The sequence below is a fragment of the Rhineura floridana genome, chromosome 3 (assembly GCF_030035675.1).
Source record: "Rhineura floridana isolate rRhiFlo1 chromosome 3, rRhiFlo1.hap2, whole genome shotgun sequence".
Classification (NCBI taxonomy): Eukaryota; Metazoa; Chordata; class Lepidosauria; order Squamata; family Rhineuridae; genus Rhineura; species Rhineura floridana.
In genome coordinates, this window is record NC_084482.1 from 178,257,547 (window position 1) to 178,393,142 (window position 135,596).

Below are 135,596 nucleotides of genomic sequence, written 5' to 3' on the forward strand. Positions count from 1 at the left end.
TATATCGGGATAATTATTGCAAGGCCCCACTCTTTAGGGATTTTCATTGAGCGGTTAATATAAGAAAGAGCAGCTAATAAAGGGGCCCACCATTCCGGGTTTAATTTGAACACTTCCGCTGGGATATTATCACTACCGGGAGCTTTCGTCAGCTTAAGTTTGGCGATTAATTCGAGGACCTCCGGTATAGTAACAGGGGCCCATTCAGGAATTTCATCTTCCGAGAAATGTATTACAGCACCACTATCAGTGTTCTTTTGGTATAATCTGGCAAAATAATTCTCCCAGACAGCTGGGGGGATAGGGCAATCTAAGTTGGATAAGGGTTTTGGCCAGTTATATGAGACAAGTCTCCAGAATAAGGTAGAATTTTTTAACTTGGAGGCATGTAGTAGGCGTAGCCAGGATTTATTCAATTCTGTTTTCTTTTTCTTTTTAAGCAAATTCTTATATTGTTTCCTTGCCATACAGTAGGTTAATAAATGTTCATGTGATCTATTTACTTTATAAGTTTTATAAGTTAACACTAATTGTTTTTTATTGTCACGACATTCTTGGTCGAACCATGATTTTGATTTTTTTTGAAGATTTTTCCTATTACAGTTAGAAGTTGTTAAAAAGGATTTTTGGAAGGAAGCTATTAGTTCTTGAAAGTAGGGTGATGGGTCGTCAGAATAAGATATTGTAGTGATGGATTCTCTTATCATTAAAATAGCTGGAGAATTTAACCATACATTTAATTCATTCTCTAATTTGGGTATCCATCTCAGCCTTCCCGGATGAATGTCTACCTCCTTTTTAGTAAAAGTCCGGTGGTCCAATAATAAAGATGTTGAGCAACAATTAAGAACAGTGTTTAAGGGTCGGTGGTCACTCTCCGGGCGATCTTCCACTTTGAAATTATCCACTAATTGAAAAAGTTCATGCAATACAAAGACTAAATCAATTAGGGATGCTCCTCTTGGGGATAAATAAGTAAATTCCCGTTCAAGATCCCCTAAGGTACGACCATTTAGAAGAACCAAATTTAAATTAGTTAATTTTTGCATCAAATAGATGCCAGTATGATTTATTCCACTATCTCTTGATTGTCTTGCAGGTATGTTAAAGAAGCCTTCTATTATGGGAGGTATCATTTGATATTTGTTGTACAAAGCGGCATCAGACACACCCAGTTTGGCATTGAAATCACCAGCAACTATCAGTAAAGCTTCGGGGTATGTAGCAATTAGATTCTCTAAATATCCTTCCAAGCTTAGGACCTTATCGATGGCAGTTATTTTATCTTTACTTGGAGGTAAGTATACATCGACAAGCAATAGAGTGTAGCAGGGCAGTTTTATAATTAGAGCCATAGCTAGGTTTAACAAAGATTCAAGCCTTACAATTTGAGCATTACTTTTAGTTGATACAAAAAGACAGTTGCCACCTTTTGGACGACCACCTTTGGAACTTTGGGTAGCCTTTAAATAAAAAGGGGCATAGTTATCTAGGCGAGGCTCAGTGATTAACCAGGTTTCTTGTAAGCAGATAATGTCAAATTGAGCTAGAAAATCAGTGATATAAGGGTCTAGATCTTTATTCTTCCATCCTGCTATATTCCAGGAAATGATCTTTAGTTGGTGTAAGCTTGAGGGAGGACTTTGTCAGATTTCAGTAGGCCGAGGGGCAGAAAGATCGCCTGGTGATATTTTTTCCTCAACCTTCAATTCCATGGGGTACAGAATGGTAGGTTGACCCAAAGAGTTAGGGATTGTTGGAGTATGCGTAATTAGTTTTTGCTTGAGATTCCCCTCTACTAATATCTCACAAGGATCCTCACTTTTCCAGCACAATGTAGGAGGGGCGGATTTGATGTTTCTAAAAGTTCTGGATTTGCTCGTCGGTTCACCGACCTAATATGAGTATCATCAGGTTGCTCCTTTCCTTTCGCTTTTAAGATAGTCACTAGATTTTCAAGGTTCGTCAAAATTTCCAGTTGTGCTTCTATTGACAATGCAGAGTATGATTCAAGTAAATGTTGTTGTTCCGGAATATCAAACATTCCTTCCTCATTTGGAGCAGTTGGGAGACTAGTTCTTTCATGGTTTTCTTGGAACTTTACAGCATTTATATTTATATCTTCAGGGGTCATTGACTGGGAAAACAAGTCCCTTGTCCCCGCGTTCAGTTCTGAAGGTTGGGGTTTAAGCTCATTTAAAGTCAAAGGAAGTAGGCTTTGTATTGGGGCTACATTTTCAAAGACCCTATAATACCTTAAGTTCTGTGAAAGGAGTAAATTTCTATTTTCGTATAGGAAGCTGGCTATTTTATTATCATGAAATGTAACTATAGCTCTTGCTTCCATATAGTTAAAGAAAAGGTATTCTATCGAAGCAATCTCCATGCACCAGTCTAGTTTTGGCATAATATGTTCCATTACAGATTGAAAGTGCTTCCTTCGTTGAGTCTGGGTTAGAGCTCCTTTGGGCTTAGGGAAGTTTGTTATAGCTATTTTTTCCTTGCTTAGGACCAATTCCCATGATTTGGATTTATGTATCTCAGTCGATTCAGGATTATCCAAAATCACTTTAGATTGTTGAGGTTGTGATTTAATATAATTAGATGAGGAGGAATATGAAATTGGAGTATTAAGCTCCGTTTTAAGAGGTTCTTGAGCAGCAGAGTTATTATTTTGCACCATTTGAGCCGAGATAGTTGTATTTGTACTCTTATCCATCTTTGTTTTCTTAGATTTCTTTTTTCTCCTCTTTTTGCCCTTGTTAGGTTTAGGGGTATCCATTAGCTTAAAAAGTTTATCAAATCTCATGTGAGGTTTATTTCGGGTCTTACAAAATTTAATGTTTTTACTCTTCTTAGATTGGTTAGATGTTTGGGAGCTCGTCTTTTTGTCTAGCATGGTGAAAGATGGTTTCATGCATGAGGTTTGAGTAGCCTGTGAATTTGTGTGTAAATCAGTTGTTACTCCTTCATGGTAGTGTTCTTTCTTAATGATTATATCGGCTAATGTGGAGAGCAAAGCATTCGACTCAGCCACAAAGTTGGAAATTTGTATTAGGGATTGAGTCACCACTTGGGGCCAGTCTTCATTAGCCACAGAGCCTTGTTGGTTATTCAAATCAAGGTCTTTTGTCTTTTCATAAAGATGCCTAAATTCTGAGGAGCTAGACTTGAATTCTTCATAGATTGATGAGGATTCAAGAGGGGGCATTGAGCTGCAAACACTTAAAGCTGAGGTATTAGTTTGCTTCCCTTGAGCTGTTACTTCAAAAAGGGAGTTTCCCTCTGCAGCTGCTGTTAATTCCTGAGCCAAATTATGTCCAAACGGCTCCTCAATGTTTAGAATCCACGACAAAGAGTTATCCAGTGACCAGTCATTATTACAGTTCTTACCAGGCATCATGGATTTGATCTCCTTCCCCAACCCAACTTCCTCCACTGTCCCCTTTGGGCCATAAAAGTGCGTCATCTTGGTTTGTATTCCTTTAACTTGGAGGGAATTTATATCGGTGCATAGTTCTATCCCAAGTTCTTTACATTTCTTTCTGGTTAAAACCATCCTTTTAACTTGATATTTAGACTTCAGCTACAATAGACCAACAAATCAGCACCTCCCAGGGATGACGCAGCCAAAACAGAGATCAGCTTCAAAGGGTAAGAGCCGCAGTATATTTATGTTTGTATCCACAAGGTTTAAAGGGAGGCAAAGAAGATTAAGATAACTCTCAGCACAGTTTGTTAGTTAATTATCATTCGTCAAGTCATTAGAACCATTTGTTACAGAGCAGGACTCTACCTCCAAGACGTTCCAGGTTAGCAGGTATATCTCAATAAATAGAGAGCTTGCTTTTAGGACTTAGCTTTTCTGGCATTCATGAAGTTTAAGATTTGAAGTTTAGGAAGGATTCCCATTTATCAGTCTGGGATTTAGTACACAAGGAGGTTGTTATTAATAGTTTTCTTCCGAGCACCACTCCGACTTCAGTAAACACGTCTTTGTTAGTCAGCGGCCATCACAGTCCTCCTAATACTATCATATTCGCAGAACATAGGTATGATACGTTGAATACTTGAAGGTGGCTATCCAAATTGCCATCTCTGTTGCCTGCTATTAGAAACTTCAGCAGGTTTACTGGTTCAAGGAAAGTATCCCAGTATCTACACATCTCAGACTTCCTGGCAGAATCACTAGGGAATTGGTTTAAGTCATCATACAACTATGACGTCCCGAATAAAAGTTTGTTAATCTCAGCTGCTCATGTTGTTACATTCTTTATTGAAAGATGTAATTTCATTTTCTCTGTTTGCTTGATAGTCTCAGTGTATTTTTCTTTGGTCCTACATTTCCAAAAACACCTTCCATTTTATCATGTATTACTTCTTGAAGAATAAGGAATCTCTTGTTATTAGGTGCCTTCAAGTCGATCATGACTTATGGTGACCCTATGAATCAGTGACCTCCAACAGCATCTGTCGTCAACCACTCTGTTCAGATCTTGTAAGTTCAGGTCTGTGGCTTCCTTTATGAAATCAATCCATCTCATTTGGCCTTCCTCTTTTTCTACTCCCTTCTGTTTTTCCCAGCATTAGTGTCTTTTCTAGTAAATAATGTCTTCTCAGTATGTCCAAAGTAGGATAACCTCAGTTTCATCATTTTAGCTTCCAGAGATGGTTCTGGTTTAATTTGTTTTGACACCCAATTATTTGTCTTTTTCATAGTCCATGGCATGCACAAAGCTGTCCTCCAACACCACATTTCAAATGAGTTGATTTTTCTCTTATCTGTTTTTTTCACTGTCCAACTTTCTGAATGATCCTGACTTTAGTGTTCAGTGATACATCTTTGCATTTGAGGACCTTTTCTAGTTCTGTCATAGCTGCCATCCCCAGTCCCAACCTTCTTCTAATATCTTGGCTATTGTCTCCATTTTGGTTAACGACTGTGCCAAGGTACTGATAATCCTTGACAAGTTCAATGTCCTAGTTGTCAACTTTAAAGTTACATAAATCTTCTGTTGTCATTACTTTTGTCTTCTTGACGTTCAGCTGTAGTCCTGCTTTGGTGCTTTCCTTTTTAACTTCCATCAGCATTTGTTTCAAATCATTACTGGTTTCTACCAGTAGTATGGTATTGTCTGCATATCTTAATTGATGTTTCTCCCTCCAATTTTCACACCTCCTTCATCTTGGTCCAATCCTGCTTTCTGCAGCAGATAAAGGACTTCCAATCATCATGGTACCCATGCCATTGGATCAAAGCCTTTTTCTGTCAAGATTGTGTGTTGATCGTGGTGCGCTGATCTCCCAACATAAAACAAATTCACGCACAGGCATCTTCCATAACAAAAGTCCCATGGCGATCAGCGAATGACGACGGGGGCAGGACTGTGAAATCCAGAAGGCCCTAGTCATGAACTGGTACATCAGCTGTGGATACAGATTCAGATGGATCCTTTGTTAAAGACTTTATTTGGGAAGACAATCTTACTCGGTCATGAGTGATCGCCAAGAAGAAGAATTCAGTCCTTACAGTAGCCTCTTGTCCAGAGTATAGGTTGTGCATCAGGACAATCAGATGCTGTGGCACCCCAATTTCTTTTAAAGCATTCCATAGTTTTTCATGATTTACACAATCAAAGGCTTTGCTATAATCTATAAAGCACAGGATGATTTCCTTCTGAAATTAAGGAATCTCTTAAGGGATCTGAAATAATGGCTTCCATTCATTACAGATTTTGAAATCTTTACACCAAACACTTTCCACTCCGTTAGTGCATCCTAAGCACTGCTGCCATGCAGATGCTGTCCAGTAATATTCATGACAATTTTTGTACAATGGAAGTTACCAAGCATTGGAATGATGTCAGGAGACTGATGGGTTACTCATTACAATATCAGCAATGATATGGAACACACTCTCATCCGAGAATACTGACAAAGCTGGCTGTTTTAGTTGTGAATGAATATTCTGATAAGTTCTTCAATGCTAAGAAAACGTCTGCATGATCTGTAAATGGTTTTGGAAGGAATGGAAGGAATCCCACTTGTGTGACAGGTGGTGTTGCTGATGATACCAAAGAATGACATCCAGCCCATGTTTGAACAACTTCATTATTTATTTCTTCAGAAATTCCATTTTTAACCAAGCTGATTGCAATCTCAGTTTCAGCATGTCGCTCTGCTGTGTTGTTCTGGGAAAGCAGCCTTTCCTCGACAATTAAATTATCTGGCAGACATGGCTTGTAAACTGTTTTTTTGTAATTTATAGCCCTCTGACATGGCAATACTTTATGTAAGTAGTGACTCCATTGGTTTAAATTACTCTGAGATATCTTTGACTTGGTTGTAGCTTCATTGGACCAGGATGCACCTGCAATAGAACACTGCCAGTGTCATGTGAAGCATGAGCACCTGATATTGTTGATTGATTAGTTGTAATAATAAATCTTTTACCAAATTATGTTCAGAATTTATGACAATTTTTATTTAATAAATAACATGAAACCTGTTTCCTGTAAAATCTAACATTCATATGAATTTAAGAACCTTATAATTGAATTCCTTGACACCCCCCTCAATATATATATTGAGAACAGAAATTTTTATGGGACTTCAATACAGGGACAGGATTATTCCCCACTTTGAGGGTATACTGCCATCAAATAACGGGGGTGCTTGGTTTGATTACAGGCTACCCCTTATTAATCAGCCTAAAAATAATAATTAAAAAAACCTTTCCTTGGCTCTCCCCAAAGCCTGTTGAGATAATGTGGTATAATGGCTGCAGGAGTGAGTGGTGAAAATAGAAAGAGGGCACATCAGGTTTATAAACAATTAAAGAGTTTACTAAAAACAGAAAGAAAAGTATGAGACTTGCATAAAAATATGTAATACAGAAAAATCACAGAAAATCAATATGTTCCCCATGGGAGCAAAATCAAAATAAGACTGGAGAAACGCACTCCCCTTCCTCTAGCCTAAACAGTCCGTAGACTCACTAGAGTCTCAGGAAAATCTTGCACACGAGAAAGATTTTGTTCTTTGTTCCTTGCGGTCTGCCTTCCACACTCAGCAAGTTTCTACCTCTCTTTTAGGCACCTTATCACCATGAGAACACCATGAGAACACGCCTTGTTCTGAAAAACTCTAAGATGATTACTCCTATGTCAGCTGTTAGCACATTGCTAAGAACATAAAAACCAACATAAGAACATAAAAACCAACAACAAAAAAATCTATAAATACATTCAAAGCAGGAGACCATCTAGGGAGACAATTGGACCCTTGGATGATAAGAGAGTCAAAGGTGTCCTAAAGAACGATAAGGAGATTGCAGAGAAGCTAAATGAATTCTTTGCATCTGTCTTCACAGTGGAAGATATAGGGCAGATTCCTGAACCTGAACTAACATTTGCAGGAAGGGATTCTGAGGAACTAAGACAAATAGTGGTAACGAGAGAGGAAGTTCTAAGCTTAATGGACAATATAAAAACTGACAAATCACCGGGCCCGGATGGCATCCACCCGAGAGTTCTCAAAGAACTCAAAGGTGAAATTGCTGATCTGCTAACTAAAATATGTAACTTGTCCCTCCGGTCCTCCTCCGTGCCTGAGGACTGGAAAGTGGCAAATGTAACACCAATCTTCAAAAAGGGATCCAGAGGGGATCCCGGAAATTACAGGCCAGTTAGCTTAACTTCTGTCCCTGGAAAACTGGTAGAAAGTATTATTAAAGCTAGATTAACCAAGCACATAGAAGAACAAGCCTTGCTGAAGCAGAGCCAGCATGGCTTCTGCAAGGGAAAGTCCTGTCTCAGTAACCTATTAGAATTCTTTGAGAGTGTCAACAAGCATATAGATAGAGGTGATCCAGTGGACATAGTGTACTTAGACTTTCAAAAAGCGTTTGACAAGGTACCTCACCAAAGGCTTCTGAGGAAGCTTAGCAGTCATGGAATAAGAGGAGAGGTCCTCTTGTGGATAAGGAATTGGTTAAGAAGCAGAAAGCAGAGAGTAGGAATAAACGGACAGTTTTCCCAATGGAGGGCTGTAGAAAGTGGAGTCCCTCAAGGATCGGTATTGGGACCTGTACTTTTCAACTTGTTCATTAATGACCTAGAATTAGGAGTGAGCAGTGAAGTGGCCAAGTTTGCTGACGACACTAAATTATTCAGGGTTGTTAAAACAAAAAGGGATTGCGAAGAGCTCCAAAAAGACCTCTCCAAACTGAGTGAATGGGCGGAAAAATGGCAAATGCAATTCAATATAAACAAGTGTAAAATTATGCATATTGGAGCAAAAAATCTGAATTTCACATATACGCTCATGGGGTCTGAACTGGCAGTGACCGACCAGGAGAGAGACCTCGGGGTTGTAGTGGACAGCACGATGAAAATGTCAACCCAGTGTGCGGCAGCTGTGAAAAAGGCAAATTCCATGCTAGGGATAATTAGGAAAGGTATTGAAAATAAAACAGCCGATATCATAATGCCGTTGTATAAATCTATGGTGCGGCCGCATTTGGAATACTGTGTACAGTTCTGGTCGCCTCATCTCAAAAAGGATATTATAGAGTTGGAAAAGGTTCAGAAGAGGGCAACCAGAATGATCAAGGGGATGGAGCGACTCCCTTACGTGGAAAGGTTGCAGCATTTGGGGCTTTTTAGTTTAGAGAAAAGGCGGGTCAGAGGAGACATGATAGAAGTGTATAAAATTATGCATGGCATGGAGAAAGTGGATAGAAAAAAGTTCTTCTCCCTCTCTCATAATACTAGAACTCGTGGACATTCAAAGAAGCTGAATGTTGGAAGATTCAGGACAGACAAAAGGAAGTACTTCTTTACTCAGCGCATAGTTAAACTATGGAATTTGCTCCCACAAGATGCAGTAATGGCCACCAGCTTGGATGGCTTTAAAAGAAGATTAGACAAATTCATGGAGGACAGGGCTATCAATGGCTACTAGCCGTGATGGCTGTGCTGTGCCACCCTAGTCAGAGGCAGCATGCTTCTGAAAACCAGTTGCTGGAAGCCTCAGGAGGGGAGAGTGTTCTTGCACTCGGGTCCTGCTTGTGGGCTTCCCCCAGGCACCTGGTTGGCCACTGTGAGAACAGGATGCTGGACTAGATGGGCCACTGGCCTGATCCAGCAGGCTCTTCTTATGTTCTTATGTTCTTTATGCCCCACCTCAGCAGGTCACAGGAAGTCTTGAATGGCCCAGATTGGGATGTAATGTTCCATGCATGTGCAATGGTAGCTACCCTGCCTTGATAGTTGTGCCCCCAGGCCAGGTCATGTGATCAGCCAGATTGGGTTATTTGAGCTGGTTAACCTTATAACTATCTAAATAAATAGACAAGTACAACCATGCATGCCCATATTATACATAGCATCCCATAAAAAGCCATAGTCCATACAGTAGGACCCTGCTTATATGGCGGGTTAGGGACCAGGCCCCCACCGCAAAGCGGAAATCGCCATAAAGCGGAACGCATTGACTTTAATGGGTCGCATCGCGCAAAAATGCCACAAAATGCCGCAAAATGCCACAAAACGGCAAAATCGGCTTTAAAACGGGGAATTTCCCGATTGAAAGCCACCACATCAGCGGAACGCCAGAAAGCAGAACCCCGGAAAGCAGAGCCCTACTGTATTAATAATCCAGGACAACAAAGTCCAATTCTTTCACATCCCAAAGGAAAAAAATGGCAAAGACAGACAAAATACACACTTATAAAGCTTGTTCTAAAATGTGCAGAAGAAATTAGGTGACTAAATTGGGAGGGGGGGAGAATTCAGATGAATAAACCTTGCTTCCGCTTCCCAGAGCATCAACAGACTTTGCACAAGACTACAAAGTAAAAAGTTTAGCTTTGGCTACATCCTGTGGGAGCAAATTCCATAGTTTAACCATGGGCTGGGTGAGGTACATTCTTTTGTCTGTCCTGAATCTTCTAACTGATAGATTACCAAAAAAAGGGGAGCAACTAAAATGATGAAAGGTGTGGAGCAATTCCCCTATCAGGACAGGATACACAGTTTGAGGCTGTTTAGTTTTTTAAAAGGGCAAGGAAAGGGGAGAAGAAGATAAAAGTGTGTAAAAGCATGGTGTGGAGAAAATGGATATTTAAATTATGAAATTCACTACCACTAGATTTAGTGATGACCACCCAATTGAAGCTTGAAGGGAACTCATGGAGATTGAAACCATCAACAACTACTATTCATGATGGTCATACTGCCTCCAGTATCGGCAGTATGCCTCTGAATACCAGCTGTTTGGAATAAGGAGTGGGAGAATGCGGTTGCATTCATGTCTTGCTTGTGGGCTTCCCATAGGCATTGGTTTAGCCACTGTGAGAACAGAATGCTGCACTTTATAGGCCTTTGGTCTGATGTAGCAGGGTTCTTTTTATGTTCTTATATCTATTTCTATAAAAGAGCAGGCTTCTTAAAATGTGAAATATTTTTCAAGCCCTGGACTCGCTTCCTACTGTCTCCTCTTCTATCCTAATTCTGATGCTCCCTGAAGCCATGAAATCTTTACCTAAAATAGGACCTTGAAGACTGCCAAATACATCAAGGTTGGTGGTGAGTGTTTTGACAGCCATTTATTGTTATTACCCAGTCACTAGGGTTGTTAGTCACAGAGCTGGATTTAACATGCTTGGGCCTTGGCATCACTTGTCCTTTTATTACTAAGAAGCACTGCAGCACAAAGCTGAATCCAGTACCCTGAAATGTAATGCTAGAATATTCAAATCTGAAATATTTATTCAGTTGTGTGTGGGAGACTGGTGCCTAAAAATGTGCCTTCTTAAAAGACTTGATAATAGTGCCTATAGCAGACTTCTCCAACCTGGTGCCCTTCAGTTGTTTTGGACTCCTATCATCTCTGACTATTGGCCATGCTGGCAGGACTTGACGGGTGCTGCAGTGCAAAACATCTAGAGGGCCCTGGGTTGAGGAAGGCTGGCTTATAGATTCAAGCTTTCCCCCTTAGCTCTGCATAACCAATCCCTATTACTGCCGTGTCCCACCACTGACATGTCAGGAAGAGACAAAACCCAGATGAAACATCCACAAAGGAGGAGGATGCCATCACCAGAATTAATGCCTGCACAATTTAAGGTGAGTCTGCAGGCACTGACAATAGCCCTGGGACCATCAGCCAGGACAATACCTGACTGAAGATTCAGGGATCCTGACACAGGAACTTCAGATCCTTCAAGCTTCACCCTGAGCTGTTGCTGTTGTATTACATTATCATTATCACCACCACCACCACCATTTATTTATTGCATGCATTTTGGCCCAAAGGCCAAAGAGGAAGTTGGAAGCAATATGTGCTCTGGATCAGGCCCCTGCTACCATTTCAAGAAGGGGCTGCTATCAAGCTGCTCAGCTGGTGACTAGCAATTGTTGATGCCACAACTTATCCGGCTTAGCTCCCACTACTTCCTTTTTTGAATAGCTCCCATGCCACCTTCACCCCTGATTTACTAGACAGCTCCCTAGCATGGTGGGGATCTGAGTCACACAGCAGTGTGGTGGGAATGGGACAGAATGTGCAACCTAGAAGGGCCATAGCTCAGGGACAGAGCATCTGCTTTGCATGCAGAAGGTCCCATTGTTGAATCCCCGGCATCTCCAAGGGCAAGGAAAGATTCCCTGTCTGAAACTTTGGAGACTTGCTGCCAGTCAGTGCAGACAGTACTGAGCTAGATGGATCAATGGCCTGATTCAGTATAAGGCAGCCATTATATACATGAAGAGATCACCTCCCAACTCTTTTCTTCCTGCTCCCTCCCCATCTCCCACATGCTCTCAAAAGCACATATGAGAGTCAGTCATGGAGCAGGGATGAGGGAGCACTGCCACACACTTGAGGAGATTTATGACATCAGAAAAAGCAACCTAATGCATTTTTGGACTTCTGGTGTGTTTTGTTTTGCAACGACAGGAAAAGGAAGCACCAATCAGCAAAAATTAAAATCTCAGGCCTGTAATGAACGCATACCTACCTAGCTGAAGCTTGAAACTTGCTTGAAAATTGCACACACCCCTCCTTTATCAAAATATGTTTCACTGAAATATATTACCGTGTCTCAAATTGGTGTTTCTTTCTCTCTGGGACCAAAACAGCAGCATCTGTCTGTCTGCCATCATTTACAGGCCAGAGGAGGTTGAATCATATAGAATTAACTACACCAGTGTCAGTGATTGCTGCATCACCTCTATATTGCTCTTTACAGGCAAATGTATTGATTTTAAACATTGTTCATTCTTTACCAAGACACAAAAATAGTGGGAGGAGGGGGAGAAGCTCTCCATTTTGAAATGAAAACTATAACAAAGTGTGTCATTTTTGAAATGTTTAATCACTGGTTCAGAGCAAAAAAAAATGTAGATGTTTCCATTTTGACATGCCTGGTTCAAAGCTCCATTGATGTTTTAGACATTTCGCAATTCGTTCTGATTTAGAATGGAAACTAATTAAGAAGCATCCATGTTTCCTCTCAAATGAAAACCAATATCTTGTCAGAATGTGGAATGCCACATTGAGCCTCATCATTTTTAGAGATGTGCAATTATGGGCTGGAATAGCAGGCATAGAGGATACGAGGAGAGTTTTCTCATATTGTGGGAGGAAGAATCTAAGTCTTTTCTGCAAGTAAACGAGTATCCCTTAGCTGTGGAGGAGAATTGTTATTTGGAAATGTGGAAATTGGATATCTTGATCATTTGTGGCAAGTGCGGGGAATCTTTTTCACACCAAGGGTCATGTTCCCACCTGAGCAACCTTCTGGGGGGCAGAGGCAAAAATGGGCATGATAATGAATATAAATTTCACCTTTGTACCATAGGCTAGTTTATCCTAGGAATGGGATTCACTCACCACCGATCCAATACACCCCACCCGGCTCACCCCAGGCATCATAGAGAAGGAGGAGGCAGGAGAGAAGGGGCTCTTCCTATGCGGAAAGATAGAGCGGCAGCTGTGGCAAAAACCTCCCCAAGCAGGGCCAGACCATAGAGGAGGAACATAAAAAGGAGGCACCACACCATGATGCAGGCAACAGGCTGCAGGCTAGGATGGCCGGAAAATCTGCTTAATTCTGATCGCAGGGCAAATGGACAAATATCTGCTTAATTTCAACCCTCATACTTCTACTTGAGGATGGCCCTCTGGGTGGTGCTGGGGGTGAGTGGGATGGGGCAGATCATAGGCGGGGAAATCCCAACCCTAGTTTCTACACACACTCATGCACCCTTGTCTAGCCTCCATCAAAGCAACCAAGAGGCACGTTCAGAGTTCAAGGACACATTACAGCTACACAAAAATACTTGGCGGGGAGGGGAGATGAAGTAGGTCTACTAAGTAGTATGCCCTGTAGAGAGAGGGTTTGGCTGAGGAGGGGGTGTGGCATGGGGAGTGTCTCAGGGACCAGACAGAGAGGCCTGGAGGGCTACAATTGGCCCCTGGACCTGATTTAGGGGAAGGGTCATAGCTCAGTAGCAGAGCATTTTTGTTGCATCTGCAGGTAGGGCTGGGAATTCCCCTGTCTGAAACCCTGGAAAGCCACTGCCAGTCAGTGTAGAGTCAATACTGAGCTAGACTGACAATTTCTTGAAAGATTCCACCAACGCTGCCTCCGGAAAATTCTGCAAATTACTTGGGAAGACAGATGGACTCATGTTAGCGTTTTGGAAGAAGCAAAGACTACCAGTGTTGAAACAATGATCCTTCAACATCAACTTCACTGGACCGGCCATGTTGTTCGAATGCCTAATCACCATCTTCCAAAGCAGCTACTTTACTCCCAACTTAAGGATGGAAAACGGAACATCGGTGGACAGCAAAAGAGGTTGAAAAATGTTCTTAAAATGAATTTTAAAAATGTAACATGAACATCGACAACTGGGAAGTCTTGGCCCATGAATGTCCCAAATGGAGGTCGGCTATTATCAAAGGTACTGTGGACTTTGAAGAAGCACAAATACAGGGTGAATGGGACAAACGAGCTAAGCGGAAGGCACATCAAACAAATCTTCATAGCGACCATCTTCCATCTGGAAACCTATGTCCTCACTGTGGGAGGCTGTGTGGATCCAGAATTGGCCTCCACAGTCACTTACAGACCCACTGTTAAAGACCTCATCTTGGAAGACAATCTTACTCGGCCACGAGTGATCGGCAATGAAATGAATGAGATGGACCAAAGGTTTGACTCAATACAAGGCATATTCCTATTTCATCCATAATATAAATTACCATGTCAAGTACCATATTGGGTTGCATCATATTTTGGGAGAAGATAAAATATGTTCTTTTGCAATGTAATATCGGACTTGAAGATAAAAAGATCACAGTAAAATATGACATGTACATCCTGGACAAAATTCTCCATTTGAAGTTTAAACACCTGCTCAACCCACATACATTTTAAAGGGCAGAGAGAGAGAAAAGACAAATAGATTGTGTTTTCTAAATCCCTTGGAGACTGAGAACTCCTGTACATCCAGGAGACAATTCTGTATTTCATGTTCAAAAGCAAGCTTTACTTTTTTCTCCGAACTAGAAGGCCAGGAGTGACTGAGACCTGCTTGTTTTTTATTGTTTCAATATAGTTTCTTTTATTTTAAAACAAGCTTTACAGGTTTAGAGCAGGACCGGGGACTTGTGACCCTTCAGATATGGTTGGACTCCAGCTCCCACAAGTCCCAATCATTGTGGCCATTGGTCAGGGATGATGGGAATTGTAGTCCAACAACTTCTGGACGACCACAGATTCCCCGTCCCTTGTTTTGAGAGTACTGAAAACTGCTTAGTTAAATCTGTAAGATTGATTCTGGTGCTGCGTTTTTCTTTCCTTTATGATAAGCTGCATCTGCCAGAGTTCCCTCTTCTACACATCTCTTAAATGTAAGGGAGGCCAGCCATCTTTAGCAGCTGGTCATCCCATCAACATCATGTAGATCAGAAACAGTGTTTAAGTGTCTGAAACAATCTTCTTTCCTTCTTAACCCTTCCTTTAATATTTATTCCATTTCTTCCTACAGCACATGGGTTCAAAATACAGACAGGTATGAGAGAGGTACAAAATGAATTCTGGAATAAAAGAAGGAACCAAGGGAGGAAGGCTTAGGAATGGGGAGGATATACATTATCTCATGTCCATGGATACTTGAAAGTGTAAAGCTCTAACCTCATATGATTACAACTTGGCCAGCACAAAAATGTTAATTCCCTTTTATCCCATCTCTTACTTAGTATACGTTTATAGTAATAGTTAGCTGGAGCAAAAGAAAAAGCCATATGGCAACTGGTTTGGTCTGCAAGTGCTTTATGATCAGCAGTAGCTGGTGGCAGGGGGGAAAGCAGGGAAACCAGCCGTAGGTGGAGCCAGAGCCAAAGACAGGAGGAGTCATCTAATTCTGCTTGTGTCCCCCTCCGCCTCCCTGCTGCATTCTGCAAGGGCAATAATAATAAGAAGGAAGCCGTGCCAACTCCTGAACTGGTTGGAAGTAAGAAGGCAGGCATGTGAAGGCCAGCTGAGGGCAGACCGAGGTTGGTGGGGCAGTGCCCCATTTGCCTAACTGAGCAGCCTCCACTGTTTATGATGCACAGTGCAGGTGAACCCACAGGCATCTGAAATCCGGCACTTTCATCAACCTTTGTATAGAAGGTGGGAAGCTGCTTAACATTTGAATTAGAGGTAAAGTAGTTTGCAAGGTATCTAGGCAGCAATCAATAAAGTCACCTACCACTTCAAAGGAAATTACATTCAGTCACTAATAATCAAAGACTTAGAAGTCTCTTAACAAAGGAAACTGAAGGAAGAAGGATGCAAGGCAAAGACCATGCTTCTGGGCTCCTACTGGGAGAAAGGGAAGGAAAGGGAAGGACAGTCTGTCTCTGTGTCAGATTTGCTTAATATGTTTTTAATAATGTTTTTAACCTTTTTAGAAAAGTTTTTTAAATGTTTTTAACGCTGTTTTGTCTTAATGTATTTTAAGATTTGTTTTTATGATGTTTTAAAGTGTTTTTAGTGCCTTGTTTGGCACCCTGGGCTCCTGCTGGGAGGAAGGGCGGGATACAAATTAATTAAATAAATAAATAAAATAAATCTAATAAATAAATAAATAAATATGCAGGACAGCCTCTGAGGAGGCTGTAGGGAAGACAGGTGTTACCCTCTAGCATTCACATGTGTATCTCTGGTGTGATAAGGTGGAGAAGCAGAAGAGTCAATCATGCTCAGACAAATAGGATAACCCATCATTAACACAAGTATAAAGCCCTTTTATTATTGTTGTTGTTGTTGTTGATTCCATCTCTGATGTTTGCAGTAAAAAGGATCTTGGATAGAGGACTAAGGGCCATGGTAAGCCATCACTGACTAGAATACTCAACTAGATAGACCAATAATCAGAATAAGGTAGATTTCGATGTACTTGGTGGGGGCCACACTGTCAGAGGACAATAGAGGATTCAGTTCAATCAAACAGGAAGGTTTAAAATAAAACAAAACCTCTAAAAATAATGCATCTTAATAAGGCCACATTCACACCATACATTTATTCCACTATTATTCCACTTTAAACAGTCATGGCTCCCCCCCCCAAATCCTGGGAAGTATAGTTTGTGAAGGATACTGAGAGTTCTTAGGAGACTCGTATTCTCCTTACAGAACTACACTTCAATGAGTCAATCAATCCCTTTCCCAGGGAACTCTGAATGACTGGCCATTTATTTGTCTCTTCACCCCCCTCCCGAGCTTGTAAACAAGGGAGCAGCAAATAGCCAAATAAATGCAGCAGGCTGTTTACACTAAAGCAGGATTTAGAGAGCCATTCTAGTGGTTAGAGTGTCAAACTAGGACCTGGGAGGCCAGGGTTCAGATCACCAGTCAGTGATGAAACTCACTGGGTGACTTTGGGTCAGTCACTGTCTCTCATCCTAACCTTTTATCCTTTTCTGAGGATAAAATGGGGAGGAGAAAGAACCATGCATGTCACCTTGGGCACCTCGGAGGAAAGGTGGGATATAATTGTAGAACAAAATAAATAAATAAGGTTTATTATGGACATAAAGATGGTGGTGTGCTCTTCCACATTTACTCTCTCAGCTAAATGAAATAAGAGTTGTGAGTCACTGTCTTTAGTGAAAGTAAATAAATAATAAACACTGGGTTGCTTCCAATGCAGTGCAAGAGGGGGAAGGGATCCCCTGCTCTTCCTCCTCACTGCATGCTGCCTCTACCTTATCCGCCCCAACCAATTCCCCCTCCCACTGTAGCCCCTGACACCACATCCTAGACTTTTCCTGAGGCTTGCGGCGGGGCTGCATGGAGGGGACAGGGAATTTCTCTTGTGTGAGCATTCCTGTGTGAGCATTGCATTGGATACAACCCCATAAACTGCAAACCAAAAATGAATCCCAAACAGGTCAGTGATCATTTTAAAAATGTGTTGGATTGTGCAAAAGTGAATCTGCAGTCCATGAAGGCACCACTAAAAACAATGTTATCTGAATAAATTTCTAATATCTTCAAGGGTTGGGACTTGTGCTTAGGTTTAATGTGACCTTTTCAATATTCTGTTTCGATTGACTAGCCACTTATTTGCCTCTTCACCCCACACTCTCAAGCTTGTAAACAAGGGAGCAGCAAAATAGCCAAAATTTAGAGAATTTATGGGACATAAAATCCCACTGTCTCATTCTTCTCATAAAAATTATAAAGAACGCAGAATGTGGCATAAAAATAATTCACTCTCATGAAAAAGACCATTCATTAGGGCAAGAGAAAAAAAATATTCTTCACTCATTAAAAACTGAAGGTGATCTATCAGTCAATCAGTCACCTTTATTACAGTTTACAAACCTTCAACTAAAAGGTGATCACTGAATCAAATACATAAAAATACATGAACAACAAAACCAAGATAGATTTAATTCATTTTTAGTTATATGTTTTGGCTTCTGCCCTCCTCAGTAATACAGTTGTGGTTTCAAATGAACACTCTGACCCAAGGTGACCAGGTGTTTTAAGGACACATTTTACAGAGCATTGCATGGAATTTAACAAAGGGGAGATGACCTGGATTTAATCCTAAATTGTACCCAGAAACTGGTATGAGAAGTAAGTGTTGTTGAATCAGTGCTATCAAATGCAATGTATATATAATTGGATAATTACCATGGAAGTCCAACACAGTCAAATTTGACTTCAGAGGAGGAAACTTCTAAAAAAAAAAGGAATTGGTAACAATAGTTAAAAGGAAAAGCCAAGAGGGTCAAATTTCTCCAGAACAGGGTTATTCAAAACCACTGCAATAGCCATTCATCTAGAATGTATACTGCAGGTCAGCAACAGTAGTATCTAATCAAAGAGGTCGCTAGTACAATTAACTATCAGAATTAGGGAAGTTGTTAGGGACTAGAAGGCTTCCTTCAGAAAATGGTAGTCTTGTCCGAATGAAGAGAACAAAAATGATCACAAACTTCAGCAAAAAAAATGCAAGCAGGCAAAAAGGGATGTAAAACAAAAAAATCTGAGGTGCACACTGCTAAATACATTGGCTAACCAGCCTGGAAAGCAGTTAAGTGCAAGATGACACAAGAGTTAAAGTTGTGCTAAGGGAAGAGAAGAAAACTACAGATAAACTGAATGAATTATTTGGGTATATCCACTGCCAGGGTATGGGGGGAGGGAGCAGCTTTGTAAAATAAAAACATAAGTGTTTAGCTTAAGTGAAATACCAAGATAAGGGGTATACCAAGATCACAACTGATAGTTCTAGCTTGTAAATCAGAGAGAATAATTTTTTCACCACTCTCCAATCCCAGTACTTGGGGGAGGGAACAGCTTTGCAAGACTGACACTTTAAATTTACAGAAGATGTGAGTATGGGGAGGAGAGAGAGAGAGAGCCCATTGTGACGGACAGGTCAAACTCAGTAAGAGGGAATGATTTTACCCAGAAAGAAATCCTTTTTTGTCCCCCCCCAAAAAAATCAACTTTAAAGGTGGCAAAAACAAAGGGCCCTGGACATATTTGCCTTCAATTTGGCAGATTTCTTATGTAGGGGCATCTCTCTCTTGCCAGCAATTTTTGACCAATTTCCCAGAAAATACTAGGAGAGATTGATTCCTTTTTTTATGCACCCTAAAACTGTAAGGGCTGCCCTTGCAGGGAAACTACTGTAGGCTATTCTTTTGAAATTTTACAGTACTAATGCCTTCAGAAAGGGCAACCTTACCGAAAAATTACATGCAACTCCACCCCCCCAAAAATAGTGAACCAATAACAGCCAACCACTGTCGTTCTCTCATTTATACCTTCAACCACCCAGACCCTCACCAATCACAACTCAGCATTCTTCAACATTCCAACCCATGTACTCTCCCTCTCACTCACTCTACTTACTACATTTACCCTACAACACTGATACTTACCATAATTACTGTACAACATTTACAGGGGCATCACAGCCTACAAAGCACCAAGGTGGGTTATATCCCAAAGTGCCAAATGTGGGCCTAAACTAAATATTGTGGTCATGCAGACCACTATCTGTTGGTTCTCTTGAAATCAGAACTGAGCAAAATAAGAAGCTTCAGGTAGCAATTTTGAGTAGGAAAATGGGATGTGGTGGAGGGTTCAGTCCTGCCGTCTCCCACCCTGCAGTCCTAGTCCAGATCAGGGGCCCTGCAAATGCTTGTGTAAACAAAAAAACAAGACCAGTCTATGCATTTTTAATTTAAAAAATCACATGCTAAAGTCACCTCTAGGTTAGCCCTAAAATCAAGAAGCGGAAGGGATTTCAAATGTGAGTGTAGAGTTCCACCTATGAGCTTCACTGAAATTTGTGTCGCTGTCTACTCAGAAGTCCTATTAACAGGGCATACTCCAAGGTAGGTAGGTATAGCAGGAATAGGGAACTGCAGGCCCAGGGGCCAAATGCACCCTTCCAAGCATCTCTATCTGACCCTTAGATCTCTCCCCAGGGCACACTCCACACTGGTCTTACTTTACACCCCAAGAGTTTTTTACCTGGCTGGAATGTATCCTTGAACTCTGATAACGCCTCTTACATGTATGGATAGAGAATAGAAAGGGATATCTGACTGTATGTCAAAACTAGTCTACTGTACAAAGGCAAAATCTGCATTTGTTTTCTGCCTACTTTAGCCTCTGGCCCTACCCACCACTGACATGTGTCCCTCAGAAAGTTGCCCAGAAGGGAATGCAACCCTTGATCTGAAGAAGGTTTTATACCTCTGGCGTATAGGATTTCAGCCTTCCTTTCTCACCTGCTGTTTTGTTGACAACTAGACCTCAACCCTTACAATTCAAATGAATAAGCCCCTCCTTCATTCCTGATGGCAGCCCACAATACAAGACTGCTCAGAAAGAGTTTTCAAAATATTCTTTTTGGAGTACATTGAGACTTGTTCAAGTCGAGCTGAACAGATGCAGTTCATTTCAGAGATGACATCTGGTGCTGTCAGAATGAGTAACTGATGCTGATTTGTAATGTGAGCTGAATATGCGGATCTTATTTATGAGGGATGATAGCCCTTACTTATAGCCTACTTGCCTTGATCATTGCACAGCATATGTAATCCAGGAACTTTACTGCTCTATGTGTGCTTAGAATAGAAAATAGAAAGAAAACAAAAGGGGAGATTTGAGTTTTGGATGATGTAAACTCTGAACAGGAAGCAGCAGCAGTAAATACTCCTCTATGGTTTATTCAGGGGACTTGGCTTTTCTTCTGTACTGTTCACATACTGTTTACATAACTCATTCTTTAGCATCATAGGAAGCTGCCTTATACTGAGCCAGACCACTGGTCCATCTAATTCAGTGTTGTCTATGACAGCCTTCCCCAACCTGGTGCCCTCCAGATGTTGTTGGACTATACCTCCTGTCATCCCTAAATCATTAGCTGTCCTGGCTTGGGCTAATGGGAGTAGTAGTCCAAAACATCTGGAGGGCACCAGGTTACAGAAATCTAGTCTACACTGACTGGTAGGGGCTCTGCAGGGTTTCATTCAGGTGTCTTTCCCAGCCCTACCTAGAGACTGAACCTGGGATATTTGGCAAGCAAAGCATGTCCTGTATCATGCTCAGTCAAGTCAAGTGGTAATGTCTCAGAATGCTCTGCTCTTTTATCCAGAGAGGAAGCAGAACTTTCTTCTGTGGACAGACAGACACATTCACATGGACAAAGAGTTCAGGAACAGGAGAAAGAATTCTGAAACCCTGACGAGTCACTGCAAGTCAGTGTATACAATACTGAGATAGATGGACCAATTGTCTGACTCAGCATAAGGCAGCTTCGTTTGTTCAAAGGCATTCTCCCTTATTGTAAATTTCCACCTTATCCTGATTTTTAGTCTGTGTGCTTTCTTCTTCTTCTTCTCCTTCTCCTTCTCCTATTTTTGAACATTGATAACATTCACCTAGGATTGGCAACATTCACTGAATTTTGGATGCTTATCCTAGCATATGAAATAGTACTGGAGGAGCCTTTTAAACTATCCAGGTAAGGTAGCATTTTACAATATAGGAGACAATGCAGAGGAACACAATCCAACCCTCTGCTTGATGCAGGAAATCCAGAGCTGCAGCATCCCCACCAGAAGGCTCCAGATATGTATTTCCTGCCTTCTCAGTACATTTCATGCTACTGGTGGAAGTAAGCTGAAGCCTACCACTGCAGCTCATGCCATAATGGATCACGTAAAACCAGTCAGGATGTGACACTACATTGCCCCACATCAGTGGTGATTTCCCTGTGGGATTGGGTGGTGGGGATGGAGGGAGTGCATAGTGTAGTGATGTCACAACACAGGTAAGGACAGTGTGCTTGCAATTCTATGCAAATTAACCTGGGAGGAAACTTGACTGAATACAACAGGACTTCCAAATCATACATAGAATTGTGCTGTTAAAAATTATGGAAGTATTGGGGAGCTAGATACAAGGTCACTTTTCAGTAACAGATATCCAATTAGTACTGTGCCTAACCTGAGTGTTATAGTGCAATCCTGTGTCTGTCTACTCAGAAGTAAACCCATTACTTCTGTGTAGACATGCATAGGATTGCTCTGCATGTCTCTGTTACCATAGGACCCTTTATCTTAACTTTTATATAGCCAACGAAACATCAGAAGGAAAAATGACTGAATATGCCTTTCAAAGAGGTACCTTTTATGTGTTTGCTCGTGTTCAGTACTTTTGCTCAGAATTTTAGCCCTGATCTTTCTTGGGCCTGACAGGGCAAAATTATTTTATGTTCACCGCCCAGAGAGCTATCGCTAGTCGGGCGGTATATAAATTTAATAAATAAATAAATAAATAAATAAATTGTCATTACTCATGGAAATGCGTGTCAAAATACATTCCAGAAAAGTGTGTGTGCATGTGTGTTTCTGACAACAACAACAGAGGTCCTTTTACTTTCAGGAGAAAGGAGCAGAGTATAATGTTGCTGGCCTTTTTTTTTACTAGATAAAGTATTTTGACAGCAGGATGAGGTGGTTTTTTTGCTGTTAGCTCTAATAATGACAAAGCAAGGCTGTTTGCTTTGCTGTTTGGGTGTGTATATGTGTGTGAAGATGGAGCTGATTTCATTTTGGAGGAATAGGATTTGCTTTAAGAACATACAGGTATTTGCACAGGGTGTGTTTTGCATCAGAATTCCATTATAACAATATTTAAGCACAATGTCAGAGATTACAATACATTTTGCATATTTGCCTCCTCTCCTTTGTATGCTGAAATCAATCTTGTGGTTGAACCATCTAATAGAAAATTATGGGTTGTATTCAGCAAAGTTTCACTCATGTTTATTTAGACCCATTGAACTTAATGGACCTCAGGTTTTCGGTCTTTTGGCTAAGTGTGTAGTTGTCATGTCCATTAATTTCAATTGGTCTATTCTAACTTGGACTAACACTGGAAAAAATCCTTTGTTATGGACACACATTTTAGTTATTTATTTTATGACATTTATATTCTGCCTTTGTTTCATCAAGGAACTCAAGGTGCATACATGTGGTTCCCAAGTGGTCTCCCCTCCAGTTACTGAGCTGACCCAGACATGCTTAGCTTCAGCAAGGTGGTGGCCTCATATGCTTTCAGACCATACCCTGGGCCCAATTTCATTGTGATACCTCAGTGCTCAAGGAATCACAGCATGTTTTACATCTTTCCCAGATTTTATGAGAATGACTGTGGATGTTGAGTGGGGATTGTGTTTTAAATGTGTATAGCTACTTTCATTCTGATATGTCAGTCATCAAGTTAGATACTGCATAGTTTGCATTTTCTTCCTCCCTGTGAAAACAGGTATGGGAATCAAGCTGGTACTGGAATTTGAAAATGTAGAATTGTGTTCCAAATATGCCACATATGCCCAATTTCATCCAACATTTCAGTGCTCAAGGGTTATAAACAAAATAACCACACACACCTAGACACACACAAACACACACACTGTGCCTGTTAAGAAGTGACATGATAGAAGTGTGTAAAATTATGCATGGTGTGGAGAAAGTGTATACAGAAAAGTTTTTTATCCCTTTCTCATAACACTAGAACTTGGGGGCATCCAATGAAGATAAATGTTGGAAGATTCAGGACAGACAAAAGAAAGTACTTCTTCACACAGTGCACAGTTAAACTATGGAATTCAGTTCCACAAGAGGCAGTGATGGCCACCAACACAGATGGCTTTAAAAGAGGATTAGGCTATCAATGGCTACTAATCCTGATGGCTATGTTCTGCCTCCATAGTCAGAGGCAGTATGCTTCTGAATACCAGTTGCTAGAAACCACAGGAGGGGAGAGTGCTGTTTGCATTCAGGTCCTGTTTGGCTTACAAACTACCCACAGGCATTGGCCACTGTGAGAACAGGATGCTGGACTAGATGGGCTCTGACCCGATCCAGCAGGACTCTTATGTTCTTAAGAGGGATGATGGGCCAGACATTGAGGCAGGTCAGGGTTCCAGCACCTTGGAGAGTTCCAAGTGTTCCAACTTTCCCAGACAACAGCTGGTAGCTGACAACTCCCACAGTCCAAACTACCCTTCCTATTTACACCCACTCCTGTCTGAGTGTGGCTTCATAAAGGGATATTCCCCCTGTCCTGGCCTCTCACCTGGCTCCCTCCCTCCACAATTTGACAGGTGTTGCAGAGTGTGACATCCCCACCCACCTACCCCTGCCTTCCTGCAGAAGACGAGAGGGGCATGACTGTCCCTATACACTGTAGAATTTGCCCTCTGCACATGTACAGAGATTATACAGTACCTCCCAACCTTTATGTCCAATATTTTTACTCACAGCCTGGCACACCACAGTATCTCCCTACCCTTATCTCTGGGTGATCCTGGATACACCCAAACCCACTGTGGTGATACTTATTGCTAGGTTGTATGTGAGGTAAAACTTTCCTTTGGTTACCCTTATGGTATTAAGCTGCCAATTATTTCCCAAAAGACTCTGAAGATTGTGTGCATTCATTTGTTAAGATGCCACCTCACTATCTGATATTTATATGGTAGACAGTAACCAAGCTTAGGCATGAGTATGGAACAAGATAAAACAAAAGGATACTTATTTTCATATGAATATTTTAAAACATTAAATATGGCACTAAGCTCTGCATGCAATATATCACTACACTATACTACCCTACCTACCTAAATCACTATAACCCTCAGACCAACCTCTACCACAATTCCTCATCTATCTATCAAACCCCTAGAATAAAACCAACTGAACCCCCTTTAACTGACAAACCTCAGAATTTAAAAAGATTCCTCACTTATTCACTCCACCCAACCAGAGAATCTATCACCCAATCAGAAACATTTACTCCAAACACTCACTCCTTAACATTCCATTTTGCCCCTCCCCTCTCTCCTTACCATACAGGGACATATGTTAATAAACATCTGCAGTACATGGATAACATATTTACATAGCCTTTAGATGTCACATGGAGCAGGAGGTGCTTGGCTCCTCAAAACTGAGCTTGAGGAAGTCATCTGCAAAGATCGTGGTCTGTGGTCCGCAGGCTTATAGCTGTCACTCAGCTTGAGTGTCCAGAGCCTTGTTCTGTTCTTCAGCCAGCAGTAGGGCAGACACAGGCTTGACCAGCTCACATTTCTCCATCTCTGAGCTTTGGATGTCACTCAAGGCTGGGGACATGATAATGCCAAACAAGTGAGTTAAAGTTCTCATGCCAGTCACCTGGCTACTTAAGCGTGTGGCTAGCCACTTTGTGGGTAGGAGGCACAGTTTGCATTTTGCTCATTAACAAATAAATGGAAGGACAACTGCAAGAAGAAAGCATGATCCCAGCTGCACTGTGCTGACTTGATTGTAAGCTTTTAATTTATGGCCTCAGGAACATCATACATTTAAACAAATGTGTCACAGCCTAGATTTGGATGTTACTTACACCTGTAGTGAGCAGGAAAGAGGAGAGGTGAAAGATTCCAAACTGGGCTTGAAATTTCTCCTTATTAAGTTACCTTTTCAAAGGCCTGGAAATTTTTCCCATTGCCCCAAAAGATTTGATGGCATCCTTTTTTAATGCAAGTTGCAAACAGCACAAATTGTCTGCTGGGCGCAATATACATTTCTCCTCCTCATACTACAAATAGAGAACATTGGAACATAGGAAGCTGCTTTACACTGAGCCCGGGCACTGAGCCATTGGTCCTCACTGACTAGCAGCAACTCTGCAGGGTTTCAGGCTGAGAACATCCCCGGTACTACCTGGAGATGCCAGAGATTGAACTTACAACCTTCTGCACGCAAAACAGGTTCTCTACCATTAAGCTATGGCCCTTCCCCTTAATTCCTCCCATAGTGAACTTTCCACCTGTATTGGCATATCCGGAAGATGGATCTGTATTTCACGCATGGTTAGTTACTGGTGCACCACACGTGCTCCTTGCATTCCTAGGGATCTTTTGAGGCCCAAGGCATATAACTAGTTATTGCCTGCCTATAATACTTACTGTTTTGTAAAATATTCTCTGACTATATGTCCTAGGCAGCACATGGGAATGTTGATCATTTGGCTCTTTCACAGAGATAAGCTCACTACATTCCCATCCCATGGTCTCTCCACCTGCTACCAAAATCATTAGTCAGCTATATATCTTAGCTACTTGTCACATGTTAAGTGCTGTTTTGGCCTTGAAACAACATAAACATTGTCACAAGCACTAAGAAATAATCCAAATAGCAGGTGTGGTCCATTAGTATTTAACAGCATAAAGAGCCTTGCAAAACTGTCCCATATCAGAATTCAGCATAGACCACTCATCATGGTCAGCTCCTACAGTTTGCTGTCACTCTGAGGATTCCCAGGCAGCAGGAGGAATGTATGATTGACTGCTTTGCTTTATATTTTTGTATGCTTTGCTTAGTAGTTAATAAAACCTGTAACTTTCACCCCATTGGTGTTCTTATTGTCTCCAGATCCATAACGAACCTTGCCCTTTGCCATTACAAATTGGTGCTTTTTTTATTTAAAAAGCTCATAAGGTATCCACTATAGCGACTGTTGCATGAAATTGTCTTGAGATCTATCATTGTAAGAACAGCTGCCTTACAATGTGAGTGTAACACCCACAGTGATGCGTGAGGAATTCAGTCCTTGTAAATTCTGATACAGACTGACTGACCTGATCCACACACCCTAGACTATTTTACAGATCAGAACTTTAGCTATGCATTGCCTTTTGTGGTTTCCAAATGTTCCGACACAGTTCTTATATAATAAAATAATATAATCGACATTCTAAAATGTATACTTTGAGACAAAATATGTTTAGGTTCATATCAATTACTATTTTTGTGCAGATTAAAAAAAAGATTAATGCAGAAACTGAAGACCTCTAGGTGAACAGATATGAAAGTAATATCGACCAGACATATTCTGATTCACCCACTGGTAGAACCTGCCAATGAGTAGTTGACTTAGAACAGCCTAGTGAGATTAATTTATGTGTGATAAGCTAATCACAAGCAAATGTCCCCCACTGGCAGGTGAAGTGTTTGAAAACAACCTAGAACCAGCACATGATGGAGACTTTGGGCAACCATGCTGTCATGAGATAACTACATACTCATGGTTATGTGAATCCAACTGAGGCAAGCTTTCACTGGTCATATGAGATGGTCTCAAATACAGAAAGTATTAATGCTACCAATCCTTCTTATATGTATGCATTGATATTAGACATGGCTGGATGGCGTAGTGGTTAAGGTGTTGGACTACGACCTGGGAGACCAGGGTTCAAATCCCCCCACAGCCATGAAACTCACTGAGTGACCTTGGGCCAGTCACTGCCTCGCAGCCTCATGAAAACCCTATTCATAGGGTTGCCATAAGTCGGAAACGACTTGAAGGCAGTACACATACATATACAGGTAACGGCAAAAGCCTTTATTAGGACCACTATGATGTTTCTTTTATAGCACTTCAGCTTGGTGGTGTCCAGTGCTGCACTTAGTAATGATGGAAAGAGGAAGTAAAGTGGTAGATGATATAGTCGCTTTCCTGGAAGCCAGAGAGACTAGCATTGGGGCTAAACACATAATCTGTCCATCTCATGCATGATAAGAACCATACCTAAGTCATTGTATCTATAGCTAGCTGATTTCAGCATAAGCAGCTTCAGTAAGTACATGTAACAGGACTGCACAGCACAGTATCTGTTTAAAAGTTATACTTCTTCCTATGCCTATAAATCACCTGCAACTAGTTTGATGGCAATCACAGCATTCATATGCAATAACTGATATGATTATCATTCTAGGAGCCTTAACTACATCGGAAAGAACAGGTAAATTAAGTAAATTAGACGTTAAAAGCCAAAGGTCATGCTGTGAATTTGAGATAGAGTTCCTATAGCAAGAAGAAGCATCTTCTGCAGCACAAGATTGAACTCTAGTGGTTATATTTAAACACTGCATACAGCTTTGGGCATCTTCACAAAACAAAACAAAATTTGCTGCTTAAAATCTATTCTGTTTAGAAAGAAATCAAGCCATTGTTGGTCACAAGTGGTTGTGAGGAGCGCAGCAAAGAGATGTATTAAAATGTGGTTAAGGGTTTTTGCAAAATAAGAGCTACAACATAAAAGGGGAGATTTGAAACCCTAGGAATTTTTTTCCAGGCAGAAATCAAAGGTATGTACACTTGGAAAGCATAGTCTCTATTCTGTTCAAATAATCTTGAATTCTCTTATTATTTCCAGGTAGTCAAAAACAATATTTTCTCCAGGCATCATTAAAAGTATGTTTTGCATCCCTGAATATTATAGGTCCAATTTATAGGTTCTGTATGTGTCTGTTGCAGCCTTGACACATCTCCTCCTACCTACCAAGCAGATGAGCTTTATTGTCAATGGTGACAGAATTGATAATCTATTAAGCGGGAGAGGAGAGAGAAAGGGAATCTGGACTAAGGCTGTAATCCTATGCACAATTAACTATGTCCTTGTTGAACATCATAGGACTTATTCCAAGTTAGTATGCACAGAATTGGGCTGCAGGTTTGCAGTTTCTATCCCTTCTCCGCTACACCAAGTGATTGGCCTGGATGAAGTTGGCAGTAGAGATCATTTGCTTGATAATGTATCAGTGTGCTGGACCAAATATTGAACCCATGTCTCTTCACAACATCATTTTGTTTCGGCACTGAAACATCTGTCATCTGTCATTTTGACACATGTATTCATGAATCGCATTCTGCTGTTGAGATTCCTGTTGTACCTCAGTGGAAGGACATCTGTTTTGCATGCAAAAGGGCTCCAGATTCAATCCCCTTCATTTCCAAGTAAGGCTAGTGAAAGACTCCTTTCTGAAGCTCTGAAGACTTGCTGCTAGTCAGAGTTGGTAATACTGGGCTAGATGGACCAATGGTCTGACTAGATATAAGGCAGCTTCATATGTGTTGGGCTGGTGACCAGTAGGCATTACTGTCTCTAGTAGTTTTCCATGAAGCCTGCAAGTGTGAAGACGTAACTGTGGTGAAGGGGGAGTTATGTCTATGTCCTGTCTGGGAACGGACGGCCAGGGCCGTTGCTATGGTAGCCATCTGATAACAGCTGGGAAAGTTGTAACAGAGTCTATGTGAGTTGTTGTTCTTCTGAATTATGCCTCTGAGCTGAGAGGCTGTCTTTTGTGTTTATCTATGGAGAGAGATGTACCAGAAGGGGGGTGACTGAAGAATCTCTACATGTATTTACTCTTAAGCCTCTGGCCTTAATGTCTTTCAATAAAGACTCTTAACATGCTTTGAAGAAGTTTCTTGCTCAGCCTAACTCCAACGTAATGTATGCTGTTTCACACAACAACGCACACACCCCAATAGTGGTAGCAGAGGATGGTTACGCTCCACAGCACATTACACGGGAGTAAGTTGCTGGTCTGAACGGCAGACGGAGTTCCAGAGAGGGCAGCTTGATTGATTGAACCAGACGGAGGTGAGCAACATGGCTGTAAACCTGTCTGGGGGAGGCTTGCCAATGGAACGACTTAATTAAAAGAATTTTGGCAGCTGGAAGCCGAGGATGAGGGCTTTGCTGATAAAAGAGGATTTATGGGACACAATAGATGGACCCACTCCGGCGGTACTGACTGCGGTTTGGATGTGTAGAGATCAGAAGGCGCAGGCTTTTATACTTCTGGCTCTATCTGACTCTCAACTGCTACACGTGAGAGATGTTACAAACGCCAAGGAGATGTGGGACCGGTTGGAAGGCATTCATGTGCAACAGACTGCGGGATCTAGATTGTGTTTGGCACGGAAGCTTTATCAAATGCGCTTCACGGGTGAGTGCGACATGTGTGAGCATCTCACGGAATTCAGACGCCTGTTTGCTGAGTTGACAGACCGAGGCGTCGAACACTCTGAACTTCAGAAGACCTATCTGATTCTGGCTTCACTTGATGGGACTTGGAATAATATGGTCATGGCTTTCGAAGCCATGCCTGACGGAGGTTTGAACGTTGCGTTTATTGAGGAAAAATTGACCCAAGAATGGCAGCGGAGACAGGAGGCGAAAAGAGCCGAGTCGATGGAGGCTGTCAGGAAGCAAGAGGTGAAACATGCCGTGCCGAAGGATAATAAACAGGAGCAGCAACAGAGGCTGAAGGCTTGTTTTGTTTGCGGAGATCGACGACATCTCCAGCGCGATTGTCCAGTCAAGCGAAACTCCAGGGACAGAGGCTTGAAGCAGGGCAGTGTGAACTTTGTTTGTAAACAGAACTCTCAAGATTTACGACCTGTGAACTGGTTGCTCAACAGCGGAGCAAGCCATATATTAATTAAAGACAGGAGTCTGTTTTACACGTCTACAGATGAGCAGGACTTTGTTTTACTTGCTGATGGATCACGGAAATCCGTAAAAGCACATGGTCTGGTTAAATTTGACAAACTTGGCATAATGACAGACTGTTTGTTCGTTCCGGACTTGGCTCATAATATTTTATCAGTGGGCAAACTGGTGAGTTGTAATTATTCAATTTTGTTCCACAAAGACCAATGTTTTATAATGAGGGGAGATGAAGTGTGCATGCATGGAAGCCTTAATGATTCACAGTTTAAAATGTCCATGGGTGTTACATTTATATCCTAATGTTGCTTTAGAATATATATATATATATATATATATTTACACATATTTGTATACATTGTTTTAGTTCTTGCTGTGCGTTTATTTTTTCTGGGCAAGGTCTTGGAACGGGTGGTTGCCGGCCAGCTCCAGGCGCTCTTGGATGAAACTGATTATCTAGATCCGTTTCAATCCGGTTTTAGGCCTGGTTTTGGCACTGAAACAGCCTTGGTCGCCTTGTACGATGACCTTTGTCGGGAGAGGGACAGGGGGAGTGTAACTCTGTTGATTCTCCTTGATCTCTCAGCTGCTTTTGATACCATCGACCATGGTATCCTTCTGGAGAGACTCGCGGAGTTGGGAGTTGGGGGTACTGCTTGGCAGTGGCTCCGCTCCTACTTGGCGGATCGTCTCCAGAAGGTAGTGCTTGGGGAACATTGCTCGATACCCTGGACTCTCCATTGTGGAGTCCCTCAGGGATTGGTTCTGTCCCCCATGCTTTTCAACATCTATATGAAGCCTCTGGGTGCGGTCATCCGGAGTTTTGGAGTGCGTTGCCATCAGTATGCTGATGACACGCAACTCTATTACTCCTTTTCATCTGCTTCAGGTGAGTCTGTTGATGTGCTGAACCGTTGCCTGGCCGCGATAATGGACTGGATGGGAGCTAATAAACTGAAACTCAATCCAGACAAGACTGAGACGCTGTTGGTGAGTGCCTTTTCCGCTCAGATGGAGGATGTTCATCCTGTTCTGGATGGGGTTACACTCCCCCTGAAGGAACAGGTTCGTAGTCTGGGGGTTCTTTTTGACCCTTCCTTGTCACTCGAGGCTCAGGTAGCCTCGGTGGCTCGGAATGCGTTTTACCATCTTCGTTTGGTAGCCCAACTATGCCCCTATCTTGGCGGTGACGACCTCGCCTCAGTTGTTCATGCTCTAGTGACCTCTAGATTGGATTACTGTAATGCACTCTACGTGGGGCTGCCCTTGAAGACGGTTCGGAAGCTGCAGCTAGTGCAAAACGCAGCAGCCAGACTACTGACGAGGACCAAGCGGTCCTCACATATTACACCTGTTCTGGCCCGTTTGCACTGGTTGCCAATTTGTTTCCGGGCCAGATTCAAGGTGCTGGTATTGACCTATAAAGCCTTACACGGTGTGGGCCCGCAATATCTGATGGAATGCCTCTCCTGCTATGAACCTACCCGTACACTTCGTTCGACATCTAAGGCCCTCCTCCGAGTACCGTCTCACCGAGAGGCTCGGAGGGTAATGACAAGATCTAGGGCCTTTTCGGTGGTGGCCCCCGAATTGTGGAGCAGTCTCCCCGAGGAGGTACACCTGGCGCCTACGCTGCTATCCTTTCGGCGCCAGGCTAAAACCTTCCTATTCTCCCAGGCATTTTAATATATTTCTATGTATTTTACTGTTTTAATGTTTTAGCTATGCTAATATCATTTAGTGTTATTATGAATTTGTATTTTTATCTGTGATTTTGTTCATTTATTGTATTATTGTATGTTGTACACCGCCCAGGGAGCCATTGGCTATGGGCAGTTTATAAATGAAATTAAATAAATAAATAAATAAATAAGTGTGCTGATGCCTTGAGTTCAATGGGGCGGAAAGGGAATGACGGTCAGGGCTGTAAACAGACAGCCATAAAAGGCATGCCGTCGGTATTCACTGCCCAGATGGAGGAAGTTCACAGAGAACTAGAAGAGCCAGCATCATTTCAAGCAAACAGGCTGATGCCTGAGGCAGAGCAGCACAAATGGCAGCAGGCCATGCAGGAAGAATTACAAGCCATGCAAAAGAATGGCACATGGACATTAGTAAAGTTACCCATGGGTAAAAAGGCCTTAGGTTGCAGATGGGTGTTTAAGAAGAAGAAAGCAAGTTCCGGGGAAGTACAGAGGTACAGGGCACGTTTGGTTGCCAAGGGATTCACCCAGCAGCATGGGACAGATTATGATGCTGTTTTTGCCCCGGTTGTGAAACATGAGTCCATTCGTGTGCTGCTGAAGCTGGCAGCGATGCAGAACATGAGTGTAAATCACTACGATATAGGGACGGCATTCCTACATGGTGATTTAAGAGAGGAGATATATATGGAACTGCCTCCGGGTTCTGTGTCAAAGGAAGGGTTCGTGTGTAAACTGCATAAATCAATATATGGACTGCGGCAAAGTGCACGCTGCTGGAATGAGAAATTGGACAGAGTGTTGCATGGAATGGGATTCCAAAGATGCAAGGCAGATCCATGTGTGTATATAAAGAGACAGGGGATGAAAACCACGTTCTGTGCAGTTTACATTGATGACATCATGTATTTTTATCATGAGCAGCAAGAGGAACAAGAATTTAATGAGCAACTGGGCAGGCAGGTGGACACAAAGAATTTGGGGCCTGTCACACACTATTTAGGCACGGATATTGTGCGTGCAGAAGACGGAAGCATAACATTGAGTCAGGAAAGTAAAATAAATCAGATCATAGAAGAATGCAACATGACAGAATGCAATGTTGTGAAGACTCCAATGGTTGTGGCTTTCCAACAGAATGTGCAGGAGACGCCTTGTACAGATCCTGAGAAGTACAGGCGCATAATAGGGAAATTGCAATATTTGGTGAAGGTGTCTCGCCCAGACATATGTAATGCAGTCAGTATTTTAAGCCGGAAGGTAGAGCATCCTTCAGAGGCTGACTGGCAAGGGATTAAAAGGATAGTGCGTTATCTGAAAGGCACGAAGACAAAGAGTCTGGTTTTGTCAGGAGCAAAGACAGGAGGTCTTGAATGTTTTGTGGATGCAGATCATGCAGGGGAGCTGAGCAGTCGTAAGTCAACCTCTGGCATAGTTGTGATGTGGCACGGGTCATGCATTGACTGGAGCAGCAAGAAACAAAATGTGGTTGCAACATCAAGTGCAGAAGCCGAGTATGTGGCCCTATCACAGGCCTGTAATGAGCTACAATGGTTCGCAATACTCATGCAGGAGATAGGCATTGATATGCAATTTCCGATTACTGTATATGAAGACAATCAGACCTGCATTAAGATAGCCACATCAGAAGCTCATACCAAGAGAAAAAACATATTAGTGTCAGATACTTTCACGTAAGGGATTGTGTGCAGCACGGGTTTGTTAACCTAACATTTTGTGACACTAACAACATGGTGGCTGACATAATGACCAAGCCTTTGTGTGAGGAGAAATTTGGCAAACTGGTGACAAGGCTTGGAATGAACCAAAGTTTGATTGAACAACGTTTTAGCTAAATGTACAGAGAGTTTCTGAAATGTACTGCTATGTACTGAGATATACTTTTGAACTGTACTGAACTGAAAATGCAATGTACTGAAATGTATTGCAAGAGGTATTGTAGAAATGTATGACTGTATGACTATGTATTATGGAGATGTATTTCATGTGTATTTTGCAGTCTTAATGGAAAAAAGGGAGGCTGCTGGGCTGGTGACCAGTAGGCATTACTGTCTCTAGTAGTTTTCCATGAAGCCTGCAAGTGTGAAGACGTAACTGTGGTTAAGGGGGAGTTATGTCTTTGCCCTGTCTGGGAACGGACGGCCAGGGCCGTTGCTATGGTAGCCATCTGATAGCAACTGGGAAAGTTCTAACAGAGTCTATGTGTTGTCTTTTCTTCTGAATTATGCCTCTGAGCTGAGAGGCTGTCTTTTGTGTTTATCTATGGAGAGAGATGTACCAGAAGGGGGGTGACTGAAGAATCTCTACATGTATTTACTCTTAAGCCTCTGGCCTTAATGTCTTTCAATAAAGACTCTTAACATGCTTTGAAGAAGTTTCTTGCTCAACCTAACTCCAACGTAATGTATGCTGTTTCACACAACAACGCACACACCCCAACAATATGTTCCTTCTTCTCCATCCCAGACTACAATGGATGCAATAGACACTAGTATTATCCACAGCAGTGCCAGCTCCATGTTGGGAGAACAGGACTTGGAGAAGATGCCTTCAATAAACCTCTCTTCTCCTAGCTCATTTGTTCTCTCTCTGACTCTGGTGCCAATTGCACTACTGCCCAGAGAGAGAAGGCAGATAAGTGAGCCAGGCAGGTTGCCAGGCAGTTGCAGCTGCTGTTCCTTTTGTTAATTCCATTGCTTGGTGGCACTCTTCCTCTGTGATGGAGAGGCAAAGCAGGTGAGAAAGGCAAGAGAAGTAGGGCCCTGGAGCTCTGATAGTCAACCAATGAAACAGATTTTTTGTGTGTATGTGTGAATACACACACAGTATAAACACAAGTATAGGAATCTGTAGTTTTAGAAAGCTGGACAGTTAAGCTCAAGGGAAAGCACTTTCAGTGTAACAAATATTTCAGGGTTGCAAACATCTCTCTCCTAGTTTTTGGATAAGAAGATGTATTTTTAAAGTGTGAATGCCACTGAGGACATTCCCTTCAACCCAATGCAACTGGAGAGCGAGAGTGGAGGCTCACACTGGAATTAATTTATCAGGCCCAACTCATTAAGTGAAAATGTATCATCTTTATTAGCTTCTTGGGTGAATCACAAAGGCTCATTCATCTTAAATGCATCAGCTTGCTAGCTCCATTGTCAGATAGAATGATGACAGACATTATAAAGAACACAATCTGTCAAGAAGGAATATATTTGCTCATAAATCAGACTGCATAAATATACACATCCTTACTTTTACTGGGATGGAGAAAGTACTAAGGGAGTGACACAAAGTCTCTTCCTGTCAAGGAGAGAAAAAGAAAAATGTGTCCCCAGGATCCATATATAACATTTGGCAATGAGGCATGCATGGATCTGTTGTAAAAAATAAAAAATCAACTGATGAACAAAAGAATTAAATCGGGGGGGAGAGATTCTACAAATATGAGTGACTTGTAGGGATAGGTGAATCTGTCATTTTCAGTCTCTCTCTGCTTATTTTTTCACTCTTAAATTCAGTTCTCCACATTTCCATACCAGTTTGTGATTTTTTTAAAAAGTCCTCATGAAAAGGAATCAGCATTTTAGTGTGAACTTCTTCTAACATACACATTTTTGTATGCAGTTTTGCCCAATATACTAACTTCTGCAAATCAAGTTCTTCACATTTTCACGTTTGCAAAACAAAACAAAATTAAGGGTTGGTTCACATGGCAATTTAATATGATTGGTGCTACTTGCATCCCCATTTAATTTGCAGGATTTACATGATATTGCAGGCAAAGGGAAGGTGTGTCGCTACTTTTCCCTTTAAATCCGAATTAAACCAACCCACTGGAAATGCGAAAAGGGAAGGAAAAATCATCTCTGCTTCGCTGCGCTCCCCCCATGTAGGCGCTTTGCTCCAATGTCTTTTGCTGGGGGGTGGATTGTCACTTTCAGATATTCCCCTTTCTCCACCCACTAAACTCTCCATGAATTCGATTTTATTTCTGGTGGCTCAACAAGCAACGTCCGACTGACTGCTCCTGAACTGCAGCAGCCCTCATTTATTTAATCCCTTTCTCACCCAGGAAACTGCCTTCCTTCACTCCTGTTCTTTCTTTCTTTCTTTTCAAAACTTTGGCATGGTTCAAACTCTTTCCACCCAAACTCCCTCAGACTTTGCAAAAGTGAAGCTGAACTACCCCCAAAACTTTCCTGCACAGCACTGCCGAGCTGCAGGAAGGAAAGGCTGTGAAGCGTGTGGGGGCGTTGTCGTCTTTTCATTGCAGCATTATTTTAGTCTCTCTCTCTCTCTCTCTCTCTCACACACACACAAACACACACAAACACCTGTCTCTGACTACCTAATTTTTAAACAGGAAAAGAAAGGGTTTTATTAGGAATAGGAGGGGGGGATCTAGTAAGTGTCATGTCAATTTCATACCAGGGCACTCTCCCACTTCAGCCTTGAAGACCAAACAGTCATAGGCATTGCACCCCCCTCTCCATTCTGAGTTCCATAGTCTCTTCTTCCGACCACATCATGTGTGTGCGTGTGTGTGCGCCCGCCCACATGTGTGTGTTATTTAACAGTCCACTGCATGATGGTCGATGGAACCCCCCATATCGTTGTATTGCCAATTACAGATGTGACAGAAAGTGCATGCACGCATGCACACACACACACTCTCCCACTCCGGAGGGAGTAAACATGTAAATTTGGGGCAGGGCCACAAGGAAACAGTGATATTAAACCTTTCCATATGGGAATGGAAAACAGCGGATTGGAAGGTAATGTGAGTCTTGCAAATCTATCACGATGGCAACAGCTGCGTCTTTAATCTGAACTTTACCTTCCGTGTGAATCAACCCAAAGACCTCATGAAGATTCATCAACATTGTGATTCTGTATGCATTGTTGTATGCTTTTTTCACTAATAGATGCATTTTTAAGCACACTAACTCTGTGCATTTTGTTACACATTACTTGGCTGGAGAACTTCACTGCAAAATCTAGAGAAGTGTGCATTTTGAAGGACAGCTGTGTTTCAGTTTGTATATTGTTTTGGACAGTGCAAATTAGGTAATTTTGTGAACTGAATCAAATTTCTCCCCTATCTCTAGTCTTAGGTCATGCTACCCTTCAGTCCTCCAAAGCTCATTATTTTAAACACTAAAATTCATGATTACCAAGTGGTAACTTATCATCGTGTCTGTGTAACCACATAATACACAACCTGTGAAGGAACTTTTACAAGTTCCCTGTTTCCCCAAATTTCTGATAAGGTATGTAAAGTGTAGAAAATTAGTCCAAAGCAGGTAGTGTGAGTTGTCTCTCATCTTTACACTGAATGGAATCAAGTCCTTGCCCTCTGTGATGTTCCTATATTAATGTATATATGGTAAGTGTTGTTGTTTTAGAAGATACATGGTAAGTGGAGTGAAAGAGGGGGAGTGAATGGGCAGTAGAATGCGAGATGATTGGCTGAGTGTTTAAAATGGCTGAATGTATAAAAGGAAGAGTGAGAGTGGAATCTGGGGGGGAGAAGAGAAAGAGTGGATTGCTTGGTGGGGTTTGAGAGAGTTGTTTGCCAGGAGAGCGTGAAGAAGGAGGGAGGTGGAGTTCGGATTAGTATTGAGTAAAACCATATGCTTATGTGCCTTAAGAAGAAATCTTGTTAATCTTGTTAGCTTTGTTATCTGTAATAAATACTTAATTTGGTTTACCAAAGGCCTGATCCTTGGCTGGGGTTTCACAGACCAGAAGGGAGGGTAAGGTAATGACCAAGGCTGAAGGGGAACTGTAACAAATGGTGGCAGTGGTGAAGAGAATAACAATACCAGTATTCAGAGTCTCTGGGAATACTAGTATTGGGACGTTACTGGTGGTTGCCTAGCAGGGGGATCTGTTGAGATCTGTGCTAGAGCGGATAGGTAAACCATAAGAGAGTGCGGTCCGGACTGGTGGAGTCCCTGGTGGTGCCTAGAGACAGGCAGTAACCACGAGCAGGTAGGAACCTGACAGGGAGAGCCAGGGAAGGACGCCTCACACCCTCCCATTTGTGAGGTTACCAATATATCCATCATCTAGTCCAACATCCTGTTCTCACAGTGGCCAACCTGTTGCCTATGGGAAGCTCACAAGCAGGACCTGCACTCTCCCCACTTGTAATTCCCAGCAACTGGCATTCAGAGGAATACTAGCTCCAACAGTGGAAATAAACCAGGGTATGGCCTGAAGGCACATGAAAAAGTGGTTTACAAATAAATTAAACAGAACAATTCTGCAGAAATCTGAAAGCACATCTGGTAGTTACAGGTACAGACTATAAGGTGAAACAAGAACCCTCTACAAAAAGAGTACTTGTGCTGCACTGCTATGCAAATTAAGGTGCGAGTAAGTTGCACTGAATGTGCAGAGGATCAGGCTGTTGGTTGCATATTTCATGTGTATTTGCCACTGAGGGAACATTTTGGTACCTGTTAGAATTGTCCACTTTTTAATTTCTCATGCCAGTTATCAGCATTAAGATGTATTCATAGGGTTGCCATAAGTCGTAATCGACTTGAAGACACATAACAAGAACAAATATGAAGATGAGTTCAACTTTGCATGTTGTTTGTGGCAATTAGTGTGCAGATTTCTATTACCTCAACTCTGTATTAATGCTGCATTGGGGTGCTGAGTATACTTCACAAATCATTCTTATAGAAGGTAGAGAAGTAGGTATGGAGCAAGAAATGCCAGATGTCCAAGCTGGGTTTAGAAACGGAAGAGATACCAGAGATCATATCACAAACATACATTGGATAATGGAATGGAACAAGAAATTTAAAAAGAAAATCACCCTGTGCTTTATAGATTGCAGCATGATTGCTGATTGTGTAGATCATGAAAAACTATGGAATGCTTTAAAAGAAATGGGGGTGCCACAGCCTCTGATTGTCCTGATGCGCAACCTATACTCTGCACAAGAAGCTACTGTAAGGGACTTCCGGGAAGGATGACTTCGCTTGTGCCTGCTTTTTGAGACGAGCTCTCGTCTCAGAAGAAACTTTTTCAGTATAAATCAGTCAGAACGTTCTTTTTTGACTGGTGATGATTTTTTCCCGGGCAGGGAAAAACGTAGAGATTAACCATTAAAGCCTGTTTTTGTTTGGGAGGACTGGATCTCATTAATTTATGAGAGAAGGTTCAGCCAGCAATGCCGGAGGACGTCCATCAAGCTCTAACTGACTAAGTGACACGTTTATCTTTTCTTCAAAGAAAACGAACTTAAACAAGCAAGCATCCTTCTTTCTATATTTTTTTTTTCATTTGGTTTAAATCGTTGCAGCAAAAAAGAGATTTGTCAATGAATCGGCTATATAAGAACTGCTGGGTGAGTTAAAAATTTTCTCTGTTACTCACGAAACTAAGGAGGAAAGAAACTGAAAAAGCCTATCTTAGTTTTTATTGCAAAAAGCTGGCCGGGAAGTGCATTCTAAAGATATAAACGGAAGAGGGATTTCTATTTCAAGGAGGGAAAAGAAATAAATAAATTTGATTTATGAACTTTGGAGCATTATACGTCTGGGACTATTTTTTTTTGGTTTATTTCATTTTGACGAATCTGCTTGTTCACAACGCTACTAACTCTTTTGAAGCTGGGAACTAAATTTGTTTTGTATTCCTGAATATAAGAGATAAGGCAGGCTGTACTGTCTACACTGTGACCTCATCAAGCCTGGAATATTAACCCAATTGTGACTGAAATAATTTTTGTTTTTGTGGTTTTAAGAATGGCAATCAGGAAAGTGGCTGAGACCATGGAAGAAATTATGTTTCAGAAAATAATGGATGAGATTGAGATAACGAAACAAACCCTGAGACAGGGTAGACAGGAGATGAAAAATGAATTTAGTAAAATGACGCAGGAGTTTAAAGAAATAGTTGATGAGATTAGAGATGAAAAAAGAAAAACTAAAGGGAAGATGCAAGCTCTGGAGATTGGAACAAATGTGAAATTGGAAAAAGATCTGGAGTTTATGGATACTAGAAATAAAGTTTACTGTTTGGAAATCAACGTTGTCTCTGTAGAAATTAATGAAGATAATAGAGATAAAGTTATTAATGTCTTGGATAATTTTTTGGACTGGAATGATGTGATGGAGCTTGACATAGAAAAAATCTATGGAATGGACTACAGATATGTGACAATGGAAAAATTCTTAAGAGATGAGCCAGTGCATTTTGTAAAAAAGAAGAACAGAGATATGACTTTACAACAATATTTTAGCAACATATTCAGAATTGATGGCAAGAAAATATTTGTGCTAAAGGAAATTCCCATCAGACTCTTACTATATGACTATGGCTATGACAGCAAGATTAATATGGGATACTGATAATGGAAGAATGGATACTGAAATTACTGGACTGGACTATTGAAGATGGAAGATGGAATTAATATTGACAAGAAGAATGGCTATTGAAATTATTGGCTCAAACAGGTTTGGAGAGACGGATTAATCTATATATTTATTTGGATTATGACTATGATAATTATTATGGGATACTGATAATGGAAGAATGGCTACTGAAATTATTGGATTCAATAGGATTATTGATAATGGAAGAATGGTTACTGAAATTATTGGACTTAATAGGATTATTGAAGATAGAAGATGGAATTAACATTGATAATGAGAATGGTTATTGAAATTATTGGACCTAACAGATTTGAATGAGATGGATTAATCGACATGTTTATTTGGAGAAAAATTGAAAGATATATCTCTCAAGGAACTGAAACCTCTCTTTGACTTTTTGTGGGAAGAATAAAGTAATGTTTATGAGATTTGATGATTAATTAAGATAACTACTGGAGGAAAGTGATTTTATAATATAATTTAGGAGACAGGATTGTTATATATTGTAGACTTATAACTGATCTGCGACAAATCGGAAGTCAACATTTTATTTTATTGTTTAATTATTTTTGTTTTGTGTTTTTTTTGTCTTTGAAAATTTGAATAAAAATTAATAATAATAATAATAAAAAAAGAACTAGGTATGCCTTTCCTATCTACTATGTATTTCTATAAACTGCTAGACACTGCTGATGAGGAATTGTTGAGGTACCTGAGGTCTCCCAGCAGGGAAGCGTCATCGCTCCATGGCTTTCCACGTGTGCTGCAGTGTTTTTTTGCAGCACAACACAGGCATGCCTTCAAGCGCCGCAGTAGAACGCTTGTTCAGTACTGGTGGCAACGTAATGACTGTGAAAAGACATTCCTTGTCTGACGTGCTCTTTGAGCATCTTGTTCTTTTCAGACATAACAGAAATGTATTATAAAAGCAGCATTTCAAGTGTAAAATTTGATTTCAAGTGTTGGGGTATCATCATTGCTTGGGGGGGCATGTGAGATTCTGTTATGCCATTCTGTTAATCTTATGGATAAAAAAAATATTCTACTAAAAAAAAAAAAAAAGCTACTGTAAGGACCGAAAGCTGGGCTCCTGCTGGGAGGAAGGGTGGGATATCAATCAATCAATCAATCAATCAATCAATCAATCAATCAATCAATATAATAATAATAATAAATAAATAAATAAATAAAATATGGAGAAACTGATTGGTTCCCAATTGCAAAGGGTGTGAGACGGGTGTATTTTATCACCCTATTTGTTTAATCTATATGCAGAACATACACGGAAAGCGGGATTGGACTGAGATGAAGGAGGAGTGAAAATTGGAGGGAGAAATATCAGTAATTTAAGATACGCAGACGATACCATAATACCAGCAGAAACCAGTAATAACTTGAAATGAATGCTGTTGAAAGTTAAAGAGGAAAGCACAAAAGCAGGACTACAGCTGAACGTCAAACAGAAGAGTTATGTAACTTTAAAGCTGAGAATGAGGACATTGAAGTTGTCAAGGATTATCAATACCTTGGCACAGGCATTAACCAAAATGGAGACAACAGTCAAGAAATTAGAAAAAGGCTGGGACTGGGGAGGGCAGCTATGAGAGAACTAGAAAAGGTCCTCAAATGCAAAGATGTATCACTGAATACTAAAGTCAGGATCATTCCGACCATGGTATTCCTGATCTCTATGTACGGATGTGAGAGTTGGACAGTGAAAAAGGTGGATAAGAGAAAAATCATTTGAAATGTGGTGTTGGAGGAGATCTGTGTGCATGCCATGGACTGTGAAAGAAAAATAATTGGGTGTTAGAACAAATTAAAAGAACTATCATCAGAAGCTAAAATGATGAGGTTATCATACTTTGGACATATAATAAGAAGACACAATTCACTAGAAAAGACAATAATGCTGGGAAAAACAGAAGAGAGTAGAAAAAGAGGAAGGCCAAGCAAGAGATAGATTGATTCCATAAAGCCACAGACCTGAACTTACAAGGTCTGAAAAGGGTGTATCAAACTGTGGGTAGGAAACCTTTTTTCAGCCTGAGAGCCACATTCCCTTTTGAGTAATTTCCTGGGGACCAAATGCCAGTGGTGGGTGGAGCCAGAGGCAAATATGTGTGGAGCAAGAAATGTAAATGTTACTTTTGTACAGTAGGCTATTTCTTCCCAGACTCAGACTTCCCTCTCTATCCTCCAACAAGGCAAGCAAGAAGCATTATCAGAGTTCAAGAACAAAAAATACTTAAGGAGGCTGTGAAACAGGGCTTGTGAAGGATGTGGCTGGGGAAGGCATGTGGCTGGGAGAGAGTCCTGAGGTCCAGATAAACAGGCCAGAAGTTTCCTACCCTGCCCTAGAGTCTAGACCACATATAGAATCGTCAGTGTTCTTTCCCATACCTACATCTCTTGCATCAACACTTCCTCTAGGTCTTCATTTTGTTGTACCTTCTACTCTATGCACTGATTTGGAATCAGATTGTTGGATAATTCAGAGGATTTCAGTTAGATTGGGAGGGAGTCTCACAAGTCCTGTTGCCAGAACAAGGTTTCACCTGCAATCCTTTGGATCCAGGTCACAAGCTTTATTTCGCCAATTTGTTTATAATGCTGTTTGGGATATTCCAGAAAGAAGCCCCACTGACCTGCGCAGCATGGATAAGCGGGGCATAGTTGCGAGGAGGGAGCGATGCTGCCGCGGCCATCTTCGTTAAGAGCAACATCGTGTGTCGCAGCGTTATGTGTGCGTGACGTGCGGCAGGGAGGGGAGGGGCCATGGGCCTATTTAAGGCCAGGCCGCCCCTCCTACCTCCTCTTTCAGCAAGCAATGCCCAATCTGCCCTCCCTCTCTTATAGTGTGTTCAATGGTCACTTCGGGACCGAGTAGGAATTTTTACCCTGCCCACCCTTGTTTGGCAGGCAGGTTTTTTGCCTGCTCCACACTGTGAGAGTGGGATGGAATCGGGTTAGGGGGCGTTGTGATTAATAGGTGAATTTGGCTAATTTGGCTATTTTGTTATGGTCGAAGTTTAATTGCCCTAGGAGGGCAGTTTATAATTGGGGCACTGGGGTGGGAAGGTGCAGAAAGGGAAATAGGTAAGGACAGCTTGGTGGCCCCCTTAGGCACCTTTGGAGGTGATTGGCGGTTCCAGAGGCCTGTCTGTCAGAGCTTTGCGGCTTGAGGGCAGGATATGGGCTGCTTTTGGAGCCAACTTAACTCATCCACCCGAGGGTTGTGCGGCCCTGGGGGGTGGTGACCTGAGAAGGCCCCCCTACTCACCTACTGGGTGTGGCTGGCGGAAGGGGTAAGCAGATGGGGCAAGCAGATGGGGCTTGCCCTTGTCCCAAGCAGGGGCTGGTCGCCCGTGAGCTGTATGGCAAGATGCTTGCTTATAGATAGTTCCGCACCTAGGTTTCCCTCTGCAGGTCACTTTAAAAGGTGTTTTTGTATAGTTTAATAAAGTGGCCCTTGTTCAACCCAGGCTGATGTGTCCTTGTCTTATTTCGCCCCTTCACTCGTAAATACAGATCTGGCTCATCAAAAAGTGACTTCTGTTGACAGAAGAGTAAAAAAGTACTGATGTGCACCTTTATTTGCCAGGCAATTATTCCAAAAACACTTTTTGGTCAACAACCAGCCACAAGAATGCATACAGTTGCAAAAAGGCACCTGTATTATTTTAAAAACTAGATACAGCAGCTGCCTGCATTATCTCAACAGGATGGTTTTGTTTAAACATTCTGTTCCTTAAATATCAGATATCATCATAAGTGTAGCTAGCTTTTTATTCAGAGTTGCCCTAATGCTGAAACACATGAATAAATTGGGGGGAGAGGATCTACGTATCTCAAGATCTGTGTGCTGCTTTTTCAGTGGCTACTCAAGAGCAGAGCAGCCAGTCAGTATGTTTGAGGTCTGTTATCTGTGACATGTACACAAATAGCATTACTTGATGACTGAGATCCGTTGTTCTATTTATCCCATAGTAATATGCAAAATGTTTTATGAAGTGTATCCCACTTAATTCAATGGGATTTACTTCCTAGTATGTGACATCTGCTAAAAACCTTTTTTTAGGCAAGCCTACCAGACATGTAATTTTATTATGTAATTTGTTTTTAAAATCTGTTGATTTTTATTTACATTTTGATAATTTTATGTCTATTGTTTTATTGCTCTTTTTAATTAATATTGAATCATACTATTATATGGAAACCACTTTGAGACTTTTTTATTAAGTAGTATATAAATGTTGCTAAATAAATACATGGGATTGCAGGCAAAAGCTTTTACTGTCCTAATTAATAAAGGGAGATGACAAAACTTCAAGACCAGCAGACCAGCACTGCGGGGTTTTCAAGGACCCTGTATTGTATAGGTTGCACGGATATGCCAGGTCCTTTATTAGCTACAGTTGCCAATTGTCAGGGTGGGAGATGGTTAGTCTGGCCATCTTCTGTGCCCTTGACAGCAGTTTTAATCTGTGCTAATTAGCAGGTGAAACCTTTCACAGCATAGAAATAAACATTATCACATGCTAACATCAGCAGACCTAGCTTCTGCTAAAGGCACAGGAGCAGGCACTGACACAAAAATTGACAATCCTACTTATTGCACATTAATTATGTTAAGAATAAATTTTCCCTTCCATTTTATATGCAAATCTAGCAAATGGATTGCCTGTTGGGTGGAATAACTGTTCTCCTACCAATAAGAAACTCAAGCAATGAAAACTAAAGGTACAGTTCATTGATCAAAGTCAATGTGTCTTTTAATGTGCCTGATTCTCCCATAATTCTGGTGGGCTTTGAAGTTGTTTAGTTTTTTTTTACTCTGGTGAGTTATTGAAATATGATTAAAACAACTAATAGTTTTTGCTAATTAATGTGTAACCTATGTTTCCACCTTAAAACAAAAAATGTCCCCTTTCCTCAGGATTTTCAGGAAGAATCTTCAGAGAGGAACATCCCTGGAGGGACACTCCTTGGCCTGAAACAGCTTTGCAACTGAATGCATCTTGCAGGAAAGAGACTCTAGCTGGTTCCTGTGGAACATGTGGAGCGTGCATTTTGATGTAACATTTTTCAAAAGATTCCTCCAGGAGTCCTTCTCAGAGAAGAAAGCACACTTTGTCAAAACAGGTCCTCTTCCTTTAAAATGTTCCGGTAGTTCTGCCAGATAAAGCAGTGCATGTTCATCTTGGCAAGCACATCTGGTATCTATGCTGCGGGCAAAATAAACTTTGCCTGGGGTTTAGAGCTCCTGGATTTTTTTAATTTATTTATTAGATTTATATCTTGCCCTTCCTCCCAGTAGGAGCCCAGGGCAGCAATATTAATTCTCTGCAAAGGACCATTCATGTTCTCTATCTCAAAACTATCTTGAAGCACTCAGTAATGGTCCTTGTTTCAGTCTCATAGATTTAAGCCTCACTTAGGGTCTAATTCCATGTTTTATTCAGGCCTGATTCAGCTCCACAAGCATTTCATGGGAGTAGGGGCAGACATCAATTGATGTACAAGCCACAGTACCAGGGGAAGTTTTGGGAGCATCTGTGGTCTAAGAAGAACCCTCACTTAGATTAGAAGTGGTGGTCAGAAACTAAGTTTTTGGGGTGACTAGGTGTTACCTCTGTTGCTGTCTCCACCCTCCTGAGCCTTCTTTTGAGCACTTCTGGAGCCCTCAGATATTTCCAATAGTGCTTGGGCAGATCAGGGCATGCATATGCAAGGACATGGGGTTTCATGCCCACTTTGGGTCAAACCCACAACAACCATGCAGCCCTCAAAAGCATTGCAATGAGGCAATGTGGTCCTTGCACACACACACAAAAGGTTAGCAGTGCCTGCTAATGAACTCTGATGACCCTTTCCTCCTCCTCCTTACAGAAAATATACTCCAGGAAGGGCTGATGTAGGAAATAGCTCTGATTAGTTTAAAAAGCATAAAAAGGAATCTCCTCAAAACAAGGGTGGGGAACTTTTTTCCCCAGTCTGAGGGCCGCATTCACTTCTGGGCAACTTTCCTGGGGCCACATTCCATTGGTAGATGAGAGCAGAGGCCAAACTGGGCAGAGCAAGTAATGTGAATTCTGCCTTTGTACAGTAGGCTAGTTTCCACACACACACTCTCTCTCCTCCATCCAGGCAAGCAAAACTCATCAAGGACACATTCAGACAGGAGGGTGCAAAACAGGATCAGTGAGGAGCATGGCTTGGGGAAAGCACGTTGTGGGAGAGTCCTGGAGTCCAGATAGAGAGACTTGGAGGGCTTCATTCTTCCCCTCCATCTTAAAATAAGGCTTTCACGTAGCCTTTGTGACAGGGCTTAATTTGAGCCAGTTGTCTCAGCTGCTATAATTTGTTTTGAACATAATTCAGTTCCTGAAACATGTGAACTAATACCAATAAGAGACTATCTCTGAGTATATGCAGAGTACATTTCTGTCTCAATCCCCTTTGAGTTTGGGAAGCAAGGCCAGTGTCCAAAGGGGATGGTTTCCAGGTCTTAAGCAAGTGAGATGGTATCTTCTGGTTCTTCTTCCTTGTGATTAAAATAGACTGTAAAACTGCAGCTGCTAAGTGAGCTAAAGTCACATTAGAAAACAGTGCTGTGCATAAATGGCTTCTGAAAATTTCCTAGCCAATTTGTAGGCAGAGAAAATGAGGATAGTTTCACCAATTTTCCCTGGGTGGGAGGAGAAATTCTCCAATAGTTTCTTGTGGTTGGGGTGGCTCACCATTAGCAACTGGTAACAGCATAACTTCTGCTGGCAAAAGTCACATCAGCAGCAACTGTTCGTAGTCTGGGCACCATTTTGTACCCTTCTCAATCCTCCTGGCCCAGCATTATTCCAGGGTATTGTGGTAGGGAAGTGGCAGTCACAATAAAACATGGTGGAGAATGTTCAGAGAAAATAGATGTTTCCTCCTCAGGGAGGGGTGAGAAAAAGAAGAAAAACCTCTCAGACATTTTCTCAGGAAAAAAAAGCCTTCTGAGAAATGTGGCCTTCACTCAACTAGAAACCTTCATAATAATGCCTTTATTTGTAACAACCCAAGTTCATAATTTTTAACATTATTTGGAAGGCTTCCTGAGGAAGAATGTTCAGATGGGGGGGAACCCAACAGAGGGGAGGAAGGGAGGGAGGGAGAGAGAGAGAGCAGCTGCAGTGGATAAGGATAAATATTTTTATGGGAAAAGATCTGATGTTAAGCTCTGTTTGTGACCATCATAAAATGATAATGGAGCAAATTCTTGTAGACTGATTAGGTTAGAACTGTGTCTTGTGCAAAGATCTAAAGTCAGGTTACACAGAGGCATTCTGGGACAAAGAACAAAGTGGAGTATCTTTTTTCAGCTGAAAGCCAAAAAAGACTCTAGCAGTTATCCAAGTCTAATGGGAATTCACAGGTTCCTTACAAGTCAGAGAACAGAAGAAAACTTTGGCAATCCTCACATTGGCCAGTTAATCAATGTTAATTTTAGAAAAACCACAGAAGCTGAACTGTACAACTTGGTCATTAGAACTGTATGTTGTTCTTCGTTACTCAAGTTTATAATGTTAACCTCTCATAGGCTTAGATCCAGAAAACTGTCAAGCTGAAAGCAATGGGTAATTTGCATAACACTGGGTCCAAAGCTATGGGTATTTCTCAAAAAGATACACAATGGTGACACTTAGTTCTTCAAGGTCTCACTATAAAGGCATTTCTCATTCAGTACACCAGATCACCACTAGAACCAGGTAGCCATGCACACCCCAGCCATGCAGCATACTGGGAATCATAAACTCTGAAAAAGAAGTGAAAATATGAGAATCCCGTATACTAAGTCAAACCTTGGTCCTTCTAAGAGAGCACTGTTAATTCTAGCTGGCTGTGGCTCTTGGGCAGAGACTTTTCTCAGGCCTGATACTCGGAGATTACTGGACATGCTGGGGACTGAACCTGGGACCTTTTGCATACAAAGCATGTGCTTTACCACTGAGCTATGGCTTTTCACTGTTAGAGGCTGTGGAGATGTGATGCTGTCTCTCCAAAGTAGAGGGTTCACTGTTGGTGTGCGATTTTTACGAATACCATACATCTTTTCCTATGTAATGTGTCCTGTTTTGGACTAAAAGGGTTGAGCCAGTAGTGCAGGCAGGAAGCTCCATCATGGACAATTAGCCTGTACTAAGCAAGGAGAAAAGTATCTGCTGCCTAAGTGACAGGAAAGGCTCTATTACTTACACAGATTTGAAGTAGTGCAGGAGTGAGCACTACAGAGTACTTGCCACAGACTCCTAAGAAACTGGGCTTGTTATTTGTTTCCAGGTCTTTGGAGACCAGGGGACAATAGTACTTAGAGGTCAAATGGAAACTTCATACCATATATTTTAAGTCACTCTAAGAAATATGAAAAGAGCTATTTCCCATTCAGAAAATCAGGTAACCCAGATTTAAGCTTCACTTGTACTGTTTGCCCCATTCTTTAATCCTTCCTCTTCACTTCTCAGTGGGACTGTTTCATGACCATCCTTCACCTTTTCCACATTCATGGTATTGCCTTCCCCAACGTCTGTCCTTATGAGTCCATCCTCCTTCTTTTCTAGTTCATATTTTTTCCTTGCTTTGTCCTCTTTTGCAAGCATTCTGTAGTTGTAGTAATTCATAATGAAGAGGAATGTCCCAGCCAGTACCATCACTGCCCCACACTTAATGAACATGTATTTGTAGTCCCCAAACATGTCAATAAGAGTTCCTGTGGATGGAGAAAGAACACTTAACTTAAATAGGAAGTTAAAAAACAACAATTTAGAAATGGGGCTGTCACCCAAATGAAGAAATCTTAGTAGATTAACCATTAACGTCAAGACTGTTATTAGAATGAATAACCAGTTAAATCTGTGTTAAGTAGTAACACTGACCCAAACACAAACTGACCAAATACTGACAAATTAAATACAAAACTTCACATTAGATAACACTAAAGCTTGTACCACACAATGAGGCTTCCATGGCCCAGCTGGGCTTTGAATCCAGATTGCCCAAGTCTCAATACAAAAACTTGCGCACTCAACAAACTGGGTTTTCCTTAAAACAGGTGGAATCTGAGACCCTCCAGATGTTGATGGACTCCAACTCTCATCAACCAATGTAACCAATGCTCAGGGGTGATGCCAGCAACATCTGGGGGTTCCCCTGCACTAAAATAAGAGGCATCTAGAAAACCTAATGTAATTCTGAGTCTTCATTTTTGGCAAGTTTTTTTTTTTTTGCTTATTGGATTTCCTCCTCCAAATTAACATGCCAATGATGTATTATTTGGTTTCTTAGAACTACTTTCTTCTCCTTGGAATACAGTGCCTTTAATTTCCCCAATCTCTTGTCCTGTGAACTAGGACATTTGTAACAAGAATATGCTTGCTACCTGGGGGGAAAAATAGATCATTTCACATATTCTGGCTGAGAAATGTCACTGCTGTGCCTAGGAGAACACAGTCCACATTTATTTTCATACATCAGTATTAATGAAACAACATAAGAATCTAAGACAAACCCTGGTTGAAACAGACCAAAACCCTATCTAGTCCAGCAACTTATTTCTCACAGTGGCCAACTATGAGAAAGCTACCACCAGGGTGTGAGCAAATCAGCACCCCCTCATTCATGAACCCCAACAACTGGAATTCAGAAGACATGAAAAACCAACCACTATTCAGAGACTCCCTCTGATCCTGGCAGCAGGAAATAGCCATCATGACTATTGCCATTGGCAGCCTTATTCTTCGTAAATTGGACTAATTCCCCTTTAAAGTTGTCAAAGTTAGTGGCCATCACTACATCTTATGGTAATAAATACCATAGTTTAAGAATGTGTTGTGTGAAGAAGTACTTTCTGTCTTGAATCTTCCACTCATTAGCTTCACTGAATGATCCTGGGTTCCAATATTGTGAGAGCGGAAGAAAAATGTATCTCTATTCATTTTCTCCACCCCATGCATAATTTTAAGCACCTCTTACTTAACACCCCCCCCCCCGTTTATCTTTTTTCCATCCAGAGGCTAATAGCAGTAATTCTCACTTTCTGCTCAATGACCTGGAGGTCTGCTAAATACATTTCACCAATAATTTTAATGAGGAGAATACTGGAAAATTCAGTAGAAGAGTCTCACCCCATCCCCCTTTGAGAATAAGACACAGTCATACAGCACACCAGGAACAATTTACTTAGTTCATTAAAGCAAAGCCCAGTAGTAGGTTATTAAATACCAAAGAGCCAATCAATTTGCTGCTTATTAAAATGGAGGAAACAATACTGCAGAACTCATATTGCAAAGTATTACACAGCAGTTTCTGGCCTCATTACCAAGCTTTAGCAATTAGCTTAATCTGCTTCATAAAACTGTATATAACTTGTGAAATGGCTGCTTTTTAAAACAACAAGTTATTCCAAATGAAATAAAATTTCCTCTCAAAAGGAAGGTAATGTGTAGGTGTTCATCCTATACACAGGACAAAAAGAAGGGAATTTCTTGTCAAGGTAAAATGGATTAAATAATACATACACTAGCCTGCATTTTTGTAAATCTTTTTAATTTCAATACCTGAGGTTCATTTGCCTGACAATTCTCTTTGGTAAGGATAAGTTACAATATTATCTACCGAGCAGCTGCATTTTGATGGTTATATCAAGCAAACTATCTAGGTTGATTTGGTCCAAAGCCATTCTAGTTCCAATCCTTGTCGTCAAACCTGATTTCTTAGGATGAGACAGAGTAAGAAATGTCAGTAACAGTACAATCCTATACATATCTACTCAGAAGTAAATCCTATTAAGTTAAAGAGGCCTTACTCCCAGGCAAGTGTGTATAGGATCGCTACACAGGATCACCACACCTCAAAAATGATATTGTACAGCTAGAAAAGGTTCAGAAAATGGCAATCAAAACTTCCTGTGAGGATAGGTTACAATATTTGGGGCACATAAATGGAGGAGAATGATAAAGGTGTATAAAAACATGTATGGAGAAAGTGGCTAGAACCCTTTTCTCTTTCATAGTACTAGAATGGGGTCATCCAATGAAGCTGCAAGACTGGAGATCAGGACTGACAATGAGAAGTATTTCTTTTCATTGTGCAGAGTTAAACTATGGAATTTGCTACCACACGAGGCAGTGATGGCCACCAAGTTGGATGAATTTAAAAGCAGATTACATAAATTCATGGAGCATAAGGCTATCAGTGGCTAGCAGCCTGGATGGCTATGTTCTTCCTCCAATGCTGGAGAATGCCTCTGAATACCAGTTGCTGGGAATCACAAGTGTGGAGAGTGCTGTTGCACTCATGTCCTGCTTGCAGACTTTTCACAGGCTTCTAGTTGATCACTGAGAACAAAATTCTGGGCCTTTGGTCTGATCCAGCAGTGTTCTTCTTATGTTCTTATGCAACCATATACTATGTACTTACCTGGGAGTATCTTCCATCTGAACTCCGTTGGGTTAACGTCTGAGTAGACATACGTATGATTGCATTATTAGTTAACTAAAGAATTATGAATACAGAAAAATAAGCCCACATCCTTCCAGATATGTGAAAACACTAGAGTACCTTTAAGACTGCACCTTTGTGTAGAAAGAGCATTTCAGCAGATGGAATGAAAAAGCTTACACCTGTTGAAATTCCCTCTTCTACTCCAGTATTAATGGTGCAGTAGTCCTGTCCTCTTCTTCACCTGGCCATCCTAAACCACACCAAAACATATGTAAATTTTCTATCAGAGCTTGGAAAAGTTGCTTTTTTGAACTACAACTCCCATCAGGCCAATCTAGTGGCCATGCTGGCTGGGACTGATGGGAGTTGTAGTTCAAAAAAGTAACTTTTCCAAGCTCTGCTTTCTATACATAATTAGGCTGAAGACAGAAATGAACAATGGTTAAAGCCTACCTCCACAAATTTGCCACATCCATATGCCAGAATGATATTGTTAATATTATTTAGTTGTTATAATAGGTTTACCTATGAAAGTCAAAGGGTCCTCACACCCTCTTGCTACTAGCTGATGCATGGTGAAATCCAGAAAATCATGATATAGACACATTTTCATTCATTGAAATCATATTCCTAAATGAACTCTAAAAGCAAATATATAAATATACATTATGCTGTCACTCTTCAAATTCTAGTGTAAACATTGTCTAATTAGCTTGCTGGCAAAGGAGCCTAAGGTCTTGAAAGGTGTGCTTGCAATACCTTACAACTCAGCAGCAGAGATTTAGCAGTGTTTGCCTGAATTGGCTTGAAGAAGGTACCTTGATTTGATTTGGCACTTCAGTTCTGCAAGACCCATTTTAATTAGTTTGCAGAGGAGCTTAATTTTCTAGCTATGCCATGTTTTAATCCAGGAGACACAGCTCCTGGCCAGCTTATTTTAGTTGCAATTTAGGCTGCAGTCATATGTTTACCTATATAGGAGTAAGTCCCACTGAACTCAGTGGGACTTATTTCTGATTAGATGTGCACAGAATTGCATTTCCTTAAAAACTCAATGAAAGGGAAATTGGCCAGCAAAAAGCAGAATTAGAGGGTCAAAACTGAAAGTAAGTGACAGTCTAAAGTCTGCTGTCTCCTATTCAAAGTCAAATAATTCATAGATCTATTTCCCACCAACAAGCAGTCCAATGAGTGGAAGTATAGAAATTTTCTTACCCCCAATAGGTGGTCCAAGTAATATGGTGCAACATTCCACTATAGTGACGAGACCTACAGCACTTGTGAATCGGCTGGCACCAACAAGATCCATGAGAGTTTCAAACAGCATTGCACAAACCATACCAAAGGCTAGTCCAAAAAAGACAGAATATACTACTAGGCCTGAATAGCCTGTTGCTAAAGGACACAGGAGATGGCACATGCCGTTAAAAGCAATGGAGAAGCTGAAAAAGTATTGAATCTTTGGCCTCACCCATTTGCTGTTTGCAATGAGCCCAGTAGCTGGTCTGGCTATCATATCAACTATTGCAAGAATTGAAAGGAGGAAAGCTGCTGAATATTCATCAATCTCAAGGTGCTTTGCATAAGGAGCCAAAAAGACAATAGGAGCAAAAAAAACCCAGAAACATGAGCACGTTTCCTATTAAATAGATCAGGAACCCCCTGTGCTTGAAAAGAGATAAATCAAGGAATTTGTTAAAGTTTTCACAACAGTCTTTGTCCTCCTTCTCTTCATCTGCAGAGTCAGCCATTTCAGCTACGCCTATATCTGGCTGCTCTTTATAAGTCTCTCTTGCTTGCCTATTTGTTTGCCTCCCAGTAGGGCCAGCTGTTGCTCCAATGGGCCTGAAGAGTGCTCCAGCCACACAGCAGTTTAGTAGAACTGCCCCAAGAATAAAAAAGCTTCCCCTCCATCCAAAAGTATCAAGAAGGAGCTGGTTCAAGGGAGCGAGTGCAGAAAGCATGACAGGACTTCCTGCCATGGCAAGACCATTGGCTAGTGGGCGTCTTTTCAAGAAGTACTTTCCAATGATGATCACTGAAGGCTGGAGGTTGAGGGCAAGTCCAAGTCCTGTAACCGAGAGACAATAACGTTAACTCAGAAGGCAAAAAAAAATGCTCTGGCATCACAGAGACTAACTGGCTTTAATGTGTCCCAGAGGGGTAGCTGTGTTTTTCTTATTTCTTACTTTATTAAATTTATATCCCACCCTTCCTCCCAAAGGGATTCCAGGGCAGCAAACAACAGGTGATAACATACTGTTAAAAAATCTTTAAAATACATCTTAAGAACAAAACTTCTTTTAAAAACAACTTTAAAGCAAACCATCTTAAAATCAAAACATATTTGAAAATATCTTTAAAAAATCTTAAAAAACAATCCCAATACACATGCAGACTGCCATAAGGTATTTCCTTAAAAGGTTTATTGAAAGAGGAAGGTCTTCTTTCTGCATCAGACAACAAACATAAGAACAGCCTGCTGGATCAGGCCATTAGCCCATCTAGTCCAGCATCCTGTTCTCATAGTGGCCAACCAGTTGCCCATAGAAACCTGCAAGCAGGACTTGAGTGCAAAGAGCACTCTCCTCTTCTGTGGCTTCCAGCAACTGCTACTTAGAAGCATACTGCCTCTGACTATGGAGGCAAAGCACAGCCATCATGGCTAGTAGCCACTGATAGCCTTTTCTTCCATGAATTTGTCTAACCCTCTTTTAAATCCATCCACGTTTGTGGCCATCACTGCCTCTTATAGGACCAAATTCCATAGTTTATGCACTGTGTGAAGAAGTACTTTCTTTTGTCTGTCCTGCGTCTTCCAACATCTTCTGCATCTTCATTGGATGTCCACAAGTTCTAGTGTTATGGGAGAGGGAGAAAAATGTTTCTCTATCCACTTTCTCCATGCCACACACAACTTCTATCATGTCACTTCTTACTTGCCTTTTCTCTAAACTAAAAAGCCCCCAATGCTGCAACCTTTCCTCATAGGGAAGTCCATCTATCCCCTTGATCATTTTGGCTGCCCTTTTTTGGAACCTTTTCCAGCTCTACAATATCCTTTTTGAGGTGAAGTAACCAGAACTGTACAGTACATAGTATTCAAAATGTGGCCACACCACAGATTTCTACAACAGCATTATGATATCACCAGTTTTATTTTCAATGCCTTTCCTAATGATCCCTAGCATGGAATTTGCCTTTTTCACAGCGGCCGCACACTGGGTTTGACATCTTCATCGAGCTATCCACTACAACCCCGAAGTCTTGTTCCTGGTCAGTCACCACTTGCTCAGACCCCATCAGTGTATATGTGAAATTAAGATTTTTTTTGCTCCAGTATGCATAACTTTACACTTCCTTACACTGAATTGCATTTGCCATTTTACCACCCATTCACTCAGTTTGGAAAAGTTCTTTTGGAGCTCTTCACAATCCCCTTCTTTGTTTTAACAAAGAACTTTGTGGCACCTTAAAGACTAGCAGATTTATTGTGGCATGATGCATGAAGTATTATTCTCAGTTGGGAAGTCTATACACACATGCGTATAGAGAGAAAAACAGTAAACACTGGGGTCAAATGGCAATGAAATGGAAAATGTACTGTCTGTGACAATTCAATTAAAGCTTAAATGTATGCAGAATAAACACAATAACCATTCACACCAGCTGTAATTACTGATAACACAATCAACCTAGAGTCACTATGTTAATTAACATTTTTAATAGGATAAGAAATCCTACTTCCGGATATGTTCAAATTCAGCAGTTCCATGCTGGAGTCTCACTTTTCAATTCTCTTGTTGAAGAACAGGTTAATGTGACATAAGCTGCAAAGAACAGCCTTTTTAATCAAAAAGGGAGGTGAAACAAGAAAAAACTATAAGACCTTTAAGACTGCAACTCTTCAGGTATCACTAGACTATAAATCTATGCTGGATTTATATCATCTGAACTCTCATGGCATCACCCAAAAAATCTAGGATACTCGACTTCCCCAAAGAACTACATTTTTTGGGGTTCTCTGACAACAGGGAATAACAAACTATGTTAGGCCTAAGTACTTATAAGAGGAATTTGAACATATAATATCTCTTTTTAAAAATCAGTTGGCCAGTCAGCATTTGATCTGGCATGTGGATTCGAAGCATTTTTTTAAATTGTAGGAGCAAAAGCATTTCAACTATTGACACACATCTACCCACAAATTAGACTATGCACAGAATAATGTGCATGGCAGCTTAATTAGCATGGCAAACTATGTGTAGAATAATATTGAAGTTTAATCTGTTCAAGAAAAGCCCATAATTGTGCAATCATGGCATGAGCCAGAAAAACTGCATATACAGATAGACATTTTAAAGTGGAATGTTTATATTTTGACTGGAAAGACATCAAATATTTTCTTCCACTTGTTTTGAAAACAGAATAGTCAGGCTTGCTTGTATTCATTATAAGCTATGGCTCCTGTGTGAGCTAAATGGGTTTAACAGCCATTTTTGTTTCCTATAATCTGTTTTGAATTTTTATTCTAAAATTATAGCCAGGCCATAATTTGTGTCGTAACTATAGTGTGTGTTAAAGTAAGATTTGCCCTTGCAAATGATGATGTTACTTTGGACTGCAACCTCCATTAGCCCCAGCTGGCTGGAGATTATGGGAGTCGTAGTCCAAAACTTCCGGGGAGCACCAGGTTGGCAAAGTAACATCAGCATTTGCAGGGGCAGATCTTACTTTGACACACATCTTTTAAGGAAAGTCAAGAAAAGGTTTGCCATTACCTGTGATAAGTCCAGCGCAAATGTACAGTTGAAAAATGCTTGTGCAGAATGCTGCAGAAACCATCCCTATGCCACATAGCAAGCCTCCAAATATGACAACTGGTCGACTACCAAAGCGGTTCACCAAAACACTGCTGATGGGACCTAAAAAAAAATTTACGGTGGGAAAATGAATCCCTGTAACAAACATTTCTAAACAAGATATACTTTCAAGATAAAATGGTTAAAATAGTTTAAAGGATTAAGTAATGCTTAAGTTATTAGGAGCATCTTCCAGATTAATGGTTAGGAGAAGCAAACAAATATGCATGCATACGCAGTAAATGCATGGCCACATGGTGCGTTTCTAAAATTAATTTCTTTATTTGCAAATTTAACAAAGAAAACAGAAGAAAAAATTATTAAAAATACAACAACAACAATACCACCACCATCAGCTCACATCATGGATACAATAACCATCAGTACATCCATTTTAAATTATACATATGAGTTAATACAACCCCTCCAAATAGGTATCCACAAAAATTGATGTCTCACATTGTGTTTTTTACAGGGGCACAGTATGCTCATTCATGACATTCAATCCCATGAGATTGTCTCCTCCTATCTGCATGGCAGAAGAATACAAACTACATGGCTTAAAACAGGCGACCAGTGAGAGATTCTGTTGCACTCATATATTCTACCTTTTTTTATCCCTCCCTCCCTCCCATTTAGATCCAATGAAAAACAGGCTATAGCCACGCCCAGGTTATCCTGTAGGTTCCTGAGGGATAATATAATATCACTCAGAATTTCATGCAAGACTTTTAGAAAACATATTTCAGTGAAAATAATCTGTGTTACAACAAATATAGTGAGATGGCAAGATAGCTACCATAGTTAAATAGCAAACCAAAGTTTGTTTTGCCATGATGAAAACATGATGTCTAACACCAAAGGAGTGACTGTTAATCAGTTGCAACAAAACCAACAAAGACTCTTGTGGGACTTAAGAGTCTAAGAAAATGACTCTGACATAAGATCAGAACCTACTTCATTAAATGCATATCGAGCATCATCTCAGTTGGCAGATTATATGTACAGCTATAGTTAAAGAGATAGAGTGAAAATAGCGGAGCCAAAAGGCCATGGAAGGCAAAGCCAGGAATTATGTTATCACCAATCTCAGCAACTGCAAATGCTTACTCAGTTTTGTATTCATTTAAGATTTGAACAGAAATGTCAAAGATCAGACCACTTGCATTTCATATAATTGCCAAGTGAGAGAATACATTTCATTCATCTCACAAAGAAAGGCTCAAGACGATGAAAGATTATGCTATAAATTCATCTATTAATCTTTAAGGTACCACAAAACTACTGTTTATGGTGTCTGATTGCCACTTTAGATTGCAGAGTGAGGACAAAATAGCAGTCCATATCATCATAGCTGTGTACAACTTATGCCCTGATTCCATTCTCCTTGTTGAAAGTTTTGGATCGTCCTTCATTGTAACCTATGCAAAGTAACCTCCTACTTATTATTAAAAGGGGGGTATTACAGTTCTGTTTCTTAATTAAGAGAGCTAGGTGAAAATTAAGGTAGGAGAAACAGCTGGCAAAGATCTGGCACACTCGTAAAGCTGCCATGTGCTTGCCTTGACCTTGCCAAGGAAGTGGCAGAAGTATTGACAGATTCTCCTGAAAAGCTTCAGAACTGAGGAAGTAGCCTTTGAGATCTAGTCAACAGCTGCTGAAGGTTTTATCAATACAGCCTGCAGCTTTCAATTTTTTTTTTAAAAAAAAGCCACCTGAGAACATTCATTACTGGCCTGATGCATGGAACAGATTGGCCTGTTGCCTGGCTCCTTCTAATGGGGAACCTGGAGGACAAAGAGAATATACTGGCTCCTTATTGCACCCAAATCTGCTAAGGACAGTTGTCTGACTTCAACAACTGGGTATGAGATTTTAAACCCTGGATATTTTGCAGAAAACAAATAAGCAAATACACTACTTTCCTTTCAGTCCCCAAGCCGTTAGCGAGACAACCAGTTACATTACTTCTTCCTCTCAATGACTTTTTGGATTCTATGTATTCTGTCATCAGAGAAAAGGGGTGAAAATGCGGAGAAAAATAAAAACTGGTATGCTTTTCATGTGCTGAAATTAAATGTAGGGCTCAATTTGATCCAGGGATTACTAAAGTCCTGGAAGAGTCGTAGTTCGGTGGTAGAGCACATGCTTTGCATTCAAAAGGTCCTCGATTCAGTCCTTGGCATATCCAGGGAGGAAGGGAAATACTCCTGTCAGAAATCCGAGGGTGGGGCAGGCTGCTGCTTGTCAGCATAACATGTACTTACAGTAGCTAAAAGGACCAATGTTTTGTCTTGGTATAAGACAGCTTTATACATTCATAGCATGTAAAGCAATAATAAGAGAGTCACTGTGTGCCCCATTTCTGTCACCACTGAATAAACATGATATATCTTCCAACTCTTGGGATTAGTATTTCTTAGCATGGACTACAACCTGGGAGACCAGGGTTCGAATCCCCACACAACCATGAAGCTCACTGGGTGACCTTGGGCCAGTCACTGCCTCTCGGCCTCATGAAAACCCTATTCATAGGGTCACCATAAGTCGGAATCGACTTGAAGGCTTGGCATTGAAACTATGCATTGCTCAAGTGCAATAAAGTCAGCTGTCTAGTCCTGAATTGTGATCCTTGGTTCACTCCCCTGAATTTATGCACTTTCCCATTTAAGAATATAAGAAGAGTCTACTGATTCAGGCCAATGGTCCATCTAGTCCAGTATCCTGTTGTTATGGGAAGCCCACAAGCAGGATCTGAGTGCAAGATCACTCTTCCCTCTTGTAGTTCTCAGAAACTGATATTCAGAAGCATACTGCCTCTGACCATGGAGGCAGAGCAATAGCCATCATGGCTAGTAACCACTGACTTGTCTAGTCCTCTTTTAAAGCCATACAAGTTGGTGGCCATCACTATCTTAAAAAGTCACTTAAAACACAGTTGCAGCTAGGGATGGGGTTCGCTGCATGGTGCCAATCCGCATGCATTTTGATAGTCCATTGTTTCTTTACTGGTCCGTCCTTTTTTTGTTTCCACTTTCTCTGGCGCTTGCCAATTCGATCTGCTGTGCACGTTTTTGGGTGATTCGATCCGCAGGGGGGTTTTGGGGGTTGCAAAAATTACATAATTATTTTCGTAGATACTTATGTAAATGACAGCATTCCATGTAGTTTTTTTGGCAGTGGAGAAAAACATTGTGTAATGTTTAGGTTGCTTTACGATCTGGTTTAAGCAAGGAATTCTAGGTTTGTTTAAATCATTTAAAAACTCTCACACTTACACAGGGCACCAGGAGCTGCGCCAATGATTGAACATCAACAAGCATCTCATGAGGGGCGGCAATTGAAAGTTAAAAAACACAGTCTGAGAGAGTATGGGAGAGGCACAGGCAGGCAGGCAGCGGTGGCGCCCCTCCTCACCTCACAGACACTGTTACTGTCAGTGACACAGTGCCACACACACACACACAGTTAGCACAGAGAGAGTAAGAGCACGAGAGAGACAGCCCTTGGTTAGCTCAGGACATCAGCAACAAAAGAGGGGGGCGGGGTGAGGCGGGTAGCGTGGGCCAGTCTCCTCCTCATCATCATGTTTCCAACACAAGAAATTCATAATGCTCTGAGATATCTTGTTTGAAAAACATATTTATTTATTTATTTATTTATTTATATACTGCCCCATAGCCGAAGCTCTCTGGGCGGTTTACAGTAACTAAAAACATTAAAACAAATATTGCAAAATGATCTGACAATTAACACTGAAGATATATAGCCAATTTTTTGCATTATATTGCAATAATAACAATTTTTTCATAATATAAAATGGACAAATGGAAATCCTGTGTTTGACACAACATCTTAATTACAAAAAGAAATTACGTAAAATAGGGAGAGGATTTTGAAAAAAAATTCTTTCTGATTGTAGTTGTGGCTGTAAAATCCATGCTGATTACAGCCGAGGCCTGTCACAAGAGATCGGTGCTCCAAAGAGATAGTAAACTAACAAATTCAGTCAGGATCCAGTATCAGGTTCAATTTTCTCAGATATTCTCCCCCATCCCTACTTGCAGCATCAACCTGTCCAGGATGGACAACCAAAGTGCTATTGAGGCTTTTCAGGATCTAATACGCATTTAATTAGAAGCTTGAGTGTGGAAGAGCAATGTCTTGTGCTGAAGGGTCCTACTACGGATGCAAGCAACAACTCAGACATCCTTTTTATTGTGCATTCATTATGCTATTGGCAGGTCACACAGGACCCCACTTTCAATACTGTTTGCTCCTGCAAAAGTTTTGGGGCGGTCACACTGTTTCATTTCCCGTCAGTGCAATATCCCATAACTTCCAGCTGAAATCCTGACACAAATGTTCTGGTTTGTTTTTGTTCCACTGTAGCTCCCCTTGACAACAACAATTCGGCAGCATTGGGAAAGCATTGCAGAACAACTAAAAAGGCAGAATAAACCCACCCTTAATTCACTATTATTGTGTCAAAACATGTTGCAGAATACAATAAAACACCAGCCTGGAGGAGCCCCAAGAAAGGTTTACGCTGTATCTACGAAAAAACAAGGATTTAAATCAGTATAGTTCCCTTTACTGATTTTGAAATTGCAACTATAGACTTCCTGCTTCAGCCCCTCCATCATTAATGATCATTCATTTAGCACTTGAACTTAGCAAAATACTTTTATATGCAATGTTTCTTTCATTTATTGTCAGAAGAGTCTGATTAAGATCTCTCTACATGATCAGACATCTGGGATCAGCAACCTTTTAATCCAACATAACCTTTCATTTGTTTACATATTGAAGGATGAGTTAAAGTCTAAGCTGAAAGAGAATCTTTTTCAAGAACTATTGAAAATGCTCTTGGCTCAACTGTTCTGGACCCCAGCAGATTACATAGTGATTATGTAAACAAGACCATGATGTCATTTCTGGTAGACAGAGGTGGCAAGAGTGCAGTGCCTGCAAAGACAAGTGACCTATGAATGACAAGAGTTTGGTTGGAACTGCTTGTGTCTGTTGACAGAGGTTGCTGTTTCAGAATGGTATCCTTGAGTCAGCAGCTTTTGAGTCACAGACATTCCTATTATTCTCATCTGATAATGAAAAGAGGCTAAGAAGTAGTAAATTACTCAATGCATTGTCTCTTATGTTAAATCAGTATGTTAAACCAATAATTTCCACAAACCTTCTAAGATCAAATGTCCTAAAGAACAACCAGTGATTTGTTTCATCATCCAAGATGGGGGGGTGTAGATGAACCAGTAGAAGCAAAAGAGAAATTTCCAATATTTGTTGTATTAAGCAGCATGAAAACTTCAAAGCAGAATTCCATATTAACTTTTTTTAATCCTAAAGTTTGTATACAATTGAGAAGGGAGATGGCTTTGTCTGATATATGAGCACAGATTTCAGGGAAAGACAAAGTATCTTCCTTCAAAAGGGTGCTCACAGAAATAACTGAGCAGAGCAGAGGGAGCTGTGTCAGCTGGTCCAGAGGATATACAAGTGAGTCAGCTCTCAGACAGCGAGTGAACAGAGTGAGCGAACAGGGAGAGCTAACAGGAGTTTGGCCCTAAGGTCCCTAATTTTTTTTTCTTGTACTGCGCACCACATATCAGTAGGACTCTCCTCTTTACCCTAAAAGAGGACAGGACAAACCACAGGCCATTCCAATACAAGTAGGAAGAAAGAAACAAAAGGCACTAGACTATGGATGGGAAGAACACTCCAGTGGTGATGACCTGCAAGGTGAGTGCAATGTTTGTTTTCTTGCCTGAGAAGAACATGGCGTGCATGTGCAACAAATGCAAACTGGTGGCACTGTTGGGGAAAAAAGTGAGAAGCCTGGAACGGCAGGTGGCCACACTGAAGAATATAAGAGAAGACGAAGAGTTCTTTGATAGAATGCTGGAACAGCAGCAGCAGAGAGAAGTACAGGAGGTGGAAGAACAACAGCATGTTGAAGCAGAAGAGGAGACTGTTGTGAAGAGCAACAACAACATGGAGGAAACTCCATAGAAAAGGGTGACAGTTAGGAGCAGAATAGCTAGAAGACACCTTTCACAGGTAGAACTATGGAACCACTTTCAGGCACTTGAGAATGAGACTGGAGGGCAACCTCCAGGGGAAGAATTACAGGAGACCCCATGCAACAATGAGCAAGAGACTGAAGCTCAGTCAAGCAGAGGCAATGAACCCACGCCCCACATCAAGAATAGAAGAGGAGGAGTAGTGGGAGACTCCCTACTGTGTGGGATTGAAACCCAAGTATGCTGAGAAGATCCATTGACTTGCCAGATATGCTGTCTCCCTGGAAGATGGATTAGAGATGTGACGGAAGGGTTGCCATCACTCATAAAGCCCATCCCTTCCTTCTCATCCATGTGGAAATAAATGATACAGTCAAGCACAGCTATGAAGAAATCACATCCGACTTTGAAGCTCCGGGAAGGAAACTCAAGGACTTTGGTGCCCAGACAGTTTTCTCATCCATCCTTTCGGTACTTAGAGGAGTAGAAATGGAAAGAAAAATACTTCAGGTGAATGACTGGCTAGAAAAGTGGTGCTGACATGAGAGGTTTGGATTCTGGGACCACAGGCTATGCTTTCTGGAAGACTGCTAGCACCTCACAAGGACTGGGAAGAATATGTTTAGCCACAGCATGCAGAACTTCATCAGGAGAGCTTTAAACTGAATCCTAAGGGAGAGGGAGACGTAAACTTGGAGGTAACGACTAACAAAGGCTTGTGCACAGTAAGACAAACTGAGAGAACAGCTCTAATGGGGCCCAGTAATAGTCTTCATAAAAATATAGGAAGGAAGCAAGACCATAAATCACATGGACTTCAATGTCTGTATACTGTATAATGCCCAGAGTATGGAAAACAAACAGGACAAACTTGAACTCTTAATACAGGAGGATAAATACAACTTGATAGGTATAACTGAAGCTTGGTGGGATGACTCCCATGAGTGGGACACAGCAATTGAAGGATATAACTTGTTCAAAAAGAACAGAAGGAATAGGAAGGGAAGTGGAGTTGTGCTATATGTTAAAAATATATATATCCCTGCATAGAAATAAAGGAGAACAAGCTTGGTAGCTCCACCGAGAGTATCTGGATTAAAATAAATGGGGCAAGAAATAAAAATATCCTGGTAGTTGGAGTCTATTACTGACCACCCAATCAAGGAGAAGACAAGGATGAAACTTTTGCAATGCAAATTGCCAATGTTTTGAGGAGGCATTATGTAGTAGTAATGGGGGACTTCAATTATCCTGATATCTGTTGGGAGACAAATTCTGCCAAACACGGCCCTTCCACGAAATTCCTGACTTGTGTTGGAGAATTTTTTTTCCTACAGATAGTGGAGGAAGCAACTAGAGGATCAGCTATCCTGGACTTGATTCTAACCAAAAGAGATGACTTGGTGGATGAAGTGGAAGTTATGGAAACTCTGGGGCAAAGTGACCATGATATATTTCAGTTCTTGATTTTAAAGGAAGCAAAAGTTGAGAGTAGCATTCGCGTACCCTGGACTTCAGGAAAGCTGATTTTAATAAACTCAGACCAATAGTAAGTAAGATTCCATGACAAGTGACCCTAATGAGAAAAGGACTCCAAGATGGGTAGGAGTTTCTAAAAAAGGAAATTCTAAAGGCACAATGGTAAACAATTCCATCAAGGAAAAAAGGGGGAAGACAGCAGAAGAAGCCAATGTGGCTTCATGAAACCTTTTAAATGTTTTAAAACCTTTTTTAAAGATGTTTTTAAAGATGTTTTGTTTTAATATGTTTTTAATGGTTGTGTGTTAATATATTTTGAAGTCTGTTTTTATGATGTTTTAAAGTGTTTTAGTGCTTATGTTTGCCGCCTGGGAGAAAGGGTGGGACACAAATAAAATAAAATAAAATAAAATAAATAAATAAGACAGAAACAAAATTTAAAGGGATCTTGATAGACTGGAGCACTAGGCTGAAAACAACAGAATGAAATTTAACAGGGATAAGTGCAAAGTTCTACAACTAGGAAAAAGAAACCAAATGCACAGTAATAACATGGGGGATACTTGGCTCAGTAATACTACATTTGAGTAGGGTTGTCAGGTGTCCGGTTTTTGCCCAGAGACTCCAGATTTTTGGGGTGCTCTCTGGGTCTTCGGGTGGGTGACCTTAATCTCCTAACTCTTAGCTTTCATTTCTAAAAAAAAATAAATTTCTAGGTGGTCTGGTTCCCAAGATATACACCAAAATGTCAGCTCCCCCCCGCAACTTCAGTTAAATGAGCTTGTAGCTGCTCTAATCCTGCCCTTTCAGATTTGTAGCCAATAAGTGAAGTCAGGGTTGTGATTCACAACACAGTAACTAGAGCCCTTTGCAAGTCAGAAAACTGTTTTTTCCTGCTTTTCTGAAAATCTCATCAATTGAGTAAGTATATAGCTTTTAGTCTTTTTCTCTCTTGTGTGCAGGAGTCAAACAAGTTTAAATTTTCCAGGGCTGTTGAAGAGGGCACTGTTTTGAAAACCTCTAATCCCACATACCCCGATGATTTCAATAGGATTTGCTTTTGAGTATACATGGTTAGGATTGTGCTGTAATTTAATGGGACTTTTGAGTGAACATAGCAAAGGATTCTTGTATTGTAAATCTTTCTCTCCCCCTCCAATCCTATTTTCTGAAGCAATTAGGCAGGGGTTACATAGGTATCACTCCTTTTATTTTGTAGGAAATTAATACTGATTTTATTTTTTTTTAATGTTTTGCAATGACCAACTGGTTTTGACAATAAACTATTATATGGGGTGTACGTATTTTTACATCTCCAGTGCGTGTGTGTTCCTTTGTTCCTAAAAATAAGAGACCCAACGGCCACAATGACTCCAAAGTTTATTTATGTATTTTAATTACAACATTTATGTATCACTTTATTGTAAAAAAAAATCTCAAAGCAGTTTACAGAAAGAATTAAAAGAATAAAATTATTGGCCAAAACAGTTAAAGACAGGTATTTAAAAATACTCAAAATAATAAAACCAACAAGTTAAAAATAGATAAAAACATAATTGTTTCTACATGCCTAAACAAAAAACGTATTAGCAGGTGTCAAAAAGAGTACAATAAAGGAACCTAATTTCAATAGGCAAAGAGTTCCAAAGCAAAGATGCTGCTACACTAAAGGACTGATTTCTTACAAGAGCAGAATAAATACAATGTGGCACCCGTAACATGGAAAGCACACCTTGAACTTGGCCTAGTAGCAAATCTGCAAACACTGCAGATTTCAGAGCAGAGGTATTACGTGCTGATAGGGTCTCACTCATGTCAGCAATTGTACCACAGCATTCTGCACTAACTGCAGCCCCCGGGTCATGCTGTGCTCCATGGGGATTTCTGTGACCTTGGCTGACTGGCTGCTAGGATTTTTTTTGGTTTTGGTTAGGAATCCTGACTGGTTGTGGGATGCTGAGTTTTCTGCCTTACTCATAGGAATCTTGTTGTGGTTGGTATGGTATTGCATTTAGGAAATCATCACTGTCTTTTCTTTTTCTATTTGCATTTAATTTATCCTTATCCTAACCCCCTTTCATCCATAGGAGCAACAACAGTGGTTCCATGTGGTCAGTTCAACCCCCTTAAACCCATTGATGATACAACTTGTTGTTTGCATTATGGTTTGTTTCTTGCCCAATCGTGATAAAAGAAAATTCACTTACTGGGCAGCATGGCTGCAATTGTTGTTGTTCCCAAGCTGCTGCCTATGAAGGTATACCAACCACGTCTATTTTCTCTCTGTCAATTCACTGGAATTGAGTTGGCTGTTAAAGTGAGTTTATAGCAGCCCACATGGTAGATAGAAAAGAGTAGAGAATCTTCTTACTCTTACTCATGTCTTAGATCTCTTCCTGAAGTGAAGGATTAAATCTGTAAAGAAAGTTGGAGCAGCCATGTTAAAATGTAGGAGCAGGGCATTCCAGGCAGGGGGTTGCCAACCCTACTTGCATATGGATATCTTTGCAGAGGATCCCTGGTCAAGCTTTACCAACAACACAATCCAAATAGGGTTGCCAGGTTCATGGTCTGAGATTGATCCTGTATCTTTAGGAGAAGAGAAAGTTAGCCAAGTGCCAGTGTTCTTGCAACAGTTTAATGGGGAAAACCACAAGGTGGAATTCTCTCTTCCCCCTGCACAACTTTTAAAGATACAGAAGACCTGTGGGAGGCCAGGCCTGGCAACCAAGAAGTCTTCTGTATCTTTAAAAGTTGTGCAGGCGGAAGGGAGAATTCCACCTTGTGGTTTTCCCCATTAAACTGTTGCAAGAACACCTGCACTTGGCTGACTTTCTCTTCTCCTAAAGATACAGGATCAGTCTCAGGCCCTGAACCTGGCAACCCTAAATCCAAACCATATCTACTGAGAAGTAAGTCCTATTGAGTTCTATGGGGCTTAGTGCCTTAGTAAGTGTGTTTAGAATTGCAGCCTTCAGGGGCATCTATCTTTACTCCTGAGTGCTCCCATCTAACATCTCCACAACACTACACTCCTTTCTTCCTACAATGGCCTTCTGGTGACTGGGCTGGCCTGAGGGCACTTAAACTAGGGTTACCAACCGTACTCTTTTAAGAGTACATGTACTCCTTGTGAGATGGTGCAACAGCATACTCTTACTTTTCATTTATCGAAGCCAAATGTACTCTTTTTGAAATGACAAAATGATGGTAACCCTAACTTAGACCCTTTTTCCCAGAAGCAAGTAGGCTAGATTAAATGTTCCCCACCCAGGCTTGATCTTTTAGCTAAGATTTCTATCTTAATTTCCAATCAGATAAATGTTTTTGTTTGAATTGTATGCTCCAAGCAACTGTGGTTGATACTTAATGTATCCTGCTTAATGACATCACTTGGGCCCGCCCCATGACATTATTCAGGCACACTCCTATGACATCACTATGGACCACCCCAAGATCTCAGGGTTTGGGAAGCTTCTGACCTGGCAACCATAGAGAAGGATCTTGGGATTGCAGTTGATCACTAGCTGAATATGAGCCAACAGTGCTATGTGGCTACAAAAAAGGCAAATGTTATTTTAGGCTGCATTAACATAAGTATAGTTTCCAAATCACATGATTTTGAACAGTGCTCTGTTCAGCACTGGTTAGGGCTGCATCTAGTTCTGGACACCGCACTTTAAGAAGGATGCAGATAAACTGGAAAGGGGTTCAGAGGAAAGCAACAAAGAAGATCAGGGGACTGGAAACAAAGCCCTATGAGAAGAGATTGAAAGAACTGGGCATGTTTAGTCTTGAGATGAGAAGACTGAGGGAAGATATGATAGCACACTTCATGTACTTGAAATATTGCCACACAGAGGGCCAGGATCTCTTCTCTATCATCCCAGAGTGGAGGACACGGAATAATGGACTCAAGTTACAGGAAGCCAGATTTCAACTGAACATCAAGAAAAACTTCCCAGCTGTTAGAGCAGTACAACAATGGAACCAATGACCTAGGGAGGTGGTGGGCTCTCCAACACTGGAGGCATTCAAAAGGCAGCTGGACAGCCACCTGTCAGATATGCTTTAATTTGGATTCCTGAGGGGGCTGGACTTGATGGCCTTATAGACCCCTTCGAACTCTATGATTCTATGATTCTGAATTGTAGCTGGATATCCAAGACTAAGCATATATTAATTTAATTAGTTTGTTACCTTTCTTCAACACTTTTTAACTAGTTTGCACAAAGCAAGAATAAAACAGAGAACATTTGTTTGTGTCTTGTTGATGGACTTGAGAAGATAGTGCTTTGTTTGTAGCATACTACATTTCCATCTCAAGGTAAACAAAAAAAATGGCTTGTGTCAAAACGGCTTGTTTGTGTGATTAGGCTTGTCTCTGGATTTTGTTTACATACTTTGAAAAGCTTCTTCAGATATACACGACTCTGTTTAAAACATTTGCTGATGATTTTCAGCAAAGGTTAATTCACACTCATATGAACTGTCTGCTTATTTTCTTCAGGTGATTCCCTTTTATATATGAGTTCATGAAAAGAAACCTCATTGTAAACCAGATTGTGCATGGATCCTGCTAGCAGTCATTTCCATAACTTTAGTAATACTTTTTCCATGGAGGAAATAACTGCTGATCATTATGATGTATCAGATTACACTGAATTCATACAAACCTTTCCACATACAGGAGAAATCTCACTGAGAAGTAAGGTGTATGGAGACTATACGTTCCAGTCCAAAGTTGTCCTGTCTTTTCTGTAAATGAATGTTACAAATGACTTTGTAGGTAGTATCTATGCATGGCTGGATTCACAAAGAGATGTCTCCACATGATTCCACATTGGAAGAAAGTAAGAAATAAGCTTAAGATTTTTGCTTCAAATTGAAATGTTGATAACAATCGCAAAGGAGTTCTTGAGAGCTAGGTTCAATACATAACTGCTGTCACAAGACAGCTTTTTAAAGAGTAGATGAAACCCAGATTCCCATAATTGCATATAGACAAAAGGCATGGTGGGGCTCTGCTTCTAACCTGGGCTCCATCTGGTTGTGTCTCTGCTGCATACCAGGATGGCAAGGTGGCAACAAGATTGGTGTCCTGCTCCCTCTAGGCTCTTGTAGAAGCAACAGACTTTCCAGCAACAGTACCAATGTGGGCAACACGAAGACAGTATCCAGAATCAGTCAAAAGTCAGAGTATAAACAAGTGGATTCTGCAACAACGGGATGAGGCAAGAGGCAAGGTCACAGCTGTCCAAAGGTCAGGGTCCTAGCAGTCTGTGCGCAAAGCAGGGCAACGACAAGTCAAAGGGCAGGTCCGGGAGAGTCTGGAGTCACCTATTGAATCAACAGGAGATCAGCAAACAAGCCAGGTACAGGGCTGGTGCACAGATATAATTCCAGCAGCTCTTCCAGACTAGCACTGGAGTTTTTGAGCTGGTGCTGCTGGAACCACACACACCAATATCAGCTGACTTCTATCAACCAGCTTCAGCCAGACCTTTACTCCCCAGGAGAACTTGCCTGCAGTCAGGCACTTCTCCCGACAGGCTAGGTCTCCAGCTGAAGTTTGAGGCGATGCCTTTCTTGAGCTTGGGCTTGGGACATGTTCAGCCTCAATGTCAGAAGCCAAACTTGCCCTAGGTGCAGACAGCCTTTCCTTGGCCTCGTCAGAGGACCCTACCTCCTCACCCCCAGATGAAGCCACAGCCTCCGCATCTTCTTCTGATGAGGACTCCCCCGGCTGGGATTTATTATTTATTTATTTTATTTATTTTTAAAACTTATATACCGCCCGACTAGCAATAGCTCTCTGGGCGGTGAACATAGATACAATAAAATACAATATAATACAAAACATCAGTCTAAAATCAAATTTCACAGTCTAAAAACAGCAAAGGCTAAAATCAAATTACAAACATTACAATCATTAACAAAATATTAAAATGCCTCGGAGTAGAGAAAGGTTTTAACCTGGCGCCGAAAGGATGATAGTGTCGGCGCCAGGCAAACCTCCTCGGGGAGACTATTCCATAGTTCGGGGGCCACCACTGATCTAGCAGTTGGCAAGGTGCAAATGCACTGGTGGAGCCAATCTAGCATTCCTGCCAGCACATTTGCACATCACCAACCTCACTGCCATCTCGCCTCTCAGTATGCTGGTATGCAACAGTAACAGAGCCGAAGGGAGGGGTGCAGGCCCACCATACTGTCTGCTACTGTATATAGATACAGAGCCAGACCAGTGGGATTGTCCATTCCATAAGTTTTAATTTCTCCTTTCTGACTTCTCTTGCAGTAGACTGATCTAGAGTAAATCACTACATATAAGTTATATAAATCACACTCATTTAGTGCCTGCAATGCTTAATGCATTTTATCACAACCATGGTGGATTTCGATTCATTGCTTGGTGATATATGAAAGACTATGTCAAAGTCAGATTTTGGTGGCAAGGAAAATAACACTAGCCTGCCTATAGGATATTGACTCAAGTATAAATTCATCTGTAATGCTGTCCAATTACTTTTCACCTTGAGATCAATTCTGAGTCTCACATATTCTGAATAAGGCCAAAGTTAAATACAATATCTGCAGGCAGTGTCATAGAGAAAATAACTATGCTGATATCCTTTTTTTAAAAAAAGTTATAAAGTGGTGTGTTACCCACCAGAGTGGCACATAAAATGTTCAAAATGTTTTAGAACTCCTTCCAAAAGTTCTCCGCTTTTGTCATACCATAAGAAGAGCCGTGCTGGATCAGTCCAAAGGTCCATCTAATCCAGTATCCTGTTTCCAATATTGATTGGTCTAATGATTCTGGGAAATACACAGGCTCTGCATGAATACACACACGATTACTGTTTGCCCCTCTGCAAATAGTATTCAGAGGTACACTGCTTCTGAACACTACATTTAGCTAATAGCCATTGACAGATTTTGTCTATGAATTTGCCTGTGTCCATCACACTATCGTGTGCCAGCAAATTCAATTAAACTGGTATTCAGAGGAATAATACTTCTAACAGTAGAGGTACAACATAGCCATAGTGATGTGCTTTGTGTGGGGATGACCTTGTATCTATCAGGAAGCTGCAACCAGTGCAGAATACAGTAGCCAGGCTGCATACAGGAGCAGGTTACTGACAACATATTACTCCTTAGCTAAAAGAGCTGCACTGGTTGCCAGCTTGCTACTGGCCAGGTTCAAGGTTCTTGTGTTAACTCACAAAGCCCTAAACAACTTGGATCTAAAGTACCTTAAGGACCATCTGATTCCTTATGCTCAACCTTGAGCACTGAGATCCTCTGACTGGGGCACTTATGGTGGCTAAGCCTTTATTGTGGCAGGCCCTGGTTTGTGGAATTCCTTGACAATAGAAGTCCAGCATGAATCAACCCTGTCTTCTTTTACACATCTTTTGATAATTGTATTATTCAGACAGGCCTTTGAAACGTGAATTTCTTTTACCAACCAGTATTTATTGGTGTTTTTATTGATCTTTTTGTAATGTTTTGTTTTTATATTATATTTTTATGAAAATGCAGTTATACATTTTAAATAAATAAATAATCATAGTGAGTAGCTATTGATATCCTTACCCATGTAGTATGTAGCCATGCTATCATGTAACTTGACCATAAGTGGATAGGTTTTGGTCATGCTTGGACAGATTCTGCATTTGGGATTGGAAAGAAATCTTTTCTCATGTCAGACTGCCTTTCCCTGTAGAATGTGCGTTTGCTTGTCCATGTGAGTAATCTTAATGTTCAGTAACCCCTTTTCTGCAGTGCTCTCACTCTGCTTCATATGAATTATACAGCCATGAGAGTGGCTGTATACTATAGCCAGCGTGGATTTTTCACATTCCACAATGTTAAATTGAAAATACTCCCCATGCCATTGTGATGCTTCCCATAAGCTCATTTCAAAACAAACCTTATAGTCCTGAACTTGCTTAACAACCCTGTAAATTTTCATGGTGATACACAAAACAGTCAGAGAGAATAGAGAGTTCAAAGTCTAAAAAGAAAGGGAAAAAAAACCCAGAGCCCTTTTGGACTTTTTTCTGTCAGAGTTCTCATAATCTGTTGAAATTCATTAAAAATCAGCCATGTTCACAGACTACCTGTATTCCTAATACAGACCTTGCCCCATACTCCGACCTTCATCTTCTGCAGTTTAAAAGTTTAAAAAAATACCTGGCTGATTTTTAATTAATTGAAGAAATTTTGGCTGGAACCCTATTATAACATCCGACATGCTCAGTAAGAACCAACTATCAGCATTCTAAAAGCCAGACTCACAGCTGCTTGGCTTGCCTAATCAGTGGGCCACACCGACACCAGACTTTGATTTCTCTTGAGAAAGTCATGGCTTCCCTCAGAGAATCCTGGGAAGTGTAGTTTGTGAAGGGTGCTCAGAGGAGACTCCTGTTCCACTGAGAGAGCTCCACTGGTCAGATTGGTTTAACAGTCAGCCACTCTGACTGAAGGTCTGTGAGGGGAACAGGGCATCTTTTAACTCTCAGCACCCTTCACTAACTACACTTCCCAGGATTCTTTGAGAGAAGCCATGACTGTCCAAAGCAAAATAAAGGCCTGTTGTGAATGTGGCCAGGGAAAGCTTTGGTTTAAATTTGGGTGGGAGGCTACATGTGCCTGCTGTAGAATAAAAAGGTGGGGGAAATGCTGAAAAGCAATTATACTGTTCACAATGTTTTCCTTCTGAAAAGGAAAGAGGCTTCCCTTCTGCCCAGTGCCAACCCACCCAATCTCCTCCCCTCCCTGCCCCTCCCCTGGGTCAGTGTTGGACTACGTCCTGGGAGACTAGGGTTCGAATCCCCACACAGCCATGAAGCTGACTGGGTGACCTTGGGCCAGTGACTGCCTCTCAGCCACAGAGGAAGGCAATGGTAAAACCACCTCTGAATACAATTTACCATGAAAACCCTATTCAAAAGGTCGCCATAAGTCCGGTCGACTTGAAGGCAATCCATTTCCATTTTCAAACATGATGGCACAGAAATAAATCCCATTGAACTCAAAAAGTATGCAAATGATCAAACCCACCCTCCCTTCTCCTCCCTCCTATCCCCTCCCTCTTGCCCCTTCACCCCCCCTTCCTTTGCCCCTCCCTCCTCTCCCCCTCCCCTTCCAATCCCTCCTCCCCCTTCCCCTTCCCCCTCCTCCCCCTCCCCGTCCTCCTCCACATTGTCAGTTTTTCCTATCCTAACCATGATTGCATAGGAGTAAATCACATTGAACTCAATAAGCATGGATATGATCAGACCTGCTTTTCCCTTCCTTCCCCTCTCCTCTCCCTTACTCCTCCCTCCCTCTTCCTTATTCCCTGCTCACTCCAGCTCTCCCTCCCTCCAGTCAGTTGTACCTACATTAAGCATTATTGCATGGGAATAAATCCCACTGAACTCAATAAACATGCAAATGATCAAACCTGCCCTTCTCCTCCTCTCCCCCTCCTGCCTGCTCCCATCCCAGTCCTCCCTCCCCATCCCCTGTGGTCAGTTTCACCTATCCTAAGCATGATTGGAGGGGAGTAAATCCCATTGAACTCAATAAGCATGCAAATGATCAATCCATTCTCAGCAAACTTGCATGGGATCCCATTTCTTACCTCCCGGATTAAAAAGCAGGGAAATTCACTAATACACAGAAAACCTTGTGGTTTAAGAATGTAGCTATAGTCCACAGATCTTTCTATCAAACTTTAAAAAGCAGGGAAATTGGGCAGCTATAGTGAAGGCACCAGGGGAGCAGGAAGTAGATTGGACTGTGAAAGACCAACCCAAATTGTGTTTGCATTTTGACAAATTTGTAGGGCAGTACAATATCTCAGAGAGGAGGTCAGGTCTCCTGCTCCCCTGGTGCATTCACTATAGCTGCCAATCTCCCTGCTTTTCAAAGTTTGATAGAAAGATCTGTGGGCTATAGCTACGTTCTTAAACCGCAAGGTTTTTTGCCTATGAGTGAATCTATATTCTACTCTGACAGACAACAGCTCTCCAGCCTTGCTACATAAAGCTATTTTTTTACTAGAGAATGAACCTTCCGCATCCAAATTATGCCATTGAGCTACAACCTCTTCCCTTGCTATGGCTACTGGCATACTATGTTCTGGATTGTGTAGGTTAATCTGCCAAGGGACTGGTGGTCAAGATTGTCTCTTGCTGCTTTGCAACTCTGAGATGCTACAAATCTATGCAGACCATTTCTTATAAAGATAAACACAAGCAATCCATCTGAAGATTTGTACAATATTGTGTAAACAACATTGTAACAGACATCTGCCCTGATCATTCTGTGCTGCAAAGTGTATCTGGCCTGCATATGCATTGGCAATGCATTGGACACAGTATAGTTTTGTGTCATTATACTGGAAATTGTGCCTGTCTGAAAGGGGGCAAGTTTCCCACTTTTTAGCACATTGTGTGTAAAAATGTGCACAAGCAGAAATTAATCTGGCATCTGGTTATCCCTATTTACTTCCCTTGGCTCAAACTGAAGTCTATGGCAGTTTTCCTTTTGACAGTATCTTGCATAACTGTATAAACCTTTGGCACAACCTTGGGCACCAAATGAGAAATCACATTTAAGAGGAGAGACTGCATTTAAGGTGCTATCACCACACAGAGATATGACAGTGTGGTATATTGGTTAGGGTGCTGGACTAGGACCTGGGAGACCAGGGTTCAAATCCCTACTCAGACATGAAGCCCACTGGGTGACCTTGGGCCAGTTACTATCTCTCCGCCTAACCAACCCCACAGGGTTGCTGTAAGAATAAAATGGGAAGGGAGAACCATGTGCAACGCCTTGAGCTCCTTGGAGGAAAGGTAGGATACAAATGTAAGAAAGAAATAAATAACTATAGTGCTGATAGAGAGAGGAGAATTAGTATAGGTTCTTGTAAAATGTCATGATTCATCATCTCAAACATTTATTTGCCAGTAAAGCAAGCCACACAATTGGAAAAAATATTATTTCTTCTTAATAAGGTTTATTCAATATTATAATTTCAAGAACTATATGACAAGATAAAAGGACTATCTGGAGATCTGGGAAGTAATTCTCTTGACTTCTGTTAAAGAGAAATTGGAGCCCTAAATAAGATACAGTTCTCTATGGAAGGGTAGTGTTAAGCATGGAATAGTTCTGAGTTAAAACACATCTTGATTTTCCTCCAAAGGAAGCTCTTGCTCTGTTGAGAACAGGACAGCATTTCTATAATAGTGATTTTACTAGTGGGAAAAGACATATAAGGGAGATAGTTTTTAAAGTAGTCCTCCAACACTTGGTGTCCTTTCCCCAATTAGAGCAAACATTCCTTTGGCATTTAGATTCTGGTGTAATCACCTCTTTGCCGAGCTCCAATGTTTTAGGTAATTATTTCCCTCTTTATGTAAATCACATCCCTTTTAGCATTACCCCTCCTTGTCTTTTGTAATTTGCTTTTATAAATATGTGTTGAATAAAACTGCTTTGAGTCCTTGTTTCCTGCTCTCCCCAAGGACTCCTGAACATCAACAAAGAGTGTTTGCATGAGTATATAATATGCTACGTAAAATATATTCAGTGACATTGTCATTTAACCCCAAAAAGTTATCTTGATTAAGGTAGTGCCAAAACTCACAATTGGCATCCACTTGTATTACAGCTGTAAAGAAATTGTGTTATTTTAATCTCCCCATCTTCTTGCATTTTGTATCCCTCTTTCTCTCTGAGGTTGGCTAGGATGAGGGAGATGACTTCAGGGCCGATTCTATTTTTAGGAAGTGTGGGGCAAGCCACCTCTGACCTGGGGGGCATTGATAGGCAGCAAATTGTTAGTTATTTAATTATTCTATTTTATTTTTATTTATTTAAAGATTTATACCCTGCTTTTCCCCTCCACAAAAGAATTGCTCAAAATGGCTTGCCCATTAGCTATTCAAAGCAGATTTACCACCATAAAGAGCAACATCTGGATTATCTCTCTTGGGTACCAAAATATCTCCAGCCAGCTCTTGAGAACTTAACTTGCCCAACATCACCCAGTAATCTTTGTAGCCAAGTACATATCTGAACCTGATTTTTTCCACATCCATCCTAGTATTTCTTTCTTGTTACATTATATGCTACCTAATATCTGTGGGTGTGTAAACTCACACACGTACAGTATAGTAGAGTTAGCCACATCTCTATCAAATCGAAGGCCAAGCACATGATTCTGCAGATCACCTGCCTCCTTTTACTTTCTATGTAAGCCACTGCAATTATTACTAATTAGTAAGTGTATTTTTTAGATTAACGAATAGTACACAAGTAACATATATGACACTAGCATTAACAAGTTAATGAGATAGTGTCATTTCTTCATCACTGACGGAGTTAACTAATAACTGTGGAAGAAATAAAAGCTGTGGGTTTTTTCTTCTGAAAATGTGCAAGTAAATGTTACATGTTTTGAGTTTTTAAACTAGTTTTGACATGTTAATATGTCTGAATCTGTGATGTAGATGATTAAAGGTTCTTTTGCTAATTATAATGGAAATTGCTATCTGCTATTTTTACCCTTTAATATACAGAAGGAAGGGAATTAGAAGAGGTGAACAACCTGGGCTGTTATCACCTGAAAATATGCACTTGTATTTTAATTTCTAAGATACATGTCTGGAACATATGAAACTGCCTTGTATCAGGTGAGACTATTCTGTACATCTAGACAGCAGCTCTACAAGGTCTTAGGCAAGGAGGAGTCTTTTCCATCAGTTACTACCTGGCTTTTTAAACTAAAGATGTCAAGGACTGGAACCTTCTGCATGCAAAACATATGCTACCACTAATATTTATTTATAAACCACAAACTCATAAGGAAAATATTGTGGCAGTGTACATCAAAAATACAATAAAATAATTAAAACATCATAGAATCATAAAATACAGAACCAAATGACCTGTACAACTAATTTAAGGTGTGGTGGATGCAATTTCATTATAGCAGTTCTGTGCAGTCATTTAGGTTCCTGCATCTTTATTATCCTTATTTTAAATAGTGCCCATATTGTTAAAAGTTGTACACCTCCAGCCTATTTTTCTAACACTCTTCATTGAATAGATGTGGCACTTATTTCAGGCTTGCCCCTAAAGAAAGCACGGTCTCCACTGAATCCAGAAACAGAATGCCAGATAAGAATTTGAATCAAAGAGTAGTAGAGTTGGAAGGGGCCTATAAGGCCATTGAGTCCAACCCCCTTCTCAGTGCAGGAATCCAACTTAAAACATACCTGGCAGGTGGCTGTCCTGCTGCCTCTTGAATGCCTCCAGGGTTAGAGAGCCCACCACCCTCCTAGGTAATTGGTTCCATTGTTGTACTGCTCTAATAGGTGCAGCTTCAAGCGGGCAAGGAAGAAGGAGAAGGGGTTAACAACCTGAAGGTAGGGAAGAGGATACGGGCAGATGGTGCAGAACTGTGGCAAGAGAAGAAGGAAGAGAAGTCATGAACAGAGCCAAACTCTACTCACGATGGTATATTGGCTTGGGTCAGATACGTTCTTTGTTCAATGCTGCTTAACAATCAAGATATAAAATGTGGTTTTTTTCCAGCTGGACTTTCTTTAAAAAGATGGGGGAAGAGATTGTTTTGTATTATAATAATTTAGCAAAATATTAAGATATCCAGATATGTGGAATTCCATGTCATCTCTAGATAAATTTGGAATAAAAAACCAAGAGCCAAAATCTGGAACGTTACTATATGGGGGTGAAACAATTAGAAGGCAGCAGTGATCTGGTTTCTCATCTTAACCACAGTTTTGCATAATAGGTGCAAATTCTCTTCTCCAGTTACAAGTCCTGCTTACATGTAACAAAAAAGCCTTTGTTTATAATTGTTTACTTGTGGTAGAAGTTTCACATGAAAGTTGCCAGGTCAGAAGCATCCCAAACCCTGGGATTTCAGGGGTGGGCACTAGTGATGTCATTAAGCATGATATTATACAGCCACGAGAGTGGCTGTATACTATAGTCAGCATGGATTTTTCACATTCCGCAATGTTAAATGGAAAATATCCCCCCGTGCCATTCTGATGCTTCCCATAAGCTCATTTCAAAACAAAACCTTACAAAACTTATAGTTCTGAACTCAGAAATGCTTGCTTAACAACCCTGTCAATTTTCATAGCGATACACAAAACAGTCAGAGAGAATCGAGAGTTCAAAGTCTAAAAAGAGGGGGGGGACTCAGAGCCCTTTTGGACTTTTTTCTGCGACTTCTCATAATCTGTTGAAATTCATTAAAAATCAGCCATGTTCACAGAGTACCTGTAATCCTAATACTGACCTTGCTCCATACTCTGACCTTCATCTACTGCAGTTGAAAAGTTAAAAAAATGCCTGGTTGATTTTTAATTAATTTAAGAAATTTTGGCTGGAAGCCTATTATAACGCGGGGCATGCTCAGTAAGGACCAACCGTCAGTGTTCTAAAAGCCTCACAGCTGCTGGGCTTGGCTAATCAGGAGGCCACACCCACACCAGACTTTGATTTCACTTGAGACAGTCATGGCTTCCCTCAAATAATCCTGGGAAGTGTAGTTTGTGAAGGGTGCTGAGAGGAGACTCCTATTCCCCTGAGAGAATGGTTTAACAGTCAGTCACTCTGATTGAAGGTCTGTGAGGGGAACAGGGCGTCTCAGCACCCTCCACTAACTACACTTCCCAGGATTCTTTGAGAGAAGCCATGATTGGCTTTGAGAGAAGCCATGATAAATTCTTTTAAATTGTTTTTAAAAGATGTGTTTTTAAATTTGTATATTTGTTTTTAATGTTTTTAGTTATTGTAAACCACCTACGAGTTTCCTGTGTGTTTTTGTCTGCTTTGGTTTTGGATAGATGCCCTGCCATGTGCCCTGCGCCCAGCAGAAGCTCTGGGCCGGGTGGGACACAGTGGCATCTCGTAGGGGACACCCTCCCCTTTCCTGGGGTATATGATTTGTCCTGGCCCAGAGTAGATTTGGGGGCGTGTACCCCAGTTACTTATTTTTTTCTGTGTGTTTTTGTCCAGTTCGATTTCGCATAGATGCCTTCCCATGTGCCCTGCGCCCAGCAGAAGCTCTGGGCCGGGCGGGGCGCAGTGGCATCTCGTAGGGGACACCCTCCCCTTTCCTGGGGTATATGATTTGTCCTGGCCCAGAGCAGATTTGGGGGCGTGTACCCCCAGTTACTTATTTTTTCTCCGTGTTTTTGTCCAGTTCGATTTCGCAGAGATGCCCTCCCATGTGCCTTGCGCCCAGCAGAAGCTCTGGGCCAGGCGGGACGCAATGGCATCTTGTAGGGGACACCCTCCCCTTTCCTGGGATATATGATTTGTCCTGGCCCAGAGCAGATTTGGGGGCGTGTACCCCAGTTACTTATTTTTTTTGCGTGTTTTTGTCCAGTTTGAGTTTGCTTAGATGCACTCGTAAGCGTCCTGCGCCCAGCAGAAGCTCTGGGCCGGGCGGGACGCAGTGGCATCTCGTAGGGGACACCCTCCCCTTTCCTGGGGTATATGATTTGTCCTGGCCCAGAGCAGATTTGGGGGCGTGTACCCCCAGTTACTTATTTTTTTTCTGCGTGTTTTTGTCCAGTTCGATTTTGCATAGATGCCCTTGTGAGTGCCCAGCGCCCAGTAGAAGCTCTGGGCCGGGCGGAACGCAGCGGCATCTCGTAGGGGACACCCTCCCCTTTCCTGGGGGATATGATTTGTCCTGGCCCAAAGCAGATTTGGGGGCGTGTACCCCCAGTTACTTATTTTTTTTGCATGTTTTTGTCCAGTTTGAGTTTGCATAGATGCCCTCGTGAGTGCCCAGCGCCCAGCAGAAGCTCTGGGCCGGGCGGGACGCAGTGGCATCTCGTAGGGGACACCCTCCCCTTTCCTGGGGTATATGATTTGTCCTGGCCCAGAGCAGATTTGGGGGCGTGTACCCCCAGTTACTTATTTTTTCCTGTGTGTTTTTGTCTGCTTTGATTTTGGATAGATGCCCTCCCATGTTCCCTGTGCCCAGCAGAAGCTCTAAGCCGGGCGGGACGCAGTGGCACCTCGTAGGGGACACCCTTTCCTTTCCTGGGATATATGATTTGTCCTGGCCCAGAGCAGATTTTGGGGTGTGTACCCCCAGTTACTTATTTTTCATGATTTTATGACATCATTATATATTTATGATAATATCAGAATCCTGATGATTTTGATTGTATAAATTTATTGTCAGTCTTGACAGGGAGAGTCTCCTGATTACAGCAATATATCATACAAGGTACCCCATTCTTTATTTTGGGGTTCAGTGGCATGTTAAATTTGGATTGACGTTGCTGTAGCTGTCAACTTTTCTTCTTTGTTAGTGACTGAAATTTCACACAAATAAGGAATTGGGAACTAGGAACCAACTTCAGCGTCGTCTTAAACCGCAAGGTTTTTTATGTATTAGTGAATTTGCATCAACCACAGTTACTTTGAGCATACCACCTAAACAAAAACAAAATCACCAATTAGAAATTAAGGGCTCATTCACACGGGAGCTGTACTCTGTTGTAAAGACGAAGCTTTTTCCATTGCAATGGGAGTTTAAAGATCACACTTCCTACCTTCCAATTGTTTTCTGTTCATACTGAAGGGAAAGAGTCAATCACACAGCTTCCTAATGACCATGGCCTCTTAAGGTCAAACTATCACTTCCTCTGGTTACCTTGGCAACCGAGCATACTCAGTTTAGAACAAACTCAGTTTGGAACTTCATAAAAAAAAGGGAAAAAATCCTCAAGTTTTATTATTTGTATTTTCAGAATCCAGCAGAAATACAAATATTTGTTTGAACAATGTTACGCTTTTTTGCACAAGTTAGGGGAGAAGGGGGGAAAAAGCACTGTTTGCAGCAGGCTTGCAGAATGGGAGCTAGCAGGAAATGACATAACAAAGGGAGGAAGAGGGAGTGGGTGTGGATTCACAAAAGCATCGGAGCTAAGTGTCTACAATCCCCTACAAATACAAAGAACAGATGGTTTTTCCATCCCTTTTTGGATTAAAATTGGATTGATTTGCTGCGGATTAAAAGCTAAAAGCAGCAGGACGCCTTCCCTTTCCTCCTACGGCATGTGATTGCTGCAAATTAAGTGGGCATGCAAGTAGAACCCATCTCACATTAAATCGCCATGTGAACCATCCCTAAGTAGGCTTGCCAGATCTCCGGCAAACGGCAGGAGTCTCCGGCATAAGGGGGCCCTCTCCGGCCTCTGGCCATATTTAAGCTAAATAGGTAGATTTCTGGTTTTCAAGGGCCTCCCCAGCCACACACGTGTAATTCATGCATGCGTATGCTGCTGAAGGCTCTTCCCGCCCGCCCACCTGCCTTTTCCCAGTCAGGCGCAGGAGGAGGAAGCAGCGTCTTCCCGCCCGCCCGCCTTTTCCCAGTGAGGCGCAGGCGCAGGAGGAGGAAGCACCGTCAGACAGAGCTGAAGAGGACGACGACGATGATGTTCCTCCACCGACCCGACCCAAGCGAGGCCGCCCTCGTGGCCCACGTCTGCCGCCTGGGCGCCTTCAGACCGCCAGCAAACCCGTCCAGCCGCCGCCCCCACAGGGACCCCCCAGCAGCAGCCCCTGTCGGCTGCCGAGCCAACAGCCGCAGCAGCAGCCCCGCCAACCATGAAGCCGCAGGTGGGGGTCCTGGAGCGGAGCCCGCAGCCGCCTGTTCTGGGGGCCTCTGGGCAGTGGCATCATTGGGGCAGTGCTGGGTGGGGTGTGGACCTCACTGGGCCTGGGTGACACCCATCAGAGGGGTGGCACCCAGAGCCGCCCCAGCCCTAGGCACCGGGGGGCAGCTGTGCTCCTGCGTCCGGTCAGTCCCGACCGGCCTCCTTCCCACAGCCGGCGCCTTCAGCTATCCTAGCAACCGCTCCCGAGACAGCGCCCAATCATCTCTTGTTTTTCATAAACCATGCTTGATCAACTCCCGTGTAATTATTGATAATTTGATTCTGTCTTTGTGCAGATATCCCTGCCAGTATTTTACAATCTGCATTAAGCCATGATGAAGGTCTGTGTGCTACTACAAAAGCCAGACCTTTATGAACGAGAATTACATTGAGCTTCAAACCAAGAGCTTGGAATCCTCTTGATCACTGTTGCTTAAATACATCAACATATTTTCTAATTCTTTTCTTTGTCCAAAACATGACCACTCACTGTAGCATCCAGTTTTTATCCCTCTGAAAATAATGTTAATTGTAATAATCCTGTGTGGTATGTTGTTATGTGCCTTCAAGTCGATTATGACTTATGGCAACCCTATGAATCAGTGACCTCCAAGAGCATCTGTCATGAACCACCCTGTTCAGATCTTGTTAGTTCAGGTCTGTGGCTTCCTTTATGGAATCAATCCATCTCTTGTTTGGCCTTCCTCTTTTTCTACTCCCTTCTGTTTTTCCCAGCATTACTGTCTTTTCTAGTGAATCACGTCTTCTCATTATGTGTCCAAAGTATGATAACCTCAGTTTCATCATTTTAGCTTCTAGTGATAGTTCTGGTTTAATTTGTTTAACATGGCTGCAACCATATCTACTCAGAAGTAAGTCCTATTGAGTTCTATGGGGCTTAGTTCCTTAATAAGCATGTTTACAGTTGCTGCCTTCAGGGTCATCCATCTGTGCTCCCATTTAACATCTCTGCAACACTAAGCTCCTTTCTTCCAATAATGCCCTGGCCTGAGGGCACGTAAACCCTTCTTGCCAGAAGCAAGTAAGCTAGATTAAATGTTCCCTAAAGGCGTTGAACTGTGACCTGGCAGACCAAGGTTTGAATCTCCACACAGCCATGACGCTCACTGGGTGACCTTGGGCCAGTCACTGCCTCTCAGACTCAGAGGAAGGCAATAGTAAACCACCTCTGTCTGAATACTGCTTACCATGAAGACCCTATCTGGGATCAACTTGAAGGCAGTCCATTTCCATTTTGCATCACCCTAAGCTTGTGAGAAAGAATGACCTTGTCACTTCAGATGGACCTAGGAACACCCTATTTTAGGTAAGATTTCTATTTTAATCTCCAATCAGAGAAATTTTTTTTGAATGGTATGCTCCAAGCAACTGTGGTTGATACAATGTATCATGTTTAATGAGGTCACTAGGGCTCGCCCCATGACGTCACTAGGGCCTACCCCCATTTTCTCAGGTTTTTGGATGGTTCCGACCTGGCAACCCTATCCCTAAGATCTTAGCTAAATGAGTGTGTTCCCAGGTCCAGCTGAAGTGATGGGATCATTCCTTCTCACCTGCTTAGGGAGCCTACGTAGGGAATATTTAATCTAGCCTGCTTGCTTCTGGCAAGAAGGGCTTAAGTGGTGTCAGCCCAGGCCAGTCACCAGAAGGCCATTGTAGGAAAAAGGGAGACTAGTGTTGTGGAGATGTTAGATGGGAGCACTCAGGAGTAAAGATGGATGCCCCTGAAGGCTGCAATTCTAAAAACATCTACTAAGGAACTAAGCCCATAGAACTCAACAGGACTTACTTTTCAGTAGATATGGTTAGGATTGTGCTGTTGATAAGGCTTGACTAGGAATCTCCTGCAAAGATATCAATATCAAAGCAGGGTTGGCAACCCCCTGGCTTGAATGCACTGCCTGCCTTTTAACATCACTGCTCCAAACTCCTTTACAGACTTGATCCTTCACTGCAGAGAGAGACTTGGGAAAGATTCTCTACCCTTTCCTGCCTATTCTGTGGGCTGCTATAAACTCACTTTGACAGCCAACCCAATTCCAGTGAGTAATAACTGACAGAAAGAAAACACACATGGTTTGGTCTACCATCATAGTCAGTAGCTTAGAAACAACAGCAATTGAAGCCTCACTTCCCAGTATATGAATTCTCTTTTACCACTACTGGGCAAGAAACAAACCATCGTGCAAACAACAACGTGCATCATCAGTGGGTTTAAAGGGGTTTAAGCTGAGCACATGGAACCACTGTTATTGCTTTAATGGATGTAAGGAAAGTCAGAAGTAAATGAAATGCAAATAGAAAAAGAAAAGACAGTGATGATTTCCTAAATGCAATACCATACCAACCACAAGAAGATTCCTATGAGTAAGGCAGAAAACTCAGCATCCCACAACCAGTCAAGGTTCCCAACCAAAAACCAAAACTAAAAAAACCTGGCAGCCAGTGAGCCAAGGTCACAGAAATCCTCATGCAACACAACCTGACCTGGGAGCTGCGGTTAGTGCAGAATGCAGTGGCACAATTGCTAACATGAGTGAGACCCTGTCAGCATATAACCTCTGCTCTGAAATCTGCACTGGTTGTTGATTTGCTATCAGGCCAAGTTCAAAGTGTGCTTTCCATGTTAAGGGTGCCACATAGTACTTGTTCTGCTCTTATAAGAAATCAGTCTTTTGTGTGGCAGCACCTACACTTTGGAACTCCCTCCCTGCCTATTAACATTAGGCAGGTGCCTTCATGTATGCTTTTTGACACCTGCTAAAAACTTTTTTTTTGTTTAGGCAAGCCTACCCAGGCATGTAGAAGCTATTCTGCTTTTTGTTTGTTTTTAATTCATTGTTGGTTTTATTATTTTGGATGTTTTTGAATACATGTCTTTAACTGTTTTTGCCAATAATTTTATTGTTTTAATTCTTTCCGTAAACCGCTTGGAGGTTTGTTTGGTTTTTACAATAAAATGGTATATAAATGTTGTAAGTAAAATACATAAATAAATTTCAGAGTCACTGTGGTCCTTGGGTCTCTTTCCTCTTTTAGGAACAAAGGAATCTGTCTTATACCAAACTCAGGCCATTTGATACTATCTAGTTCAGTAATGATGACATGGACTATCATTGGCTCTCCAGGATTCCAGGCAATAGTCTTTTCAAAATATTGAATTTTGGAACTTTGCAGGCAAAACATACGCCCTACCACTGAGCTACAACCCTTCCCGTTTACAAATTATCTTTTCAAATTACTCTTTTCAGTTTACAACATACCTAGGGCAGATCCACACCATGCATTTAAAGCACATTCAACATGCATTTGAAGCACATGAATCCCACCACAGAATCATGGGAACTGCAGATTGTTAAGGGTGGTGGGAACTATAACTGTAAGGGGGAAACTACACTTCCCAGGATTCTTTGGGGGAGGTCATGCACTTTAAATGCTAGTTGGATGTGCTTTAAATGTATTATGTGAATCTGCATTACTTCATAAACTTTGCCTGCATATTGCTGTTGTTATGTGTCTTCAAGTTGATTTTGACTTACGGCAACCCTATGAATCAGCGACCTCCAATAGAATCTGTTATAAACCACCCTGTTCAGATCTTGTAAATTCAGGTCTGTGGCTTCCTTTATGGAACCAATCCATCACTTGTTTGGCCTTCCTCCTTTTCTACTCCCTTCTGTTCTTATGTATTATTTATTTATTTATTGCATTTGTATACCGCCCCATAGCCAAAGCTCTCTGGGCGGTTTACAACAATTAAAAACATTAAAAACAAATATACAAATTTAAAAACACATTTTAAAAAGCAATTTAAAAACACATGCTAAAATGCCTGGGAGAAGAGGAAAGTCTTGACCTGGTGCTGAAAAGATAACAGTGTTGGCACCTAGTCAGGGAGATCATTCCATAATCTGGGGGCCACCACTGAGAAGGCCCTCTCCCTTGTTGCCATCCTCTGAGCTTCCCTCAGAGTTTTTCCCAGCATTATTGTCTTTTCTAGTGGATCATGTCTTCTCATTATGTGTCCAAAGTATGATAACTTCAGTTTCATCATTTTAGCTTCTAGAGATAGTTCTGGTTTAATTTGTTCTGACACCCAATTATTTGTCTTTTTCGCGGTCCATGGAAATAACATACAGCCATAATGTGAAATCAGATACACATCAAGACATAGTATGAATATTTATACAAGCATGACTGTCAAAGATGTTTGTTATTTACACAACCTGTAAATACATTTATATTGCAATCCTATGCATGTACTCAAAAGCAAGTTGCAATGTATTCAATGCAGCTTAAACAGGGAAGCATGCACAGGAGTGCAACCTCAGATCACGAGGAATTTCACTCACCCAACCCAAAATTCAGAATCATGCCACTTTAAGCTGTTTTGCAACTGTTCTATGGTTATTGGATTTTAATGGATTTATTTCTTGTTGTGAGCTGCCTTGGTTTCCAACCCTACCTCACAGGGTTGTTGGAAGGATTCCATATACACACACTGGAGATACAAAAATACATACACCCTATATAATAGTTTATTGTGAAAACCAGTTGGTCATTGCAGAATTCTTTTTTAAAAAAATCTGTATAAGTTTCCTACCAAATAAAAGCATTGACCTTTGGGTGAAGAGTGGGTAATAAATTCTAACTGTAATAATAAGTCTAGTAAGCCCTGCCTAATTGCTTTAAAAAAAAGGATTGGAGGGGAAGAGAAGAATTTACAATACAATCTTTTATTATGTTCACTCAAAAGTCCCACTGATTTACAGCACAATCCTAACCATGTCTATTCAAAAGTAAGCCCTATTGAATTCAATGGGGTTTACTCCCAGGTATGTGGGATTACCATTGCAGCTTTTCTCCCAGAAAAGTGGGTATTGGATTAAAACTTCATATTGGGAAGGTTTTCAGAACAGGCCATGAATTACAGAAATAAACTGCCTTCTTCAACAGCCCAGTAAAATTTAAACTTGTTTGACTCCTTATAATTAGAAAACATATTATACACTCACTCAACTTCTGATGTACAAACAAACAGGAAGAGGAAACTGTTTTCAGGATTTGCAATGGGTACTAGCTGTTGCCTGTAGGTCAGCAAATCTCTTTGTCAGGCACAACCCTGACTTCACTCACTGGCTAAAAACCTAAAAGGGCAGGTGTTAGAGCAGCCAACTTCTAACAGAAGTTGGGGGGAGCTGACATTTTTCTGTGTATCTCTTGAACCAGACCACCTAGAAACTTTTTTTAAATGAAAGCTAAGAGTCCAGAGATTAGCATGACTCACCCAGAGACTTAGAGAGGACCCCTAAAATCCAGAGTCTCCAGGTGAAAACCAGAGATCTGGCAACCCTAGCTGCAATAAATACATAAACATTCCTGTAATACTGTGATGCAACACACACCACCTGATAGCATGGCTGAAAAGAGTTAAACTTTCTCTCCAGTGATCATTCATATTAATTTTTTTAAGTCCATCACAGCTTTGTCATATTCCTGTCCAATGACCTTGATAGACATACTGAAAGGTAAAATGATGAAAGTTTGTGGTGCAGAGTCAGAACACAGGGATATTTCACCTGAATTGGTAGTGCTATTATTACTGTTAATCAGAATTATTTAAGGGTGAAAAAGAGATTTACCTAAACCTGTGATGCTTAGTTTAAAAAACAATAGCTTGAAGATTCCAGAGACTACAGCTGCAAACAAAACTCATGATTTGCATACAAAAGCAAAGGAAACCTGGCATTATAATAATACCAGAGATCTATATGCCCAAACATTTGTCTTTTTTTAAAAATTGGCGTGCAATTTGACTGAAGCTAACCACTTTCACTGAGACTGTTTCTTACTGAAATATGTAGAATCTTAAAGGGCTTGACTTTGATTGAATTGTGTACTTAATATTTTTAATTTGTTTTTAAAGATTATTAGCTTTAAACTACAAATATATGTACATATTACCAACTCTATTGAAATTAGGAGTACACGTGTAAAATGTTAGTATAGCAGCAGAAATGTATTCCTGAATTATTAACAGTTTGGGGAAATTTAAATCCAAATATTTATTAAGTAAATGAAAAATATTTTTATTTACTAACATTCATTGTTTTACCTTTAAGATCAGTGGAGTTTGGAACAGTTCTTTGAATATTAACCTGAATCTTTAGATCCTTCCTTCAATGGGTTGAAGAATGATATGCATTATTTTAATGCTTTATTTGTGCCCCAATTAGAATGGGCTTTCCGAGCCTGTCAGTGTAATTTATAGTAGTAGCTGAATAATAAAGCATAGCTATAAAGTTTTGGATGCAAATGCTCAAGGTCAATTGTAAACTTTCAGCTTCCTGGGTGCAGTACAATGACCTAGAGTTCACTGTTTGATCAGATTTTCTTTAGTTGAGAGATTGAAAGCTCCAGAATTACGTTTGCTTGGTTCATAGTGCAATTCTGTAAATGTCTGTTTGGAGGTAAACCTGACTGAGTTCAATGGGATTTACTGGGAGTAAGTAAGTATACTAGGTAAGTATGTATAGGATTGCAGCCTCAAATACTTACTATGGAACAAGCTCAATTGCAGAGGGGAATTTTGATACTTTATTCAGAAGTACTGTTCGGTCAACATATATTTTCAAAGGTTACTGTAAAAACTGAAACAGAAGTATGACTAACCGCAACCTTGTCCACCCATTACTGTGTTTCTTCTTATAAATACATTTATTTGTATATGAACACTTTAAAAAAAAATGACTGGTCATGATTTACAGGCAAAGAATAGTGTAAGACTGCAGCTTTAGCTGTGTTTTCTTGCATGCAACTAGTGGCTCTGGGAATGCTTATCACCATTCTCCTAAAATGCATCATCCATCAAGTTCAATGGGGTGCAGTATACACATCTGTATTTGATATGCACATAGATCTCCCTTGGTGAATTGGTATGTGTGTGTGGGATATGTATGCATACATATATCCTTGGTTTGCAAGACTTTTTTATGACAGTACTGTTAAAGCTAGGATTTTCCCCCTTATAGAACACCATTTGCAAAAATGTTGCTGTCTTTGGGTAGTACTACATGTTACAAGAAATACAACAGGCCTAAACCTCAAGCATAATTAAGCCTGCAGAAGAATCTTTGTATACATTGAACAACAGCTAAGAATTCCTTTTATACCGTAGAGATTTAATATACACCGGGACTGGAATAAGAATTGGGGTAGATAGGTATGAAGAAAAACTGAAAATTGTACTAGTCTGAAAAATTTCATTCTCTGATTATTGTAAGAAGACTCAGATGTCCTCTGTTGTGCCACAGATTTAGCCAATGTGTTTACAAATTGTTCAAGACCATGAAAGCTAGAAACACCATTTAAGGGGTGGGGGGAGACACAAGCTCAAGAAAAATCCCTAGAGTGGGAACAACGATGAGCAGACTCTTTTCCTGCAGAAGTATATTTAATGCTTAACTTGTGATTACCCCCATGATTTCAATGGACGTACTCATGTGATTAAATGAGTTTCATTTCTGGTTATGGCTATGGGACTGAATCGATCTTGGTTGCCCTGATGGATTATCTTTATTAGGAGAAGGACAGAGGGAGTGCGACCCTGTTACTCTTACAGGGTATCTCAGCGGCTTTTGATACCATTGACCATGGTATCCTTCTGGGCTGACTTGGTGAGATGGGTATTGGAGGCACTGTTTTCAGAGAATAGCATTGGATGATTGTCTTTCATCCCCCTGGCAGTTGTGCTGTGGGGTGCAGCAGGGTACCATCTTGTCCCCCATGCTGTTTAACATCTAAGAACATAAGAACATAAGAAGAGCCTGCTGGATCAGGCCAGTGGCCCATCTAGTCCAGCATCCTGTTCTCACAGTGGCCAACCAGGTGCCTATATGATGCCCTTGGGAGTGGTCATCAAGAGATTTGGGATGAGGTGTCAGTAGTACGCTGACAAACTCAGCTCTATTTCTCTGTAACATCTGAATTGGGAGAGGCTGTGCAAACCCTGGAATGGTGCCTGGACTTGGTGGTGGACTGGATGAGGGCCAATAAACTGAGTTATTTCTGAAACACTTGACTTCATATATTTAATATACACCAATACAAACCAATAAAACACTTCGTATTGTTTAACCATTTTAATTATATTAATAAGTGACTTAGATATAAATGCCTTATGTATGAACGGAAACCACTTCTGCTTGGATATGGGAGGCTGCCAATTCCTCTCCTCCCTCTCCTCTCCCCACTTCAGTCCCCTGCACTGCATTACAACTGTTGTAGAGTCTACCCCCAGACCTCAGAATGGTTTTTCATCAGGATGAGAACCTCAGTCTGCATTTAGAACACCATGTTCTTTAGATCTGAACCAATACCCTTAAATTCCTCCTTGATGTTTGTGATGTTCCTGCTTGTATTGTAAATATGGTAAGTGCTGGTTATATAGAAGACATATGGTAAGTGGAGTGAAAGAGGAGGGGGGAGTACATGAGCAGTAGAATGCTGGATGATTGGCTGAGCGTTTGAATGGCTGGGAGTATAAATGGAAGAATGACAGTTGAATCTGGGGGGTGTTTAGTTGGTGAGGGGTGGGTGTGTTTTAGGTGGTGAAGTGAGGTGGTGTGTGGAGGTGAATTGTAAAGTGGTATTGAGGTGGTGTTTAGATGGTGTTTGGTGGTGTTGTTGAGAGTGAGTCGGAGTTCAGGCAATTAGTAAGAAGTAAAGTACATAACAGAATATAGATGAAACCATACGCTTGTGAAACATTATAAAAGTAATCTTGTTATTTCTAATTCTTAATAAATATATTTCTTGGTTAAACATAAGTCTGATTCCTTCAGCTGGGAAACACATACCAGCAAGTAGCAAGTAACCAAGGCTGAACAGTTGTATCGAATGGTGGCAGCGGCAGATCGGAGGAAAGTGTATCCAGTCCCACAGAGAAACCCAGGCCTGTATGCTTCAGTGCAAGAGGCTGCAGGGGGGGTTGGAAATTACCTATATCCATAGACACAAGGTTTCGAGATAGCCAGGCAGAGACTAGGTACAGTCTAAAGGTCATAAGAGATACAGAGTGTGGGGTAGTAAGACCTAGCAGGGGGATTTGTTGAAATCTGTGCTAGAGCTGTAAAGGGTAAGAAGAAAACCTGACGTTCCTGTCTGCTGGTAGCCACAAGTGAGAGCTTCACTGGTGGTGCTGGGGAAAGACGTCACAATGTTACAGAAGCGCCCAGTGTAGATGTTAACACTGTAGACCAGCCTTTCCCAACCAGTGTGCCTCCAGATGTTGTTGGACCACAACTCCCATCTTTCCTGACCATTGGCAATGCTGGCTGAGGCTGATGGGAGTTGTGGTCCAACAACATCTGGAGGCACACTGGTTGGGAAAGGCTGCTGTAGACTGTGGCATGTTAACACTGCAAACTGTGGTTTGCAAACCAGGAGCCATCCTTGAAACATGCATGATCCCTCAACTATCTTCCTCCCCACACTGACACAATTTTTTCTGCTTTAATCAGATTTAGTCATGGTTTAGGACTGTATCCTCAACAAAGCTCACTATAGTTAATGCCCAGTCCTCTAGGATTTGCACACCTGCTTCAAATGCTGCTTATGAAAATAGCTTTGGGCAAATATATTTGTTCAGCCTCGTTCACAAAACAAAGGCAGAGCAGACAGCCTGTCATGCAAGCAGTGAGGTTCAACAGCAGAGTACCTATGTAATCAGGATCATGAGGAAGAAATGAAGACAAGCACATCTATGCAATCTGCAAATGAAAACTATTATTATCAGACAGAACATCAGTTTCTCCTCACATAGCACAGCAGTCAAAGGCAAAGCAGCATCAGCTGGCATAAATCAGTGCCAAATTATACCACTAGAGTTATGGCAATTGAGATACAGTATCTCTTCACCAAAGTTGTTTTTCTCCTATATTATCATTCAGTAATACATACAAATCCCCCTCCCCTTTCTTTTAAGGAATCTTACTGTGAAAATATACCACAGCTGTGCATATTCACTTGTATGCAGCTAGAAATTTACTTAACGATATCCAGGCATCTCCTTCTGTTCTCTTGTTATTTGAAATTAAGATATGCCACATTATACGATGCTGAGAAAAGGCACGTGGCCAAAAGCCAGGAGTGTTTCAGGGAACTAAGGGGAGCAAACAGCAATTCACTGCTTACTCTGAACAAAGTATTTGATTAAAGGTTTAACTGCAAATAATAGTCATTACACTCTGTTGTTTTTTGGCCATTATTTGGTTATTGTACCTAAATTAGTATATTAGGCCTCGATGCATACCCTTGCACTGAGGGTGGTGCAATTACCCTATGCCTGTAATATACTGCCCTGGGCTCCTTCAGGACGAAGCGTGGGATATAAATTTTATAAATAAATAAATAAAAATACAACATGTTTGTATTTTCATGTGATAAGGGTCAAACTTTTGTGCAAGCACTCTTTCTATATTAAAGTGCTGAATATTTCAGAGGTTCACTTTTTGTTGCAAAAGCTGTTTTTAAAAGTTTGTATTCCTGTTTGCAGCCATTATTCCATTGATTTGCTGTTGCTGCTTCAGGAGATGTACCCTGAATGGAGACACCAGCACTCAACATTGCATTACTTTCATAGGAACATTGGAGGCTGCCTTATACTGAGCCAGACCAGTCCATCTTGCTCAGTATTGTCTACAATGACTGGCAGCAGCTCTTCAGGATTTCAGGCAGGGAGTTTCTCCCAGCTCTACCGAGAGATGCTGGGGATTGAACCTGGGACCTTCTGCATGCAAGGCAGATATCTACCACTCAGCTATTCAATGGGATGAGCATTTGGAAGTGTGTCCCAAAGTGAAGGCAAATGGGTCCAGTTGTCTCAATAGTGGAGATGAGAACATAGGAAATACTACGTGCCCATTCATCATCGATTCACCCCACATTCTTGCTCTCTTTCTCTCTTAGCAGAAAGAGAACAAGAAAGAGTGTGGGGTAGTGATGATGTTACCCCTTTTTCTGTTCTCCACCCTTCTCTCTTTTCTTCCTTCCCCAGGTGGCTCATGTCATTGGCCCCACACAGTAAATAGGCTTAGAAAATGTCAATGAAAGCTTTTGTCTCCTAATCCTCACACCAGGGTAGGGCAGCCCTGGTGTCTCCCCCACATGGCAATTAGGTTTTTAAAAGCTCCCTCATCACCACTGGTGGTGGGGGAGATCTCTGGGGGAAGTCACAGATTAAATGTTGCACTAAATTCTGCATACTATTTAGATTCTCCTTCCTTTTTTTGCAACACTGCCTCTTGTACTTCTGGTTTAATGCTCAATCAGTATCATAGCAGTTCAGGCCTCTCTTCTATAGAACAGTCCACAGTGTCATATATCTTGATTCCATAGGACAATAGTATGATGGTCTGGGGAAGTGAACTGTGACTTCAGCTACCATGTGGTATGTAATCAGTCAAATCCAGGAAACTTTGAGCATGCTGAGAAGCCACATACCCGCTACTGATTCCCTGTCTGTCCTTTTCTCTCTAAAACATGATCAGCTCTAGACAACAAGAGCAGGTTGAGGAAGGACTGAATTTAGGCATTAGCCTTCTCTGTCTCTGCCTATTTAATAGGTGCCACTCTGACAAAGAGAGTGCATACATAGAAACAATGATGCCTCTGGCACTCTTGCTACAGCATATCTGCATGGGGAAACCTATTTTCAAGCACAGATTCCTGTCACTGGTTCAGGGTCAGTGTATCTAGGGTAAGAGGGAATACAAATAATCCATCCCCACATTGCTTCACACACGCAGTAGCCTTTGATGGATATAACTACATCATCCTTGATTTCTGATTTCAGCACAAATTGCCGCATAATATTAGAACAATCTCTTTAATCAAACATTAACTCCGCAATCTTATATGAACTACTGCCCAGTTGCTTTACCAAGGTCTCTTAAATCAATCAAAATGCTTAGATAAAACTGCAGTGATTTTTTTCATATTATGCTTAAACAGAACTATAACAATTTGTATATATCTTGCAGCTTATTATTGGATGCTAGGTAGCCTTTTAAAGGCCCAAAAGGGTGGCAGAAATAAAAATGTTACACTTAAGAATTTTTAAAAAGGAAAAAGACACAAGAAACTGAATTGAATATGTTGCAATCCTGAAGCAAACAGTTTTAACAAGGTGAAATAAGGTTCACAGACCCAGTCTTGCAATGGCATACTGGCACATACAGTTTTACAGAAAAACTTAACATAGTTATCTGAGGAAAACTCACTCTTTCTGGTATTGCATTAAAGACAGTCTAAACACAAGCTGATAACATTTTGTGATGACATCTACATAGCAAATGAACAATCCAATTAAAAAAAAATCCAGGTTTTCCAAAAGCAAGAAGCAAAGGGCAATTTGAAATCTGGATATCATTGTAAAAATCACCATGTGGAACACAGAAAATGACTACTGGTGTCATCAGTCACTGCTGTCGCTGGAAAAAAATTACGGCTTTGTTAGATGAAAAGTAGTTGACGTTTCTGCAACCAGAAAACCCAAATTCTAGTAGTCAAAATACATGTTTGTAAACAATATTTTACAAACTTTCAATATTTTCAAAGGTTATCAGTACACAAGATGATATTATTGTAAATTAATATTTTAATAGTACAAAATGCTTCACAAATATTTATTTCCTTCATCCTCATCATGATTCTATTAAATGGTTTATTCCCATTTTCCAAATGAAGAATAGAGGCTGAAATTGAATGTGGCTTGTTATCAAGTAGTACCCTGTCCTATGAGACCATACCCTGGCTCTTGATACATATCAATAGCAATGATTCATAATTTAGATTAGAAACTGAGGATTTTGTCCACACAATTGCAAAATCAATGCAAAAACTGAAGGTGATTCCTTTGAAAACACAACAGAAAAGGAACTCAGAACTCAGCTGGTACCAGTCCTGGATGCCCTTGGTTATTGCTGCTGTAATATTTTTACTTTTTTTTTGTTTTTTTTAGCTTCATTGGATTTCTGTATCATTTTATGTTATGAATCACATTATTATTTGCTGTAATGAGAATTGGTACAGACACTTTAAAATACATGAATACAAAACTTTAGAACATTTGACCTGTATCTCAATATTACAGACAGAAAGCCCCCCAGAAGTGCCTTGGAAATCCCTCCCCTTGCCTTTATATAAAACTAATCTTCTGTACCCACAATGTTATATTGCTATATGTACAGCTTAGTTTCTCCTTTTTATTGCTGCCTGGCCTTCTATGCAGTTCAAAAACTTGTTACCCCTATTACCTCAGTTGCAGCAATACAAATCTGAGGCCATCTGATTACTCAAGGGCAGCTTTGAAAAATCTGAATATTATTTATTTATTTATTATTACATTTATATCCCACTTTTCCTCCAAGGAGCTCAAGGTGGCATACATGGTTCTCCTACCTCTCCATTTTATCCTCACAACAACCTGTGGAGGTTAAGCTGAGAGATTGACTGGCCCAACATCACCCGGTCAAGTCAGGATTTCAGTCCTGGTCTCCCAGGTCCTAGTCCAATACTCTAACCACTACACCACACTGTGCTTGTTTACTGTGTTTCTTTTAATAGATCTCAATGCAAAAAGTTAAACACAGATTAATTCTACTAGTATATTCACACTCCTAAGCATTTTTGTCCTGAAATAAGCCCTGCTAATTCCAATTACACTTTTTCTCATTGGTTACTTTGGAGGTGTGTGCCTTCCATTCCTAAAACAAGTCAAAGCCAAGCATGTAGTTCTCTTTTACTCACCTCCACCATAGGTAGCAGCCAACATAATTGAAGACACCCATGCAATCTCACTGTATGATGTGCCAAAGAAATCCTGGATTTCTTTGAAGAAGATTGCAATGCCTTTGGGGAAAGCATATGAAAATCCAATGGATATGAATGCTCCAAATACCACTGCGCATCCCCATCCTCCATCTGGAGGGGTATAGGCTAGACCTGTGTCTGTTGGAAGTGGCATGTCAAGGCTAAGTTAATTCCCTGAAAGCACTTTTTTTCTGGAAGCCCTGAAAAACAAAGTATACACCCACAATCAGCTTTTATCACTTTCCCACATGTAGTTAACTTGTTCTCACACACACTATATTACTTCTTCTCCCTTTCTCACTTATCTCAGTCTCTGTATTACATTTTTTTTAAAAAATAAAAAGATTCTGCAGCTCCTTCAATAGGCACAATAGATATTCCTGGCAATCATAGGGTAAGTAACACTTTGTCATATGATCAAGTACTTGAAATGTAACATAATGTACAGACTATTGCAATGTGCCATGTGTAGAGTTGCCCATAAAGACTGTTCAGAAACTTCAGCTGGTCCAGAATATAGCTATTAGGTTACAGACTTCCACAAACAGAAAGGGTACATAAAGACCTTCACTGACCACTAGGCAATTTCAAGACCCAATTAAAAGTGATGTTTTTGACCTCTAAAGCCATAAATATGTCCACAGTATCTTAAGACTGCCTCCCCTCCCCATGATCTTGCCCAGCCATTAAGACCTTCATTGGAGGATGGGCTCTTGGGCCTCTGCCTGGGTAGCTACTGCAGATAGGCACCTTATTTGTGGTGGCACCTCATCTGCAGAAATCCCTTGCCTCATCCATCTTTGTGAAATCTACTTTGACTCTTTTGAGGTGTCTGGAAAAAAACCTTATTATTTATCAGCAGCTTTAACAGTATTTAAAAAAAAATGAAGTCTCCTGCTCTTTTTAATCTTCTGAAATCTAAGTTTGGGATGATTTAGTACTGGCATTTGTATATCGTCATTGACTTTTTAAAAAAAATAGTAAGCCACTTCAAAAATTATGGTTGTTAATCAGGATATAAAAAATTAAAGTAAATTTTAAAGTCTACTTTGCACTTCAGCTAATGACAAAACTCTAGTCGATTTGAGTGCTTTCACATTACTTTTTTTTTTGGTACCTCATAAAGCCAATGGGTTGTATTCAACTTACTTACACAAGGGAGATCCAGTGAAATTAATGAACTAAAGTTAGCCATGGTCATTAATTTCAATGGATTTACTTTAAGCAGAGCTTGGAAGATTACTTTTAAAAAGTAATAAATTACAGTTACAGTTGCATGGCCCCCAAAAAGTAGTAATTACCATTACAATTACAATTGCTCTGAAAGTAACTGATTACTTTACTTTTACTCAAAAGTAATTGCTACAATTACATTTTAATTACTTTTTAAAAATTGCCTACAAGGTGCTGGCCTTGGCTGCTGCACATCTAAGTAGCCTAAAACGACATTAAAAATAAGCACACACACACAGAGGGTAGTAGAATTTCCCCCCCATAAGATTAACAGAATGGCATAACAGAATCTCACATCCCCTCACCCCACCCCCAGCAATGATACCCCAACACACGTATTTTTTGTACATATATATATCCTCCAGCTTTTCTCCTTCCACTCCTGTCAATTTTTAAACAATTGTTTTCTCCACCCCGTCTCGCTCTCCACCTCCTCCTTCGTTGCCTCCTAAGCACCCACAGAGCATGAAGGAAGAACAACGCTGCACAGAAGCCCAATTTGAAGCACATGATTTTTATTCACAAATCAGAGGAGCAGAAGGCTTCCCCTGCTCTCCCCAACTAATGCTCAAAAGTAATACTGGAAAATTACAATTACTCCTCAAAAGTAATGAAGTTATTCTGTTGTTGTTGTTTTGTGCCTTCAAGTCGATTACGTCTTTTTGACGTTCAGCTGTAGTCCTGCTTTTGTACTTTCCTCTTTAACTTTCAGCAGCATTCTTTTCAAATCATTACTGGTTTCTGCTAATAGTATGGTATTGTCTGCGTATCTTAAATTATTGATATTTCTCCCTCCAATTTTCACACCTCCTTCATCTTGGTCCAATCCCGCTTTCCGTATGATATGTTCTGCGTACAGATTATACAAACAGGTTGATAAAATACACCCCTGTCTCACACCTTTTCCGATGGGGAACTAATCGGTTTCTCCATATTCTGTCCTTACAGTAGCCTCAAGTCCACAGTATAGGTTGCACATCAGGACAATCAGATGCTGTGGCATCCCCATTTCTTTAAAGCATTCCATCGTTTTTCATGACTTACACAGTCAAAGGCTTTGCTATAATCTATAAAGCACAGGGTGATTTTCTTCTGAAATTCCTTGCTCCGTTCCATTATCCAACATATGTTTGCAATATGATCTCTGGTGCCTCTTCCCTTTCTAAATCCAGCTTGGACATCTGGCCTTTCTCGCTCCATATATGGTAAGAGCCTTTGTTGCAGTATCTTGAGCATTACTTTACTTGCATGGGATATTAAGGCAATAGTTCGATAATTACTGCATTCCCTGGGTTCCCCTTTCTTTGGAATTGGGATATATATTGAACGCTTCCAGTCTGTGGGCCATTGTTTAGTTTTCCATATTTCTCGACAAAGTTTTGTCAAAATTTGGACAGATTCAGTCTCAGTAGCTTGTAGCAACTCTATTGGTATGCCATCTGTTCCTGGTGATTTGTTTCTTCCAAGTATTTTAAGAGCAGCTTTTACCTCACATTCTAAAATTTCTGGTTCTTCATCATATGGTTCCTTCATTAATGAATCTGTTATCCTTGCATCTCTTTTATAGAGTTCTTGAATGTATTGCTTCCATCTTCCTTTTATTTCATCTCAGTCAGTCAGTATGTTCCCCTGTTGGTTATTCAACATTACTACTCTTGCTTTAAATTTCCCTTTCATTTCTCTAATCTTTTGGAATAGGGCTCTTGTTCTTCCCTTTTTGTTGTCTTCTTCTATTTCTATACGATAACTATTGTAATAGTTTTCTTTGTCTCTACATACTAGTCGCTGTATTGTTGCATTTAGGGTTCTGACAGTGTTTCTATCTCCTTTTGCTTTTGCTTTCCTTCTCTCTTTAACCATTGAAGAGTTTCTTCAGTCATCCATTGAGGTCTTTCTCTCTTTTTAACGAGAGGTGTTTTTTTTTGCATTCTTCCCTGATAATGTCTCTGACTTCATAGTTCTTCTGGTTCTCTGTCAACTAAGTTTAAAGCTTCAAATCTGTTCCTTATTTGATCTTTATATGCTTCTGGGATGTTATTTAAATTGTATTTTGGCATTATGATTGCTTTGTTGTTCTTCTTTAGCTTTACTCTGATTTTCTATATGACCAGTTCATGATCTGTACCGCAGTCTGCTCCTGGTCTTGTTTTTGCAGAAAGTATGGAACTTCTCCATCTTCTGCTACCAATTATATAATCAATTTGATTCCTATATTGACCATCTGGTGATGTCCATGTGTACAGTTGTCTTTTCGGTTACTCAAAAAATGTGTTTGCAAGAAACAAATTATTGGCTTCACAGAATTCAATAAGTCTTTCTCCTGCTTCATTTCTGTCTCCTAAGCCCCATTTCCATAGAATCATAGAGTTGGAAGGGGCCTTGTAGGCCATCGAGTCCAACCCCCTGCTCACAGCAGGAATTCCACAGCTAGAGCATCTCCCGCAGATAGCTGTCCAGCCTCTGCTTGAAGACATCCAGCGAAGGGGATCCCACCACCTCCCTAGGCAGTTGGTTCCATTGCCGAACTGCCCTTACTGTCAAGAAGTTCCTTCTAAAGTCCAATTTGAATCTACGCTCCTGCAACTTAAAACCATTAGACTTAGTCCTACCCTCTGGGGCAGCAGAAAACAAATCTGTTCCCTCCTCTATGTGACAGCCCTTCAGGTACTTAAAGAGTGCAATCATGTCACCCCTCAGCCTTCTCTTCACCAGACTGAACATGCCAAGTTCCTTCATCGTATTTTTACGATGTTTTAAAGTGTTTTTAGTGCTTTTGTTTGCCGCCCTGGGCTCCTGCTGGAAGGAAGAGCGGGGTATAAATAAAATAATTAATAAATAATTAATAAATAATAACTGTTAAATAATAACTGAAAAACAAATCTGTTCCCTCCTCTATGTGACAGCCCTTCAGGTACTTAAAGAGTGTAATCATGTCGCCCCTCAGCCTTCTCTTCACCAGACTGAACATGCCAAGTTCCTGCAACCTTTCCTCATAAGACTTGTTCTCCATACCGGCTATCATCCTCGTCGCCCTCTTCTGAACCCACTCTAACTTGTCTATATCTTTCTTAAAATGAGGCGCCCAGAACTGAACACAGTATTCCAGATGAGGCCTGACTAATGCAGAATATAGTGGGACTATTACTTCCCTCGACCTGGAAACTATAGCTCTGTTTATGCAGCCCAAAACCGCTTTTGCCTTTTTTGCCGCAGCATCACACTGCTGGGTCATGTTCAACTTGCGATCCACTACAATTCCAAGGTCCTTCTCACACGCGCTACTGCTAAGCCGGGTATTTCCCATCCTGTACCCATGCATTTTGTTTTTGTGGCCTAAATGCAGAATCCTGCATTTGTCTTTATTGAATGTCATTTTATTAATTTCAGCCCAATTTTCTAGTCTATCCAGGTCCCTTTGGATTTCCCCACAATTCCTAGTTCTTCTCTGTTCCCTACTTTTGCATTCCAGTCCCCCATGATTATCATCATATCTTGTTTTCGTGTGTGATCAATTTCCTCCTGTATGTCTGCATAAAATCTCTCCAATTCCTCTTCTTCTGCAGTCCTTAAGGAATTGCACTGGCTACCTGTGGTTGCATGCGCCAAATTTAAGATCCTGGCTTTAACTTATAAGGCTCTTCATGAGGCCGGCCCACTCTATTTAAAGAGTTGCCTTCACTCGCTCCAGAGGCGCCGGCTTACAAGATCGTCCTTGAATGGCGCACTTCTTATATCTCCAGTAAAAGGGGCGAGGTTGGTGAGGACAAGGTCCAGAGCCTTTTCTATCGTGGCTCCTACGCTTTGGAATTTGTTGCCAACTGACCTCTATCAGGCCCCCTCCCTGTTATGCTTTCAGCGGACCTTAAAGACCTGGCTCTTTACCCAGGCGTGGGAAGGGGATTAGGCTGGCAGACTGCAGTTCTTGGGGGGTTAAATTCAAATTTAGGCTGGCAGATTGCAGATCTTGGGGGTTTAAATGTTTAAGCTTTTAATTTTAAATTTCTAATTTTTAGGATTCTGATTATGTTCATATGGAATGTACTTGTGTTTGGTTGTAAGTCGCCCAGAGTGGCAGATTAACCTCTGCCAGATAGGCGTCTAACAAATCTAATAAATAAATAAATAAATATGACGTTGGAGCATAGACTTGGATAATGGTTATGTTAATAGGTTTCCCATTAATCTTCTCGTTCTATTACCAGCAAAATGTAATGAAGTAACCCACTCGTTACTCAAAAAAGTAATAAATTACAAGTAATTTGTTACTTGTAACTAGTTACTTCCAAGCTCTGACTTTTAGTAAAGGTTAAGTGAATACAATCCCAAAAATTATTTATTTATTTATAGAAGTATTTATATACTGCCCTCTTGCAAATATCAGAGCAGTATACAGCAACGGGGGGAAAAAGCTTTAAAAGCATTATAGAACAATCATTAAAATTACTGGCTATTCAAGAAAATTTTAAATGACTGCATAGGCCTCTTGACATTAAAAAAAAGTATTTAAGAAACACTGAAAGTCAAAAGTGAGGATGCCTGCCGAACCTCTGCCAGAACAGTGTTCCGCAACATGGGACTGGTGACACTAAATGCCCAACTTCTGGTTGAGGCCAATTGGGCCTCTGTAATAGGTGATTATTAACAGTGCTCCTCCAGAAGGTTTCAGTGATCAGGCTGGGATATAAGGTCTCAGGCAATCCTTAAGGTATCTTGGACTCAAGTTGTTTAGAGCTTTGTATATAAACACAAGAACCTTGAACCTGGATATGGGCAGATGTTTTAGAAGAGGTGTCACATGGTGTCAGCTATCTGCCCCCATCAGCAGTCTAGCCACTGCATTCTGCACTAACCAGAACTTCCAGATTAAGCCCAAAGGCAGCCACACATAGAGCATGGCCTATAGAGGGCAAGTTGTCCTGATCCAGATATGCTGGCATTTCAGATGAAGTTGGTAAAAAGCACTCCTAGCCAATGAAGTCACTTGGGATTCTAATGACAAAGATTCTTCTTATTTATTAAATTTATATCCCGCCCTTTCTCCCAGTAGGAGCCCAGGGCGGCAAACAAAAGCACTAGAAACACTTTAACACATCACAAAAACAGACTTTAAAATATATTAAAACAAAGCAACCATTAAAAACATATTAAAACAAAAAATCTTTAATAACATTTTTAAAAGCTGCCATTGGTTAGAGGGGAGACCAATACACAGTCATCTTTTACAAACTTCTCTACTCTATGAGGAATTCAAACTCATATAGAAAATATGTTGAACATTAAGCCTACTTAGGAAATGCTTCCCTTTAGAAGCCTACATATGAATCAAACATAGTATGTATATAATTCATGTGTGCATTCTGTCTGCATTTTAGATTCATTTTAGTGTGTGGATTGCACAGACAAAGCACCACATATTACCATGCTGTATCTCAAAGAAAAGACACGTACAACAAATCATACTTGCACGCATCAGGAAAGCAAATGCCCTAGCATACAGTTTTCTAGTGTTGATATTTGGGGGAGGGGTTGAGAATATGTCAAAGCAGTAATGCTGGGAAAGAAAGTAATAAGTGGCTGCCCTTAACATGATATGTGCATGCTCTGGACTGTCAATTTATCATCAACGGCAGTTATTTGTTGCAGGAGTGCTGAACACTGAATAAGTCACACAGCATCTCACCAAAGTTGCAGGAACAGTTGAAGTGTCGGTACTAGAGATTCAGGCTACGACAGGGTGGACCGGAGGGGTAAGCGGCTGTGTAGGATTTCAGCCTCTGTACACACCAGGCCAACAACTGGTATACACAGTGCATAAATAAGGAATAGTTTCTCTAGCTTTCCAGATATCCTCGGCGAATTAATAGCGCGCGCGGCGCGCACGACACACGCCAGGCACACAAAAGCGGACACGCTGGCATATGGCACACACGCCCTCAAACGACGGTACACGATGCCGGAGCACACAAGCCGGGTCTACAGTTCCCCCTTCTCCCTGAGTAACCAAATTCCCGAAAAGAGTTGGGCGCGCTTTTCCCGTCCCCCAGCTGCACTGCCTAGCCGGCGGCGGGCGGCCCAGGGCGCGTGGCCAGGAGCCTGTGGCGGCGCTCTTACCTTGTGCTGCAGGTCGCCTGATGTCACCGCCTGAGTACACTCCGGGCTTGGGAGCTTCAGGGGAGGGAAGCGGGAGGAGCCCAGTGGGAGGCGTGACTGTGCTGGGGGGGGTCTTCTCTCAGCCTGGCACGTGACGCAGAAAGGCACACCGCCACAAAGGGAGGAAAACTCCCCCCCCCTTTTACTTCAGGTCGCAGCCTTTGCTTCTTTCTCGCTCCCTGAGGCAGAATTCCTGTCAGCTCGCGCCTCTCTGGCGTGTTAGCTAAGCTAAGACCCCGCTGCCTGAACCTGCCTATGGAAGTGGCATCGTGGCTTTGAATGCCACCTTTTCCCCTCGCGAGTGGGGTCCCACGCTGGATAAACCTTAAGCTAGAAAAAAGATACAGGAGGGCTGGAGCTTTATGGTACGTATTCATTACTAACTTTCCAGTCGCCATCAATTGTCTCTCGCTTTTAATTTGTCGACTCTGACATTTCCTAGAAGTGCTCCCTGGTAGTTAACCTACACATTCACTATTTTGTTACACTTTGGTTGGTCCTAATTAAAGGTTCGTGATACACTTGGTATAGCACAGTGGGGAGGAGAGCCCGGCTGGGAGTCCAGCGTCTGTGAGTTCAAATCCCTGCTCGTGTCTCCTAGGTGTCAAGGGCCAGCTAAAGATCACCCCCACAGTGAGTGGCTCAGGGGTTACATGCCCTACCACCTGTGCAGCCGTGGGCAAGCTGCATAGTCCCAAGGAGCCCAGTTGCCCCCCAGCTGTGGACAAGGAAGGGGCTGGCTTGTGCAGCTGTGGCAAGCTGAGCAGGCGCTAGCCAGCTGGGGAGGACTAGCCTCAGAGGGAGGCAATGGTAAACCCCCTCTGAATACCGCTTACCATGAAAACCCTATTCATAGGGTAGCCATAAGTCAGGATCGACTTGAAGGCAGTCCATTTCCATTTTTCAATTAAAGGTGCAAAAGCCCTCTTCTTGTTTGAATCTGATCACCCCACAAGTGCTGCAGCTCAGTGAAAGACTCTCTGCCCTATGTAATTATTGCATTTCTGTCCCACTTTTCCTTCCAAAGCCAGCAGTCCACATATCATCTCCACACAGAGCTGGGAGAAACCCTGGAGTGTTTGGCTGACTCAGTATAAGGCAGTTTCATATTTATTTATTTATTTATTACATTTGTATCTCACCTTTCCTCCAAGGAGCTCAAGGTGGTGTACATTGTCCTCCTCCCTCACAACAATCCTGGGAGGTAAGTCAGGCTGAGAGACAGTGACTGGCCCAAAGTCACCTAGCAAGCTTCATCATCATCATTTATTATTAAGGTCATAGACCCATATACATAAAACCAATATTACATAAATTGGAACAGAAATACAAGGAAAATCAAAAGGATAAAACATCAGACTATTGTGGTCTATATTATATTAAAACATGAAATACTTCAAATGTCCTAAACATCAGGTGAAGGACAACCCTTACGAATTCGTTGGGCAATGAAAAGAAATTTAGCTACAGACAAAGTAATATCACTGTTAAAACCAGATAGCAAAAGGGTAAGTAACCTGTTATCTGGTTTATGAGGAAACTTGTTTGTTATTGGCATAATAAATTTTTTGTGTTCCTCCTTATATAGAACACAATCGAAGATAACATGAAAAAGAGTTTCAATCACATCAGCTTTACATGGGCAAATCCGGTTAGCAAAAGGGATCCCCTGAAATCTCCCCTCCAGTAATGCCGAGGCTAGACAGTTAAATCTAGCCTTAGTGTAGACTGTACGATATTTAGGGATAGTGAGGAAGTCCAAATAGTGGGAGTAACTCAGTAGATCATAATGTAGGTCAAAATAAATCGGAGAACAAGTAGAGGAGGCTGCAGAAATTGCATGTTGATAGTCTATATCTCTAAGCCGAGTTCGAATAAGATGTTTTCTCGAAGTTGGCTCTTGAGATGTTAAATATTCTGGTGATAAACCTATGCTTGTAAGATGTGAGCTAAAAGTTTTTGCCCAGAGTGAATTATATGAATCTTTCCATAATAAAGAGTAACTAGGGGTGTTTTCATATACCACTTTACACCAATAATTGGAAGCAATAGACCATGCATGGGATTGTAGCGAGATTAAACCAGATTCTAATCTAAGGGCCGCTGTTGGGGCGCATTTGGGTAGACCGTAAATTTGTCTCAGAAAGGATGATAAAACTACCTCTACATATGAGTTATATGCTCCAATCCAAAGCGGGATTCCATATAACAATTGGGGAATTATTTTAGAACTGAAAGCTTTTAGAGCAGCTGGTATAAATTGACCTCCTTTGGTATAAAAAAATCTTAGAATACCTTTGACAGAATTTCTTGCTGTTGCTATGGCTGCCTGAATATGGGATGTCCAAGATAGTGATGTGTGAAAAAGGATACCCAGATATTTAAATTTGTTTACTTGTACAATTTTCTGTCCATTTATATTCCACACTGAGGGCCGAAAATGATTAGCGAATACTAAAATTTTGGTTTTGGTGTAATTTATAGCCAATTTGTTGTCCTGACAGTACTGCATAAAAGCTCGAAATAGCCGTTTTAGTCCTACTTTAGATAGAGATAGGAGTACGGCGGCGTCTGCATATAAAAGTAGTGGGCATCGTTTATCAGCTAATTTAGGAGCATGAAAGGTCAATGATTGGCAATAAGATGACAGATCATTTAAAAAAAGATTAAATAGGAGAGGAGATAGTATGCATCCTTGCCTAACTCCCGTGTTTGTTTTAATTGAATTTGTTAGTTCCCCTCCCCTGCCACATTTCACTCGAAAGGAAGTCTGTTGGTACAACTGAGTTATTAAGAATAGGAGTCTTTTATCCATCATGGTTTTGTCAAGTTTTGCCCAAAGTATTTCCCTAGGTACAGAATCAAATGCTGATCTTAGATCAACAAAAGCGGCAAAAAGGCCATTCCCGCAGCGTTTTTTGTATTTTTCGGCCAGGTGATTTAGGATAACGCAATGATCAGTCATAGACCTGCCCTTTCTAAAGCCAGCTTAGCAAGCTTCATGGCTCAGTGGGGATTCCAACCCAGGTCTCCCAGATCCTAGTCCAACGCTAACCACTGCACCATGCTGGCTCTCCGTGTGTACTTGCTCTCTCACATGCGCTCTCACTCCACCCTGTGAAATGATAATACTGACTAACCTTATAGGTTAGTTTGTGTTTACTCATTAAACTTCTATTGCTCCCAAAGGAGCACACTAGAAAACAGCAAAACATTTAATTTTTTTTTAAAAAAATCAAATATTATCACAGCTAAATAATTTTAGGGTTGCCAATAAGAGTATATTTATTTATTATTAATTATTTATTAAATTTATATCCCGCTCTTCCTCCCAGAAGGAGCCCAGAGTGGCAAACAAAACCCTAAAAGCATGCTAAAACATCTTAAAACAAAAGACTTTAAAACATACTAAAACAAAACAGCTTTAAAAACAGCTTTTTAAAAAAAGCTTTAAAAAGAGCAATCCAATTCAGAGGAAGCTGGCATAAGTTGTGCTGGAGCAAGAGAAGCTGGCGTAAAGTTCCACCACATCCAATTGCCATTCAGGAGCCTCTGGGTTGGCTGAACACCAGTAAAAGCCTGGTCTCCCAAATACTCCTACTGGGGAGTAAGCCCTTTCCACTGACTTCTATTGCAGTTTTTTTTTTTAAGACTGGCCTTTTTCCTGGTGCAACTTCTGCCTGGATTGGGACCTGCAGGAGCACTCTGAACACTAGTTGGATGTGGCCAAAATCCCCTCACCTCAGCTCCTCCCCTGACATATCCTTAAAACACCCTTTTTTTGGGCCTTACACCAGCTTATCCTGGCTCCACTTGTGCCTGTCTTGGTTGAGCTGGCTGGGTCACAGCTCAGCTGGCTGGCCCATCTGAGCTGGGCTGAGGGACTTACACCGGCACAGCCCGGCTGAGCCAGTATCCAGCCAGCTCAGCTGGAGATCCACCGCATCCAACTCCCTGCAGCCTGGATGCAAGTTGGATTGTGCCCTCGAAAAGCAATTCCAACACAGATGCAGACTGGGATAAGGTCTCTACTTAAAAGGCTTGTTGAAAGAGGAAGGTGTTCCGTAGGATCTGAAATGAATCTTGGATGAAACAGATTATCTTGACCCATCCCAGCCTGGGTTCAGGCCTGGTTACAGGACTGAATCGGCCTTGGACGATGGATGACCTTTATTGGGAGAAGGACAGGGGGAGTGCGACCCTGTTATTCTTACTTGATCTCTCAGTGGCTTTTCATACCATTGACCATGGTATCCTTCTGGGCTGACTTGGTGAGATGGGAATTGGCACTGTTTTACAGTGGTTCCAATCCTATCTCCAAGATCGCTCTCAGAGAATAGTATTGGGTGACTATGAAACAAACATTGACAAACATTGATACCAAGGGAGCCACTCTTTTAGGTACCTGGGTCCCAAGCAATAGGGCTTTGTATGCCAATACTAACATCTAGAATTGGACCTAGTGACACTGGCAGCCAGTTGCAGTGCTTTCAGGACTGCTGACCATTGTTCCCTTGCACACACTCTGCCTTGAGCAGGTAAAGAAACATTTTTATTCTTCACACCACAGTATAGCAATGCCATTTATGATTGCTAGCCAAGAACCAGGCTCTGAGAACCTAAGTTTTATGTATTCTTGTTTTACATTTATAACTTCTGTTAAATAAATCAGATTTATTCAGCAGAAGTTATAAATGTAAAACAAGCATACGTAAAACTCAAAGCATGTGGTTACAAATTAATGTTCCTTAGTTTCCAGTAAGTTACATTGACTAAGTTTTCCTCAAATACTATAAGTAAACCTTCTCTACCCTCTCCTAACCTCCCTTCTAAACCAACCCTCCAAGATGAAGTCCCATCTAAGAACTGTTCCCTGTCTCTCTCAGACCTGGGCTCTAAATATCAACTGTCACATACAGAGATAAAAACCACCATCCCCCATTCACTCAGCCAACCAACACACAGCAATCACAAACATTCCAACTCACCCCCTCCCCCTCCCTTCACTCTCTACCTATCATATTTACCCTAATACAAAGCCATACCAGCATATATTATCACATATAACACTGGAACATCACAGTGACACATGGTCCCATCGTGCTGCTTCACTCACCAACCTAGCAGCCACATTCTGTACTAGCTGCAGATTTTGGACCATCTTCAAGGGCAGGTCCACAAAGATAACACTGCAGTTATCCAGATGGGAGATCATTAGGGCATGGACTACTGAGGCTAGGCTATCCTGGTTCAAAAATAGCCATGGCTGGTGAACCCATCAAAGTTAGGCATAAATACTGCTTGCCACAGTGGCCACTTGAGATTCCAATGAGAGATTGAAATTCCAAAGTATTCCCAAACTACAAACTGGTTCCTTCAGGAGGATGCAACCCCTTCAGAAACAGGACATCCACCTAATACTTTTTCATGAGAATTTTGGAAGGATTTCAGCCACATAATGCATGCAAAGTACTTTGAACACTTAAAAACACTATCAAAATATTATTATTACCCAATTTGACCTTTACCTAAGGCGGAATGGTCAAAGCTGAGACACCAGACTAACATGCATCCAAACTCAGAGGAAGGCTAAACCACCTCTGAATACCTCTTACCATGAAAACCCTATGAACAGAATATCCAAAAGGCAACATGAGATAGTGCTGAAAGACGAGACCCCCACATCAGAAGGCACTCACCAAGCTACTAGGGAAGAACAAAGGACAAGGACAAGTAGCGCTATGACTAATGACACAGCTGGGTCAAAGCCGAAAGGAAGCCCAGAGTCTGATGCACAGAGATGCGAAAAGAGAGTCAGGAGTTGTACGACACACACAGTAGGAACATGGAATGTTAGAAGCATGAACTAGGGAAAGTTAGAAATTGTCAAGCAAGAAATGGAATGTATCAACATTACAATACTTGGCGTGAGTGAATTAAAATGGACAGGAATGGGACATTTTCAGTCAGGCAACTACAAAATATTTTATGCAGGAAATGAGAAATTAACAAGAAATGGGGTTGCTTTAATAGTGAGAAGTGATGTAGCAAAAGCAATTAGGAGCTATAATGCAAGGTCTGAACAACTTATATCAGTGAGATTAAATGGGAAATCTATTAACATAACCATCATCCAAGTCTACGCTCCAACGGCAAACGCAGAAGAACAGGAATTGGAGAGATTTTATGCAAAAGTACAGGAAGAAATTGTTCACACACCAAAACAAGATGGGCTGATAATCATGGGGGACTGGAATGCAAAGTTAGGAAACAGAGAAGAACTAGGAATTGTGGGAAAATGGGGCTTAGGAGACAGAAATGAAGCAGGAGAACGACTTATTGAATTCTGTGAAGCCAATAATTTGTTTCTTGCGAACAAATTTTTTGAACAACTGAAAAGACGACTCTACACATGGACATCACCAAATGGTCAATATAGAAATCAAATTGATTATATAATTGGTAGCAGAAGATGGAGAAGTTCCATCCTTCTGCGAAAACAAGACCAGGAGCAGATTGCGGTACAGATCATGAACTGATCGTATCGAAAATCAGAGTAAAGCTAAAGTAGAAGAACAAAGCACTCATAATGCCAAAATACAATTTAAATAACATCCCAGAAGCATATAAAGATCAAATAAGGAACCGGTTTGAGGCTTTAAACTTAGTTGACAGAGAACCAGAAGAACTATGGAGTGAAGTCAGAGACATTATCAGGGAAGAATGAAAAAAACAAAAACCTCTCGTTAAAAAGAGTAAAAGACCTCAATGGATGACTGAAGAAACTGTTCAAATGGTTAAAGAGAGAAGGAAAGCAAAAGCAAAAGGAGATAGAAACACTGTCAGAACCCTAAATGCAACAATACAGCGACTAGTACGTAGGGACAAAGAGAACTATTACAATATTGTATGGAAATAGAAGAGGACAACAAAAAGGGTAGAACAAGAGCCCTATTCCAAAAGATTAGAGAAATGAAAGATACCCAGCTCTATTTCTCTGTAACATCTGAATCAGGAGAGGCCGTGCAAGCCCTGGACTTGGTGGTGAGCTGGATGAGGACCAATAAACTGAGTCTGAATCCTAGCAAGACGGAGGCACTGTGGGTTGGTGGTTCCCGAGTTCGGATAATTGGTCAGTTGCCTGATTGTCCTGATGCGAAACCTATACTCCAGACAAGAGGTTACTGTAAGGATGGAATATGGAGAAACCAATTGGTTCCCAATCAAAAAGGGTGTATGTTATCATATAATATGTAAAGAACATATCATATGTAAAGCGCAGAACATATCATATGTAAAGCGGGATTGGACCAAGACGAAGGAGGTGTGAAAATTGGAGGGAGAAATATCAATAATTTAAAATATGCGGATTGCGGATGATACCATACTACTAGCAGAAACCAGTAATGATTTGAAACAAATGCTGCTGAAAGTTAAAGAGGAAAGCGCAAAAGCAGGACTACAGCTGAACATCAAAAAGATGAAAGTAATGACAACAGAACATTTAGGTAACTTTAAAGTTGACAGTGAGGACATAGAACTTGTCAAGGATCAATACCTCGGCACAGTCATTAACCAAAATGGAGACAATAGTCAAGAAATTAGAAGAAGGCTAGGACTGGGGAGGGCAGCTATGTGACAACTAGAAAAGGTCCTCAAATGCAAAGATGTATCACTGAACACTAAAGTCAGGATCATTCAGAGCATGGTATTCCCCATATCTATGTATGGATGTGAAAGTTGGACAGTGAAAAAAGCAGATAAGAGAAAAATCAACTCCTTTGAAATGTGGTGTTGGACGAGAGCTTTGTGCATACCATGTACCATGAAAAAGACAAATAATTGGGTGTCAAAACAAATTAAACCAGAACTGTCACTAGAAGCTGAAATGATGAAACTGAGGTTATCATACTTTGGGCACATAATGAGAAGCCATGATTCACTAGAAAAGACCATAATGCTGGGAAAAATGGAAGGCATTAGAAAAAGAGGAAGACCAAACAAGAGATGGATTGATTCCATAAAGGAAGCCACAGACCTGAATTTACAAGATCTGATCAGAGTGGTTCATGACAGATGCTATTGGAGGTCACTGATTCATAGGGTCGCCATAAGTTGTAAGTGACTCGAAGGCACGTTACAAAACATTTATAGGGAACAAAATTCAAAACTAATAACAATTGTTAACATTTAAATAGCGAATTTCAAGAGTACAAAGTGTTTGTTTTTATATGCATTAGCTTAGTAATTTCAGCAATGGCTGTCCCATCAGATTGCTTTTGAATGAGGGGATAGAGTAGGCTTTATTGCCTGTTTTAGTCTTTGGTGGGTGGCTTGCTAATATGGATGTTGTGATTTACTAGCTAATGAACTAGGTTTCCTCTGCTTATCTGCATCATGTTTTCTGTTCCTGATTTTAGGAATGTGCTGTAAGTGTATGTGGGCAAAGATTGCTTAGCTAATAACAAAGTGAAAATGGAAGTTTTTTTAAAAATCAGACTGAATCATCTTAAAATTAGAATAAATCTGTCCCATGTTTTCATAGTCCCTTTAACATTCTACTATGAGTGATAGGCAAACAACAATATTGTTGCGCACCACCCCAATCTCCGAGTGGTGAGATTTCCAGGGGTCCCTGCGCTCGCCCAGGGTTTGGTTTCCTTGGAAAGAAGGTTAGCGGAGACTGGTGTCTTTATGAAATATGGTTTGTTTATTTACACACATTCCAACCTGAGCTTAGGATGGAGGGGTTCAAGGCATCAGCAGTCCAACATCCAGCTTTTCCATCAGGGTTACAGGAGGCACCCCAAAGCCGTAGTGCAGAAAGCCAGTCTCTCTGTCTGCCTCCAGTTCCCAGCCTTTCTCAGACACAACTAAAAACACAGCCTCTCCTCGGCCCCAGGATGGGGGGGGGATGCTCTCCTGAAGAGTTTCAATGACAAAAGGATCCCCCCTGGCCCATTCACCAGTGGATGGGCACCTGATAGACCCATTACCCCACCTGGCCACTCTATTAGATTAAAAAAAGAAACTCATCTGACCAGCAGAGCGGGTTTCTCACCCCCAGGCACAGGATTTCAAATCAGAGGCTGGAAGGGGACTCATAGAAATGATCGATCTCAACCCCAAACCCATAACAATATAGATTATTAAGCTTGTTACCCAGAAAGATTCTTACAAGGTTCTGAAATGCACAGGATGGTGATGATGATGAACATTTATTACCTGCCCTTCAGGTCTCAGGATGCCACAATAAGACTACTTAAACAAGAGTGCTTCTGCAATGAAAATTATTCTGTTTTCCTCTGATATCCATAACATGTTGTCTCTGCCTGTTTCTGCCTTGTTACTGTTATTCATGAACTCTACCTCATTTTCCTCCTGTGCACGTGCATTTATGTGTACTCTCATTAAAGCCCAAAGTTTTGATTCTAGCTAAACTGCTCAGTACAATGCAACATTCAATCACGTTCTGTTTTACATATAATTATACATTAAAACCTACAGATAATCATATAATTTCTGGAATGTACTGAATATTTACTCACCTTGTGAATGTAATTAATATTACTTTGTTATTATTGATAAATTAATTTATTCATTCACCATAGTGTTCAAAAGCAGTGCACATACAATGGGACAATTAAAATGCAACAAAAGCATGTCAGAAGTAATTTGATATGGTACAAGTAATATATCATAAACAAAACCAAACGTTATTCATCCAAAATCATCATATTCAAACAACACCATAACAAACACCATTTGTTATTTAGTTGTAATAAAGTATTCTGGGAAACTTAGTGTGCTGAAACTGATATTGCAGTTCAGCCTTTAGGAACAAGTATTGACTGAGCCCAATTGCTGCATGTTTTGTGGGGCTGACAAACCTTTTCTTATTAGTGTCACTTCATTCTTCTAAATACCCTTGACATGTGACCTATAACTTTTGTTCACAGTTCTAATCTCTTGATTGCTCATTGTAGGATCAATTTCCTGTCTGCCTTTACCAACTACAATTTTTATCTATCATTGTGGATTTTTGAGGAGATATTTACTGACACCTTTCATACTATAGGAGGTACTGTCACCTGTGGGCACTGCATTGGTGACCCCTGAGTTAGATGCATCCTTATATAATATATATTGCATGCAGCCAATTGACATTTTAAAGTTTAGAATTAACATTCACTGAGACAAAAATACATATGTGTTCTTGAGAACACTGCAGAAAATATGAATGCCAAGTTTGCCCAAACTTGGAATGATCTATCAAAACTGAAATATTTTTATGTTGGAGAATTTTGTTTTTCTCCTGTGGGTTCTTTTGCTGGGGGTCCTTGAATTAAAATTTTGAAGACACAGGCTTGCAGCAAAAAGGTAGGCCTTTATTGGATGACAAGTGTACACTTGATCAGTCTCCCTCTGAGTGAGTTGAACTGCAACTTGGCACTGTTTGCCTGGGGGTTTTATACATTTCAGGACAAAGACTTTAGCACCTACCAATCAGGATTTAACTCATCAGAATGACATAGACATGACAGTATTACGTAGGTATTACATGGGCATTTGCATAGGCATTGCATAGGTACTGTACTTCTCTGCATCGTGTTCTAGTGAATTTGGCAGTGTTCAGTACGTCACATGAAAGTACATTTTCACAGTGAGCTAAGCACTCCAGCTAGTGAGCAAGCAATTTAGTTATGCATTTTATTACTGCAATTCTTTCTTTCTACATCTCAGGGATACTGAGATGTTCTGCACAGTGTTATCTATTATTTTGAGTAGAAATAGTGCCAAACAAACCAGTACAGCAAAGGGAGACAGCTCCAAAGAGAAAAGGATCTGGCTTCCTACTAAACTATTAAAATGTTATGAACAATTCTTTTTTTAAAAAAAAAAAACAGATTTCCTTATGACTAAAACAAGACATTTCCAGTCCTAAAAATGAAATTGTGGCAGTGCCATCATTTAATTTTTATAAACAGTTGAAATCTCAGTGAGATTATAGGAAATGTGAAATTCTGCAAATAGAATGTCTTATTTCAGTAAAAAGCTGTCCAACTAGCTGAACGATATATACAGCTTTGTTTAATATGATCTAGAACCCTTTAAAAGATATAAGGTTTAGAGTGTGGAGGATTCTGTCTTCTACTTTATGAAAAAAACCTGATATTTTAATCTCACTCACCTCCTCCATAGGTTGCAGCACACATAATAGAAGATACCCATGCAATCTGTCCATAGGAGATGTTATAAACAGCCTGGAGTTCTTTGTAGTAGATTGTGAAAGCCTTAGGGAAGGCGTAAGCAAGTCCAACAGATATGGATGCTCCAAAGACGACTGCCCATCCCCATCCTCCATCAGGAGGGATGTAGCCCAAGTCTGTGTTTACTGGGGGAGACATGGCTGAGTTTATGTATCGCAGCTAGATGAAACAAGGAGGACCTAAGCAGAAAATAAAAAATAAAAATAAAATGAAAAGCGACATGAGTATAGCACTCTCAGACTTTCATCCTGCATGGCACAGATAAATCATGTTAGACTCTGGACTTAATTGTCTTACAGGAGGTGGGGTGCTTCTTCAGACAGCCGTGTATATTATTTCACTTATTTCAAAATGTAGCATGCCATCCCTGCTCTGCTTGGGGTCCCTCCTTCTCATTCTGCTGAGTGGGGCCCTGGACATCTGCCCCAAAGTCCTGTGCTGATGGCACCACTGTACAGCAAATATCAGATCATACTCTTTCTATAAATATAAACCAGAATGTAGGGAATGAACTACTTTCAGTTTTGCAACTGTGATTAGCAAATCTTATAACAAAATCCAGCAAATTCTACATCTGTCCAATCATTATAAGGAGAACAAAACTATTTCAGAATTCAGGTAAGGTATTTTTCTTTCATTTGTTTTAACATCATTTTACAATTTTGTTTTTATTTAATTTATTTGTTAGATTTCTTACCAGCCTTTTACTTTAATGTCCCAGGGTGGGTTACAATAAAATATACAGCTATAAAACTATTACAACCATAAAACAAGATCAGTGTAAAAGTAATTAAAAACAGTTAATTATATAAAACACTGTAAAACAATTGTTGTTATGTGCCTTCAAGTCGACTATAACTTACTGTCGACCCTATGAATCAGCGACCTCCAACAACATCTGTCGTGAACCACCCTGTTCAGATCTTGTAAGTTCAGGTCTGTGGCTTCCTTTATGGAATCAATCCATCTCTTGTTTGGCTTTCCTCTTTTTCTATTCCCTTCTGTTTTTCCCTGCATTATTGTCTTTTCTAGTGAATCATGTCTTCTCATGATGTGTCCAAAGTATGATAACCTCAGTTTCATCATTTTAGCTTCTAATGGTAGTTGTTGTTTAATTTGTTCTGACACCCAATTATTTGTCTTTTTCGCAGTCCATGGTATGTGCAAAGCTCTCCTCCAACACCACATATCGAATGAGTTGATTTTTCTCTTATCCACTTTTTTCCCTGTCCAACTTTCTCCATACATAGAGATCGGGAATACCATGGTCTGAATGATCCTGACTTTAGTGTTCAGTGATACATCATTGCATTTGAGGACCTTTTCTAATTCTCTCACAGCTGCCCTCCCCAGTCCTAGCCTTCTTCTGATTTCTTGACTATTGTCTCCATTTTGGTTAATAAACGTGTCCTCTCGACCCTTGCCCTTCTTGGCATATTAAAGCTTGCCGAGGGGGGTTGACCAAGTGGATCCAGAGTGTGGTCAATGCATCATTGCGGGAGGAAGTGGTTCTGGGCGCCCTGAAGGAGGCAGTGATCTGACCACTCCTGAAAAAGCGCACCCTGGACCTATAGGTTTATGACAACTACCGACCGGTTGCAAATACCTCCTTTTTAGGGAAGGTGATTGAGAGGGTTGTGCCACAGCAATTGCAAGTACTCTTGGATGAAACAGATTATCTTGACCCATCCCAGTCTGGGTTCAGGCCTGGTTATGGGACTGAATTGGCCTTGGTTGCCCTGATGGATGACCTTTATCGGGAGAAGGACAGGGGGAGTGCAACCCTGTTATTCTTACTTGATCTCTCAGTGACTTTTGATACCATTGACCATGGTATCCTTCTGGGCCGACTTGGTGAGATGGGTATTGGAGGCACTGTTTTACAGTGGTTCTGATCCTATCTCCAGGGACGCTCTCAGAGAATAGCATTGGGTGAATGTCTTTCGGCCCCCTGGCAGTTGTGCTGTGCGGTGCTGCAGGGTACCATCTTGTCCCCTGTGCTGTTTAACATCTATATGAAGCCCTTGGGAGCAGTCATCAGGAGATCTGGGGAAAGGTGTCAGCAGTATGTTGACAACACCCAGCTCTATTTCTCCATAACATCTGAATCAGGAGAGGCCGTTCAAGCCCTGGACCGGTGGTGGGCTGGATGCAGGCCAATAAACTGAGTCTGAATCCTAGCAAGACAGAGGCACTGTGGGTTGGTGGTTCCGGAGTTCGGATACTTGGTCAGTTGCCTGCTTTGGATGGGGTTGTACTCCCTCTGAAAAAGCAGGTCTGTAGTCTGGGGGTGCTCCTGCATCTATCTTTGTCGCTAGAGGCCCAGGTGACCTTCATGGCTAGGAGTACCTTTTACCGGCTTTGGCTGATAAGACACCTGCGGCTGTTTCTGGACCGGGATAGCCTGAGCACTGTTGTCCATGCACTGGTAACCTCTAGGTTGGATTACTGTAATGCGCTCTATGTGGGGCTGCTCTTGAGGTTGGTCCGGAAGCTGCAGCTGGTGCAAAATGCAGCAGCACAACTGCTCACTGAGGCAGGGTATCACCCACATATTACCCCGCTGCTGAAAGAATTGCACTGGCTGCCCATTTGCTACCAGGCCAAGTTCAAGGTTCTAGTTTTGGTGTACAAAGCCCTATACAGCTCAGGACCAGGATACCTGAAGGACCGTCTTACCCCTTATATACCCAGGTGAGGGCCTCCTGCAGATACCATCTTATCAAGAGGTTCATTCTGTACAATATAGGAAACGGACCTTGAGTGCGGCGGGCGGCACCTACCCTGTGGAATTCCCTCCCCTTAAATATTAGGCAGGCATCATCTCTGCTATCTTTTCGGCGCCTTTTGAAGACTTTCCTCTTCCAACAAGCCTTTTAAGTTGAGAGCTATCCCAGTCTGTGTCTGTGTTAGACTTGCTTTTAATATGTCTTTTAATATCTTTAACCCTTTTTTTAAAAAAAGATGTTTTTAAAGTTTTTTTTAATGTTTTTAACGTTTTTATTTTAAGGTATTTTAAGGTAGAATCATAGAGTTGGAAGGGGCCTTGTAGGCCATCGAGTCCAACCCCCTGCTCACAGCAGGAAATCCACAGCTAGAGCATCTCCCGCAGATAGTTGTCCAGCCTCTGCTTGAAGACATCCAGCGAAGGGGATCCCACCACCTCACTAGGCGGTCGGTTCCATTGCCGAACTGCCCTTACTGTCAAGAAGTTCCTTCTAAAGTCCAATTTGAATCTACGCTCCTGCAACTTAAAACCATTAGACTTAGTCCTACCCTCTGGGGCAGCAGAAAACAAATCTGTTCCCTCCTCTATGTGACAGCCCTTCAGGTACTTAAAGAGTGCAATCATGTCACCCCTCAGCCTTCTCTTCACCAGACTGAACATGCCAAGTTCCTTCATCGTATTTTTACGATGTTTTAAAGTGTTTTTAGTGCTTTTGTTTGCCGCCCTGGGCTCCTGCTGGAAGGAAGAGCGGGGTATAAATAAAATAATTAATAAATAATTAATAAATAATAACTGTGCCAAGGTATTGATAATCCTTGATAAGTTCAATGTGCTCGTTGTCAACTTTAAAGTTACCTAAATCTTCTGTTGTCATTACTTTAGTCTTTTTGACGTTCACCTGTAGTCCTGCTTTTGTACTTTCCTCTTAAACTTTCATGAGCATTTGTTTTAAATCGTTACTGGTTTCTGCTGGTAGTATGGTATCATCTGCATATCTTAAATTATTTATATTTCTCCCTCCAATTTTCACATCTCCTTCATCTTGGTCCAATCCTGCTTTCCGTATGATATGTTCTTCGTATAGATTAAATAAATAGGGTGATAAAATACACCCCTGTCTCACACCCTTTCCTATTGGGAACCAATTGGTTTCTCCATATGCTATCCTTACAGTAGCCTCTTGTCCACATTATAGGTTGCACATCAGGACAATCAGATGCTGTGGCATCCCCATTTCTTTTAAAGCATTCCATAGTTTTTCATGACCTACACAGTCAAAGGCTTTGCTGTAATCTATAAAGCACAGGATGATTTTCTTCTGAAATTCCTTGGTCCTTTCCATGATCCAACATATGTGTGCAATATCATCTCTGGTGCCTCTTCCCTTTCTAAATCCAGCTTGGACGTCTGGCATTTCTCGCTCCATATATGGTAAGAGCCTTTGTTGTAGACTCTTGAGCATTACTTTACTAGCATGGGATATTAAGGCAATAGTTTGATAATTACTGCATTCCCTGGGATCCCCTTTCTTTGGAATTAGGATGTATATTGAACACTCCCAGTCTGTGGGCCATTGTTTAGTTTTCCATATTTCTTTGGACAGATTCAGTCTCAGTAGCTTGTAGCAACTCTATTGGTATGCCATCTGTTCCTGGTGATTTGTTTCTTCCAAGTATTTTCAGAGCAGCTTTCACCTCACATTCTAAAATTTCTGGTTCTTCATCATATGGTTCCTCAGTGAATGAATCTGGCATCCTGGCATCTCTTCTATAGAGTTCTTGAATGTATTGCTTCCATCTTCCTTTTATTTCATCTCGGTCATTCGGTATATTTCCCTGTTGATTATTCAACATTCCTACTCTTGGTTTGAATTTCCCTTTCATTTCTCTAATCTTTTGGAATAGGGCTCTTGTTCTACCCTTTTTGTTGTCCTCTTCTATTTCCATACAATAACTATTGTAATAGTTCTCTTTGTCCCTACGTACTAGTCACTGTATTGTTGCATTTAGGGTTCTGACAGTGTGTCTATCTCCTTTTGCTTTTGCTTTTGCTTTCCTTCTCTCTTTAACCATTTGAAGAGTTTCTTCAGTCATCCGTTGAATGTTGTAAAACAATACAAACATTTAAAAACAATTCCACATATAAAAGCAGTTAAGAATAATTCCAATACAGACTGGAATAAACATCTCTACTTAAGTCTTGGTGGAAGAGGGAAATCTTTGATAAGCTCTGAAAAGATAGTAAAGACAGTGCCTATCTAATATTTAATGGGAAGGAATTCCAAAGGGTAGGTACCACCACACTGAAGACCTGATTGGACCTCGTGATAAGATAGTATCTGCAGGAGGCACTCACTTGCAGAACACTGTGTTTTGTTGGATATATAATGAGGTGAGACAATATTTTAGTTCCGCCCTTGTTCCAAGGGGCTCAGGATGAAGTACATGGGAGTTATCCCATTTTATCCTCAGAACCTCCCTATAAGATAGGTCTGAGAGATGGTAAATGTCCCAAGGCTTCATGGTTAAATGAGCATTTGAACCTCTGGTTTGTATCCAATGCTAGTCTTACTCAATGTAGATTATTGAAGTTGATGGACATGACTAACTGGGGTCCATTAATTCCAGTGGGTCTGCTCTGGGTAAGGCTAGCAATGGATATAATCCTCTGTCTTTCTGCTCCAAGTCAAACCTTTCTGCTCCAAGTCAGACCTTTCTGCTCCAAGTCAAACAGCAAATCCAGTGCACTGCACTGACTCTCTAATTACAAACAAATTAAAATTTATGACATAGGATAGCCCTGAAATCAACACAATACATATGTTTTTACTCCAATGAGTATCTTTTTTCACAAACATCTGAGAGAGCTTCAACAATTTGAAAGACCAGAATGCATTAAAACAACATTAATATATTTACTGTGTACATTTTTGTTCCTGTATTATACCGCCACGAGAGTGGCCGTATACTATAGCCAGCACGGATTTTTCACATTCTGCAGTGTTTAATTGAAAATACCCCCATGCCATTCTGCTGCTTTCTATAAGCTCATTTCAAACCAAAATCTAGTTCTGTGCTCAGAAATACTTACTTAATAACCCTCTAAGTTTTCATGGTGATACACAAAACAGTAAGAGATAATCGAGAGTTCAAAGTATTAGGTACTGTAAACTGCCCAGAGAGCTTCGGCTATGGGGCAGTATATAAATACAATAAATAAATAAATAAAACGAGAGAGAAAAATCCAGACCCCTGTTGGACTTTTTTTTGTCTGTGGTCTCATAATGTGTTGAAATTAATTAAAAACCAGCCATGTCCACAGAGTACCTGTAATCCTATTACTGACCTTGCCCCATACTCTGACCTTCATGTTTGCAGTTTAAAAGTTTTTTTTAAAAAATACCTGGCTGATTTTTAATTAATTTAAGAAATTTAACATTGAAGTCAATGATAATCAACAGGCATGCTCAGTAAAGACCAACTGTTAGTGTTCTAAAAGTCAGACTCACAGCTAATCTGGTGGCCAAACCCATGCCAGACAGAGCTCCAGTGGCCAGAGTGGTTTAACAGTCAGCCCCTCTTCTGGGGATTGTAGATCTATGAGGGGAATAGGGCCTCTCCTAGCAACTCTCAGCACCCTTCAAAAATTACACTTCCCAAGATCCTTTGGGAGAAACCATGACTGTCTGAAGTGAAATAAAGATCTGGTGTAGATGTGGCCAGGGACAGCTTTGGTTTACATTTGGGTGGGAGACTACTTGTCCCTTCTGTAGAATAAAAAGGTGGGGGAAACCCTGAAAAACAATGATACTGTTCACAATGTTTTCCTTTTGCAAATGAAAGAGGCTGTCCCTCTGCCCAGTGCCCACACACCAAATCTCCTCCTCTCACCCTCCTCCTACCCTCCCTGCCCCTCCCCCAGGTCAGTTTCACCTATCCTAAGCATGATTGTACAGTAGTAAATCCCATTGAACTCAAAAAGCATGCAAATGATCAAACCTGCCCTCCCTTCCCCTCCCTCCTATCACCTCCCTCTTGCCCCTTCCCTCCCCCTTTGCCCCTCCCTCCCCTTTCACCCTCCTGTTCCAATCCCATCCCCCATCCCCTTTCCCCTCCCTTCCTCCTCCTCTCCCCCTCCTCTCGCATGGTCAGTTTTACCTATCCTAAGCATGATTGCATGGGAGTAAATCTCAGTGAACTCAATAAGCATACAAATGATCAAACCTACCCTTCCTCCTATCCCCTCCTCCTGCCCTTCCCCTTCCTTCCCCTCTCCTGCTCCTCTCCCTCCCTTTTCAATCCTCTCCTCCCCCTGCCTCTCCCCCGTCTATCCTGTGGTCAGTTTCACCTATCCTAATCATGACTTCACGGGAGTAAATCCCATTGAGTTCAATAAGATTGCAAATTATCAGACCTGCCTTTCCCCTTCCCCTCTCTCTTTCCCCTCCTCTCCCTCCTCCCTTCTTCCTCCCATCCCCTCTTCCTTGTTCCTCATCCCCTGCCCACACCAGCCCTCCCTCCCTCTTCTCCTCCTCCCCTGTGATCAATTTCACCTATGCTAAGCATGATTGCAGAGGAGTAAATCCCATTTTATGATCAATCCATTCTCAGTAAACTTGCACAGGATCCCATTTCTTACGTCCCAGATTAAAAAGCAGAGAAATTCACTAATAGGCAAAAACCTTTACGGTTTAAGAACGTACCTATAGCCAACAGATATTTCTATCAAACTTTAAAAGGAAGGGAAATTGGGCAGCTATAATGAATGCACCAGGGGAGCAGGAGACCTGGCCTCCTCTCTGAGATACTGGACTGCCCTACAGATTTCTCAAAATGCAAACACAATTTGGATTGTCCAATCTACTTCCTGTGTAGATTAGAAGAATTTGGTAACGTGCCTCTGAGCATATGGTGAGTGATGGCATCAGCACATCACATGTCTTGTTTCTGTTATTTGGGCTCATTGCAGGTGTTTTTATTTATTTTATTTATTTATTTATAAATGAAACAAATAAATAAATAAAATAAATAAAAACACCTGCAATGAGCCCAAATAACAGAAACAAGACATGTGATGTGCTGATCTTGTTTTAACAGGGAGGAAGCAACAATATTGACAGTTGATATAGTTCAAATAGTCACTTTAAATATGTTTGATTTACTTTGCAGTTTTAGTGAAGCATTTTCTTTTGCTTCTGTTTCTGTGAATATGTGAAGTACAGCAACACTTTGCATAATTTACACTAAAAAAACCCTCCAAAAACAATTGTGGAATAATGGCACTGACTATTCTGCAGAATACTCTTCAGTGGACATGAGAAGTATCTCAGTTTGTACAAGATAAAATAGTGGGAAATGAAATACAAATTTCTAGGTGTGCTCTATGTTTTTAATTCACCATGCCCACCCTTCCTTAAGTGGGGTGGTTTAAGCATAGCAGGCTAAACACATGCATCTTGGGCAGGCCATGCTTATTTTTCCAACAGCTATATTCATTGCTTAGGTAGCAACACATTGTAATGAGTCTGATTTTACATCAAGCTGAAGTTTCAGATTCAACTGTTAATGCACACAAAAGGCTGCCTTCACCATCATATGGCATTGACCAATAAAAAGACTTTGAAATTAATAAAAAATAAATTTGACACAGATTTCTAGGATGAATAATGAGAGAAATATAATTTTCTAGGTTAGATTCTCTGTAGAAACAGTAGTAACACAGAAAAGGCGCAAAGCAAGAACACCAACAAACATACAAAAATGTAATTCTCCATCTTTGGAGATGTAGTCCTTATTGCAGGTGTTGCCACCACTCACTATGTGCTCAGAGGCACGTTACCAAATTCTTCCAAGCTACACAGGAAGTGGATTGTACAGTGAAAGACCAACTCAAATTGTGTTTGCATTTATATAAATTTGTAGGGCAGTACAATATCTCAGACAGGAGGTCAGGTCTCCTGCTCCCCTGGTGCATTCTCTATAGTTGCCCAATTCCCTTGCTTTTTAAAGTTTGATAGAAATATCTGTAGGCTATAGGTACATTCTTAAACCACAAGGTTTTTTGCCTATTAGTGAATTTAGTTACATTTATGATTTTCCATAGAAATCAATAGCCACTGACTGGGGACTTAAATTAAGAAATGTTACATGCGTTTCTAGGAACATGCATGTACACGTGATCTGCACTCATGTGTGAAAGGTAGATTTTTTTACATGAGTCAGATGTGCTCTGTTCTGAAAATATGCCTAAACTGTTCTAAACATAGAAATTCATAACCATAACACAGACAATTCAAAAGGGAATTTTTATTACAATGAGATGGAAAAAATGAGGTTTCAATTACTACAGTGTAGCAGATATAACAGTACATTCACATGTGCATTTCATCTTAATATGTTATTACATTCATACTCCTTAACCTAAAGAACTTAACTCCTTAACCTAAAGAACTTAGTCCCTCTCTTCCAAGGTGAAAATAGATGAAAAGGTAGGAAATAACATTTGTCATGAAAACCTCCAAGAAGACAGAATAGTATTCACAGTTACCTATCCTGTGCCTAAAGAAACATTCCTGCACCTGTGTATATGAATGTAAGTTGAAGTTAGAAGCCAGGACCAGGAACTCTAAGCCTTTTAGATTCACAAGTCTGCCATTGTGGTTGCTTTGAGTTAGGATGCCAGCAAGGCAAAAAAAAAAAATCCTTACCTACAGCGTCTTGGTCTGACATCCTGCTGAGATATTCCTTGAGTGCAAAGAAGAGGATGTGAATCAATGGTATGGCTTAGAGTGTGAGATGCCCAAATCTATTCTTTTATAGGATTCTGGACCTTACAGGTCTGTAAAAAAAGGAGGGGAATAGAATTATGGGATGTTTCCACCCTTTTAAGAGTGAGAAAAAGTTCAGAAGGTTAAAAGATCCCAGGCTTTAAAATTCTGTCTGTTCCAAAGTGTGCTACATCCTAATTTATGTTGGTGGGAGGGAATAAACCTCTTTAAGGACTATTGTGGTTGCAGTTAAGGTTCTCTACCCAGCCACTTTTTTGCCTTGTTGTGACCTTATAATCAGGCAATTTGAGTTTTAAGCTCAAGCCACTGAAGAGAGTAAGAGAAATGAAAGGGGGTGATTTTCCTCAGCATGCCGCTCTTGTCAACCCCGTAGTACAGTAAATGAACCACAGAAATAATCTGCCGGGGGCTGCCATTTTACAGAACAGTAATCAAAGCAAAATCTGTCCCCCATCCCAAACACCAGGGCCAGCTCAAGGTATTTTTTTGCCTGAGGTGACGCAGTCAAGCATGCACACATGCCTAAGTCAAAGTGCATAGTACCCAAAGTCAGTCAAGTCATTTTGCCACATGTGGCAAACAAAATCCCGCGAGTACCTCTCTGTCCCCCTGACTGTAAAAATGCAACAATAATACATCAAATAACTTACAGTTTGCTGCCCTTTCACGACACCCAAAAGCAGTTGCTTGAGGTGTCCACCTCACTCTGGCCAGTGATAGGGCCAGCACTGTCAGGCACTGATATCTTTGTGACTCATAGTTGCTTTACATGAAGTAACAGTACATCAGTATTCAAATTTTCTGACCCTGAACCCACTTTTAATCCAAAGCTGTAACACAGATCCCTCAGTTTATTATACTGCTTATTACTGCAATATATAATGTGCATAGATGTAGACACAAAGAAGGGAATTTTGGCAGCTATGATTTCTCACGCATAGGCGAACCTGCTGAAATTTCTTTGGTATGCAGTGATTCAAAGTAAATAACCTCTGTCCTCCTTTTCTTTGCTGCTTCGGTTCCTGCTTCCTCCTCCTCCCTTTCACCTTCCCATTTTTGGTCTCATATATGCATATGCGCATTAAACAAACAGGAAAATGGTTTTGATACTACTGGTGCAGCCTACTTATGGGTCCTAACAACCAGTAATAATATAGAAATTACCAGTGGTAGTATGCACATTTACACCCTACTGAGGTCAGGGTGGCACAGGCATGTGTGTTTCTGTGTGTGTATGTTAGGGATGCGGTTCGCTGCCTAGTTCCAATTTGCTTGTATTCCTATAGTTCATCATTCAGTCCTAATCCACCTTTGTTTTTGTTCCTGCTTGCTTTTGCCCTTGACGATTCGATCCACTGGTGTGGTTTGTTTGGTGGCGAAAAAAATTACGTAAATTTTAACATAAATGCTTATGTAAATCTATGGAAATTAATGCATAATAACAATTGTAATTACAAAAATAATTATGTAAAATCAGAGGAAATTTTTTTGGGAAAAAGCTGTGCTAATTACAACAGCCGTGGCCCGCCACAAAAATCAGTGTTGGTCAGAAAAGACAGTGGACTGTCGGCGGAGTGGATATTCTCCCCCATTCCTCATGTGTGTGTGTGTGTGTGTGTGTGTGTGTGTGTGTGTGTGTGTGTGTGTGTGTGTGTGTGTGTGTGTGTGTGTGTGTGTGTGTGTGTGTGTGTGTGTGTGTGTGTGAGAGAGAGAGAGAGAGAGAGAGAGAGAGAGAGAGAGAGAGAGAGAGAGAGACTTCACTATAGAACTTTAGGAATTCCAAATACGTTTCTGATGCAGATTAAAAAGAAACAGTACTTACCTTCTTACAGCCTCCCCTTTTCAGGCTTGAAAAAAAGGACTTCTTGTGATTTAAAGGCTTAAAAGTTATGGAGCTCAGAGCCCAAGTGATAAGTATATGGGATCCCATATCTTCGTTCTTAAGAGTCTACAGGAACTTCACCAAGTCTCTTACCTTAAAATGCTGTTCCACAGAGCTGTCCTGGTGATTTGCCTTTGTTTTTCCTTACGAGAGATTAAACTTGACCCTCTTTTAGGACAAATGCTTCATTGTACAGTTTTTTGACAGGGTGGTAAAAAGCCTGCTTTTTACCCCTGCTTATAAGGGTAAGTCCATTGCACAAGTAGCAGGTTATTGATTGTTCAGCGTTCTGATCAGAAAAGTATGCACTATTAAAATCTCGTGGCAATTGGGCATGGAGGGTACAGGATCTCCAGAAAACCAGCTCAAAGCTCCTGAAATGTTCTTGGGAAACTAATTCAACGGTTCACCTAAGGTTTGGAGGCAGTCTGTGTATCCTTGTGCCAGGCCCTCAGTTTTGATCCAGAAGCAGCAAGGGCTATTGCATCACTAACATTCTTACCATTTTCTTGAATCATTAAAACAAGAACATGGGCCAACAAAAAATTACCTTTCCTTCTTAGGAGCAAAGCCAGGTCCCTCCTCTCAAGATGAAATATTAAATTGATGGCAAAGGTTGTTTGACATGGGGGAGAAGGGAAGGAGGAGAAAGAAGCAAGCCAAGGACCCCTAACTCACATGTTGTAAAAGAACTTTGTGATGTTTCCTTGCATAGCTAATCAAAGATTCCATAACAAGGGGAAAAGATTTACAAACACCTGTGCAGAACCCTTCAGCAAAGACAACTGCAAACTCTTACTACTGAAGGACAGGGGGAAAGTGGTGGAAGAAGAAACAGGTGGGAACCAGTCTTTTGACCAGCCCTTTTCTGGGTTTTCAGCAACCTGACATAGAAATTAAGCAAGTGAAGCTTTCCCTAGAATATAGAAAAAATGGAAGTAAAAGAAAGCTTCACTGTCTAATTTCTGCATCTGTCAAAATCCCTGGCTTTTATCTAGCATAGAAATTCTATCTAACATAACTTGGAAAAATGTAGTTGGGGGAGGTGTTTGTATGTTTATTTGATTTGTTTCCTGCCTTTCAATACAGAAGGGACTCCAAAGCAACTTACATATAATACAATGACATTGGGGCTGCTACTATCCCTCCAGCAGATGGCATTGCTTTGTGGTAGCCTCCCTTCTCACCTCCCAGGATCGCAAGTTTTTTATAGTCCAGAGGCACGGAAGAAAAAGCAGGTGCAGTAGATGGGCTTCAGGTGATTACTGCTCAGTGCTATAGTGACCCTGTTCTAAAGCACCACACATACATGTATACACACACTGTCTCTCAAGATACAAATCCTTCTGTAGGCTTGCAAGAAGATAAGAGAGATGGAGAACTCATTGATTATGATCTGGTCTGCACTTTAAAACCTTTTAGCTTTGCCAAAAGGTGCATTTCTGGATTCAGGGCCAGTATTGTGTGTGTAGTATTGGACTAATTTGCATAAATGGAATTTAGGTCATAAGCAGCAGTGAGGAGTTCTGGGGTAGAAAAAGTTTACTTCTTTTCAGTAGGAATGTTAATAATACCCAGCGCTTGGAAAAGTTACTTTTTTGAACTACAACTCCCATCAGCCCCAGCCAGCATGGCCACTGGATTGGACTGATGGGAGTTGTAGTTCAAAAAAGTAACTTTTCCAAGCTCTGATAATACCTGGTGTCCCTAGAGCACTTTTGAAAATGCTTGTGAATACATCTAAAGTGACACAAAAATGGCTGGACTTGTTTGTTTCTAATTTGGCAGATTTCCTACCTAGGGGTACTTCCATGATTTGTATTATTTTTAAATTGTCCATAAAACAATAGGGGAGTTTAAGTGAGTCTTTTTAACTATTTCAAAACTGTAAATGGTACCCTTGAAAAAAAACTGCTAGAGCTATGCTTCTGAAATTTGGCAGGATTCGTGTCCTCAGAATGGGCTGGCATGCCTGCAAATTGCATCCAGTTCTTCCAAAATAATAAAAAAGTGATAAGATGGCTCATGGGGCAGGGATGTCACATCTTAAAGACGTTGAGCACAAAAACCCCTAGACCAATCTGTCAGTAATTTGGCAAGATCTATTCACTCAGGAGTGGCTAACATGCCTGAAAATATCCATTGCATGTAATGGAAAAAAGTAAAAGTTTTTGTTCGTTTTGTTTTTATTTTGCTATAATAGTGAATAGGGATGACATGAGGCTTTGTTTTTCTTGACCTTGAGCCAAATCAGAGAGCCTCCAAAGCACTTCAGACCAAATCCTCTATTTTGAAGTGCCAAAGCAAGGTCCAAACTGAATCTTGTGGTTAGTGCATGGTATATCCCTATTAAGTACACTTAACTGAATTAGGTGTATATCCTTCCCGTTTATCTTTGCCTCATCCATCCTTTTGAATTTTAGATTGGTATCATGTAAAGTACTTTCAGGATGCATCTGAGGATGGTGGAACTGAAAAAGTAAAGGTCACAAGCAGGATACACAGTATTAAGATACAACAGTAGAGGACTAAGGCAGGCAAGACGATGGAGGGCTTTAAATTTAAGGACAAGGAATTTATACTAAATTTAAGAGCAGATAGGAAGGCCAATGTCATAGAATGACTACAAGGTAAATTATTTGGGCAGCAGAATTCTAGATAGAGAGGAGAGTACAGAGGTGAGCCAAAGGAAAAACATAAAGGAGAAGATTGTAGTAGTCAAGGTGACATATGGCCATGGTATGAACAGAGGTTTTGCTGTGGTGGTAAAGAGAAAGGGTTTTTTTAAATGTTTAATGTTTTTTGCAGTGATTTCAAGGGAGAAGTTACCTGACTAAGCAACAGAATATAGAGAACAAAAGAGAGGGGAAACATTCATTCAACAGGCTAGGTGGTGATATTGTCAATGGATAGGAGAATATATTAGTAGAGGAGGGCTAGGGAGGAAAGGTGAAAAGTTTGAAATAATGTGAAAACATGATTTGTTCAAAGAATTGGTATAGAACCCATACCATAGTTTTAGCTTCCAGACACACAAGAGGCAAAACATTGTTTGGAGCTGTTTATCTGCTTCCATTTCCCATCTGTTCAGGACTCATAGGTTGTATTTATTAATTTTATTCCACTTATATACCACCCTTTGTCAAGAGACCCCAGGGTGGTTTACAACACAGAACAGAAAAAACAATATATATCAATACTTAACATAATATCTATACAATATAAAAAATTAAAGCAATTATAATGAGAAATACTCAGTAAAATACAAAGTCTCACAACATAAGTTATGACCCACTTATCTCGGATTCAACTGTAAAATGCCATATATAACAGCAACAACCTAAGATATAATTGAGGGGGAAATCAGAAGCAAAATATATAAAATACAAAAACAATGTACAAGTACTGTCTAGACTCTAAACCAATGATTCTCAAATGGTGTGCCCAGGCACACTGGTGCGCCCTAAGAGGTGGCTAGATGTGCCTCAAATATTATGAAAGTATATTTTAAAAATGAGAAGAAACCCATTTGTAAGTAATAGTTTTAAGTTATTTTTATTCATAGTTTAAATATATATTAATATATTTTTAATTTTGTACATGAAGTGCACCAGAAATTTTTTATATGTTTTACAGTGCGCCGCAAAACAAAAAAGTTTGAGAACCACTGCTCTAAACAGAAGTCGTGCTTAATTCTCCCCTCCCGCCCTCACAGAAAATGGCAGACCCTCCCACCTGGGAGCTTGCCTTTCCTTTTCCTGTCTCTCAACCTGGGAAATCCCTGCCTCTCATACAGGGTTCTTCCTCCCTCCATCTGCCGCTTTCATGTGGGTGAAGTCCTTGCCCCCCCATGACATCCTAGAAGGTTTCATGTTGCAGTCTCTCTTTGAAGTTCCTTTGCACCAAGGTTGCCACTCAGTGAAGTAGCTTACAGAGTATTCTGGGAGGTTGAAATGTTTTCCCGCTGGCTTTTGAATATTCTGTGAATGAGAGCCAGGGTCACCAAGCTGCTACTCTCATATGCCTCTTTCATCTCCTGGACTGTACTCGGAGTAGCCCTTACTGCAAGATTTTTGTTAGAGGAATCTTCCATTGCCGTTCTGTAGTGCAACCCTCCCTGTTGAAAACGGAGTGTGCACAGATTAGACAGGTTTAATATCTGGATTCATTCAGGTCATATTCCTGCCATTAAAAGCAAAGGCAGTTCATACTCTGTGTCTGTTGGTGGTCTTGTCAAACATAAGCATGGTGTCCTCTACCTCCTTCATTTTATGAATAGCAACAGCAGCTTTGGCAAAGTTCATGTTTCTTCCTTTCTCCATGATCCAGAAGCCTCTTAAGATGAGACATGGCCTTACCCATGGTTTCTCATTTGTCTTTGAATTCAGACAAAACAGACAAATTGTGGTTTCAGTTCCTTTGTGGGCAGACACAGGTTCAGAGAAGAGGGAAAGGGAGAGTTCTATTGCACAGCCAAAAGTCCTTGCACTATGAGAATTACTTTATTCTGATTACCAAAAGTTTGTTTTTTAGCTTTGTTTACTAAATACAAAGAAAATAAGCATGATAAATTAGATTTCTCTTTAGGGCATCAGAAAGTTTTCCAATGCAAAATTACCCAATGCAGGTATGTCAATTTTTCCCAGAAAACTCACATCGCTGGTGAGGAAGAGGATGATTATATGGTGGTACAAGAGAGATACTAGCAGGAGGAGAGATAGCAACCAGCAGTCTGAAGGGAACAGAATCAAGGGGACATACAGAAGATTCAGACAAGGATAACAGGAAAGTCAGCTCATCAAATTACAGCTGGATAGAGGAAAGTATTGAGGGAGGTTTAGATAAAGGGAGAAACTGGAAAGCTTATGTGATGTAAAACATTATGGGTGAATGTGTATGCTATACTTCCTAATATGGTATATAAATGTTTAGGTCTAAGGCTAACTGTACCTGACAGTGGGTATAAACAGACACATATACAGGTCAATATTCTAGCACAAAGGAATAACCTAGGGTGCATTATAAAAGAGACTGTAAAGTATCTGTCTCAACTACAAGAGTATATTTACATACAGTTCTTAGGCCAAGGAACCCACTATTTACATGAACTTTGGTTTGCTAAGTTTAAATATTTGATGTTGGTAATGAAGAGTTTGCAAAGTGGAATAGTGGAGTAAAGCAGCTCACACAGCAATTCCTTATATAGCAATTCTTACTTCATTCATCCTCCTCTCTCATGTGCTGGAACAGTGTCCTATGGTGTCCTATATTACTCCCAGGAGTGAAAGTAGACTGAAATAGTCTGAAATTTTGTTCCCGTGTAAAATTGGTGGTAGATCACAGCTCCACTGTAACAAACACGTGACAAGCTGGCTATCCAGTAACTTCACCATGCCACCTGGCTGCAGCAAAGGGAAATATGAAAAGCTGGAACCACTATATCGGCTCTGCCAAAAGAACATTTCATTTGGCTCCTCCTTTCCCTAAACTGGTTCCATGCAAACTAATTGTTATTAGATCTTTTTCAGGCCACACCTGGAGTACTGCATCCACTTCTGGGTGCTGCATTTTAACAAGGGCATTGACAAACTGGACTGTGTCCAGAGAAGAGTATCCAGGAAACAGTGTCCTATGGTGAACTATTGAAAGAGCTGCATATTTTTACATTTGACAAGAGAATGTAAAGGGGATATGTGATTGCTATCTTTAAATATTTGAAGGGATGTCATGCAGAAGATGGATCAGATTTGGTCTCTGTTGTTCCAGAGAACAGGACTAGAACTTATGGGTGGAAACTGCAGAGAAGCAGATTTTGACTAAACATTAAGGGGAACTTATTATTTATTATTTATTTTATACAGCCACAAGAGTGGTTGTATACTATAACCAGTGTGGATTTTTTACATTCCGCAAAGTAATCCCTCTTTCCCCTTCTCTCCCCTCCCCCTCCTCTGCCCCATGGTCAGTTTTACCTATTTTAAGCATGATTGCACAGGAGTAAATACCTTTGAACTCAATAAGCATGCAAATGATCAAACCTGCACTCTCCTGCCCTTTTCTTTGCCCCTCCTGCTCCTATCCCCTCCTCCCCTCCTTCGTTCCCCTCTCCCCCCTTTCTTCTTCCCTCTCCTCTCCCCTCCCCCTGCTCCTCCCCCATGGTCAGTTTTACCTATCCTAACCATGATTACATAGGAGTAAATCCAATTGAACTCAATAAGCATGCAAATGATCCGACCTGGCTTTCCCCTCCTTCCCTTCTCCTCTCCCTCCTCCCCTCCCCTCTTTCTTCTTCCTCCCCTGCCCACTCTAGCCATCCCTCCCCCCGGTCAGTTTTACATATCGTAAGCATGATTGCACAGGAGTAAATCCTACTGAACTCAATAAACATGCAAATGATCAAACCTATTCTTCTCCCCTCCCCCTCCTTCCTGCTTCCATCCCCCTCCTCCCTTCCGCCCTTCTCCTCCCCTCCCCCTTCCTCCCCTCCCCATCCCCTGTGGTCGGTTTCACCTATCCTAAACATGATTACAGGGGAGTAAATCCCACTGAACTCAATAAGCATGCAAATGATCAATCCATTCTCAGCAAGCTTGCACAGGATCCCATTTCGTACCTCCCAGATTAAAAAGCAGAGAAATTCACTAATAGGCAAAAAACCTTGCGGTTTAAGAACATACCTATAGCCAACAGATATTTCTATCAAACTTTAAAAAGCAGGGAAATTGGGCAGCTATAGTGAATGCACCAGGGGAGCAGGAGACCTAACCTCCTCTCTGAGATATTGTACTGCCCTACAAATTTGTCATAATGCAAACACAATTTGGGTTGGTCTTTCACAGTCCACTTCCTGTGTAGCTTAGAATAATTTGGTAACATGGCCAGTGTAATATTTACAAGAGTTGAAATGAACTACAAATACTGGTTAGAAGGAACAAACTTTACTTAACAGTGTGTTGCTGCAGAATCAAGAGCTGTAATACTCTAACCCAGACAGAAAGCTCTTCTTTCATTTTCCTGCTGGTCCCACCCCCAACTGATTCCCCCATACAACTATTTGTAATTCACTTGAGTTCCTACTCACATTACATCTCCCCTTTTTTAAAAAGAAAAAGATAGAAACTACTGTCTGTATTGAATTGGTTTTCTGATCACTCTGCCTCTTGATGTAGTAACAGGTAACTCAGAGTCCAAAAACTTTTCTGGTATATCACTGGCACTTTGTGCTACAGCTGTTCCACTTTTGTTGTCTTGAGACTCTGATAGGTCTACCTCTGATGGAGGTGCAGTTGCAATCTCAGTAGTCTCATCCATTTTTGGTTCACAACTTGGAGTGCTTTGAAGATCTCTTCTGTTCCTTCGGTAGACAGCTAAATCATCAGTCTGAACCAAATATGATCTTGGAGTCATGTTTTCTCCAGTCACTCTCGCTGGTTTCCACACTCCATTTTGCCGAACATTAACAGAATCACCAACCTGCAAAGGTGGTAAAGGCTTTGAACCTTTGTCAAAGTAAAGCTTCTGTTTTTCTTGTCTTTTCTTCAGATGTGCCTGTATGTCACCTTTTACCTGCTGAGGTAGTAACAATGGTGCTGAGGTAGGCAATGTGGTTCTTAAACATCTCCCCATTAAAAGTTGTGCAGATGAGGCTGTATCTACTGTAGGCGTATTTCTGTAATCCAATAAACTAAGATCTGTGTTATTCAGACTAGATTTCTTAAGAATCCTCTTTACTGTTTGGATCGCTCTTTCTGCTATTCCATTTGATTGAGGAGATAGTGGACTGGATGTTGTGTGAACAAAGTCCCAATCTTTGGCAAACATTTTAAAGTCTCTAGAGCAAAACTGAGGGCCATTATCACTGACAACCTCTTCAGGTATACCATGTCTTGCAAATATAGATTTGCAGTGTAAAATTACTGATCTACTTGTAGTGTCCTCAAGCAAACATATTTCCACATATTGTGAATAATCATCAACCAAAAGTAGATAGTTCTTTCTTTGAAATTCATACAAGTCCATTCCTAGCTTCTGCCAAGGTCTTCCTGGAATTTCATGAGGTAACATTGGTTCTTTTTGGTTTTTATTGCTGAAGGTGTGACATGTGGTACATGACAGTACCAATTCTTCAATTTGGGCACACATACCTGGCCAATATACAGCTTCTTGTGCCTGCTTTTTACATAATTCAACACCCAGATGACTCTTGTATAATATTCAATATCTCTTTCCTCAAATCTTGTGGTACTACGATTCTGTCACCTTTAAAAATGAGTCCATCATGAACACTTAATTCCTCTCTGTAATTCCAATAAACACGTATACACTCTGGAACTTCTACTCTTCTATCTGGCCACCCCTGCAAAATAGCATTTTTCAGGATTTGCAAGATGCTATCCTTTTCAGTAGCCACCTGAAATTCTTTCAGTTTTGATTTGGAGATTGGTAAATAAGATAACATGAGGTTAACAGCAACCTCAGCATCTTCAGAACTTATTCCTTCACTCTGTTCAGGATATGCCCTGGACAGGGCATCAGCAATTATTAATTCTTTGCCTGGTCTATAGTGCACTTGTAATTGATATTTCTGCAGTGTTAACTGCCATCTTTGAATTCTTGGAGGTGCATTATGCAAAGGTTTTCTGAAAATTGCCTCCAATGGTTTGTGGTCTGTTTCCACAGTCACTTTTTTGCCATAGAGAAATTGGTGGAATCTTGTGCATCCAAACACTATTGCCAACATTTCCTTTTCTATTTGAGCATAGTTCTGTTGGGCCGCAGTCATTGCTTTAGAAGCATATGCAACAGGTGCACCTCTTTGCAACAGTACAGCACCTAAGCCTGTAGAACTAGCATCCACTGACAGGGTTACACATTCTTTCACATTATAATATTTCAAAACAGGAGCTTTTGTTAATAGTTCTTTCAACTGTGTGAATGCTGTTTCATGAACTGACATCCAGCAAAATTCAACGTCTTGGGCCAACAGCTGTCTTAAAGGGGTTGTTACTGTTGCCAAATTTGAGATAAACTTTGCTAGGTAAGTCTCCGTTCCTAGAAATCTTTGAAGATCAGCTTTGTTACTTAGGTTGGGCATTTCAGTGATGGCCTCTATTTTAGATGAATCAAGTTTTAGTCCTTCTTTGGTTAAGATGTGTCCTAGATATTTTATTTCAGTCATGGCAAATTTGCATTTCACTTTGTTCTGTTTCAGATTCCTCTCTTGGCACCAGAGTCCAGAACTCTCTTCAGTCTCTCATTATGTTCCTGTTTGGTCTTCCCCCACACCAAGATACCATCTATGTAGCATGTGACCCCATCAATACCCTCAAATGTCTGTTGGATCATCCTCTGATAGACCTCAGGAGCTGAAGAGATACCAAATGGCATTCTTGTAAATAGGTACCTGCCAAAAGGTGTGTTAAATGTACATAGCCTGGAACTGTTGTCATCTAGCTGAATTTGCTAGAATCCACTACTGGCATCAAGAACAGTAAACAATTCTGCTTCTGCTAGCTTACTGGTAATTTCTTCTACAGTAGGCAATTGAAAATGTTCTCTTAAAATTGC

General features: G+C 41.0%; 2 long non-coding RNA genes and 1 pseudogene across 3 annotated transcripts; 1 reads left to right on the top strand and 2 right to left on the bottom strand.

Annotated features, from left to right (window-relative positions):
* Window positions 1-3,385: 3,385 nt before the first annotated feature.
* LOC133380758 (uncharacterized) lies at window positions 3,386-45,728 on the top strand. 2 transcript variants are annotated; one of them, XR_009761536.1, is made up of 3 exons: window positions 3,386-3,460; window positions 3,580-3,654; window positions 45,437-45,728. It is a non-coding gene; the product is annotated as an uncharacterized LOC133380758 (long non-coding RNA). The 2 variants fall into 2 exon arrangements; XR_009761537.1 differs by having other exon boundaries at window positions 3,391-3,473.
* A 3,133-nt stretch (window positions 45,729-48,861) lies between these two features.
* LOC133380757 (monocarboxylate transporter 2-like) lies at window positions 48,862-103,312 on the bottom strand (annotated as a pseudogene).
* An 11,247-nt stretch (window positions 103,313-114,559) lies between these two features.
* Window positions 114,560-126,195, bottom strand: LOC133382373 (uncharacterized). Its single transcript, XR_009761929.1, has 3 exons — window positions 126,123-126,195; window positions 124,067-124,197; window positions 114,560-114,811 (listed from the first exon to the last, which is right to left on the bottom strand). It is a non-coding gene; the product is annotated as an uncharacterized LOC133382373 (long non-coding RNA).
* Window positions 126,196-135,596: the final 9,401 nt, after the last annotated feature.